Here is a 111201-nt window from a genome sequence, read left to right as displayed (position 1 = left end):
ATTGTGTACGGATGTTAATACCTTATCGTTTATTAACTCGGATCTTACGTCTTATATCTTTAAGTATTGAGCAAATTTGTGTAAGGAATGGTCCCTGGATATTACATCCTACTAGAAACTATGTTATGCATTATAAGGGCTTAATCGTTATATGAAGTCCTCTTTCCTTTTTAATCAAGGCATTGTTCAAACGTATTAACTATGTCATCTTGTATTAAATCTTTAGTGATATACGCGTGATTATGTGGAAGTTATGATTGTGCAAGCCTTCGAGTTAGATTTTTATACTCTGAGAAACTTTTGATATGACTTAATGTGAAACTTTTGTAATAAGTACAAAAAGAGTAAAGTAAAAACAAGAGACAATCCAAGTGAAAAGTAAACGAAAGCGCTCTTCATTAATCAATTGAGTATGTATTACATATAATTCAAAAAAAAAAAAAAAAATGGAAAAAGAGAAGCCCTAAGCTAAAGTCCTATGTTGGAGGAGGATCTTCTTTGAGAGGTACTAGTGCCCTCGGTCTTTCTCAACTCCAGCCTCAAAAGGAGTCATAATCGCTTTCCTTTATCCACTTGTCGTTGTTGAAAGGACGATGGGTTCCGCCGTTCACGGCTCAAGTCCTTCTCTCGCATCCACTCCTCCTTCCTTCTCTTTATTGGAACCGAAGGTTCCGTAGGATCGTGAATTTGCCGTGGGACAATCGGAGGTAGGGCAGAAGAGTTGTCTCGGGGTAAGAGTAGCAAGAAGACCTCTTCACAATCTCCCAGATTTCTAGGGGAAGCCAAACGTTCTCGGACTTCCTCAAATCCGAAGATTGAGGAACTCCGCTACGTTTAAAGCTTCCCCCATACTTTTGACGTATTCGCGGCATAAAGCCGCGAACTCCTCTCGTCGGCCGCTCCTCGGTGGTGGCTACCCCTTCATCGAAACTTGCCTCAGCTCGCGGCTCGAAGAGAGAGTTGGAAGGAGCCGGCTTCTTCCTTCATCGGCCAGCTTTTTAAGATCCGAGCACTCCCTTCGAGCTTGGGAGAGCTCTTCATCTCTTTCATGAAGGAGCTTGCGCCGTCCTTCTATTTGGGTCTTCATGGTCTTTAAGTTTGACTCGACCCCATTCTTCTCTCTCCTCGCCCTCGCTACCTCCGAGGTCGGCCTTCTCGTTCTCGACAAGGGGCCGATGCCTAAGGTTTTCTCGGTTTCCGACACTTATTTCGAGCTGGCCGGCTACTTTCCGAGCGTCTTCAATAAACTTTTCAGCTACAAAGACCTCCCGAATAGCCCGTAACAAAGTATAATGGAGTTAGGAATAGCCAGCAAGCTTACTTATAAATATTGTTAAAAGGAGAAACACTTACCGCTTAAGTCTCTTTTTAGGGAAAGGAATAGCCGTGGCCGGCCCATCTTTTCCAAGGTCTCCATGTCCTCGGGCTGAGGAAGAGGGCGTTCTAGTGGCCTCGGCCGGGTGGTGGGCATGGCCTTGTTGAACCGCCCTTATACCGGACTGGCAGAAATGGGAGCGCCGTCCCGGCCTTAGCTCGGGGGACCAGGGCCTGGTCGGTGCTCGGCGCACTGCGCCTCATCCCCGATTTCCCAAGTTCGGCTGAACGGGCTCGCCTTGCCTTTGTCCGGCTTCGCCTGGGCCGGTGGGAGTTGTTGGCGTGGTTTCTTGGGGTCTTTAGTAGTCGTCCCCTCATCATCCCCTTCCTCTTCTTCTTGGGATCCTCGAGTGGCCGGCGCTGGCTCGGCCATGGCGAGGAGAGTGGAGGAGGTAAAGGCTGGGGGAACTTGGGACGTCCCCGTTTTCTTTTCGCCGCAACTTTGGCAGCCCCGTTGGTAAGGAGACCCTCCATTCGTCCCATGTCTTCTTCTTTGTCGTCCTCGGGAAGGGCAACTACAAACCCTGCAATTCCGCAGGTCTCGGTGGCTTCTTCTTCCTCGTCGGAAAGTACCACAACCGGTTCCCGCGAGGTCTTTCGGTGTCTTCGAGATGGAATTGATCTATCTCGTCGTCAAGTGTGTGCGAAGAAGACACCGCTCTTCCGGAATGACAGCTTGTTTGTGAGTGCACGGCAAGGGGGGGACCGTCGCTATCGCCCGGTTGTACGAATGGTGTTAGGAGCGTGGGAGGTCACGGTCGTCCAAAAAATGGGGCCGCGCTTACGTTTATCCTCTTTCGTCTTCGGTCGCCCGCAATAATGGCGTCCTCTATCTCCCCGGAAGTCTTTGGAAAGGGGGAGTACCCTAGAATAAGACGAGCAGCTCGGAGTCAGGGTCTTCACTAACGAACACCTCGAGCGAAGTACCCGGCTTAGATCCGCGACGTTGGTGACTTGACGAGGACGCACGTGTTGCTTATCCGCAAAAAAGACATCAAACAAACAAACTTGGTCGATTTATATAGAAGTTTAACAAATTTAAGTAAGTGTGAATACGCATTTCTATGTGTATGTGTTAAGAGAAGTTGTGTTGCGGGGAGATTAATCCTATGGCGTCGCACTGGATCGCCCCACCGAACCGGGCGATGGAAGCCATCGTGCCGCTTCCCGGACACGATCAAGTAGTCGTCCTTCATGCGCTTTGTTTGATTTGGGCAGACGGTGAGATTAGCCTAACGCAGACGGACCGAGATTTCATGTAATAACCTACCTTAGAGAGTTTGTGGGACTCATATAGGAACACGACATCGTGCCATGTGAGGTTTAAACCCATCTCGCTCGTTTAGAGCATCTACACTACCTAGAACTCTAAAGACGTTTGGAAGGCATTGGTCGGGGCACAACGGTGGTTGCAAAGATACTCCCTCATTACGGGTTTCATTGGTAGGGTCATCCCACCCTCTATGAAGGCTATCATAGGAATGATAACCTCTCCTTCTTTCCTAGAATCAGCCACTACGGCATTGCCGGCGCATTCTAACCCTACGTCGTCGGGAATATGGTATTTGGCTCTAAAGCCCTCCATCCCGCGGCGGTATCCACTAGACACTTGAATTTTCCCATTACAGAAAGACGATAGACTAAACTCTAAAAGGGAGAGTGATTGTAGTGATAGCCGAGGACTGTATCCGAGGAGAAAAGGTCAAAGACTAGAGAGAGCAAGAACTTACAAAGTTGAAGGTACGGGTTTCCACGGTTTTCTGCTGGTGAAGAATGATTGTTGTTGTTTTGATGGGATTGATCCCTGATGACTTAAATGAAAGCGCAAGTTCCCGAAGCGTCGGACGTGCGAAAAGGCGGCCTCGGAATTATGTCCGTCCCGCCTAAAATTTTGTGGAGTAATGAGAACCGTTGGATGCCCATCTCACCGTTGAACGTGGGGGACAAAGAGTAACTTACGCATAATAAATGCGCGCGTTTTTGAAAATAAAACCGCCAAGTGTCATCTTCGGGACGCGAAATGATTTCCACACGTGCCATCACTTATAAAGTGTGTGGAGAGGCTCCTCGTCGTATCAAAACCCTATTTTTCTCCTCGGATGTCGAAAATTAGAGTTTCGAGGGGCTATTTGTGGGGGGTAAAAAGATCTTAATAGGGATATGGGCCGTCGTTGGGCCTTACTAAGGAAGGCCGACCTGCTCTTGGGTTTAGGGCTTGTTGGTACTTTAGGTCGGCCACGCGCCGAGATTCGAGGGATCCAGCTCGATGATGTTTTTATCCCTCGACTAACACCGAGAACCCGGACTTCATGGTACAAAAGTTAGTGAATGACACGGTCAAGACCAGTGGTTAAAGGGGTGAACCCTTGAATGTCCTAGAAGCACCGATGTTGGGAAAGTGTCAAAAGTAAAGGCTGCACCTCCACATTAAAGACCCCGCACCTACCACCCCGGCCGCATTAATTTTATAGCTGACACTCGAACAGCGAAACTTGAATTCGTTGTTCGAAAGGCACTAAGAAAAGAAATATCTAGGCTAAGGGAGGAGTTGGGCAACACGTGTATAAAGTATTAAAAAAGAAAGAGTATTTAAGGGGAGATCTAGAACAAAAACGACGACGGACTTTTTGTAACCTAAAAGGAAAAAGGACAAAGAGAGAGAGATAATAGAATAGCAAATCTCGGCCTACGTCCGAGAGACCTATTTATATTACTTGTTTCCAAATACCGGCAATCTTTAGTTTGTCATTTAATCTTCACTCACTTCTAACCGCAGGTTTCAAGCCCACTCTCTACAAATTTTTATCGTTTAAGGCTATCAAGCCTGTACGTTAATCGTTTCTGGCCCACCGCGCACTTACATATACATATATATATATATATATATATATATATATATATATATATATATATATATATATAATCATATATTCAATATTCAAATATATTTGTGATATTTCTATATTTTTTACTTTAAATCAATATAGCTAAAAAATAATAATTAAATAAAATAAATCTTATATTCAATGCTCATATATATTTGTAAAAATTCTTTATTCTTTACTTTGAATCAGTATAGCTAAAAACAATTAAATAAAATACATCATATATTCAGTAATCAGAACTATTTATGATAATTTTTTACTTGAAATCAATAATACAATAGAAATAAAATTGTAACAATTGTAAACAATTTTCAGTAGTTAAAATACGCAAAATAAAACCAATTAGGATAAAATTACTTACCTCGGCTAGTTCACCACAAAGAACTTCTCCCAGCACTTTCTCTAAAATCCTTAGATCTCACCTAATAATTTATAAGCACAATTTACTTAATAATCAAATAATTTAAGAAAACCTTATAATGGTACCCGACCAAAAAAAGACTATTAAAAATATCCCATAATTATCTGCTTATCTCACTTATTCTCACACCAAAATTCCATCTATTATAATACTTTTCTATATATATATATATATATATATATATATATATATATATACATACATATACATATATATATATATATATATATATATATATATATATATATATATATATTCATTTTGCCACCATTAATGCCTTGAAAGAAAAGGCCGGTGTTATATCACTCTAGGAAGGACAACGTGGGCCATCCTTCCAAGTACTGCACCTACCTTTTTTTTTTTAAAGCCGACATCTTTAACAAAATTCACTATTACGTATAGAATTTTTTTTTATTTTTTTGACTTGTTAGAACTCAAACCTAAATCTATACTCACTAGGATTTTTTGTTTTTCTCCAAATCCATCAATTCGGTGCAGTTTCCTGGCACATACACTGTGCAGAAAACTGATCCCTCACTCGCTTAAACCTGCAACTTCAATATGCGCTCAACACTAAACCTAGAAAAATATCCAGGTACGCCGTCTAGTTTGCAAAAGATAAATCTAAACTTCTCTTTGTTTGCATCCTTAAAATTTTTGAATATTTAAATAATTTCTCTAGTCAAAATACTCGCATAAAAAAAAAAAAAAAAAAACTCTAATTCAGTCAAACCTTAGGCTCTTATCTCAAGAGTGTAGTAAAACCTTCTCTAATTCAGTCATTTGAGTAGTCTCATCTCTCAAAATATCTCCCCATATACCTTGACTTAATATGCTTATATATATATATATATATATATAGCTAGAGTTTCAACCTTATTTTATAAAAACTCCCTTATAATTATTAAATAATAAAATTAAACCCACAAAAGATTTACTTAAATACCCTTCATTTTTTTTTCCGGGTATTACAGATTATTTGTGATATTGAGATATGCTTTAGTTTTGAATAATTATTTGTAATCAGTTACTTGTTAGTTTTGAATTTTATATAAAAATATTTATTTGTTTGTTTTATCATAGATATATATACTTTTTTTTTTGTTGATAAAATCTGATAAAAAGGTTGATACGACAGACTCGGTTAATAAATGAGTTTTGTTAGGGTTGAGGAATCTTGACCTGTTTAATAATCATGTTTAGTGTTGACCTATATAGTCGGATATTCATAAGTTGACACGACACAAACTCAACATGCGAACATGAATTGCTACCTCTTTCATGCTAACCCAACTTGTTTAATATTAAGCGTGCCAAGTAAGTCATGCCGTGTCAATTTATTTTATTAACAAGTCATGTTAGGATTGAAGGGTTATGACACGATTATTAAATGAGTTGTGTTCAGATTGAGTTGTTTAGCTGAATACTACTACTACTTCAACAGAACACGACACGAATATGATACGCCAACAAATAGACACCCTTACATCTAAACATACATATAATAGTATTTTCTTTCCCTCATTTTTTTTTCTTCTCTTCTTTCATGCAACCAAACATGCAGGGACGGAGCGAGAGCTTTGAGTAAGGGGGCGGCTCTACTGTTAGTTGTGTGTAGTGGTTTTAACCTTTGACTTTGCTACTATTTAGCTGCTGAGATTTTTTTTTTTTGTGTGTCGGTAAGAACAAAATTATTTTTGTTTAGAATTTTTTAAATGATAGGGTTGTTTATTTTAAATAAAATTGGTTAATTGAGCATAATTTTTTTTTAAGTTTTACTATTGGTAAGTTTTGCTATTGAGCTAATTTTTTTGGAGCTTGTATATTTTATTTTAGATTTTAGATCTATAAATTTTTTTATAGTCATTGAAATAAGAAAAATATTAGCGTTACAAACTTTTTTTATAAATTATTGATGTAATAAGTGGTTAATAGTAATTAGTAAGTTAAAAACTGATGTGAGTGATGAGTCTATGTGCGAATCAATAAGAATTTGCTACCGAAAAAATTTGTAAAAAAGTTTGTGAGTATAGCATTATTCTTAAAAGAATCAATAATATTGTTTAAGGAAAAAAATGTAATTTTATAGAACAAAATTGCTAAAATTAGTATACATATACATATATAATAATATTAAAAAAAAATTAGGGGGCAATGTCCAAAACTAGGAACGTCTCTGCAAATATGATTAGAAATTTTATTAACTTTTATATTTCATTTTATGTTTTACCAATAAGAACTTGTCAAGTCTCTAATTTTTTATTTACTTTTTTCATTTTAAAAATTTTGACAACAAAACTTATTTCTCTAATAAAAAATATACAGTGAAATATAATAGATAAAATATAAAGTGAAATACAACAAATTTATTGAATTTTTAACAGAGAAGAAGTGGAAGTCGGAGGCCCTTTCCTTTTGGACTTCCCCAGTACCTATCTTTACATGAATTCACATGTCACATGTGCCCCAATACAGACAAAGCCACATCCACATCCACTAGTGACTCTCACCCATTCACTCACTCTACTATTAATAAAGTATAAAACTCTATCCTATTGATTTATTGACCTTAACAAAAAAGCCTAATAGTACGAAAAAAAAAAAAAAAAAAAAAAAAAAACTCTCCTCTCACTTCCATCATCCTCATCTTCATCTTCATCTATCTGCGTTGCCTAAAAGCTACCACCTTCTCTTACTTACATAACCCATTTGTTGGTTTCATATATCTTTTGAGAAAAATGGCTGACTGGGCCCCTGTAGTAATCGGTGTGGTACTCTTCGTGCTCCTCCAACCTGGGCTTCTCTTTCAGCTACCGGGTCACAACCGACAGCTGGAGTTCGGCAGCATGAAGACTAATGGCAAGGCTATAGCTATCCACACCCTCATTTTCTTTGCTATCTATGCTATCCTCCTCTTAGCCCTCCACGTCCACATCTACACCGGCTAAACCCGGTTGCCTCTCAGGGGTTTGCCTTTTCTGTTCAAGATCGATCTGTGTATGTGTTTTTCTTTTCCTCAGTTATTGACATGATACTTAATAAGTTGGTTTATCAAATTATATACAAGCACAGATCTCTTTGATTTGGAAAATGTAGCTTTTTGCTTTTGTTAATGTAGTAACTTATTATATTTACTTGGGTTAAATTGCTCTTTGCTATATAGATTACAGTTTTAACAGTGATTTTGATTTTGATTTGAGTTGAATTGATAATGATATGTCATCTCGCGTGGTGTTGAAAAATTGAAATTAGTCCAAAACCACATCCTAAAAAACAGTGAAAAGTAAAGCTTAAATCCAAAAATAAATATATATCACTCTCATTATGATTTAAATTTATATTAAATTTGTAAATCAAAAGCAATGCCGATGAAATATGGAGTAACTTTTTAGCTTTTGATTGGATGAGTTTATTTTTAGTGGACTTTTGTACTTATTTAGAGTAAATTGAGTTAAAATGATATGTCATCTCGTGGTGTTGAAATTAGTCCAAAATCACATTCTAAAAAACAGTGAAAAGTAAGCTTAAATCCAAAATTAAATATATCAATCTCATTATGATTTGAATTTATATTAAATTTGTAGACCAAAAGCAATGCCAATGAAATATTTAGTCTTGTGATTGGTAGAGTTTAATTTCGTGGACTTGTGTATTTATTTAGAGTAAACTGGGTTTGGTAATCTCTGCCTCACGTGCTAGGACTTGGGACTTGGAAATTTTGTTCCTTGGTAACTAATTAAATAAGCATACCAAACCTTAATTCCAGTGCCATTTTTGCATCCGAGGTTGAGTTTATGAACCACGGGTGAGAACTCACAGGATGAGTATGCACATGTTACATCATAGATATGATATGATTTAAATTTATATTGTTCACTTTATAATGCTTACTCTTTACGATAGAGTCAAAAATATCAATGAGTTCATTTTTTTTTTATAAAATTTTTTAACTTGTTTAGGCGGGTTTGATATCAGGTTTCTTATTTGAAGATAATGGCATTAACTATTTTAACAATTGAGTATATCAAAATTTGAAACCCACAATCTATGCATTAAAAAAGAAAAAGAAAAAGAAGAACACTACCAAACTTGTAATCATATAGAAAAAAAAAAAAACAGTGTTACACCTATTTCTGTGATAACCATTGTAGGTGAAATGCAGTCTTTATAACTAATAAGCAGTAAGAGGAGTAATGCTAAAATACAGTGTTATGTATATTTATTTTTCTTTCTTTTCCATTGTAAGACAATTAATGGAATTCTCTTTTAATGTGAACCAAACCTACTAGGCACCCGCATAACACTAAACAATGAGCCAAGTAAGGAACATTAGAGGACAAGTTACGAAGAAAGAGAAATTAGAACAACATCCCTATAGGCACCCGCATAACACTAAACAATGAGCCAAGTAAGGAACATTAGAGGAAAAGTTACAAAGAAAGAGAAATTAGAACAACATCCCTGTCCTGATGAAGAAGATTAAAAAGGGCAAAAAAAAGAAGAAGATCAAAACAAATGTGGGGTGAAAATAGTTTGGATCCAATCAACGTGATCATGAATATATGTGAATACCGATTGCAATGACCAAGATGGTGACTATGCAAAAGTATATAATGGCATGAACTAGAATGGCAATCCCGCTTGTGCTCATGTTCCCGAACTCTATCACCCTTACTCTTGCCGGTATTTGGAACAGCAACCCTGGTGACAAGAGGATGAACAAAACCACGGCGACAACGACTGGCCCCCAATCTGCACCCATCTCTCTCTCTCTCGCTTGAATTGAAAAGGAGATATATGGAGGAGACTATGGAATTTCTCTTGGGGTGTGAATGAGAGAAGACAATGATGTGCTAGCAACTAATATGTAGAAGAACGAGTGAGAGTTATTATCTTGTTGGTGAAGGAGACGGGGATGCTAAACGTAGTGAGAAGGAAGACAGTACGGGTTTAAAGGGGAGGAAAGGTATATTATGATACTGTGTTTGCTTTATGAAGATGGGTAGGAACACCTTTTATTTCATTTGCTTCTAATTGATAGTTGTTTACTACAAGGCTTCATTTCCCTCGCAAATATGCTATTTTTCTTGTAGCGTGGTGTCAGGACTACCTGTGTTTTGATTCTTTTGAATGCTTAATTCCTTGCTTGGATGACATATTTACATTAAAAGTAGAGATTAATGGGTGGAGTAGAAATATGATGAGGACCTGAAGGTTCTGAACTAAGAGACTAGAGACGTTAGGTTGGCAAAAAAATTATGTTAGCAAAAAAATTATGTTAACTTGTGTTGGTATGTAGCTTGCAGAGTAGGGATTTGGACTCATGCAGGGTAAGGATTGAGCAACAAAGTTAAGGTAGTCACTAGTGGATCATAGATATGATAAGGTTTAAATTTATGATCGTTTACTTTATAATGTTTACTCTTTACCAATGGGCCAAGGAATCAATGGATTTTTATTTATTTTAGGTTTAGTAAGAGTTTAAGTGGCGTATTTAGGAATATCTTTCATGGTAATTACTAAGAAACTTAAATTAAGCAAAATTAAATTAAAAAAAAATGAATATATAAATATCAAAAAAAGAAAAACATGCAAATATATGAAGTTTTTAAATACACAAATACACGCTAAAGAATAAAGTAAAATTTATAAGTTTATTCAACATATTCAACTTAGGCATTTAGTCGTTATATTAATCATGTTCAATAAAACATTCATGCATTGTTTTATTACATATGTAGACGTACAAAACGTAACACATAAATTCAACAAATTAAGTTAAAGACTAAAGCTAGCACTAATAGAGTAACAATTAAAATATACCAAATAAATTAAATAATGTTGTCAAACCACTAATAGTTATGATCCATTTGGATTGAGGGATAGGGAGGAGAGTAGAGTAGAGTAGAGTAGATTTAGCACAAAATTACCTTCTTTCCTTTATTCAAACATGCCATTAATTTGGTTATCTTTTGAAAATATAGATATTTTTTGTGTATAGAGAGAGCAATGTGCTTGCCAATCTTTTAGCTTATTGGGCTGTCGTTTTGTTTGTTCTGGATTGGGCTGGTCCCCTCCAATTGCCCAGCCCTTGGATTTGGGATAGAGACAATCTAAGGCCCTATTCTCTACGTGTTCTTTGTTTCAATAAAGTGTTTATTCATAAAAAAAAAAAAAAAAACCCATTAACATTTAAAACAGTAGTAGACCTCAGTCACCACGCAATGACCCCCCCCCCCCCCCCCCTTTTTTTTTTTGGGACCGAATAATCGTCGATATATTCAAGTTTCTATGCTCACTGCTCACCCCTCAAAGCCTAAAACTTTCCCAAATCCCAAATTCCACCTCCCCTCGTTACTTCTGTGGCACATAATTAATGTATTATCCCCTGCTCGTGCTGCGGCATTTGTAAGCCAAAGATAATAGGCAATTGGTATCCACCTCTATCTAAATTCTAAATATAGTGTTCACTATTCAAATAATTTATTTCGTTTTGTATTTCCCTCGCTTTAGAACATGGGTATGCTTGGTTTGTTTTGCTTTAAAGTGATACTAGCTGAAATCTTGATGATCCAAGTCATGGCTGAAAAATCTGAGGGATCAAATTTGGGTTTAAGGCTCAAATCAAGGTTAGTGCACTTGGGGTTATGGCTAGAGTTGCGGCCCGTTACCCCAACCCTGCCTTAATGCCCCTGGACTTTTGATATACATTGACAATTGAGTTGTTTGAAATTTGAAACCCACAACCAGTGCATTTAGAAAAAAAGAACACTTGAGACTTCAACAATTTGTTTGAAATTTGAAACCCAATATCAGTGATTCAGTGCATCTTTAAAAAAAGGAACACTACCAATACCAAATAAGACAATTTATGGATTTCTCTTTTAATGTGAACCAAACCTACTAGGCATCCGCATAACACTTAACAAGGAGCCAAGTAAGGAACATTAAGAGGAACAGTTACAAAGAACAGAGAAATTAGAAAAGTCACAAAGAAAAGTTACATAGTTTAGATCAATTAACGTGTATGTGAATGCCAATTGCAATGACCAAGATGGTGAGTATGCAAAAGTATATAACGGCATGAACCAGAATGGCAATCCCGCTTGTGTTCATGTTCCCGAACTCTATCACCCTTACTCTTGCCGGTAGTTGGAACAGCAACCCTGGTGACAAGAGGATGAACAAAACCACTGCGACAATGACAGGCCCCCAGTCTGCACCCATCTCTCTCTCTCTCTCTCTCTCTCTTGCTTGAAATGAAAAGGAGAAATATGGAGGAGACTATGAAATATCTATTGGGAGTATGAATGAGAGAAGACAATGATGTGCTCCTAATATGTAGAAGAACCGATGAGAGTTATTTTCTTGGTAGTGAAGGAGACAAGCTAGGATGCTAAACTTAGTGAGAAGGAAGACAATGGGTTTAAGAGATAGGAAAGGTATGTTATGGCTAGTGGGTTTGCTTTAGGAGTTGGAAAAGAAACGCTTTTTCTTTCATTTGCTTCTAATAATTGTTCACTACAAGGCTTCTTTTCCCTTGCTTTAGAGATTGATGAAGGTGGAGTCTTTATAAAAAGAAATCAAAAGAAATAAAATGGGGAAAGGAAGTGCAGGTGTAAAGGTAGTGTCAAGACTACGTGTGTTTTGAATGCTTCCTTGCTTGGATTACATCTTTAACAGTAAAAGCAAAATGAATGCATTAAGGAATGTAAGAACTAGTAAGAGTTAAAGTAAGTAGAGAGTTATTGGGTAGAAATATGATGAGGACCCGAAGGTCCGAACCAGAGATTTTAGGTTGGCAAAAAGTGATGTTTACTTTTGTTAATATGTAGCATGTAGATTGGGGATTTGGACCCATGTAGGGTAAGGACTGAGTGACAAAGTTATGCTAATCATCTAGGCAACATGAAGAACGCGTTGAAGCTATTACAAGGAAAACAGTATGCAAATTTTCTCATAAGATATTGACTGTTAAGCAAAGTGAATTGCAAATTTTCTCGTGCCATTAATCAAGTCGGAGTACTCTCATAATATAATGACATGCTATTCCTTATTCCTTCAGAGATGGAGACATGATTTTAACTTTGAGGGTCGAAGTATAACTCATTTAAAAAAAAAATTGCCAAAATAAATATAAATACTAAGAGTGTTTGATTGGAGGATTGGAAAAGTGAGAGAATAGAAAATAGAGAGGAGATAGAAAAGTGGGAGGATAGAAGAGATTTAGTTTTCTCTTATTTGTGTTTGGTTGGGAGGATGGAAAAGTGGAGAGATGCAAAACTTATTTTTTTGGTTGAGAAGAAAAATGAGAGGATGGAAAAGTAAAGTTAGTATATATTTACAATTATGTCCTCATTAAATAAAACAAAAAAGCAACACATTTTTTTAGTAAAAAAAATGTGTGTATGTGCAAACAAAAAATTAACACATTTTTTTTAACAAAAATAATTGTGTATGTGCAGGTGGACAAAAAAAGAAAAAAAGAAGAAAAGAAAAAAAGAAGAGCAACTAGACCCAAAAAAAGGGTATGAACAATGCCCATGTACTGTGTGCACATGGTGCACATGGGCATTTTGGTTAGCCCAAGTGAACACATTCCCCCCCCCCCCCCTCCAAGTTTTTTCCCTATTTTGAGAAGAAATTTTTTTAATAGGTTCTGATTCTGGGAGAAAACACTCGGACTCCAACATCTCTTTTCCCTTTCTCCCTCCCAACCAAACACCTTTTAAAAAGTTTTCCTTCATTATTTTCTCTCATTTTTTTTCCATTCTCTTTAAAATATACTCTACAAAACACACCATAAGATTCAAGGTAAAAATATACTATAAAAAGTAGACTAGTTTGCATTTAATACTAAAATTATATAAAAAAGAAAATACACAAAATAATAATGTCTAAATACATTTTAAAGTAGTCATTCATCAAACAGTAGCATTCTTTTGAATCCTAAAAGTAATCTATCATTAATTCTATATTAAATTTGGAGTATTTCTCTCTTAATGTACAAAATCAAATAGTTCATTAAAAAAAAAAAAATCATCTTTTTTGTTGTTATCAAACATAGTTTTGACAATATTTATGATTATAATGCTTGGCTTGTAGTTGTAGTAGAAACAAAAAGAATACGAATTAGTACAATTACTCTATAAAAAAATTGATAAATTTTTGATCTTTTAATCATTCCAAACCGTTTTGGCACTGTGGAGGAACGAATCTCTCCAATTATCAGGTATTGTCCTCTTTGGAAGTTGGTTCCTCAAGGTTTTGCTCAATCCCACATTGGAGAGAGACGCCTCCCACCCATGCCTTATAAGCACTTGGCCAAAGACATGAGTGTACCACTACTACAGATCGCGCCTTTTAATTTGGAGGAACGAATCTCTCAAATTATCAGGTATTGTCCTCTTTGGAAGCTGGTTCCTCAAGGTTTTGCTCAATCCCATATCGGAGAGAGACGCCTCCCACCCATGCCTTATAAGCGCTTGGCCAAAGACATGAGTGTACCACTACTACAGATCATTCCAAAGAGGACAATACCTGATAATTGGAGAGATTCGTTCCCCCACAGGCACAATTCAAAAACAAATGATGAATATTAAAAAAAAAAAAAGTATACTTCAGATCTATTATTATCCCATCAAAACTTTGAAAGGAATAAAAAAAAGGAAACAAGCATACAAACACCTAGACATGCATAGATCAAGATATTCACGTAGAATAAAAATTTCTGATGGTTGAATAAGAGATTTGAGATTCGATCTCCGCTTATACCAAAAATTGATTAGTGTCTTGGTTTGATGATAAAAAGCTATCATTAGGAATGAACGTTATAGGTTGAAACTCTCTCTAAAAAAGAAGAAGAATAAAAATAAAAAGAGCAATCTTGCTGGAAGACCCTTAATTAGTCTTTTGTTTCTTAGTTTGCCCTGATTTTTTACTTGTTAATTTTTTTTTTGTTTACTAAAGATTTTTTTTTAAAATTTTATTTTAGTGAAGGTGTTTTGTTTACTAAAGAATTTTAGATGCATAAAACACAGAAAACGCATAAACATTGTCTTATAAAGTATTTTACGTTGAAAAAGGTTTTTATTTAGAGAAAGGCCAAAAGTTTAAGTTAATTAATTTTGTTGGACTAATTAAAAAAAAAAAAAGGTTGGGGGAGCCTATTTGGGCCAGGTATGTGGCTTCATTCCCTCTAGTAAATGATGAATTCCACCGTGATTTTAATTAATTGGATCTAACATTATGTAAGAGGATGAAATGTTATATTACTGTAGTTTCGAAGTAATGAATAATTATTTGATGGGCATCAACATTGCAAGTGGTCTAATGGCCAAGCTTTGAGACAACAAGACTTAGGTCTTTGGTTTAAGTCTTTCTGATCTCCACTAATGAGTGAGTTGGTGCTCATCTTCCTTTCTGTTGCCCTGAGCGCGTAGGGGTTATCACGCTCCCCTCTTACATATTTTTTATTTTACCAAAAAAAAAAAAAATTGTTGTGTTGGTCTTTAATTAATTCTACTGGTTCTCTCTCTCCCTCTCTCTCCCTCTCTCTCTCTCTCTCTCTCTCTCTCCTGTTAATTGATTGTGGGCCTAGTCAGGAAATGGTAAGAATTGTTGTAGAATAATGATGGTGGATTATGGATTTGTGGCTGACTGGCTGGGGAGAGGGCAGACAGATTTAGATAACTTTTGAAGTCTCTTTTTCCTTGTCTCTAATGTGCAAGCCCATACCAGTACTATCGTCTGGTCCATACAGTAAGCTCATACTAAAAGCATTAGAAGTCCAATATTTTGTTGAAAACTCCTTTTTGGGCTGATCTTGGACTTCAGACAACTCGGCCCAAATTGTAACTTCAAACAAAGGATCCAATAACATGATCACAAAAACAAGGTCGATCCAAGAGCAAAGAGACAAAACGAAAATTAAAAAAAGGTCGGTCCAAATCGGAAATATATGCATGTATGCCTCTCTCTTTCTTTTCTTTAGCACTCAACAAAATGTCACGGACACAACTGTGAACTATGTACCAATCAATCATAAGAAATTCTGCAATAAACCGGATTCTAATACTTTTAAATTACTCTTTTGATTTTTCGACCATATACTTTTTATCTACTTATTTTATATATATATATATATATATATATATATATATATATATATATATATATATATATCATACATAATTATAATTAAACACTGCCGACCAAAGCGAGGAAAGATGCCACGTGATGCCAACCACTAGGACCATGGTGTGTAGCTATCAGAGGGGCGTCGAATCTAATGCTCTAATTTTGCCGATTTCGAACCATTTCTTTTGTCCCTTCAACACTCCAATTTGTCTTCGTCAATTCTCTACACGCAACTCTATTCCTCTTTCCAAAACTTGTTATTTTATTTTATTTTTATTTTTTTTATAATGTTTCTACTTTCTGTCGTACACTTCTATTGGATTTTTATAATATTTGGTATAATTATTGTTTAAGCTTTGATTCTGTATCGTTAAATTTGTAACAAGCTATTTTACACAATTTTATATACATCCAAAAATAAGTTGAAGTTGTGACTTAAAATCACAATTTTTAACTTTAAATCGTGATTTCAAGTCACAATTATAATTGTTTTTAAGGATATATGTAAAAAACTGTATAAAACAGTTTATATGTAACAAACACAGCTCGGTTTTATATTCTATACCCTCCTACTAGTCCCCACAACAGGACACACATACCCGGTCACCAACTTTATATACTAGTCTGTTTGAGTATCTTAAACACGCACAAACTTTGGAAAAGAGGAAAAGGTGAATAAGGGATGGCAGATTGGGGACCGGTATTGATAGCAGTGGTGCTATTGACACCAGGGCTGCTGTTCCAGCTGCCTGGCCACAGCCGAGTGGTGGACTTCTGCAACATGAGGACTAGCGGGGTCTCCATAATGGTCCACACCATTATCTTCTTTGGACTCATCACCATCTTTCTCATTGCCATTGGTGTTCATATCACCACCGGATGGTCATTGATCATTTCATACCATCCTTTATCTCTTCATTTCTCGGATGCTTGCATTTCATTTTTCTTTTTTTCTTTCATCTTTAATTTGTTCATTGAAAACGTAGCAGCTAGTTAGTATGAATCACAAGAGATGTAAAGTTGGAATGATAAGATCAATTACAGTAAAATGTTTGCAGGGTAGTTAAGAGTTTCGAGTAAATTGGCTTGGGCTGCAATTATGCAGTGGCGGCTCCAGGGATGTTTCTCAGGTGTTCTTGGGTGGGCTGGTTCTGTTACAATTTTTTTTTTCTTCAGATTCTTTGTTACTATTTTTTCTTTTTTTAGATTTTAGTTCAAAATTTTTTTAGCCTTTTTTTTTTGCTTGAAAGCAATGTTATGAATACCGTTTTGGACTCTGTTTCAGTTTGTTTAGTGGAACAAATATTTCGGTACCGATCTATTTCAACATACCGTTTTCGGGTGTTTTGGGGTTTTTAACAAAAAAAAAAAAATTTTTAAAATAATATATATTTATATATTTTTTTACAACATAAAATTATTAATCCAAATAAGTAAACCTCAAAAATAAAACAAATTATTTAGTTTTTCTTTTTTGACACTCAAATCATTTAGTTATTACGTAACAATTATTGTTTTAGAATATTAAAACATAAATATATAATTAAATAATGAAAAACAATAACTAGAAATAGTAAAATAAGAGTGTATATATGTATATCATATTGGGAAGATGCAAGACTCAATAAATAAGTTTGAAATCAAAATTTTTTGTCAGCTTTTTGAGTTTTGTCATTTCCAAAGCTTTGTCACGTGGGTGGTGTCAGCAAGCTAAAAGTCTAAAAGACAAACTAAAGAAAAAACTTGACAAAGCAAAAATTAAAGTAAAAAAAGAAAGAAGAGGCAGACCAGCAGAGCGTTTAAGATGAAGCAAAGAAGAAGAAAATGAAGAAGAAGAAGATGGAGGAGAAGGGGTAACCTTTGCGATAACTGGATTTGTTTTTTATGCATTCGACGTAGGTAATGACATAATGTGGCGCCGCCACTGCAACTATGTGCTTCCGCTGGTTATAGATAGAAATGCTCAAGAATATAAAAAGACAATGTGAAAAGTAAAGAGGCATTAGTTCCATCAATCATAGCTACTCTTTTTCCTTTTTGAGAATAATCATGGCTGCTTGGCTCGTGTTAGATTCGGATTAGGCAAAATGATCCCAATACATGAAGAATCTGAGTCTATACTGCTATAGTGTGTTTATACTGCTAAGTTGGTTGTTGTTTCTCTGTTCAATGAAATTTCGCTTAATCAGGTGTCTTCACTGGTGTGGCTACTACATGTAGCAAAAAATCTGAAACATGTTCACATGCCCCTTTTTTTATTCTTATTATTTGCAGCTAATAGAACTTTGTATTGTCCATATTATTTTCTTTAGGAAACAGATCCTTTGTTTTAAATTTTTGTAGGGAAATGTTCAAAGATGCCTTACGGATATTGGTTTAAAAACTAGTTTTAAAAATATTTTATGGGAAAATGATAAAAAAATTAATTATTTTGACATCTTTTTATATTTTTTATGAAAGTGGTGTCAAATTTTTTTTAATATGGTTTATTAATAATTGTCCTAAGGGCACCTATTAACATGTGACCAATTTTTGTATTCCACTTTATGTTCCACTAATCAAAATTTGCTGTATTTGATTGCTACTAATGACAAGTTAGCACATCCTATTTTTCAAATTTGTTCTAGTGAAGAGTTAAGTCTAGAGGCTCCAGACCAAATCAACAAATTACCACCCTCCATATAAGAGGAGGAGGTTTGCCAAAAGATATAATTAAGTTAGTTAAAATTCTAATATGATTTACTTTGAAAATTTGGGTGTATGTGGAATAAGCGGCAAAGTTAGAATTTCAGTTTAGGCAGGACGAGATTAAAACCAAAATTAAAAAATATTAATAACAAAATAAAAAATAATTGTAAACTAATGTAATTGTTGTATAAAATTTAAGATGCATGTCTTAAGCTAGTTATCCAAGGCAATATGTTGAACTGCTGAAAAATTATTTGGATAAAACTATTCGGATTTATGAGTTTTGGCTAATTTCATGACAAATTTATTTGTATTTGTTTGTTTTATAATTGTAATGTAATTTGTGAAAATAAGGGTTGAAGGTTGAAGTTTCTGTTCACTGTGCAAGAATGAAGACTTCGATTGTGCAAGGATCAAGCTCGGTTATGCGAGCTTAGATAGAAACTCTTGGTAGAATCTTGTTGGACACTTGGTCAACCAAGTCTTATTATGGAAATTCTAAGATTCGCTTCCACTATAGTTTGTGCAGTCACCTGATCAAGCAAAAAATCTACATAAGTGAAATCCTATTTACACCCTAATTTTGTGAGAAGGAAGACGACCATAGAAAAAAAGAAAAGAAAAGAAAAACTTAAAGAGAGCATTTTCTTTATCTTCCAACCCTCTCCTATTGATCATCCTTGAAAGGTTGAGAACTCTAGAAAGATCACCTTCATTGTGTAGGAAGAGCTGCTAAAACCACGAAGGCATTACAAAATTTTCAAGGATTTGGAGTGACTAAGAGATTGGTTTTGCAATTGATGAATAGTTTTGTGGCATCAAGTGGTTATGAAGGAACAAGGCAAGAGTTTACAATTGTTAGCAAGAGAAAGGAGTGTCTAAACACTTCTACATTGAAGTATTGTGAGTATAGTCTATACCACAACAACCTTGACAGTGGATTTAATGATTTGGGCTTGTCCAACAATGTGTTTTTACAGTTTTGGATTTTCACTCCATGAAAAAATACATTTATATGTGTACGTGTGTTCATAATTTATCCATGAATATTGTTGTTCTTGAAATTAATTACTTGGATTTGATTTTGATTAACTTTCTAAATTACGTAGTAAGTCGTACTTGGGGGACTCTAAACAATGTTTTTCAATTATTTTAAGAGGTTTGGTTTACTATTGTAGAATTTATTTCTTTGTATTAGTCTTAACCGCTGTTGTCATGGATAAAGTTGTGTGTGAATATACTTATAATGGTGTTAGAGCACTAGCAATGGAGGATGTAAAAAAAACACCTATTTTACATACTCAAACACTACTTTATTATTATTATTATTTTTTGAGAAACACACACACACACACACACACACACACACACACACACATATATATATATATATATATAGGGGAAGGGGATGAGAGAAAGAAATACACTCACACGCCAACACCAAAACTGCATGCGGCAGTTAGTGTCGCGGAGTAAGTGATAAACCTCTTCTCAATATCACACCTTACCGATGTGGGACGACTCAACAACACTGAGTATCTTTTTTTTGAGAAACATACACACACACACACACACATATACACACTCAAACACTACTTTATTTATTTTACCATCTCATTTTACAACTTACCTAATATCCCAGTTTTTATTTTTACATACAATTCATTAAAATAATATAAACTATACCAACAAATAATATAAAAAATAATACTACTCTTCCATCTTTCTACCTTTTTGTCTTTCTCTCTCTCTACCAAACCCACACACTACTTAAAATAATAATATTTAAGTTTACCACCAAGCTACAGTAGCTTTTTAATCTTTACAACTACATACCCCAATGGAGTGAGTTTTTAATGAATTTGGTTTTAAAATAGCAACTTGGGGGGTTTTACACCCCCCAATGCTAATGCTCTTAGTCTTGTAAATGTGATATGATAATTTTATAGTTGTAATCTTTAGTAATTTAATTGATAACAATTTTTTATTATATAATAACGGGAAAAATCATATAATAATCGGAAAAAATTACTCTTTTACTAATTCTAATGTATTAGGGTGCATAATAGTAAATTTAGATATATTACTTTTTTCATTCACTCATTCTTTTTCTTAACCAACAAAAGAAATATATACTTATTTTTCCATCATTCCACTTTTTTATATCTTTTGTTCTAAGCACACAGTGAAAGGCATATATCTTTTCTATCCTCCAAACCTTTTCCATTCTCTTGACCAAACAAGCCTTATGTCGCTTTAGAATTTAGATACTATCACAAGAGCCTTCAAGTTGCAACTTGCAACATAAAATTCTTCATTCTAAGAATCTTTCAACCATAAATTTTCCTTTATAGTACTTTAGATACCATCACAAGAACCAACATTGCAACAAGTTGCAATATAAAATTCTTCTTTTTAAGAAGGACAAAGTTTAGTTACAAAATTGGTTGTAGCCTTAGGCTACAAATTCACTCAATAAAATAAATATTACTACATATTTTGAAAATCTAACCGTTGAATTGCATGTTCTTTACATTCTTAATACACATGTCAAATTTTGTGGCAATTGAATATTATTTACTATATGATTTATAAACTTATATTTTATGCATAATTTTAAATTACAAAAACTTGCAGTTTAAAAAATTTATTGATGACATAGCTATTGATCTTTAATTTTTTTGAAATTTTACAAGCATGAAGGATATAAGAAGAAGATGTAATCTAATGGTGGATTTGTAAAAACTCAATTTCAATAAAAAGATATTGAATAAAGTTGTAACCTGAGGCTACAACAAATTTTGTAGCTAAATTTTATTCTTTTAAGAAATCTTCATCCATAAAACTTCCCTTAGTTTAGGTACTATCACAAGAGCCTACAAGTTGCAGTCAAAATTCTTCATTTTAAAATATTTTCATCCATAAATTTTCCTTTATAGTACTTTTGAATCAGATACTAGCAGAGCCGACAAGTTGCAACACAAAATTCTATACGGTACAGTCACAAGGCAAGTTTCAAAGAATGAATGCCAATTATTTCAACTGATTAAAAAGAATAGATTTTTGTTATAAAAAAATTATGATATTAAATACTAGTTAAATATTATTTAAGTGATAACAAAAAAGCTCCATTTAAATAAATCGCCTTAGGACTCCAAAATTTGTTGGCGGTCCTTGTTGCATGGCGAGTACATCATTCTATTATTATTACAAGTGTTTTTGGCCACAGAAGATATCACATCAGTCCAATAAGAAACTAAAGATATCCAGACACAAGTAGCTATATTGAGAGTACCTAATAGAGATGGGGCATACCCTGTTGGAGTGGAGTGGCGTAGTTGATACCCTGGGTGTAAAGCTCCAGTAGTTCAGTTCCAAAAGATGGTGATGGTAAGTCAGGGATCATTGCTGCCATCTGAAGCTATAACACAGTGACAAAAGATTAGCCAGACTACATAACAATTGGTAAAGTTCTTGAAGGTTTGTTTCTTTATTTACCTCTTCCATGAAAGTTTTCTCTTCACTGAGCTGTTTTTCCTGGGTGTGAAGCTCCTGTAGTTTAGTTCCAGAAGATGGTAATGCTAACTCAGCGCTTTCATTGATCATTGCTGCCATCTGAAGCCATAACACAGACGCAAAAGATTAGCTAGGTTACATAACAATTGGTAAAGTTCTTGAAGATTTGTTTCTTTATTTACCTCTTCCATGAAAGTTTTCTCTTCACTCAGCTGTTTTTCCTGGGTGTGAAGCTCCAGTAGTTCAGTTCCAGAAGATGGTGATGCAAAATCAGGATTCTCCATGATCATCGCTGCCATCTGAAGCCATAACACAGACACAAAATATTAACCAACTTACATAACAATTGGTAAAATTCTCAAAGATTTGTTTCTTTATTTACCTCTTCCATGAAAGTTTTCTCTTCACTCAACTGTTTTTCTTGGGGGTGAAGCTCCAGTAGTTCAGTTCCAGAAGATGGTGATGCAAAATCAGGATTTGCCATGATCATTGCTGCCATCTGAAGCCATAACACAAACACAAAATATAAGCCAGCTTACCTAACAATTGGTAAAGTTCTCAAAGATTTGTTTCTTTATTTACCCCTTCCATGAAAGCTTTTTCTTCACTCAGCTGTTTTTCCTGGGTGTGAAGCTCTTGTATTTCAGTTCCAGAAGATGGTAATGCTAACTCAGGGCTCTCATTGATCATTGCAACCATCTAAAGCCATAACACAAACGCAAAAGATTAGTTGGATTACATAACAACTGGTAAAGTTCTTGAAGATTTGTTTCTTTATTTACCTCTTCCATGAAAGTTTTCTCTTCACTGAGCTGTTTTTCCTGGGTGTGAAGCTCCTGTAGTTTAGTTCCAGAAGATGGTAATGCTAACTCAGTGCTCTCATTGATCATTGCTGCCATCTGAAGCCATAACACAGATGCAAAAGATTAGCTAGATTACATAACAATTGGTAAAGTTCTCGAAGATTTGTTTCTTTATTTACCTCTTCCATGAAAGTTTTCTCTTCACTCAGCTGTTTTTCTTGGGGGTGAAGCTCCAGTAGTTCAGTTCCAGAAGATGGTGATGCAAAATCAGGATTTGCCATGATCATTGATGCCATCTGAAGCCATAACACAGACACAAAATATAAGCCAGCTTACCTAACAATTGGTAAAGTTCTCAAAGATTTGTTTCTTTATTTACCCCTTCCATGAAAGCTTTTTCTTCACTCAGCTGTCTTTCCTGGGTGTGAAGCTCTTGTATTTCAGTTCCAGAAGATGGTAATGCTAACTCAGGGCTCTCATTGATCATTGCAGCCATCTGAAGCCATAACACAGACGCAAAAGATTAGTTAGATTACATAACAACTAGTAAAGTTCTTGAAGATTTGTTTCTTTATTTACCTCTTCCATGAAAGTTTTCTCTGCACTCAGCTGTTTCTCCTATTCAACATAGCGGATAAGGTTAGAAAGATTACATACGAAGAAGTAGAGTAGTGAATGGGATAAGCATGTCTAAATCATTGGTATGATGGTATCACCACACTCCAATTAACTACATACTTTTCTACACCACTTACACATAAACACGCATCACTTTTACAATCATATAAAAATCTTTATTTATTTGTTTATATACATACTGCTCTATAAAATTCTAAAAACAGAATTATGTTAGAAATATAGTTCCTTCCTGTATTCAAACTTTGTAATTGTAGTGATACTTTCGCAGTGTAAACTGGGATGCACGGACGTGGCGGGACGCGGCGACGCGCAAGGGACGCCACCGCTCGCGCGTCCGTGCAGCGTTCGGCCGCGTCGGCCACGTGTACTCATCCTTTTCCAGCCGACTCACGCCGACGCGGCGTAGACTTGGCGCGATTTGCGCTGACTCGGCGGAATCGCGCCGAATCGGGCTGTATCAGCCGTATCGAGCGATACCGGCGAAACCGCTGAAATTTTCGGTTCAGCCCGAAACGACCGATTCAGGCCGAAATTCAAAAAAAAAAAAAAAAAGGTGCGAAACGCACCGTATGAACTTAAATCTAACCCTACTTCAGCCAAATCAGCCCACTTCATTCTCACTTCACCAAAGCAAAAAAACTTCAGCCGTGCTCTCTCCTCTCTGCCTCTCTGCTGTCTCTGCCTCTCAGCGGTGTGCTCTGCCCTTCATCTTTGCCTTCACTCTTTGGTCTTTGTCTTCAAGCTTCAACCCTTCACTCTCTGCCTTCACTCTCTCCGTCTCCCCTGTTGCAGTGCCGAAAATCCAAGTCTTCATTCTTTCAATCTCTCTCATGCAGTCTCAACTCTCTCTCACGCATTCTCAACTCAGGTATTGATATTAATAAAGTTTTCACTTTCAATCTTAGTTTGATTTGTGATTTGTGAATTTGTGAATGTGATTTGTGAATCTTAGTTTGTGAATCTGTGAACTTGTGAATTTCTCAAAGCATTCTCAACTCAGATTCTTAGTTTTATTTAGTTAATAGTTATTATTTGTGAATTTGTGAACTTGGTTTGATTTATTATTAATTTATTTAGTTAATAGTTATTAACTTATTATTTGTGATTCTGTGATTTTTGAACTTGGTTTGATTTATTCTAAATTTATTTAGTTAATAGTTATTATTTGTAGGTTAAATTGAATTTATTGAATTTGCAATGGACGAAGTTACTAGCACAGAAACTTCACCTTCGTCTAATCAAGAAGTGCCAAATGATGAATCTTCTCTTTGGCAGTATGTGACTAAAGTAGAAAAACCAGCTGGTGCATCTGTTAAATCAGGGGGAAACACATACTTTAAGTGCAATTATTGTGGTGTAGTTTATATGGGATCTTATTCTAGGGTTAAGGCTCATTTATTAAAAATTCCTAATAAAGGAATTAAACCGTGCCCTAAGGTGACACCGAGTCATAGGTTGGAAATGCAACAAATGCATGATCAAGTTGAGAATGATAAGTTAGAGAGAGAACGAAGAAGTCAAATTCCCTTACCCCCACCTCCCCCAGGCCGTGGGCCTATACCTATTTCCCAATTTCGGAGACATGAAAGGAGTGATAGTACAAATTCGATTGATGGTAAAAGGAGGAAGGTGGCTGTGAATAATACTTTGGAGAAAGCATACCAGAATAATGCTAGACATGAGTTGGATAGTACAATTGCTAGGATGTTTTACACCGCTGGGCTTCCGTTTAATTTTGCAAAGAACCCATATTATCGTAATTCCTATGCATATGCTGCTACTCATAGCATTCCGGGTTATGTTCCTCCTGGATACAATGCTTTGAGAACAACACTTTTGCAAAAAGAAAGAGCTCATGTTGAAGGACTTTTGAAACCAATTAAGGACTTTTGGCTTGAAAATGGTGTAAGTATAGTTTCTGATGGATGGTCTGATCCACAAAAAAAGGCCTTTTATTAATATTATGGCTGTATCAGATGGGGGTCCAGTGTTTATAAAGGCAATTGATGGGTCAGGTGAGTTCAAAGACAAACATTATATTGCTGGGGTGTTGAAGGATGCTATAAAAGAGATTGGACATGAAAAAGTTGTCCAAGTCATCATTGATAATGCTAGTGTGATGAAGGCTGCTGGATCTCTTATTGAAAGTGAGTATCCTAAAATATTTTGGACACCCTGCGTTGTCCACACTCTCAATCTAGCTTTGAAGAATATTTGTGCAGCAAAACACACTGAAAAGAATGAAGTTACATATGAGGAATGTAGTTGGATTACACGTATTGGTGATGACGCATCCTTCATACGTGTTTTTATCATGAACCATTCAATGAGGTTGACAATGTTTAATGAATTTTGTCCATTAAAACTGCTCCAAGTTGCTGATACTAGATTTGCTTCGGTTGTTGTAATGCTAAAAAGGTTGAAGTTGATAAAAAGATGCCTTCAAGCCATGGCTATTAGTGACCAATGGGCTTCTTTTAGGGAGGATGATGTTGGAAAAGCTCAAAAAGTGAAAGATCTGATTCTAAGTGATCTTTGGTGGGATAATATTGATTATATCCTTGAATTCACAGCACCTATTTATGATATGCTACGAATAGCCGACACAGATAAGCCTTGTCTTCATCTTATATATGAGATGTGGGATTCAATGATAGAGAATGTGAAAGGAGTAATATATCGGCACGAAGGCTTGGAAGATGATCAGCATTGCTCATTTTGGAGTGTGGTGTATGATATACTCATTGATCGATGGACTAAAAACTGTACACCATTACATTGCTTGGCTCATTCCTTAAATCCTAAGTAAGCACATTTATTTTCTATTTTCTTTAGTTCCCCCTTCTAGTAAAACACACCTTTCATTTATATTTGTTTTTTAATCTTTAACTCTAGGTATTACTCCATGGAATGGCTTTCGGAGAATCCAAAACGCATTGCTCCACATCGAGATTATGAAATTTCTAAGGAAAGGAGCAAGTGTTTAGATCGATACTTTGAAGATGGGAATGAATTAAGTGTGGTGAAGTTTGAGTTTGCAGCATTTTCAGGAGGGAGGTTTCCTTCACTAGCTGCCTTGACAGATAGGTGGGTCTTACAACCTTTGGTTTGGTGGCAATACCATGGCACCACATTTCCAACTCTTCAAACCCTTGCCCTTAAACTTCTTGGACAACCTTGTTCATCCTCATGTGCTGAGAGGAATTGGAGCACATACAAATTCATTCATTCCTTAAAAAGAAACAAAATGGCTCCTGCACGTGCTGATGATTTGATATATGTGCATTCTAATCTTCGACTCTTGTCAAGGCGCAATGAGGAGTACATACACACAGTAACAAAGATGTGGGATATTGGAGGAGACTCTTGGAATGAGAGCGACATACATGGAGGAGCTGGAATTCTTGAGAGTGCAACCCTTACTCTTGATGAGCCAGAGTTGGAGGCCATAGTTATTGGGAATGTTAGCACTAGTGCTACTACTAGTGAAAGTGAAGTTCGAAGTGAATCTATTGATCTTGATGATGAAGATGTTGGTGTTTGATTGTCTTGTTGATTGTCTTTTATTTAGTTTTAGTTTCAAACTTATGAGTTGTATTCTAATTTCTGAATATCATGAAATGTTTTAGTTTCAATCTTGTGGGTTGTATTTAATTTATGAACATCATGTTTTAGTTATTATCTACTATTACTCTTAAATTTGGTATATGTTTATATAATGTGAAAAAGTATGCTTAGTAATATATTAAAAATATAAATAAAAATATTTAATCGCCGAGTCCCGCCGCACCCGCACCCACCTTTTTTAAAAATTGCCAAGTCCCGCACCCGTGCTTCATAGAGTGTAAATCTCAATAAACAATTTTGTCTGGAGTTTGAGTTTTATTAAAACGCAACACCAACTCTAAATGTGTCAGAGAAACAAAATCCTAGTAGTCATGTCTGTCATGCACAAATAGGAACTAAGGTGAAATTCAAGGGACACTTGAGACTTGACTGAGTCTTTCTAGCATCATTCAATGAGAAACAAAACATGGAATAGAATAACTACCAATTCCAAATAATAATAATTATTAGTAACTACAAGAGTGTTAGGAATAACAAATTACAATTTAATCAAACAAGAAGATATATGAAGTATTTCTAACGTATTAAGAGGAGAATAGTGCGTAATAGTACTCATTTGTCACAAACTTGCAGAAGTTAAAATAATTATAATGACTACCAATTATGAACAAAGATTCGTTTGTCACAAACATCTTTTCTACTATTGAATACTTAGGTTATTTGCAAAACCCACCTCATCCCCCGAATTGGAAATTCATGCCAATAGTAAACTTTGATCAATGCTTCAAGTTACAATGTGATGCTACTCATGTATTAGCTAAAAACATTCTTTAGAGAGGAAGATAATAAGATCGAATTTTAGTGACTAGCTACATTTTTGTATTGGGCATCATTGAATAGCGATTAGCTTTATCATATAATTACTGAAACATTCTCTCCATTAATAAAATTTCTTTTTCTTATCTGTTAAAAAGAATGTAAAGATTTCTTTTTAGTTTTTCACTTTTTAGGTTGGGGGAGGAGGAATAAGGAAAACAGGGCTTGAAGTCAAATGGGTACAATTAGTCAAAACTCCAGCATAATTAAATTTCCAGCCCTTAACCCCCCTCCCTCTATCCATAATCCAAAGTTTTAAAATCTCTCTCACTTAAATCCTAAATGTTCTCAGTTAACTACATGACAATATCAAGTTGGCTTTAATACCATTTGTCATTACCTAAGGGAGCGCTATATCTGCATTATGCCCCAAAAAGCATTAGTTATAATTGGGGCTCATCTTAATCACATGAATAGCCTAAATGGATCTAAAGTACACGTTAAATGCAAAACTTAGGACATGTTGGTGTTGCACAAACTCGTACAATTCAATCCCCACAACCTGGAGTATCACAAAAACTCTATAACAAATTTTTATTTTTATGCTACTTGGATGACACCTCAGCACTACTAGTTACTAATCACGGCTTTAACTATTTCACTGATATATTTATTGGGGAAAAAATTAGTAATTAACAGATAGCTTGTAAGAATTCACCTTATGCAATCTGGTTTCAATATGTAAGGCATCCAGTTCTTTCTCTAGTCTCGTGAGCTCTATCATGTTTAGCTGTTTAATGTTTTGTGCTTCTGATTTCCTGCCAATAGCACAAAATAAATGCAAATTAGCTGGGTTTTATTGGAGCGCATCTAGATGATTCCTCAAATATGTCACGTAACTTACTGAGGAACATAGAATTTGTGCATATGGCACTTTAAGAGAGGACCCCGAAAGATTTTACCTTTGAATCATTTGCAGTAGGTTAGCTTCTGTCTGATGATCAGAACATTCAGCATCACAATTCTACATGATGGGATGTTATTGAATAAGAAAGAAATTTCATTAAAAAAATAATCATCAAAACATTAAAGAAAGATTTTAAAAAGTTAATAACCACAGATGACTAGAAAATAAAAGCCCAGGAAACAGAGGAACACCTATTAGTTTGCACACATCTATACAATATATATAATAATTGAAGTATTGCATTTAATTTTGGAAAGCTCATGTTGCACCATCTCATCATCTATATCACTCATTTGACTTCAAAAATTTTCCTTTTTTTAATATTAAATATAAAGAAATATTAATATCTAAGAATAAAGGTTAAGTAATTAAGTTTGCTAATCTTACACTTCTTCCAATCCTTCTTCTCCATTTCTTAACTCTTCTTCTTTCTCATAATTAACTTTCCTCCGATTCTTCGTCTCCATTTTTTTGACTCTTCTTCTTCCCATCTTATTTTCTATAAATTTCTTTTTTATTATATTTTTTTATTCATGTACATATTTCTCCTATTCATTAATTCTATGTTTTTTCTACAACAAAAACAGTGATTACTCTCTCATTGTGTTCGATTTTTTTTTTCTTTTTTATTGGTGGATTTATTATTGGCAATGTCATCTTTGCGGTGAATTTCTGATTCTTTTTTAAAGCTTTGTTTTAGGTTGATACATTTTAGCGTTTTGATTTCCCATTACCGGTTCTCTCTTATAAATTTGGTTTAAATTTAATTAGTTTGGGTATATATAATTTGAGTTTATGTCATAATACAGACAACTTGGCTATGTAATTAAATGTGTCTACCGATGGATTGTTACAAATTCCATCTCTTATGGCTTTAACCACATTTTAATTTTAGGTTTTGTTATAAATTTTTTAGATACTTTTTCTCTGTTTTGGATCTTAGGCAGAGAAAGTTTGGATTTTAACGTGTCATTGTAGTATTGTACCTTCTTTCAATGCACAGCATCTTCCGTAAATCGACATGGGATGTTGCCATAGAAAACCAAAAAAATGCTACTAATTGTTGTGCCAGTGAAGGTCAGATACCATCTTGTTAGGCAAGAGTAATGTCTATGCGTAAAATAAATTAAAAAACATTATTAAAAAAAGAACAGGGTGAAACCAATAATTTAGCAGATCTTCAATATTCACAACGCTCTGTGATTATAGTACTCAAAAACCCCCACCTAGAGAAACCCATAAATTTATTCTCCTTGTGTGACTTGCACAAAAGTGAAAAACTCATTTCTTTCTTTCATACTTTGGTGTGGGCGAAATGTGTTTTTGGCTAAATTCCTCGTACTCTTTCCTGTTTCAAATTTCAATGTCTCTCTCTCTCTCTCTCTCTCTCTCTCTCTCTGTATATTGTTCTCTTTTTGAAATTAAGCTTCACCATTATGCATGGGTCAGAATCTCATTGTAACACATGTAAATGAAAAAAACGTTTTTTGAGCTAGTAATTCAAGATTTTCCTGGATTTAAATCCGAAAAAGCGACATGGTAGCACTGGGTTAAAGCTGAAGTTACAATTTTCTGGGCTAGAAGTAGAGACCTTTAAAAACATGGAAGAGATGGCTACTATCTAGTCTTCTTTTATAATAGTCAAAAAACTTTGCATAGAACTGGTAAATCTTGACTAACCTTTTTTTGATCAGAACTATTGCAGACAACAACTTTTTTGCTTGCATGTCTCCTGTAACGCTCAAGGAGTTTTCCTATACTGTAGCACAAGGAAAACATGATATTAATATGACTTAAAAGGAAAATTCTTAGTTTACATCGTAATATCAATTTAAATGTTAAGCATTGATACACCATGTTAAATATACTAGTATGGATGCGAAAGCAAAAACATAAAATATAGAATACAATAACATACGAGGGTTACATGATTCAGCCTAATGACCTACATCTACAGAAGAAACTCTAAAGGGCTACATCAATAATATATTAGAGTGCAGTACAAATCCTGTATTACAATAAACTATAGCATGTGTATATATAATAGATTAAACCCTAGACTAATAGACTTTTAGTACAAGTAGGGGACTTGGCTTGCACATAAAGTAAAATTAGACTTCGGTTTATGCTAATGGGTTAATATATTTCTAACAGTAAGATCCACATTGTTTCTAAATAAATGTGGACAATATTATACACTTTCATTGTCCAGTTTACAATGTAAATTTTACGTTGATAGTACAATGTAAACATATAGTAATTGTCTATAACTTGAATATGATAACAATTAATTCAGCAAATACAATGATAAACCAGTAACATCTATTGTGAACTGATGTCACGTAATGTACTTAAATATTGCCAAAGAGAAAACTCAATTTCAGAGAGAGCTTGCGGAAAATTGCCTTTGTTACAAGCCAAGGACTTGGAACCTAAGGTTAGTAGCAATATTAACTCCTAATCATTTGTTAGGCTTTGTTGTATTGCAGTGATAACGTAGATACCCAACAGTAACACGATGGAAGGATTCTTATACATCTTGGAAACTTGAACTTTGCAATAACACGATGATGGAGGGGTTCTTTTACATGTTCATCTTTGTGTGATAATTACGCTGGTTGACATCGCTAGTAGATTATATCATTATTATAGCTTTATTTTTTAATACCATAGAGAGTCTATAGATACAAATTTGATACTTAATAATATGATAGATTGTTAGCGGCAAATAAAAAATTAATGTCAATAGTAATCTTAAATGAGAACCAATTCAAGCTTGCCTATTCAATTTTTATAAAAAAATGTTGTCAAACAATGGATGGGTATGACAGGAACAAGAATTTAAGCAAAGACTAAAGAAACTAAGCAAATCTATCCTCACTGCACTGTATCATAATGTGCTTGTATAATAAAAATTTCTACTAATTTGAGTAATTTTCATCCTTGGGATGCACAGGATAGATGCCGGGTCGTGTTGTGATGATGTAGACATCATGTCTTGCAATCTCTATTTAACCTATCATAAAGGCAAAATCGTCATTTTAGAACAAAGGAAAAAATTGTAATTTTGACTTAAGAACTTAATGCAAAATGAACCTAAAATTCCTTACTATCAAAACGATATATCAAGTTCTTAAATAGGACCATTGAATTGCAAGATATAGAGCCATATCAAGGTTTAACAATTACTACACATTCCTGTTATTAAGACTAAACACCTATTATTGTGATTAATTTGTTATGGTTGGTCCTATAAAATGATTAATTATGATTGATTATTTATCATAAATCCCATCGGTTTAGGCTTAGGACAAATTTATAAAAATTAGCATAGAAAAAAATTAATTCTAGTGGATAATTGGGATTTTTTAAAAATATTTTTACTTGAGTTTCTTAGAAATAAGACTTTCAATTAAAACATTAAAGCTTCTAAATATCCATTAGCATTGTCTGACCCTAAAAGGTTTTTTATTTATTTATATTTTCTTTAAGTCTCAAGTTGAATTTATCTCAAAGCTGATAAAAAACTGAAAATGTATAAGTTTGAAGTCACTAAGGGTCCGTTTGGATATAACTTATTGTTGAAAATTGAAAATACTGTAGCAAAATAATTTTTAAATGTATAAATAGTACCGTGAGATCCATTATTAATATTTTTTTCAGTGCTTGTGGATCCCATGAATAGTGCGTGAACAATAATTTCAGCATTGAACAGTACTGGATACTGTTCATGTACGTTGAAAAAAAGAGAGAGAGGAGAAAACGCAAAAACTTAAAACGCACCAATTATAATTCAGATCCAAATAGTCACTAAGTTAAAGTGTCATTCCGCTTTTAGAAATTACAAAACAACACTTCAGTGTCCTAACTTGAAAATTCCGCATTTTGCACAATTTTGTTAATAGGCGCACTTATCTAATCATTTTTCAAAGATGAATTTAAGATTACTCTAGCTTTGGATAGTTTGTAATTCTCCCAAACTCATCCACCAATGCTTTCTCCATCTATAAATAGATAATGGATACTCATTTTCAAACCACATTGGACAATTGAGTCTTAAAGAGAGCTTTTGAGAAAGAGACATTAGGTGAACACAATACTTCTTGTATAAATGCTACCAAAGTTTTAGCTATAGAAGGCCTTAGATCCACCTCAAAATTACTGCTTACCTGCCTCCATAAAACCTAGACACCAAGTCTTAGTGTTAGGATCACCCATCCAATATTTCTTAACCTATAATCAAGCCTATACTCTGTGCATGCAAGTATAAATCCTATACCTGCTAGTGTAGATATGTCATCATTAATTTTTGAACATGAAGGGGAATCTTTCATATTTACTGCACACAACAAAACATTGAGCTGAAAAAAAAATATAAGGAAGAATAGTTAATTAATCCCTAACATGTAATGAGGGTGATTACAATGAAAGAGTAAATGGAGTAAATGGGGACAAATCAGTTCAACTTGGTGATTTGCTTAGTGTTAGAAAAAAATATGGGAGCAAATGGGTTTTCAACATTGAACGAAGGGCATCTGCTTCAATAAACAAGTACAAAACTTGACTCGTACCAAAATGTTACACCCAAAAGAAAGGTGTAAAATCTAAGGAAAGCTTTTTCCCCTTTGGTTAGGTTTGCCTTTATTTAGCTAACCTTGATCAAGTAGCTTACTTGGGCCTAGACTTTATCAAACTAATGTTAAGAGCACTTATCTCAATGGAGATTTAACCTTTGAGCTTTTTGATTAAGGGACAAAGCGCAAGATTTGCAAGCTCAAGCAGTCCAAATATTACCTCAAAGTACTAGAAAATGTTAGAAAAAATATTGCAGCTGTGTCTGAATTTTGAACCTCAAAGTAATATATTGATGGTACGGAAAGTAGAAAATAAGATATTACTTTTATGTATAATAATTACACAACTTTAACACGGTCAATTATGAGTAGTAAAGAAAAAGTAGTAGGTATATATAAAAATAATTGTCGACCACTTTAACAAATTGTGACAAAAATTATGATCATAAAAAAATTGTAGTGTAGCATATAATTTTATTTTGCATTTTTATAGATTCTAATATCTGAAGTTATGGTATTTGACTCTTTTTTTCTTTGTTAACTATAAGCTACTACATTAACATCTTTTTAATATAACTAAAATACTACGATGATAAGAAACTTTATCTATTGAAGTAATTGAAATCTACTATAAATCTCGATTTGAATAAGTTTTTTTTTTTAACAAGTTTTTGTGCCAAAGTTTGTGATATAAAAATAGCACTCACGACCATAGATAATTAACTAATACTAATATAATAAAAAATCAATACTAATATAATAAAAAAAATCAATATAATTAATAGAAAATAATTTTCATTTTTATATACTTTCCTGATTGTATTGCTATTGGGGTTTTACGATCAGATCATTATATATATAATTGCAAAGAACTATTGATTTTGTATACTTTCCTGATTGTGTTGTTTTCATGGGTTTTACAATCAGATGATTAATTATATGTTTTCGAATATAATAGAAAAGAACTGCTGTTTCTATATACTTTCTTGATTCATTGCTACCGTGGGTTTACTTCTATATATTTCTTGGTATTGAAGTAACATATTGATGAATGCAAATCCTTTGTATCATTTTTTGTGTTTTATTTTATGTTCTACTAATTACAACTTGTAATTTATTTGTTTAATTTTCTTTATAAAATAGCCAAAGTTTAAAATAGAAAAAAATAAATACATAACAAGTTGTGCTTAGTAGAACAAAAAGTGAAACACAAAATGTGATACAGAAGATTTGTATTCAATATTAATGGTAGATATAGCAGAGATCAAGATATGAAAATTGAAAGCATTTTTTAACCATCATAGAGCACTGATTGGCTAAAAAAAATAATTAAAAAGAAGATAATAAGTAATGTGAGCTGAGTCGTCCCAACTCCCAACAGTAAACTTGGTAATTAAGGGAGTGTGAAAGTTGAAGAAAGGAGAGAACCTGTCGCTACTACAGTACTCATAGAGCTTTCCTGTTGAGGAAAAGATGAAGAGCGCAGCCTCGACGTCGCAGAGAATGGAGAGCTCGCGAGCCTTCTTCATGAGCCCATTCTTTCGCTTCGAGAACGTCACTTGCCGGCTGCTCTTGTCCTCGATTTGATTCAGCTGAAGTTTTCCTCTCTTCATTATTTTTCAACTCTCACACTCTCACAATATATTTTAGTCTCTTCGATCCCCTCCTCTCCTATATAAGAGCTAGAGAGTGATCTTGTGGAGCAATTTGAGATTGAACTTGCACAAAACTAAGCAAGTGAGTCTCTCACATAATTCCAAATGTGGATATTCTTCTGATAGACGTGCCATACTGCCATTGTTCAATTTTCGTCCTCTCTATGCGGCGGGGGTTACATTCGAGTGCAGGGTCACATCGACCGTTGATAACCTTCAGAAGTGCCAAGTGTCGTCCTCTCACTCGACTCCCTAGTCTCTATCTATCTTTGGGGTGCTTGCATTGATTCTTTGAACTTTAAATATATTATGCTTTTGCTCCTCCACTATTTTTCTAAAAATTGTACTACTACTACTACTATACTATGTTTTCTTTTTTAGCACTAATTCAAGCCAGTGCAGTTATGCCTTGATCTGTTGATCAGCTCGTTTTGGAGACACGCTAGTTGTGACTTCAATAGCGCAAAAGATGTGATATATATAAAATTCGAAGGTCCAAGTATCATTTAATTACCATACTATATATTCATAGAATTTTCGAAGTGTCCTATGAGCGAGAAGCTATCTCATAGTCATAACATGGTATAATGAGACCTCTCTCTCACGAGACAGTGTCATCAAGCATAAAGTCAGGTGTCAAGGTTGGGCAATTGCCCTGGCCTCCAGGGAAAAAGAATCAAATATAATATATGGGTACAGGTGATCAAGCTGAGCAAGACAAACTATTCTAAACTTTGAGCAATAGTCAAAAAAGCAGCCAAAGCTAATAGTAAAGTAGTTTTAAAAGGGCAATATTTGTTGCATACATTCATGGGCGGAGCTGTTATTGGACGGGGGGGGGGGGGGGGAATGGCCTCCCCAAAATTAAAAAAAAAAAAATTATTATATTAATAAGTACTAATTTTAACAATTTTGTTCAATAAAATTACCTTTTGTCCCCTTAATAATGCCATCAATTCTTTTGAGAGTAATCTTATAGCCAAAAACGTTTTTACAATGTTTATACAAACTATTGAGGTAGCAAATTCTTATTAGTTCATACACTTGCATCACTTTTTATATATTAATAACTACTTATCACATTAGCAATTTGTAAAAAATTTGTAGTTTTAGCATTTTTCACATTTTAAAGGACATAAAAAATTAATAGATTAAATCTAAAACAAAATATACAAACTCAAAAAAATTAGTTCAACAACAAAAATTACCAATATAATAAAACTAAAAAAATTAAGTCCAATCAATCTATTTTACCCAGAACAAACTATTTGGCCATTTAAAAAATTTTAAACAAAAATCCTTAATAGTAAAGCAATAGACTCAAGGGTTGGAGCCGCTGCATACAGCTAGCAACAAAGTTGCCCCCCTTAACTCCAAGTCCTGGCTCCGTCCCTGCATACATTGCATACATTTTGGCTTAAAATCACATTTTCAGTTATATTACAGAGGTGTGTAAATTTCCACTTGTGTGCAACAATTTTCCCTTTTAGAAAATCATAATTGTGCAGTGCTCTCTTGTCATCTATGCATGCGGGGAAAGCCAAGAATAGTTGACAGATGGTCCTCTTTTAATTCTTGAGGTTGACACATGTACGTGTAATCTATCTAAATATTGAAATTAATTCTGCATTTTTATTAAAAAAAATAGGTAGCTTACTAACATATTTCCCCTCCCCTCCAATCATTATTTTTTGGTGAATTTATTTTATGTATTTATTGTTGATATGTTAGATATTTTTTTTCATACTTTTAATCAGCACGTTATTATCTTCATTCAAAATTTCAAATAATGAAATAAAATATTTCCTTTTTTATAATTTTTTTAAGGTTTAAAACCCACAAATGAATTATTTATGTGATAATTTATTCTATTTTATAAAATACTGTGTAAGAACTAAGAAGCAATAAAATTTTAGAATAATTTGATAATAAAATGTAAATTTACCTAAAAATATATCACTTAATATTTAAGTGCATGTACATACTTATATATATAAATCTTGCTCCTCTTAAACCCAAATACTAAGAAACCACCTAACCTTTTCAAATAATGAAAAAAATTATGCTTTCATTAGATAGGAGGGATAGTACTCTCTAGGCCAGGTTAATTTTAGATAAAAGAAGAGAAATGGGAGTAGAATAAAATTGCTATACTCTATTTCTAACCAACTTAATTTTACTTTATTTCCCTCTACTCCCTCTTCATCTAAACTGGTTAGTTACGTTCTTAGGGGTTACGAGAATCTTCAAATCTAACTCTAGGGAACGTATCTAATAATTAATATTTCTAATCACTCTAAAAAGAAAATTACAAACAGTCGTTTTCTAAAAAAAAAAAAAGTTACAAACAGTTAGCCATCACGAGGCCGGTGATATCTTATCACCAAGCCCATCCTCCTCACGCCACTTGGCTACTGCTATTCTGAACAGTCAGTTCTTTTTTTTTCTGAGTGTATCTACTTTGTTCGCAGATTCTCGATGGTGCAGTGGTGATAAGTGATTACTTTTTTTTTTTTTTTTTTTCATAACGGCTAAGACTAGCTGTCCAGTTCTCGACACGTTTCACAGACGACAATTCCAAAAACACATCTCAGATCCTCTTACAACTACGTCATGATGGGAATTTGTAAAACAAATGCTGCCGATTGTGGACCGCAACTTACAAAAGATAGGGAGGAATATGTGCCGCATTATTGAGTTTAGAATAATGCCAATAAAAATCCTATCAAGATCAAAAAAGGGAATAATGCTAGAGGCTCGTACGTATTCCATAATCAGTTCTTATTCCCAACATAACATTTGCTACAACTCCATGCAACTTACATAATATTTGCTACAACATTATGCACAACTTATTGTAGTGGTCAACTTAGTTAACTAACTAATTATATGAGACTTCAACACTTAACTAACCACACAACTCATAGTCACACTTGTATATTATAACAAATTTGTCCCTTCTGAACCTTATACCAAGTTATCTCTGGCACTTTGGTTTGCATCCTCTTGAACTAAAGCTTTTTTTTTTTTTCGTAACAATCCAAGTGTTATGTCTTACTGTAAAGTTGTGATTTACAACTATTTTGTATTGGCGTTAATTTCGTGTCAAATTTGATTATAATTTTGTTCAATTTTTTGTACCTTGTATTTTATGTGGGATTTATTTGTAAGGGTTGTGTGTGGGAGAGAGTGTGAAGACTTAAGGCGACATTGAAGACTAAATAAGTTTTCGCGGGTAGCTCGCGAGTAGCCTTCCCGCGAAGTGAAGTATGTGCTCAGCACATGACTGGAATTCGAAGAGTCATGACAGATAGTGACAGCTGATTTTCGCGAGTGTCTCGCGGGTAAGGCCTTCTCGCGAGATACCCGCGAAACAGTCTGTTTTGCTATTTTGTCATATCTGCTTTACTACATCCTCACACACACTATATATACTATCACTACCCACATATTGAGTGGAGTGCTTTCAGAAAGAAAACCCTAGCCACAAACCCTTAAGATTTAGAGATTGTCATACCCACAATCCTCTACACAATCCATTGTGGTTTTTCGCGAGTGTCTCGCGGGTAAGGCTGGTTTTCGCGAGTGTCTCGCGGGTAAGGCCTTCTCGCGAGATACCCGCGAAACAGTCTGTTTTGCTATTTTGTCATATCTGCTTTACTACATCCTCACACACACTATATATACTATCACTACCCACATATTGAGTGGAGTGCTTTCAGAAAGAAAACCCTAGCCACAAACCCTTAAGATTTAGAGATTGTCATACCCACAATCCTCTACACAATCCATTGTGGTTTTTCCTCAACTCCTATCTCTCCATATCAAAATCCTTGAGAGGTTGATAGCCCAAACACTTACCACATCCGTTCTAAGTGTAAAGTGGAGTTTAGGTGATGCTAGGAAGCATTGGAAGAAGCCATATGTTTGGCGGAAGCAATCTGGCTGAATTGCATGATCCGGAGAGTTAGAGAAGACAAAACTTGGCGAAGTCAGTTGGTAGTAGGAGCTTGGAGAGCTCGAGTACATGGAGTAGACTAGGCTTAGATGGTCTTTTGTTATTTGTGTACACCAACTTATTCTCTAGTAGATCGATTTACCGCTTGGAAGACGGCGGAGAGGTTTTTCGCCGAATTCTTCGGTTTCCTCTTCGATAACACATCGACGTGTTATTTTGTGTTTGCATTCTTCTTCCCTACTCTTTTAGCTTTAATTTTACTGCTGTGTTTTATTGAATATGACTTAGAGTAGTTATATTGTTTGCTCGCTCGCATTTACTCTATTTCGCACTTAGTTTAAGTTAGAATAAAATCAATCGAGCCGTAATCTTATAATTTGGGAGTCTAAACAGCTCTTGTGTTTTTACACATATTTGAGTTTTCACTTACAATCACCAATAGACTGTTCCTTACTCAACCATGGGTGGAGTGAACGTGAGAGTCTTCCTTGCACAACTATTGGAGTCCCTAACATGTACCAAGTAAAAGGTTTTTTCAACCATGGGTGGAGCTGGCATGAAGTATTCCCCATTCTATTGATGGAACCTAATAATGAACACTTGCCCAATCATATCATCTACTTTAATACAACCATGGAGCAGTTGATTTAACATGTAAGTATACAATTGAAACTTAAAACAAGAAATTTGGGCTTAATTATATTATATTAACCACTTAATTAGAGTCTCTCCAATAATTATGCACATTATGCACCAATTACAGTATGTTATGGTCAATGTTTAGAGTTAGAAGAATTCCAAGTCCTTTGTATGTGTAAAGATTAAGTCATTGAAGATTTGATCAAGTTCTAAACAAGACACTGCCAGAAACATTCTCAAGAAAATCAAGGCTCTCAAGAGTTTGAATGTCGTTCGATCAACTCCTAAGTTATCAAATTTCGACAGCCTTTTATTTGTTGCTCAATCGTTCGAAAATTGTGGCTGGCATGTCTTAAATTTTAGAAAGTCTTGTGCTTTGGATTTCGTACCGCAGCTACTGCCAGTGTAAAACGGACTACTTGGCACGATTTTCTAAGAGGGTTGAGAGGCTATAACTGTACCCTAGAGAGAGAAACAATACATGCCTATTATGTTCATCCTATGAGACCGAAATTGAGAGAAAATCTTATAGGGCAATTCGTGCAATTGAGCTGTGAAGATTTAAACACATAGGTTCTAGTATTGCTGCAATGAGGAAAACTCTCGAAAGTTCTTGGAGTCAGTAGAAAGTTCTAGTTGTACCAGGTGCGTCATCCGTGCAGTACATTTTTTTACTGTACGTTGTCTAAGAGTCAATATGTTTCCCCTTCTAGTTTAAGAATTAAGATTATGCAATTTTTATTTAAGTTCAGTTCTATTAAATCTCGCCTTGGCTATCTTGTTAGTTCTTATGATTCGACTTGTTTCTTCATCAAGCAAAATGAGATGTCATTCTGCTAGTGATATATGTTAATGACACAATTATGACTAGAAAGAATTTTGCTTGATACCATGGAGCTTAAATAGTTTCTTAAGCAATAGTTCAAGATGAGAGATTTTGGCTCATTCAATTACTTTCTTTGTCTTCACATTTCCTCCTCTCCCTACAGCAAAATATGTCTTTGATCTCCTCTAATTTAGAGCCTAATAACGGACTTAATACTCATGGTGGATAGGATAACCAATATATATATATATATATATCATTGTGTACACGTCCAAACATTTCATATGTTGCTCATTAGTCATTTTATCAATTATTATAAGGCTTTAACTATTTCACTCTGATATTTTTATCGAAAAAATTAGTAGGTGACTGACCTTTAAAATACGGCATCCACTTCTTTCTCTAGTTGTGTGTGCTCTGCCATGTTTAGCTGTTCAATGTTTTGTGCTTCACGGTACCAGCTGACTGAAAATAAAATATGAATTAGCTAGTTCATTGAAGCATATCTGCATGGTGCCTCGAAGATGTCATGTTATTGAGAAAACTAGAATTTGTGCAGATAGGATGTTAATTCAGCTTATTCAGGTCGTATATATATTTCGAGAAAGAATCACGTAAAAAGGGAAACTGATCTCCACGAAGAACTTACAGTTATCCTTGTTTATTTTCTCTGGTCAATTATTGCTCACGTATACTCGAGCATGATATTTCTGCATGATAGACAAACGGTGAATAAGAGAGAAATTTCATAAAAAATAATCTTCAAAACATAAAATATTTGTAACGGAAGGAAAGGAGAAAGAGTTTATTTGGAGTCTGTCTCGTAGTTTTTTCCATTTGAGGAAAAAAAGTTTTTCTCATAATTTTTTTTTTTTTTAATAATGTTTGTTGGGGATTGATTTAAATTATTAGTTGATTTTCTTAATTCACGCACTACTAGATTGGGACCCAACAGCTTCACCACCATGCGTATGGGTTAACATCTCAGCGCGTCGAGTTTTAGAATTATTAATTTAGGATTTCTTTGGATTTGTTAAATTACCGATTGTCCCAAAAGTTTAAGCTATTGAGATATGGTAAATTTAATAATTTAACCAATACTTCTAACACTCCCCCTCACGTGTGGGCCAAAACTACCTTTTAATAGGTGAGACATAATACGCGAGAATTTAAATCGGATATAGAGTGGAGGATAGGACTGTCCAACCTAACTAGGAACCCGACCAACCCGAGCAACCCGCTCGAACCCGAACAAAAACCGCCTGAACCGACCACTCCGTCGGTCGATGGCGGGTCACCACCCACAGAAACTGACGCCTTCGAGTCGGTTGGCGGGTTTCCTCTCCCAAAACCTGAGCAACTCGACCCGAGCATAGAACCAAAAACTTCCAGCGATATTTGAAGTTTTTGGACAAAAACATAGAAAAACCGGTGATATTTAGAGTTCTCCGGCGAAATTATTCTTGAAACCCATTAGATCGGACGAGATACGGTGAGATCTCGTCGAGATCTAGTCCAAATCCGTCGAGATCTGGCCAGATATCGACGGATCCGGCCAAAATGACGTCACCAACGATGAAACCCGAAACCGACTGGTACAACCTGAAATTCGACACGACCTGAACCGGCCGATTTGACTAGCATTTCAGGTCGGTTTCGAGCTCCGTTTTCTCCCGCCTAGCAGCTTTGGGTCTGGTCCGGGTCAGGCATAAACTTGACTCAGCCTGACTCGTGGACACCCCTAGTGGAGGAGAAGGTTTGAACTCAGGATCTCATGCTCTGATACCGTGTTAAATTATCGATTGTCCCAAAAGCTTAAGCTATTGGGATGTAGTAAATTTAATCATTTAACCAATACTTCTAATATGATTTAAATTAGAAATAGCAATTGGTGGCACAATGTCAAAGCAGAAGTTTCAATTTTGTTGGCTAGAAGTGGAGACCCGAATTTTAAAGATAATATGGATATTTTTCGATCTTCTACCATAATGCAAAAGCTTATTAGTACTATATATATATATATATATATATATATAAAAGTATGATGCGTTTCCAATTACAAAATAAGGAAAATAATAACAATGTTATTACAAATTTTACTATTAAATGTATATAAATTGATAAGACAATAAATGTTTAAATTACTTTTTTTTTATTATACAAGATAGAATTTATACTCTAGCATAATCTAAGTGTATATGTGTGTGAAGCTCCCTCTTGGAGACTTGAACGCCGGCCTTTACCTTCCACACCTCACAAACACTTATACTTGTAGAGTGACCATCGCACCAAGGGTGATATTACTTTTTACTTGTGATCAGAGTGATATATCAATTCATAGCCATTATAGTATCTTATAAAAAAAAATTGTAGTATTTTTAGCTTAACTCATCACAAAAAATAATTCAACATTATATTTATTATGTTGTTAAAGTAATATCAATGATATTCATTATCATATCAATTTATAAGTTTTTTTTTAAAAATTATATTTGTAGTGTATATATATATATATGGAAAATTTGACTAACCTTTTCTTTGATTTGTACTCTTGCAGACGGTGACATCTTTATCTGCATGTCTTTAGTAGCGCTCAAGGAGTTCCCGTACGTAGACTGTGTTTTGCACGAGGAAATACAACCATATCAATAGAATATAAATGTAACAACAAACATATAGACAAAAACACATACAATGATGTAAGTGGGATCAATTCCTGCTATTTGAACTATTAACGTGTAGTAGATTTGTGGATTTTAGGCCTATTTTACTTGCCTTGCTTAACACATAAACTTGTACAACACATTTGCCTACTATATAAAGGTACTCTTGTATATGTTATAATGTGAAAAATGCAATACTATTCATTCAATATTTCTAACACGAACAATTAATAAATTTTAGCTTAGTAATTTGCTAATAAGTTCACTAAAAGCATTATTCATAAAAAAAAAAAAGTTCACTAAGATCATTGAACTCTACATGTATCAAAAAGACACACACACACATATATATATATACACACACAACAATGAATACAAATATTAAGTAGAGTAGCCTTTGAGCTATAGGATCAAGAAGGTACGAGTTGCTGCAAATCTGCTCTTCTTTACGTTAAAACAGTATAGTCATGAATATCTGATACTTTAAATTTTCGAGCTAGAGGATTTTATTTTTTCACGTGTCACCAAAGAGAAAGGTTCAAAATTTTATATCAATGACTTTTGATATGATATGTAGCAGCAGGTTCTTTGTACTCGGCTTTGCTACGTTAATCATTTAACAACCTGTTCAAATCTATAGCTTGACTGAGGTAATAAGCAATATTAACCATAGAAACTTCTTCCAAATTTTATGTTTTTAATATTCTAATAAATCAGTTGCAGCAGTGGTTTTAAGGATTTTTTTAAAATAATTATTATGAAACTTAAATTGTACAAAATCTAATAAAAAAGAGAATTTGAATATTGTAAGCGCACAATTGCACCTAGCCCCAAGAACAGTTACGGGCTCAGGCCCAATGAGCCTTAAACAATATGAATTTGTAGAGTGTGGGCTTGGAACCCAGGTTAGAAGTGACTAAGGAATAATTGACAAGTCAAAGATTACTAACACTTGAAAACAACAAGGAATATTGTAAATCAACCTCCTCGGACGTAAGCCAAGAGTTGTTCTTATATTATCTCTTGCCCTTTTCTTCTTTTTCTTTTTGATTACAAAAAAGTCCGTCCCCTTTTTCTGTTCTAGGTTACTCCTTAAATACTCTTCTTTTTGATACTTTGTACACGTGTTGCCCTAACTCCCCCTTAGCCTAGATATTTCTTTTCTAAGTGCCTTTGAATAGTAACCAGAAGTTTCCCCTTCACTGTTCAGGTGTCACTTTTCCATTAATGCGGCCAGTGTGGTAGGTGCAGGGTCTTTAATGCGGATGTGGCAGCCTTTACCTTTGGTATTTCCCTAACATCGGCACTTCCAGGACATTCAAGGGTTCACCCCTTTTAACCATTGGTCTTGGCCGTGTCATTCCCCAACCTTTACCATGAAGTCCCTGGTTCTCCAGTGTTCGTCCGAGGAGAAATCCACCCTCGGCTGTACTCTCAGGTCCTCGGCGTATGGGCCGACCCATAGTACTAACAAGTCCTAAACCCAAGAGCAGGTCGGCCTTCCTTAGCATGGCCCAACGGCCCATGTACCCATCAGGGTCTTTTTACTCCCCACAATAGCCCCTCAAAACTCTAATTTTCAACGTCCGAGGAGAAAAATAGGGTTTTGATCTGACGAGAACTTACTCCACACACTTTGTGAGTTATGGCACGTGGGGAAATCGTTTCGCGTCCCAGAAGATGCCACTTGGCGGTTTTATTTTAAAAAACGCGCGCATTTATTACTGCCAGTTACACTTTGTCCCCCACGTTCAACGGCGAGATGGGCATCCAACGGCCCTCATTACTCCACGAAAATTTGGGCGGGATAAATATAATTTCGAGGCCGCTTTTTCGCACGCCATGACGCTTCGAGAACCTGTGCCTTCATTTAATTCCCCAGGGGTTAATCCCATCAAAACATCAGCTATCATACTTTACCTGCAGAAAACCGTGGAAATTTGCACATCTTCAACTTTGTAAGTTTTTGTTCTTTCTATTCTTAACCTTTTCTCCTCGGTCCTTATCCTCGGCTGTCACTATAAGCATTCTCCCTCTTAGAGTTTAATCTTTCGTTTCTTTCCAATGGGTAGGTTTAAGTGTCTAGTTGATACCGCCGCCGGAATGGAAGGCTTCAGAGCCAAGTATCACATTCCCGGCGATGTGGGTTTAAAGTATTGCCCGGCAGAAGCTGTGGCCGGTTCTAGGAAAGAGGGAGAGGTTATCATCCCAATGATAGCCTTCATAGAGGGTGGGATGACCCTCCCAATGAAACCTGTAACTAGTGAATACCTTCGCAACCACCGGTTGTGTCCCGATCAGTGCCTCCCAAACGTTTTTAGAGTTTTGGGTAGTGTCGATGCTCTAAACGAGCAAATGGGTCTAACCCTCACCTGGCACGACGTCGTCTTTTTGTACGAGTCCCACAAACTCTCCAAGGTGGGTTACTATATTAAATCCCGTTCCAGCGTCGTTAGGCTAATCTCCTGTCTGCCCAAATCCAACAAAGGCATGAAGGATGACTACTTGATCGTTTCTGGGAACTGGTACGACGGCCTCCACTGTCCAGTTGAGTGGGGGGACCTAGGTGCGATGCCATAGGATTAATCTCCCCACAACACAACTCCCTCTAACACACACAAAAATGAGTATTCATAATGACTTAAACTTATTACATATCTGTGTGAATCTGATCAGGCTTGTTTATTTTGACGTCTTTTTTGCAGATAAGCAACACATGCGTCCTCCTTTGAGTCACTGTAACATCGCAGACCTAAATCGAGTACTTCGATCCGAGGTGTTCGTTAGCGAAGATTTACAACTCAGGGCTGCTCATCTCATTCTGGGGTACACTTCCATATCCTCGGACTTCCAGGAGATAGAGAACGTCATAATTGCGGGTGACCGAAGACGTAGGAGAATAAACGTAGCCCGGCCCCACTTTTTGGACGACCGCGAGATCCCTGACGCCCCCCCACACGGTTTTGTTCAACCAACCCATAGCGGCAATTCCCCTTGCCGTGCACGCTTAGGCAACTATTATTCCAGAAAAGCAGGTGTCTTCTTCACATACACTAGACGAGGAGATAGATCAATTCCATTTTGAAGACACCGAGAGACCTCGAGGGAATCAATTCGTCGTACTTTCCGACGAGGAGGAAGAAGCCACCGAGGCCTCTGGAATCGCAGGGTTGGTAGTTGCCCTACCCGAGGACGAATCCGAGGAAGATATGGGCAGGATGAAGGGTCTCCTAACCAATAGAGCTGCGAAGGTTACGGAGAAAAAGACGGGGACGTCCCAAGTTCCCCCATCTTTGCCACCTCCCCCTCCTCCAGCTGAGCCAAAACTTCCAGCTGAGGATCCCAAGAAGAAGAGAAAATGGTATATTGAGGGGACGATCAGTAAGGACCCCAAGAAACCACGACAACAACCCCCAACGGTTCAGCAGCAGAAGCTGGACAAAGGCAAGGGTAGGGCCCGCTCAGTTGAAAGTGGGGAAATCAGGGACGAGGCCGAAGTGCGCCGAGCACCGACCACCTGGTCCCCCGACCTAAGACTGGACGGCGCACCCATCTCCTGCCAATCCAGTATAAGGGCGGTTCAACAAGGCCATGCCCACCACTTGGCCGAAGTGTTGGAGCGCCCTCTTCTGTTGCCCAAGGACATGGAGACCTTGGAAAAAATGAGCCAGCCACAACTGTTCCTTTCTTTAAAAAGGAATTTAGCGCTGGTAATTTTACCCCTTTTTAGGAAGATTCCACTTTTAATAATATTCATAAGTTGTTTACTATTCCTGATTCCATCATACTTTGTTGCAGGCCATTCAGGAGGTCTTTGTAGCCTAGAAATTTATAGAAGACACTCGGAAGAAGGCCAGGACTGAGCTGGAGATTAGGCTGGAGACTGAGAAGTCCTTGGGCACTGCTCTTGCTGAGAACGAAAAGCTTACCTCGGAGGTGGCTGAGCTGAGGAGAGAGAAAAATGGGGTCGAGTCAAACTTGAAGACCATGAAGACCCAGATAGAAGGACAGCGCAAGCTCCTTCGCGAAAGAGATGAAGAGCTCTCCCAAGCCCAAAGGGAGTGCTCGGATCTGAAAAAGGAACTGGCGCTGATGAAGGAAGAAGCCAGCTCATTCCAACTCTCTCTACAAGTTGCCAAGTAGGCGAGTTTCGAGGAAGGGGTAGCAACCACCGAGGAGCAGCTGACAGAGGAGTTCGCGGCTTTGTGCCGGGAATACTGTCAAAAAGTCTGGGGGGAAGCTTTAAACGTAGCAGGAGTTCCTCTATCTTCGGATCTGAGGAAGTCCGAGAACGTTTGGCTTCCCCTGGAAATACAGGAGATTGAAGAGGCTCCTACTGCTACTCCTACCCCTGAGACAACTCTTCCTGCTCTTCCTCCCATGGTCCCGAAGCCAATTCCAGATCCTACAGAACCTTCGGGTTCCAATAAAGACAAGGAAGGAGGCGGAGATGCCGAGAAGGGACTTAGCCAAGCCATGGAGTCCAATGTCCCTCCAACGAAAGTAGCAGACAAAGAAAAAAAGGTTCTGTCTCCTTTTGAGTTGGAGTTGAAAGAGACGAGGGAACCACCACTTCTCAGCAAGATCCTCCTCCAAAAGCTTAGGACTTAGCTTAGGGCTTCTCTTTCTCCATGTTCAGCCTTTATATGTAATGCATACCCAAATGATTAATGAAGAACAACTTTATTTGATTTTTACTCGTGTTGCATCTGTTTTTACTTTATTCTTTTTATATTTATCGCAAAAGTTTCCCATTAATACATAACAAAAGTTTCTCAGAGTAAACAAATCTAACTCCAAGGATTGCACAATCATAACTTCCACATAATCATACGCACATTATTAAAGATTTAACAGAAGGTGATATGGTTGAGATATTTAAACAATGCCTTTGATTAAAAAAGGAAGAGAAGATCTCGTATAACGATTAAACTCTTGTAATGTACAGCATTTTTTCTAGTAGGATGTAAGGTCCGAGGACCATTTCTTACACAAATTTGCTTAACACTTAAAGATATAAAACTTAAGATCCAAGTTAATAAACAGCAACGCATTAACACCCAGACATAGTAAGAAGTTAACTTTGATCAAAGTCATGGTCCGAAGATAAGACTTAACCAATTTTTCGTTTGATTCTTAAAAATTGTAACTTCAAATGTTAATTTTTCCAAAGCAGGAGGTCCGAAGACCCGGCATAGCTAAGGTTCTGTTTAACAAATGACAAGACATCAATTTCCACAAGGTTTGTGGTCCGAGGACTGCACTTAACCAAGTTTCTGTTTGAACCTTAAAAATGATAACTTCAAATGTTAATTTTCCCAAAGCAGGAGGTCCGAAGACCCGGCATAGCTAAGGTTCTGTTTAACAAATGATAAGACATCAATTTCCACAAGGTTTGTGGTCCGAGGACTGCACTTAACCAAGTTTCTATTTGATTCTTAAAAATGATAACTTCAAATGTTAATTTTCCCAAAGCAAGAGGTCCGAAGACCCGGCATAGCTAAGGTTCTGTTTAACAAATGACAAGACATCAATTTCCACAAGGTTTGTGGTCCGAGGACTACACTTAACCAAGTTTCTGTTTGATTCTTAAAAATGATAACTTCAAATGTTAATTTTCCCAAAGCAGGAGGTCCGAAGACCCGGCATAGCTAAGGTTCTGTTTAACAAATGACAAGACATCAATTTCCACAAGGTTTGTGGTCCGAGGACTGCACTTAACCAAGTTTCTGTTTGATTCTTAAAAATGATAACTTCAAATGTTAATTTTCCCAAAGCAGGAGGTCCGAAGACCCGGCATAGCTAAAGTTCTGTTTAACAAATGACAAGACATCAATTTCCACAAGGTTTGTGGTCCGAGGACTGCACTTAACCAAGTTTCTGTTTGATTCTTAAAAATGATAACTTCAAATAACAGAGCTACTCATGACTTTGGAATATCCATTGACAAAAGCACATTTCATTAATAATAATACCTTCTAAGATTATTTACATTCCATGGACGTGGTACAATTCTTTCGTCTAGGTCAGCTAGCCTATACGACCCTATGCCTGCTACTGAAACAATACGATAGGGGCCTTCCCAGTTGGGTCCTAGCTTACCCCAGGCTGGGTTTTTAGAGGTTCCAACAACTTTTCTTAGCACAAGATCACCAGGTGCAAGTGGCCTTAGCCTCACGTGGGCATCATATCCTCGTTTCAGCTTCTGTTGATAGTAAGCCATTTGAACCATAGCTGCCTCGCGTCGTTCCTCAAGTAAATCGAGACCTTTCTCCAGGAGTCCATCGTTGTTCTCCGGACTAAAAGAACTTGTCTTTAGGGTAGGAAAACCGTATTCCAAAGGTATCACCGCCTCGGCCCCATAAGTCATAGAGAATGGCGTTTCTCCAGTGGACCTGCGCGGTGTGGTCCGATACGTCCACAGAACATGAGGGAGCTCTTCCACCCATCTGCCTTTCGCATCGTCCAACTTTTTCTTCAGTCCACTGACAATGACCTTGTTAACGGCCTCGGCTTGCCCATTTCCTTGAGGATAAACTGGTGTGGAATATCTATTTATGATACCCATGTCACCACAATATTTCCTAAAAGCCTTACTATCGAACTGGACACCATTGTCTGAGATGAGTGTGTGTGGTATTCCGAATCTAGTGACGATGTTTTTCCAGACGAACTTCTTGGAGTCAACATCTCTAATATTTGCTAAGGGCTCGGCCTCGACCCATTTAGTGAAATAGTTTGTTCCCACGAGAAGCCATCTTTTGTTATCTGTTGCCCTTGGGAATGGCCCAACTATGTCTAGTCCCCACTGTGCGAAGGGCCAAGGACTGGAAAGGGGGTTAAGAACTCCTCCAGGTTGATGAATATTAGGGGCGAACCTCTGACACTGATCGCATTTCCTGGCATAGTCTTGAGCCTCCCTTTGCATATTGGGCCACTAGTAACCCTGAGTTAGAGCTCTGTGGGCTAAGGATCTTCCCCCGGTGTGGCTACCACAAATCCCTTCGTGCAGTTCTTCCAGAAGCCCTTCCGTTGAGTCAGGGTGTACACACAACAGGTACGGTCCTGAAAAGGATCGTTTGTACAGTTTCTGGTCCTCGGACAGCCAGAAACGCGGCGCCTTTCGGCGTATCTTATTTGCCTCAGATTTGTCCTCAGGGAGGACATCATTCATAAGAAAAGATACGACCGGGTCAATCCAACTAGGTCCAGGCCTTATTAAATGGATGCGAGGTGCGTCGGCAATGACAACAGAGGGTTTTAGTAAATCCTGAACGAGGATAACCCTAGGTAAACCTTGAGCCGAGGTAGTTGCCAGCGTGGCTAAGGAGTCTGCATGGGTGTTTCCGCTCCGAGAGATATGGGTTAAGGCGAAGGAATCAAACTCAGTCTGCTGGCGTTTGATCTGGGCCAAATATTCTTGCATTCTGGGGTCTCTAGCCTCCATGGTCCCCATGACCTGGCCGACCACCAGTTGAGAGTCCGAGAAGACGTGGACTTCCTTACCACCCATCTTACGTACCATCTGCATGCCTACCAAGACTGCTTCATACTCGGCCTCATTGTTAGTAGCCGAGAAGGCCAATCTTAAAGATTTTTCAAAGACAATCCCTTCAGGGGACATTAGAACAAGTCCAATACTAGACCCTCTCTGATTAGCAGCCCCATCCACGTACACTTCCCAAATCGGAGACACCGCAGCTGTGATTACCCCAACTGATTTTTCACCCATGTGGGCCTCTTTCAGGGTTTCTTCCAGCAATGGCTCGGCAAATTCCGCCACCAAGTCAGCGAGGACCTGGCCCTTCACCGAGGTTCGGGGCTTGTATTTAACACCAAAAGCCCCCAGGATGGTCCCCCACTTTGCTATCCTGCCCGAGTAGTCGGCACTACGTAGCACTGCCTTGAGGGGCAATTGGGTCAGAACAACCACTGTGTGAGACTGAAAATAATGGGGAAGCTTTCGCGTGGCATGAACCACGGCTAGGAGTGCTTTCTCTAAGGGTTGATAACGCACCTCGGCTTCACCTAAAGACTTACTAACATAATATACCGGTCTTTGCACCCCGTTATCATCTCTTATCAGGACCAAGCTGACCACGTGGACGGCCACTGCCAGATAAGCAAACAAAATCTCATGTGCCTCCGGACGAGACAAAATGGGTGGCCGAGAAAGATATTGCTTGAGTTGTTGAAAAGCTGACTCGCAGTCCTCGGTCCATTGAAACCCTTTCCACTTATTCAACAGTTGGAAGAAAGGACGACACCGGTCAGCTGACCGAGATATGAATCTATTCAAGGCGGCAATCATTCCCGTTAGCTTCTGGATTTCTTTTGGGTTCCGAGGAGACTGCAAGTCCTGAATAGCCTTGACCTGCACCGGATTTACCTCTATGCCTCTATGAGTAATCATGTATCCCAAAAATTTTCCAGACCCCACGCCGAAAGAGCACTTTGAGGCGTTGAGGCGCAACTTGTACTTTCTCAATATCTGAAAAGTGTCGGCCAAATCTTTCACGTGTGAGGGTATTGTTTTGCTTTTCACCACCATATCGTCAACATATACCTCAATGGTTTTCCCCATTTGCTGTTCGAACATTCTGGTCATCATTCTTTGATAGGTAGTCCCAGCATTCTTTAAGCCGAATGGCATGACCTTATAATGATAATTCCCCGTCGGTGTAATGAAGGCAGTTTTCTCCTGGTCCTCTAATGCTAAGGGAATCTGGTGGTAACCCTGGAAGGCGTCCAAAAAACTCATCTGAGGATGTCCAACAGTGGCATCCACCAGTTGATCAATACGTGGCATTGGGAACGAATCTTTAGGACAGGCCTTGTTTAGATCAGTGAAGTCCACACATACCCTCCACGTTCCATTCTTCTTTTTGACAACAACCGTATGGGCCAACCATTCGGGGTAGAAAACCTCTTTGATATCACCAGCCCTCTTGAGTTTAAGCACCTCTTCCTTCACAGCCTCGGAATGTTCTCTGGAGGAGTGCCGAGGTGGCTGCCTTCTCGGAATAATAGCTGGGTTGACATTTAAGTGATGAAAAATGAAGCCCGGATCCACGCTTGGAGCTTCATAAGGATCCCACGCGAAAACATCAACATTGTCCTTCAAGAATCCTAACAATTCCATCTTCTCTTGGGGTGGCAAAAGTACTCCGACTTGGAAGAATCTCTCCGGGTCATCGGCTACTGGAAACTTCTCCAACCCCTCACAATGTGTCTCATCTCCTGTCACCACTCCAGATGAATCAGGAGCCGTTAACTGCTATAAGTCTTTGGTGATTAAAGCTGAAGTCTCGGCTTCTGTCTGATGCAATACTGCAGCCGATATGCACTGCCTGGCTACTGATTGGCTGCCGAGGATTTCCTTAACACATTCCCCCGAGGGGAACTTAACTTTAACATGTAAGGTAGAGGAGACGGCTCCAAGCGCGTGCAGCCAAGGCCTGGCGAGGATGGCTGTATATGGTGAGTACGCGTCAACCACAATGAAATCCACCTCAACCGTTTCTGAGCCGGATTGAACGGGCAGACGGATCTGTCCCTTCGGCACAACGGCTCTCCCTTCGAAGCTTATAAGCGGCGAATCATAAGGGGTAAGGTCTTCCAACTTCAACCTCAACCCCTTAAACAGATCAGGGTACATGATATCTGCACCGCTGCCCTGATCTATCATCACCCTCCTCACATCATAGTTCCCTATTCTGAGGGTGACCACAAGAGCATCGTCATGGGGCTGGATAGTCCCCACCTTATCCTCCTCGGAGAAATCTAAGACGGGCAAAGTGCCCTTCAATCTCTTCGTCCTGCGACCCACATCCTCAGCCGAAGGATGGGAAACCGCCATTACCCTAGTGGGACCTGAGCCGGTCCTACCAGGGGCAGCGAAGATAACATTAATTGTTCCCAATGCTGGCCGAGATGTATTGTTCCTTTGGTTGTTCGAGCCAACTTGACTGACCTGCCTAGTGGGCTGACACAAGTGCTGCTTTAATTTTCCCTCACTAACGAGCTGCTCCAGATGGTTCCACAGGGTCCGACAGTTCTCTGTAGTGTGGCCCACATCCCGGTGGTACTGGCAAAAGAGGTTGCGATTCCTCTTCGCAGGGTCTCCTGCCATCTTATCAGGCCATTTAAAAAAGGGTTCCTTACGAACTTTCTCCAGCAGCTGATGTACTGGTTCCTGAAATACAGTGTTCACGGCCTGAGGTGCTGTCGAGGCGGACTGTCCAACGTAATCTCTCCTCGACCTACTATTGTGGTATCTGTCCGACCTGAAATCCCTTCTCTCCTGCGGGATAACCTTCTCCTTTCCCTTTCCTTGCTGTTGGTCTTCCTCCACTCTCTTATACTCGTCAATACGGTCCATGAGGCGACGTACACTGCGAACAGGCTTTTTAGTCAAAGACGTCGTGATCTGTAGGGAGGCCTACCTTAAAGGTATTAAGCGCCACCTCATCAAAGTCGCCATCTATTTCATTAAACATCTCCCAATAACGATCGGAGTATGCTTTCAACGTCTCCCCTTCCCTCATGGTCATGGATAACAGCGAGTCCAATGGCCGAGGTACTCTACTACACGTAATGAACCGTGATGCGAATGCTCTAGTGAGCTCCCCAAACGAACTTATAGACCCCGACTTAAGGCCGTTGAACCACCTCATAGCAACAGGTCCCAGGCTAGAGGGGAGAACTTTACACATCAGGGTCTCGTTGTGAGAGTGCACCGCCATCCTCTGGTTAAAGTGACTCACATGCTCCACCGGATCAGTCCGGCCATTATAGATGGTGAAAGAGGGCTGGGTAAACCTTCTGGGAAGCCTTCCTTTCTCAATCCTCCGTGCAAATGGAGATTTGGAGAGCTGGTGTAACGCCCTACTCATAGCATCGTTGCCTAAGCCCCTAGAATGAGGCTTCTTACGTCTGCGAGTTGGCTGGTCGTCCTTCTCACCGGAGGATGTTGCACTGGTGGGAGAGCGCGACATTGAGCTGTAGCCAGCTCCCCTATCCTCCTCCGAGGAAGAATTAGACGAGGACGGTGAAAACCTACGCTTGGCGCGGCGTAGCTTTCTCTTTAAACGGTTGATTTCCTTCTGCATGGATTTAGAACCCTCGTCGTGGGTGGTGCTACTCCCCTCACGAATATGGCTAGCACCTGGGTATTCAGTATGGACACTCCCCTCACGATCCCTTCGATGTTCAAGACGTTCGAAATGATCTTCCGGCTGTGATCCCTGTGACTCTGCATGGTGAGCACCTATGCCTGCCATAATATCCCTACCTCTTCTAGACTAGATTTCCCACAGACGGCGCCAATTGTAAGCACACAGTTGCACCTGGCCCCAAGAACAGTTATGGGCTCAGGCCCAATGAGCCTTAAACAATATGAATTTGTAGAATGTGGGCTTGGAACCCAGGTTAGAAGTGACTAAGGAATAATTGACAAGTCAAAGATTACTAACACTTGAAAACAACAAGGAATATTGTAAATCAACCTCCTCGGACGTAAGCCAAGAGTTGTTCTTATATTATCTCTTGCCCTTTTCTTCTTTTTCTTTTTGATTACAAAAAAGTCCGTCCCCTTTTTCTGTTCTAGGTTGCTCCTTAAATACTCTTCTTTTTGATACTTTGTACACGTGTTGCCCTAACTCCCCCTTAGCCTAGATATTTCTTTTCTAAGTGCCTTTGAATAGTAACCAGAAGTTTCCCCTTCACTGTTCAGGTGTCACTTCCCCATTAATGCGGCCAGTGTGGTAGGTGCAGGGTCTTTAATGCGGATGTGGCAGCCTTTACCTTTGGTATTTCCCTAACATCGGCACTTCCAGGACATTCAAGGGTTCACCCCTTTTAACCATTGGTCTTGGCCGTGTCATTCCCCAACCTTTACCATGAAGTCCCTGGTTCTCCAGTGTCCGTCCGAGGAGAAATCCACCCTCGGCTGTACTCTCGGGTCCTCGGCATATGGGCCGACCCATAGTACTAACAAGTCCTAAACCCAAGAGCAGGTCGGCCTTCCTTAGCATGGCCCAACGGCCCATGTACCCATCAGGGTCTTTTTACTCCCCACAAATATATTACTATCATAATAAAAGGTGAATGTATATAGTTTTATAATTTCTTTCTACTTACAAAATGAAAAAGCAAAAGTGGACTGATGAGAGATAAGGTAAACTAGGAATAGTGAGATGAGAGTAATAAAGTAGAAGAGAGCATGAACTGATGATATTATATATATATGAAAAATGAAATTTAAGAATACTTTTTGAATGGATTAAATAAGTTATGAATCTAAATTATTAAAGGTTTTTTTTTCCTTTTTTTTTAATGATTTTTTTGTTGAATATTTTGTTTATTGGTTCTTGCTTAGCCCAATCTTGTTACTGTTTTTTGGTTGTTATTTAGGCTAATTTTTATTTTTTTATTTAGCCTTTCATTTTTCTTTATAGGGTTAATGATTATGTTTGGGGGCCAAAATTATTTTTGTGAGAAATATTAGATCCACAACATTTTCACAAAAAGTCTTGGGTGAAAAATTATTATTAATCAATAAAATGTAATATTAACGATGAGCCTAAGTTTAAAACCAATGGCAGAACGAGTTAGCACTACTGAAGAACTCCTAACCTTTGGGGTTATGTGAGTTTTGGCTTTTGCAAGAGGCTTAGTCAACTTTTTTCCTGTCTCTGGCTTGGACACAAAAGCATACATCTCCCTTTTCCCTCTCTTGATGTGAATCTATTAGATTCTAAGACCTTAGGGACTAATATATTACAACTTCAGTATGTAATGTGTTAGCAGACCATGATCAAAACATAGAGTTTAGGTTTAAGCTTGTTTAAAGTATGTTTAATTGTAAAATTGGAATCGAGTGATTGTAGAAATTATTGGACAAATTCTGCAAGACTTGATCGATTGAAAATTAGATTCGATCGATCGAGAATCGTGCAGAATTAATTTTTTCTTTTTGCAGAATTTCCAATTCAGTCCAAGCCCATTTGACGTGTAGGGTTTTATGTTTTACTTCACATATAAAAAGAAAAAAGCTAGCTATGTTTTAGAGTCTTTGATGTGCTGTGAGTTGAATCTCTTGTGAGATCTAAAGGTGTTTACCTTCATGCACACTTAGGGTTATCAAGATCAAGATCCATGTTAAGAATTTGGTGATCGCTTCAGTTGCTGCATAAAGAACTTAAAGAAGATCTGAAATCTGTGAGTGAAGTCTCAAAGTCACAAGTAGGAGAACTTGTGGAGTTGTCACGTAGTCGTGGTAGTAAGTTTTCTACTCGAGGTAGCAATAGGACGTTAATGGTCTAAGTTCTATTGTACAAATTTCAATTCTTTTATAGTGGATCCGTTTTACCTTGAGGATAACTAGGTTAAATCCTCCCCAGTTTTTTACCGGTTTGGTTTTCCTAGATCATCAGATCTTTGTGTTATTTACTTTCCGCATTATATTTATTTACACATATTTGTTTAACCTAGTTTTAATTAACAGACTTGTTAATCAACTTGGCTTAATATTAGGTTAAACTTATTGTGTCAAGGGGTCTAAAACTTAACAAGTGTTATCAGAGCGGGTTAACTCTAGTGTGTTTACATCTTTTGATCTAAGAGTTGATCCTTGACCCCTGCTGTCATGGAACACGGTCACTCTCTTGTGATCCCACCTCACTTTGATGGGAACAACTATGCCTACTGGAAAGTAAGGATGAAAGTATTCCTGAAATCTATTGATGAGAGAGTTTGGAATTCCGTTGAATATGGATGGGAGAAACTGACTACTCCCTTAAGCAAGTGGTTAACTTCTCAAAAAGAAGCAACCGCTTTTAATAGCAAAGTCATGAATGCTATTTTTAATGTTATTTCTATGGAAGAATTCAAGAGAATCTCTAATGATGAGGTTGCTCATATTACTTGGAATATTCTCTAAACTGTGCATGAAGGCACAAAGGCAGTTAAGATTAATAAACTGCAGCAGTTAACTACTAGATTTGAAAGTATTAGAATGCCTGATGATGAATGATTTGATGAATTTAATGCTAAATTGAATGATATTATTAATTCTGCCTATAATTTGGGTGAAATTTATGATCAACCTAAGATTGTTAAGAAGATTCTTAGATCCTTGACTGAGGACTTTAGACCTAAAGTGATTGTCATCATTGAAAGCAAGGATATGAACTCCATCCTTGTTGATGAGCTTGTAGGATCTCTCCAGTCCTATGAGTTAGACCTACCCAAGACAAACAAATCCAAATTAATGGCTCTTAAGTCTGTTGGTGATGTTGATGAGAATGAATTTGATGATGGACTCTCTTTTATAGAGATTGCCTATCTTGCTAAGAACTTTAGAAATTTTCTTAGGAATAACAACAGAAGGGCAAGAGGTAAAAATAATACTGAACCTAGAAACTTTAAGAGGAATGAACCAACTAAGCTTAATAACAGTAATGTTAAATCAAAAGAGAAAATTGGTCAAACCTCTAGTAACTCTCTAGGTCAACAATGTTTTGGTTGTCAAGGGTACGGTTATGTGAAATCAAAATGTCCTACATTTTGAGATCAAAGGGTAAAGTTATGACTGTAACCCTTAGTAATGATAAAGTTTCTGATCACAAGTCTGATAGTGATGAAAATGGAAACTTCATTACTTTCATAGCTACCGTTGTAGTTGATGAAAGTGTTGTGGTTGAAGAGATCCCTTCTGATGGGGAACTCTTTGAATGTGCTGATTTGCAAGAGGCTTTCAATAAGCTATGCAAGGTTGTTGCAAAGGATGCAATGAATGTTGATTTAGGTTTAAAGAAAATTGCTTCTCTTGAACTTGATAAGAAAGATTTGTTGTTGAAATTGCTTGATGCTACTTTGATTGATAAAGTGAAGACTGAGAACATGATGTTGCTTGTAAGATTAAGAATTTGGAACTAGAATTATCTGTTGCTAGAAAACAAACTAATAGGTTTGCTAGTTCTAAACTTGATCACATGTTGAGTGTTCAGAAGTCTCCCTTAGATAAAACTGGTCTAGGTTTTGTAGAAAGCACCTCGAAGTCTGAAACTCATTCCACAAATTTTTTTTCTTCTTCTGAGCTTCCCATGAGTGAGACTGTCAAACCAGTAGAAGTTACACCACCTCCTAGGAAGATTAGGATTGATCTTAAAGAGTCTAAGCCTAAGAATCCTAACCTCCCTAAGGATAAGTTGCATGATAAACCTTTGTGAATTTGTCATTTTTGTGGAAAGACTGGGCATATTCGTCTCAATTGTTTCAAGTTGCAAGCTGCAAAGTGAGCAAATAAGCCAAAAGTACCTGTGCCTCAAGCACAAGATCCTATGGTACTTATTGGTGAATTGGTAAAGACTTTAAACCTTTATACCAATCTTGGAGTTGCTCAAAATTCTCGTATGAATAATAACTCCAATGCTAGAGTTGCATCTAAAAGGTTTTTGGATGCAAAAAGCTCAATCTAGTTGAGACTTTCTGACATGGTCCTTATGCTTCATCTCAATACTCATTGTGACCATTCTTCTTTTCCTGTTTTGTTATTCCTTTCTGCTTTTAGGGATTGCATTGCATTACATTCATGCATTTCATGACAGGTTGCTTTTTGTTTTCAAAAAATGAAGAAGGGAAAAGGTAAAATGTGTTTTGCACCATATATCTTGGATTTTGTAATCAAGCTTGGTCATTGTATTTTTACATAACATGCTTGTGTACCTCGTTTAGCTTGTATGAGCTTAATTTTACTACACTTTGATAGTTTTAGCTATGTAGTGCATGTTGTGTGGGAATTGTTTATAGTTTTTGATCACTTGATCTTGATTTTGAAGTCACATGCTTTTGATTGATATGATTAGAACTTAATGAGAAAGGTATAAATAACCATCTCACCACTGTTTACTAGCCAATCACGAACACCTTAGTGCATATGCATAAAAAGAATATAAGGTGTAGCCTTGGATTAATACTCAAACTGGTGTGAACATTATTGGGCTATAATAAATTCACAATGAAATAAAATTGGTGTGTACATTTTTAGCTTAAATATCAATTTAACAATGAAATAAAATTGGTGTGTACATTATGAGGCAAAACAAGAAACTTCAATGATTGCAAACTTGTTTTCTAGGAGATGTGGGAGTTATATGATGTAACTCTTTAGGTGATAGTCTCTTTCAAACTTATGTAATGAATTCTATAGAAAATGTGATTGATTACTATCTACTTATCACCTCTCATGTATCTTATATTTTTGCTAGTTGTACACACTAAACAAGTTATTCCTTGCTAAAATTAGTACATGATATTGTGTGTGAATGTGTTTTGGTCATCCAAGATTATATGTTCCTTGATTTTAATGCAAAATGTGTTTAATGTTTGAGTTTTGGGGACAAATTGGTTGAAAACTTGTTTTTGAAAGATTTGGGTTGAATTTATGTGTTTTTGAAAAACTTTTAATCTCATACTCATGCATTTCATTCATGAAATATTGTGCTTTGAGGAGTTTCTACATAAAATTGTTCTTTGTTTTTCAAAAATTTGAATTTCCCAGATTTTCAATCAATCGAAACTATTTTTCGATCGATCGAATTTGCGACAAAATTTTGGGTTTGAATCTATCTGGCTCGATTGATGCTCGATTGATCGAATTTAATTTTTGATCAATCGAAGCTAATTTTCGACCGATCGAAAATCAGTCAGTGAGTGTTTTAAAAAGGAACTTTTCTCACGTGTTCTTCATTTTATTCAAACTTTTCAAACACTCTTTTCACTATTTCTCCTCAACCGATCCAATCTAAGAGTTTTTGTCTTCAAGTGTAGGTAAGACCTAAATACCCTTCTTTTTTCCATTAAAAATCACATTTTTCATGCATTCTATTTAGGATTTTCGAACATAAGATTTTTGGGGATTTTGATGTTTGTGTTGTTTTATTCAATTTTAATCATTGGGTTTTTGTTCCTAGATCATATACATGTGATTCTCATGCATTAATTTGATCAATTTTGTGTTTTGGGGAAAATTTGAAATTCTAGGGCATGGAACTCTGAGAAATTGGAAAATTTGTTCAATTGGGCTAAAATTGATGAAATTGACTTGTGTTATTGATTGATTATGTCATTATATGATGTCATCTACTTAGTGTAATGATTAATTGATCAATTTGGTTTAATTTTTGAAAAAGGGTTTTTTTTTCAGAATTTGGGGTTTTTTGGTCTAAAATTCTGTATTCAAGTCAATTGATGGTTTATGTAATAAAATTGAACAAATTTCAATGCATTAGAGCATGCATCATATGTGCATTCATTACATGCATCATATAGATTGTTATTTAATGAGATTTTTGTGCTCTAACCCTTTCTAATGTAGTTTGCCCTTGTGTTTCTTTCTTTATTTTTCTGTTTTCCTTTTATCTTGATACTTTAGCATCATGATTAGGAAAACTAGAGCCAACAAGAAAATCACCACCCCCTCTACCCCTGTGTTTGAAGAGTGATAGGTTTAGAACCGAGAAAAACCAAGAAACCTATGAGAAGCTTAACATCTTCAGGTCGATATGGGTTGAGCGTAAAGTCAATCTAGATGAGTTAGATCTGGAGATTTGTAGGAACTTTGAGCGTAGGGGATGTGTACCACTCTTAGATGTAGAGCATCCTCCTCCTGCTACCTTGATTAGAGAGTTCTATTCGAACCTCTCTGTCCACTCCGATGATTCCAACATTCAGTTTGTGAAGAGTTGGATAAGGGGTAAAGAGTATGTCATTACACCTCAGGTAGTGGCCTCTACTCTTGGTGTACCTTTGGTATGGCAGCCTATGTACCTTTACACTGAGACCCCTCCCCTTGATAACATTATGTCATTACTCACCGGTACTTCCATTAGATGGGGTACTGATCCTCAGATCATCTTCCACGAGCTTACTGAGCTCAATTATTTGTTTTTCCGGATTTCTTGTCATTCCATTTGGCCTATCTCTCATTTACACACTATTCCTCTCAAGAGATGTGCGTTTTTGTACGCTCTCGTCATTGATGCTCCTATCAGTTTCCCTTCTTTTTTTATCAGCTCTTTAGTTGAGGTTCATAGGAGTAGTGCAAAATTTCATGGTCTTTTCTTTCCGGTTTTTATTCATAGGATTTTGTTAGACTTAGGTTTAGAGGAATTTCCTGCATCTGAGCTTGTTCATATTATAGCTCCCAAAGGTGCCACCTTCTTTAGGCAAAGAATGGCTCAGATGAAAGCTAGCTTTAAACGCCCTAGAGTTGAGTCTTCCACAGGTGATGCATCTAGGCTTCCTTCTTCAGGTAATCCTACTACTAAGGAGTATGTCGATCCTACCGCCGCTGTTGATCTTCCACCTTCTTCATCGAGCGATTCCTTTATTCAGAGTATGCTGGATACTGTCATGACTGTTCAGGCGGTGCATGGACATATTTTGTTGGATGTGCTCACAGAGCTTCAGGCTTTACGAGCTGATTTGGTGGGTGCTAGAAGATCTACTCCACCACCTCCTTTTAATGATGAGTCATGATTGCCCTTTAACAATTTGTCATGGGGGAGTACATATTGAGCATGGAGATAGGGGGAGTTTTTGTTTTGGAGTATATATATTGTATCTAGGAGCTTCTTGATGTATTTTATTTTATTTTGGCTCATGATGTATTTTTTTTGGTGTTAATGTATTTTCTTTTTATGAGTTGTATATGTTAGGAGGAGACACTATGCTTTATGCTTTGTTTCTTTTATTTTTTCTTGTTTCACATATGGTACATTGGTTATTGATTTATATTATGAGGTTATTCATGGTATATGTCTTTTATTTTATGTTTTGTGAAATCAAGAATTTATTTTGGTTTACTTGTATTTCCACACATGCGTTTATGGTTTGTTGAGTATTTCAGGAATATACAGGTTAATTCAATCATGGCTGCTGTCTACACTGGCAATTGATAGATAGTAGTTAAGTTGAATTGTGTTTAGGGCATTTTAAATTTAAATGGGCTGTTTGTAACTTTGAGCATTTCATGTTTGTGATGTGTTTTGTCACGGATTGCCAAATGGGGAGATTGTTAGGTTTTAAGACCTTAGGGACTAATGTATTAGAACTTCCATATGTAATGTGTTGGCAAATCATGATCAAATCATAGAGTCTAGGTTTAGGCTTGCTCAAAGTATGTTTAATTGTAAAATTGAAATTAAGTGATTGCAGAAATTATTGGTCAAATTCTGTAAGGTTTGATTGATCGAAAATTAGATTCGATCAATCGAGAATCGTGCAGAATTAATTTTCTGCAGAATTTCCAATCCAGCCCAAGCCCGTTTGATGTGTAGGGTTTTTTGTTTTACTTCACATATAAAAAGAAAAACCCTAGCAACGTTTTAGAGTCTTTGATGTGCTGTGTGTTGAATCTCTTGTGAGATCTAGAGGTGTTTATCTTCATACACACTTTGAGTTATCAAGATCAATATTCATGTCAAGAACTTGGTGATCATTTCAGTTGCTGCATAAAAAACTTAAAGAAGATCTGAAATCTTTGAGTGAAGTCTTAAAGTCACAAGTAGGAGAATTTGTGGTTGCAGTGGATCAAAGAAAGAAGTAGTCCGTGAACTCGGAGCTGTCACGTGGTCATGGTAGTAAGTTTTCTACTCGAGGTAGCAATAGGATGTTAGTGGTCTAAGTTCTATTGTACAAACTTCAATTCTTTCATAGTGGATCTGTTTTGCCTTGAGGATAGCTAGGTTAAATCCTCCCCAGTTTTTTACCGGTTTGGTTTTCCTAGATCATCAGAACTTTGTGTTATTTACTTTCCGCATTATATTTGTTTACACATATTTGTTTAACCTAGTTTTAATTAACAAACATGTTAATCAACTTGGCTTAATATTAGGTTAAACTTATTGTGTCAAGGAGTCTAAAACTTAACAGAATCACTCTAGCATTACTAATTATTTATTGGATTCACACCACTCCAAGGGAAGGGTTTAACCATAAACCACCCAACCTCCCTCAGCCTTATGCCACTCTGCAAAACCAAATTTATAGCTATTAGCATAAGCCACCACGCTCTGAGTAGACAAGAAACAATCATTTGTTCGAGGAAGGGGGAACACAAACTAGGTGGAGGGGTTTTACTCTTCTCTTTATCTTGAACAAACTCAACAGAATAAGTCACGACCTTCTTCAAATATAAGTCCATATTACTTTTGCAAATATTTGACCTCTTGGAGCATCATTACGAAGAAGCAGAGGGGCTTAAGAATGGGCCCATAGAAGGGAGGTGATCATGGTTATCAAAATTCTAATCTGAATCATACAATTTTACGATCCCATATGTTCAAAACGATCTGGATTTTTCAAGAATATTTAATAGGATCGCTATGATCGTTCAAGATCAGTAAGAACGTAAATCTTGACGATCTCAAATGTTCCTAGTTTCTTGTAATCTTCTTTAACTTAACAGAATGCTTAATTGGATCCAAATGAAAAATAACATCCCAATAGACCTAGTTTTGCTATTCTAATGCTTGTGAAGAAAAAAAAATAGAGATAGAGATTTCATAAAATTTAACCAAAATAAAACCACAACAATGATCCCTACATGTTTGCAAAAGTGAGATAAATACATATCAAGAAGTAAATTTTTTTTGAAGTAGATCTTTATTCTTCCTATCCATTGATGATTCATAGTTCATAATTAGAGAGTCTGAGTTGAAACGAAGGAGAGAGTGATTAGTAGAAGAGGGAGATAAAAGAAAGTAAAGTAACATAGGAGAAAGGGAGAACGAATGGTGGGGGTAGGTGGGAATGGGAATATAGCTGGAGAGTAGAGCACCGCGTTTTGAGGTTTTTGGTATCTTTAAATGATACTTACAAATGGATACGTGATGAGTGATAATTACATCAAAAGGATGTAAATTTTTCATTTTTTTAAGAATAAATGTATAATTCATGTGATTATTTGACATACCCATGTATTTTTTTTTTCCCTCAAATAATGTAGGCTCTTACGATCCTACAATCCACAATCCCACTTACCTCCTATAATCCTACGTAGAATCCTGATTTTGACAACTTTAGAGATGATCAACTTCATCTAAGTTAGTAGGAACATCTTGATCAAAACCAAACTATCTACCAACTCAATGGGGAGTCAGGGACAATAAGGCATAAATCGAAAAGTACTTGATTAAGATTAAAGAATTGGAAACCACCCCAAAAAATTTGCAACTACAAGGCAAGCAAGGCTATTTTCATCACCTTGCAATAGATTGTAGGATTGACTGGCATAACTCAAAAATGGCACCAACACAGAATCACACACAAAACCATTTCCATATTCTCTAATGACACACCAATTCAAATTGTTCTTCATATCAAAAAACTCAACCAAGTCCAATTTCAGAGCTTTCAAATTTACCCAACTAAATATGATAGGAAAGTTGTCAGCAAAGCTACCACAAAACCCTTTAATTGCACAGGATATTTAGCAAACTTATCTTGGGTACTACAAATATTCTTACACTTGTGCAAGTACTCATTAGAGTGTTCCCACGTGGACGCTTATAATATGGTACAATGCAAAGAAAAACTGACTAGATGGCAAGAATTTCCATTTATCTCATAATGGAGCAACTCATCCAACTAGGAATAAGATGACCTAGAAACAGTTGAGCTAAAGGAAAGTTGGTACTCCTAGAGATTTTTATGGCTAAACAAAAAAATAGGTTTCACTACATAAAATGCGTGCATGCAAAACACAAAATACAAATCCAGGAGACTGTGAAAGAAGCACGACGGATTGTGGGTCGGATTTTTCTGAGAAAGTTTTGATCCACCTGGTCAATTTAGCATTTTTTCCACTGTGAGAATGACCTCCAGTGATAGTAATCTATTGTGAGCTTTAGTGGGTACAGTTATCCTGAAAAGCATCCATACCTAGCTACTAGGTGAAACGGGCAAGGTGTGACAAGTCATCTTCCTCTAGAAAGAGCTAATCCAAGCAAGACCCAATGGCTTTTATGATCTTATTTTCACGGTTCTGACCAATGTCAACATTGACTTGTTGTATTGCCTAGCTAACTTAAGGAGCATCTTCTTCACAACCAAAAAAAAAAAAAAAAACACACACACACACACAACCTTAGGAAGGATCTCCCATATTAAAGTAAAATCATGAGGCTTTTTTGTAACCTGTGTAGTATTGTGAGTTGTACCCCTTTTGTGCCTTTTGGATCCCATTGTTGTGCAAGTGGGGTATGCAGTACATGATCTTCTTTGCCTCGAATGAAGCCCATTATTGACAATGAGCCCAGGAGTACATAGGTGCCTCTAAAACTAGAGGCACGAAAGAAGCGCCACCTGGTTATAGATCCAAGAACTATTTGATAACTCCATGTAGGTCTACATATTAGAAGAAGTTTGGAGTAAGGATAAGATTGTGGGAAGAGATTAGGCACCTCATACCACCTAACCATAGCTTGCCTTCATTAGTCGTTATTGGTGGTCAAGTGAGGTCTACCTAATGGGCCTGTGTAAACACGTGCTTTCATCTAAGTCCTAGGGTTGTCAATAGGAATGGGAATCAAGATAATTTAGGAAGATGGAGTGGATTATGTGAAATCAATCAAGCATGTGAGAGTCAATCAAGTGTGTGAATAGTCAAACATGTGAGCAACCAAGTATGTAAGCATGTGAACTTCCAAGCATATGAACTATTGAGCAGCCAAGCAAGTGAGCATCCAAGTATGTGAACACGAGTATTCAAGCATGAGGGTATCAAACAAGCTATGAGATCCTTAATTGGAATTAATACTTAAGTCTTATGAAGTACAGACATTAATAGAAGTGGAATCTTCATCGAGTCTTGAATGTCTTCCCTTATTAAACTTAATTAATCAACTGAAGTGTTCTTGCCTTGTTAAGAAGTGGTCTTGTATGCTTAATTAATCATCAATATTCTTTGAATTCCACCTCATTTGAATTCAAACCTCAAAGTCTTTTATGAAGTGTATGATCCTTAATTATCCTCAAGAATGATTCCTTATTTGACGCTGAGGTTTGAATTCAAATGTGATTCAATTCAATCATTAAATTTTAATTAAATTTCCTTTTGAAAAATGGTTCATCTTTGGCTTAGTCATTTAAGTTTAATGGATTATAATCTTGAAACAAGGTTTACCTGTTTAAAAGGAGGCAAATTGTGAAGGTCACATTGATTCTAAGTCCCAAATTTCACAGTTTTACAATCCTCAAGCTAAAATTAATAAGACTCTGAAAGTGGGGGCCAAGACTTTCTAAATGCAATCTGTTAGAGATATATTAGACATATTAGCCCAATGTAATAGGTCTAATCCCACTCCTACTTGTACTAGTAGTCTAGGGTTTAGTCGCCTACAAATACTCATGTTATAGTTCATTGTAACACAAGTTATTGTACTACATTCTTACATAATAAAGATGTCCTTAAGAGATTTTTCTATGGATGTAGGCCGACAAGGTTGAATCACGTAATTCTCGTATTTTCGGTATTCCTATTTTATGCTTTCCCTTCCGCAGTCACTCTAGCATATATAATATGGTATAACACATCGCGTTGTTAATATATTTAACATGGTATTAGATCCAAACTTCGTTCTTGCCATTGAACAACTATTTCTACACAATAAAGAAGTTTCCCATGTGCACAACATAGATCCACCATAGTACAATTGCTTGCCTACAGATTTGGACTCCACGGCTTCACACAACTCCCATGGAACCACTGTTGCTGTCTCGCCACCATTTCTAGGATCTCTCAAGCATGTTGTGCCTCCCTTTCAAATTTGTGCAAATCAAGCATTCGCCTGATGAAACCAACCACATGACGTGCTCCTCGGCCTCCCATGAGCAAAACCTAGAAATTTGGTGACTTATCACCTCCGCACACGCCACCACGTGCTTCCATAGTTTCTGCCAAAAATCACATGCGTCGCTTTAGATTCTTCTTGCTCAGATTACCTTATGGTCACACACGCCGCCCTGTTGGCCTTGATGTTCGCTGATTTGCCTGTGGAAGAAATTTGGTGATCAATCGCTAAAGCACGTGCCTCCATGTGCCGGTAGACACCTCATGTGCCATACACACACCGAAAAACTCACTAACATCAAGATTGTCGTCATCTTGGCACGTCATCAGACACGCTAGCATAGCTACGTCAGCCCTAGTCCACGTCACTGACACATCATCGTATGATGTCAGCGGCTCTGTAGCCTGATCTGTGACCGGACTTGGACAGTGTAAACCATTGACCATGTTGATTGTTGACTTTGACTTCTTGCATTGACCTTAAAAGTCAAAAATTTCAAAATGACCTATCTTGCTCAGTTTTTCACGTAAATTCTGATTTTGGACTTTGTTTCTTTATATGAAGCTCCGAAATTAGTCAATTGCACATTCTTCATCGTGGTTTCTTCAAAGGCATTCTTCAAGACATCTCCAAGAGATCTTTTCATACTTATCCAACCTTAAGCCTTCATAGAGCGTCCGCCTTGAGTTTGAGGGAGGGTGTTAGAGATATATTAAACATATTAGCCCAATGTAATAGGCATAAGCCCACTTCTACTTGTACTAGTAGTCTAGGGTTTAGTCATCTATATATACTCATGTTATGGTTCATTGTAACACAAGTTATTGTACAACATTCTTACATAATAAAGTGTAGTCCTAAAGGGATTCTTCTGTGAATATAGGCCGACAAGGTTAAACCACATAATTTTCGTATTCTCGATATTCCTATTCTATGCTTTTCCTTCTGCATCTACTCTAGCATATACAACATGGTGTAACACATCGCGTTGCTAATATATTTAACACAATTTGTATTATTATTTGATCAGTGTAATAACTAATCCATCATTAAGCATTATTATCTCTTTTCTTGTTGGTTCTTTTTGGATTTGCAGTTTATCCAGAGGGCCCTGAATCTAAGCACTAAACTTGGGCTTGACAAGTTACAAAAAAAGGGCCGCACATAGTGCCAAACTAGATTCAACTGTGGAAAAAGTTTAGAAGCCCTAGAAATTTTTTTTTTTTTTATCAGCCTTCAGCCCTAGAAAAACATATTTAAGAGAGAGAGAGAGAGAGAGAGAGAGAGAGTAAAAGACCAAAGTTTGAAAGGCTGTAAAACCTTAAAGTAAACAAGTCTAATAAAAACATATTTACCCTTTGTTCTACTACAACGACTCATAAAACCTTAATGCAATCTTGTTAAATGCTGTCTTAAATTATAGGATCCTAGCTGTTTGTATAGTTTAGAAAACTATCAGAACGAATACAATTAAAACATGGTCAAAATTCGATGGCGCTGCTGTACGCTTTCTATGAGCCTATATAGAAAGTGTCCCAAAAGTTAGAATTGAGACAGATTTGACTGCAAACGAGTTCTGGCATGAGACAAAACACGTCTAGGTGGTGAAATTTTAGATCATTATTTCTACATCTTTGTAGTTTTACTTGAACTGTCATGATTAATTGAAGAAATAAGTAGCAATCTTTGGTTCAAACAACTATTACGAGTTTCTTGCATTTAATAATAAAATTTGGTTCTCACCTTTTTGGGGAATTTCAAGCAGGTGCACTTAATAGTTCTGCGAAAACCAAGTCCAAACCAGCTCCTTAGTATTCTTTGGTTTTAAACAAGGACTTACGATTTCAGCCAAAAAGCAAAAGACTAGTGATCTTTTTTGGCTTAAAGAAAAACTTCAATTTGTTTCAATAATCACATTGGGGTTCACAATTTTGTGGAACTTCTAGGCACCCTAAACCCTAAAAAACAAATCTCAAATAATATAGGTTTTTGTTTTTTGTTTTTTTTGTTTGTTTGTTTGTTTGTTTGTTTTTTTTAGTTCAATACAAGGACTTCGAGTTGGCCAAAGATAGCTAAAATAAAGGAAACAACAAAGATATTCCATTCTAATAGATAGCTGGTAGACTTTGCCCTCAAAAAAAAAGAAAAAAAAAAAGATAGGTGGTAGACAATTAGGCAATTTATAGTTGATGATCACCTCCCACCATGCAATCCTTTTTGCAACATGACCAGGTTTAAGTGAATTCAATCAAATTCTATAAAGACCTGCAACTCAGAAGAAAAGGTTACTACATTCATTATGCATCATAATAATTGCACGATTATGTATTAAAACCCAAAGCATTACTATAAAATGTGCTTCAATCTTTGGAAACAAGAACTAGATGACTGGAATCTAGATTCATAAAATTATAGATGCCATTATGGCTTGCTAAATCAGGTTCTCTCTCTCTCTCCTAAAATGAAAAATTAATACGGAATGAGAAAAGACAAAGAAACAAAAAAAAAAAAAAAATTGTCTAACAAATGATAAAAGGATTTGAAAAAGAGATAAGGCTACTCTTTTGTATACTTTTTTTTTCCTTAGTAAATCAAGAGTAATTTTATAATTACAAACTATTGATGTGGTAAATGTTTATTAGTTTTCATGAACCCATCACTATATATATATATTTGTACTTACCAATAACACTCGCTCACTGCATTAACCATTTGTAAAAAAAAAAAAAATTTTAAAAATTTATGACTTTAGCATTTTCTAAAAACCTTATCCATCACCCCTTCAAATGCTGGGAGCAGGAATCATTAGATCTAAATACCATTAAATTTTTTATTATCATATTTTTTAAATTCTCGGGTTTTCTAATACTATCAATTAATTATACTTGTGTGATTTTAAGTCTTTTAAGAGCTTGAATAAGTTAAGGTAAATTATGAGATTTATAATTAAATAAAACTTATGTCCTCAGACATAATAAAATCAAGGGCTTTACAAATATCACATTACATTGACGTGAGTAGTATTCTCACATAATACTCTTTATCAATGTTGTCATCTTCTTAGTCCTTGTGTTGATAAAGTTTCATTTTCATGTGAGATTTGCTTTCGTAAAAGTTTTCATTCATATTATAATCTGGAATTATAAGAATTATTAATGATACATAAATTTTTAATCAATCATGTTATATTAATATATGTCACATTACAATCAATAGATGCATGACAATCAACAGAAAGACAAGCCTGAGGGGATTACCGAATAAAGAAGCATATTCCTGAAATTGACTCAATTATATATGAGCATATTCCTGAAATTGACTCATGTATAGCTGGGATGAGCATATTCTTGAAATTGACTCAATTATAGAGATGAGCATATTCTTGAAATTGACCTATCTATAGATTGCACCATAATTTCTAAGATATTTATTTTAGGGGAAGGATTTGCTACAAACTAAGTTGCAGCAAATCCTGCAAAATGCATGTGTCAATGCCTGGCAAGGGTAAGTGAGTTAACAAAAGTTTTCTTTAAGTAAAAGTCCTAGACATCTTTCTAAAGTGTTGACATGTGTGTATTTTGCAGGAATTGTTGTAACTTAATTTACAACAAATCCTTCTCCTTTATTTTATAAAAATTGAGTCATTAAGTTTTTATTACTTATTAGTACACATTTGAAATTGCTATAGAATTTTTGTTTATAATTATTTAAAAAAAAAAAAACAGAGTTTTATGGATGGAGAAGCCTTCAGGTCCATCTGACCTATATCTTCACACTCCAAAAACCTAACAATATATTGATGAAAGATAGGACAGTGCTTGCTGTCAAAATTTTAAAGCCTTCATGTCCATCTTACCTATATCTTCACACTCCAAAAACCTAACAATATATTGATGAAAGATAGGACAGTGCTTGCTGCCAAAATTGAGTGACCAACTTGACCAATAAGAAAATTATTAGATCCATCACCAGGCATGGTTTAAAAGCATTCCTATCCGCAAATGTTAAAAAAAATAGTTACAAAAAATTACTTTATCTATTTTACTTACTATTTTAACAACTTATGTTTTAGGGTAAATTGTAAATTGCACTCCTAAAATTTGGTAGTGTTTAGATTTTACACTTGAAAGTTTTAGAATTTAGAATTTACATTCCAAACAGCAACAAAAGAAAAGGCAACAAAATCCAAACCCAGAGATTGTTCCTAAACTTCAAACCCAAAGAGTGTTTGGATATTAAATCTCTGAGCATTCCCATTGGCAATTGTAAATGATATATGTAAAGAAAACTTAGCGTAAAGGCACAAAAAGAGTCCAGTAGCCGAACTTGTAAAATCTTACAATTGCAAATTTTCTTGCAATTGTGCAACAGTGCCATCCTAAATGTAGGAGTTTAGGATGACACTGTAGCACTTTAGTAAAAATTATAATATATTTTAATTGATAAAGTGGAAGAGAGATGGGAGAGAAGAAAGAAAGAGCGTTGTGTTAGAATATATTATATTTTTTTAGTAGGTAATATATATTATTTTAATGAGTAGAATAAGAAAATAAAAGTTGGGATATTGGGTGTATTGTAAAATGATATAATATAATTGATAAAGTAGTTTTTTAGGATGGTAAAATAGGATAGAATGATATTTTCCATTGTGAATGCTTTAAGTGTTTGGATTTTTCTGTCCTTTTATTAATAACAGCAACAAAAAGCAATACCCATACCGCAAACCAAATGATCTAAATCCATTGCTGCGCAACTACCACCATCATAAATCAAACCCAAACCCAAATTGCACTAAAAAAAAAAAAAAAACCAAATCAACTGCAGACACCTAGATCATGAAGGCACCGGTGACAACTTTAAGAATTTTTTTTTTTAAGATGGTCATTAAAAAACTTAAATTATACAAATCTAATAAAATATAATTTCATCTATTGGCAACGACAAAAAACACATGCAAATACATAAGGTTTCTATATTTTGAAATCATTATATAATAGTCTCATTATCAATACTGCAATCTATATTTCTTTCAAATTTTAGTTCAATAAAATATTTCTTGAGCTTTTTGTTTTTGTTTGAAATGACCTAATATATTGTTAAGAGAACCAAGGTTTAATTTTGTTAGGCCTAAAATTATTTACGGTGATCACAATTTTTTTAAGAGTAGAAAAATCATTAAACTTTTAAAATTTATATATAATATTTTTTTCCTAAGTCAGATTGGTCTTGTGACCACCATGCCTTCAACATGGAGCACCACCGATGCTCAAATTGTCACATCTAGATCAACTTCCAATGATGTGGCAAATGGTGGCAAACGGTAGTTGGTTCCTCTAACAGAAAGGGAGAGAAGTGTTTGTGAGAATAGAGAGAAAGAGAATGATATGGGTGATAATGAAATATGAGAATTTTTTTACATGTGTTACAGTGATAATATACTTGTGTCAAATCTCAAGCTTAAAAGCTTGATATTGAGCTCAAACTTAGCTTGATTAATGAATCAAACCAAGCTAAGTCGAGGTCAAGCCTTTATACTTTTTGACACTTTTTGACGAAGTGATCACACTCAAACGTCATTTACAGACTTGATTTGAGCTCAAGCGAGACTTGATCATTTTACATTAATTATTGAACAAAGCCTAATCTTTCATTACTTGACAAAACTTGACTCCTAGAATGAGAACGCTCTTAAGGGCTCAATCAGCTTGGCTAAATTGGCAAGGTGTTTTTTTTTTTGGAGATAATTTGCATGTTTTTTATTCTTGAATTCATTTATGGTATGAGGGGAAAAAATGTATAAGTACTCAATAAAATAAACATGATTTAAATGAAAAAAAATATTGGAAAAATAGTTGTCCTTAATATTACTAAAAGAAATTTTTTTGTTAATGGATGCCATAAATAATATATATATATATATATATATATATATATATATATATATAAATTAAAAAAACATAAACACATTAACATCAAATTCATGCGTGGAACTTAAATTAAAAAAATTATGTTTGTAACCCAATAATTATCAATAATAACAAGTGTATTATTATTTTTTATTATTTTTTATTTTTTATGGAGCGTGAAAGTTCGAGAAAGGCCAACCTGTCGTAGAAGAGCTTGCCTGCCCTTGTCTATATGATGAGCTAGCTTTAATTCGCTTCAATCGAGAACGTCACTGCTTTTTCCAGCTACTCGAGTCTTGTCCTCGATTCACGCTTCGATCGAGTTCACGAAACTCAGCATTCCTTTTAAATGAAGATCCAGACCCAGAGTTTTTGACTTTGTGTGCTGGAAGCCAATTTGAGATTCTGTTTCTCGAATGACACAGCTCACTCATCTGCCTCCTATATTGCAATACCCCAAATGGGATTTTGATTGACACCCTCGAGCACAGCCTCACTCTTGCACTCTCTCGACTCACCTCCCAATTGGTCTTTTTTTCTTTTTTAACTTATCACTACATAACTTTTTCCGTTCACCAATCGTAGCAATGGGAAGAAGATATTTTGTTTTTGTTTGAGTTATGCCTTACTAGTGCTTAGGGACCATTGGAAGGACCACATGAATTCTGATGAGTTCTGTGTTTCCTTTTGTGGTGCGGGTGTGGTCATCAGTTGATAACCTTTCCTCATATGACAACCTAAAATTTGGCGTAATATATGCTTTTGGATGAATTTCCTTTTTACCAATTCACACACACACATATGCTTTTGGCAAAAGCCCAGTTTTTTATTTTATTTTTGTAAACAACTAGTTTCAGATACACGTGGAAGAAACGTGCTAGTCTTTATAAAGATTAACAATTAAGATAAGATTTAGAATTCATTTATAACACAAATTAAAAATATAATCATTTGAGGGTTGAAGTGCTTAGTAATTGCACCATTAAATATTTCATTCATTTGATTATATAATAAAGAACAAAAATTCTAATATGACGCATAATACATCACAAGCTTGAGGAAACTAAAGGCCCGTTTGGATAGAGGAAGTGGAGGGGAGTAGAGTAAAGTTAACTAAAAATAAACTAATTTTGGGCTAAATCTACTATACTTTACTCTGCTTTCCCAATCCAAACGGACCATAAAATCAGTGAAAAATTGTGGTACATCATTTGGAATTATTTAAAGTAAAATTTTCCATTATATAATTGGAGTGAATTAATACCGCAAAAGCTAATCCTAAGGGAGAAAAAATGTAGCAAGAAAACTGAAATGAGATAAAGCAGCAAAAATGAAGTACATTTGTTTGCCGTTGCTATTTTTCATAGTATATAATTCAACTTTGCACTTTGCACTTTGCACTTTGCACATGCCCTTTCAAGAGGCATTAAGATATGCCAGCTGATACTTTTCGAACCAAAATGCTAAAAATGTTATGAGGGGCGCTAGTATCAAGTTTAACGTCATGTGCTGAAACTAAACTTTCGCCATCCTTGTGCTAAGAGCACCACCATTCATTTTTTTCAATTCTATCCTATTTTACCATCTAAAAAGTTACTTTATCAATTATACAATACCATTTTACAATATCCCAACATCAAAACATTCTATTATTTTACCATTCTATTAAAATATTATTTTTTTAATCTTTCTTTATTATTCTTTCCAACATTCATTTTTTTCAAATTTCAGCACTATTCCAACAGTAACTTTTTTTCAATATGCAAGCACTATTCAAACGGACAAATTTTTTTTTTCCAACGGATATATTTTCTTTCCAACAACCTGCCAATTAATTTTCAACCTGCCAATTTTTTTTCAACAACCTGCCATATATCCAATTTTTTTTCAACAACCTGCCATATTTATTTTTCAACAACCTGCCAAATATCAATGTACTTAAACTTATCAACTTTAAAAATCCACATACATATATATTCCATCAAACCTACCAAATATCAATGTAAAATCTTCATACATATTTGTAGATGCATCCTGCCAAGTATCAATGTATTCAACCTACCAACTTTAATGATCCACAAACACACACACACATATAGAACCTGCCAATTTTGCTTCTTCTTTTTTTTTAAAAAGGACCTGCCAAATACACTTGTACTCAACTCAACAACTTTAAAAATCCACATACATATATATAGATGCAATCCACATACATAACTATCAATGTTGTCTTTAGAAGACTCGTATATATATCAAAATACAATAAAACCCCAAATACATAACTCACACACTTAAGTTCCTACAACTCCCCTTGTAATTGCCATAAATGCTCAACAAGGTCTGTTTGGAGTTGAGAATGAATTTCACGGTCTCGAATAGATTGATGGATTTCAATGAACTCTGTAAATTCATTTGTGTGCTCCCGTGATAGTTGTACAGTAGGATTGTCATCAATTTGCTCATAATCTAATTCCACCGCTTCATTTACATCTCGCTCATCCTCAACGATCATGTTATGAAGAATTATGCATGCTTTCATGATGTCTTGGAGCGTTTCACTATAGAAAAATCTTGCAGGTCCACGCACAATTGCGAATCTTGCTTGAAGCACTCCAAATGCACGCTCTACATCCTTCCTATATGCCTCTTGGGCTTTTGCAAATAATTTTTTTTCCTTTCTCGTGGAGATGGAATTGTTTTAACAAATGTTGACCACTTCGGATATATGCCATCAGCAAGATAGTATCCCATCGTATACTCATGGCCATTAATTGAGTAATTAACTGCAGGAGCACGTCCTTGTTCAAGCTCAAAAAATAGAGGAGACCGTTCTAATACATTAATGTCATTATTTGACCCAGGTAACCCAAAAAATGCATGCCATATCCAAAGATCAAATGATGCCACTGCTTCCAAAACAATGGTTGGCTCATGAATGTGACCAGAGTACTGACCTTTCCATGCAGCCGGACAATTTTTTCATTTCCAATGCATGCAATCAATGCTCCCTAACATCCCTGGAAATCCACGTCTTTCCCCATTGGCTAAAATTCTAGCAATGTCTTCGTTGTTTGGGGACCTCAAGTATTCCTTGGAGAAAATATCAACCACCGCTTTAACAAATATTTTCAGACTTTCTATTGCAGTGGATTCTCCAATCCGCACATACTCATCCATAAAATCAGCTGCAACTCCATATGCAAGCATCCTAAGTGCAGCTGTTATCTTTTGAAGAGAAGATAAACCAAGTCTTTGGGCACCATCTCTTTTTTGGATAAAGTAAGGTTCATAAGTTTCTACCTTAGATTGAATACGGAGAAAAAGAGACCGACTCATCCGAAATCTCCTCCGAAATAAATTAGAAGGATATACTGGTGTGCTCAGCAAAGTAGTCGAGATAAAGTCTTTATGGCCTCGCCAAACGATCACGTTCGATATACCGACGACGCTTACGTTGTGCTTTTGAACCCTTAAGAACTCGCCTCATAATCTCATCCTCATCCGAGTCGTCAAAAAGCAATTTTCGAAAAAGAGAGCGACCCATATAGACAACCTTGAAGACAACAATGTTAGGAAATTATCAATATTATTGAACAAGACAATAATTAATTAAGCATGAAACATGCCCATGCATGCTCAATTATTTAGGCACAAGTACCAGAATTAATTAACACTGAAGTTCAACTTGGGATTTCAGGTATCAAATAGTAAATGTAAACCATTCTTTCATTGCAATTCTTTAGGCTATTTTGGGTTTAGTAATTGTCATGAGGTAGTTTTTTATAAAATCATTTACTTATAATAATATATATATATATATATATATATATATATATATATATATATATATATATATATATATATAAACCAGCAAGTGTTTAACAGTAGAGGAATACACTTGGTATCAAACAAGCATGCCTTAGTGTACAACTTAGTATCATGACTAGCAAGCAAATGTCTACTATGAGATAACAACAAAATTAAGGGAAAAGGCAAGGTAAGGTCATCATGATCATACACTACACTACAACAAGCAAATTTCAATTGTCGAAATTAATGAATTGATAGCAATGCCATTAGAATTGATAGCAAAGGAAAATGACATCAAACATAGAAAATACACAAGTGTAGAAAATATGATATCAAACATAGAAACTACATAAGTTCTTCATATAAGCAAAAATGATGTAATTGCATAAGTGGCACAACCTATTGCCAAATGATCAAGTTAGAACAATACATCATCTACATGTTCCAAACCTATGCTTCAAATAAGCCACTTCCAAAATAAGGTTGAAACAAAATATCATCTACATATGCCAAACCCCAACCCTAAAATAATTTACTACCAAAATAAGGTTACGACAAGACATCATCTCCTTGGATCAAACCCAACTATTTACTCTAAATTATGTCTTGCAAGGATCTCATCCTTGAGATTTTCAAAATAAAGTTTTTCTTTTTCATTCATGCCACTTGTCTCCATGGTCATTACTCTTCCCTCCTCCCTAATAGTGTCAAGACGAAGCCTTTCCTTTTCAATATCAGCTCTTTGTGCATCCACTCGAACCCTATCCGCTTTGATGCGAAGAGCCTCTTTGTCCTTCTCATGTGATTCCTTTTCAATATCAACTCTTTCTGCTTCCACTCGAACCCTATCCGCTTTGATGCGAAGGGCCTCTTTCTCTTATTCTTGTGCATCCTAAAAATATTGCAATTTTTTCGCCAAATAATCCTCAAAACTCGTATCACCATCTGTTCTCTTTCGCTTAGCCTTTTCAGCTTTTCTACCAATTGGTCTCTCTAGCACCATTGTGTCATCATTATTACTACCAACTTGATCAATTGAACTTGGAGTTTGAGGGAGCCCTTTTGATTTTTTCTTAAGCGTAGTCCACTTTGGTTGGTTCTTCAACACAGCCCAACAATGTTCAAATGCAAAAGCTACTTTTTTGTTATGTGATGATTTCATATATAGAACCTTTGCATCTTCCAACTAAATTTTAAAAAAAATAATAATAATAATTAGTATCTCAAAACTATTTGAAAATTAATATAGTGACACCATTACAATATAATTTATACCTTCATTTGGTCAGTCGCACCACTTGGATTTCGGGCTTCAATTTTAGCCAACAACCCAGCAAACTTACTTGTCTCCCTATTAATTGTTCCCCATCGACTTGTTACAGAGGAAGCAGAACGTGTGGTTCCGTAAGTATTGTTCTCACAAAAGTATTGCCAAACTTTCTCCCAAAATGTGTCAGCCTTTTGGTCAGTACCTTGCACGGCATCCACGCTAATGTTAAGCCATGCAGAGACAAGGAGGTTGTCCTCATCTACACTGAAGTTGCCACCACGTTTTGATGGATTAGAGGAGACAATTTCAACTTCTGGTACAGACTCTTGGATGGGCATTTCAGAATCTTGAGACCCACTTAAAAATGGTGCCACAAAATCGGATTCCCTTTGTAAGATATTAGCATATCGTGATATGTCTCCGTGATAAGTATCCATCCCTTTTAAATAGGGAATTTAAAACAGTTAGTTTATAGCAACATCCTAAAACAGTTAGTTTATAGCAACATCCTAAAACAGTTAGTGGTGCCACAACTCCTAATCAAAACAATATATGTTGATAGCTCCTAATCAATGTATTTCGACTATATATACTACAATAAGCATAGTCGAAAGTTGGTAGACATATTTATAAAAATAATAGCACACACCTAATTATATTCAGTCTATTAGCAAAAATATAGGTTATGTATATTGAAATTGGCACCTAGTACTGCCTTTTCCAGAGCATTACTTTTCTAGAGCATTATGAGCTACCTTAGTTATTATTCATTAATTGCTTCACTGTTAGCTCCATCAATGCTAATAGTCTAATAGAATCGCATTTGGTTGCATGCAACTTGCTCAAATGTGATAATTGACACTGGGTAGAATGAGTAATTTGTTCAATTACTCAAAAACTTATCAAACAAAAAGCTAAAATTGTATTCCTTGTACATCATGGCATTAAGCAAAAAAAGTGTTAGGTTTCTAAAACATTAATTCCATTTCTTTGTACCCCTTACCCTTTAACCTGCTTTTGGTAAAGCAAATACTCTACCATAAACTCATAAAAGCAAGGTCTTTTTCTCTCCTTTATTTTGTTATTTTATCTATACTTTCCTCCCCAATTGTCTCTCAAAAGGAGAATCCACTGCAGTATCAAAGTCACAGATCTTAATAAATGTGAATCCTATTGCGCATGCTAGAGTAAAAGTTGTACATGTGCAATGGTTTTAAAGTTCTGCTTCTAATGGAAATGGAAAATTGTCCACCAACACAAAAAGTAGTACTTTTGATTTTTATCAAGTTACAATATGACAGGACAAGTAGCTCCAAATAATATAACTAACTTTGCCTGAAAAAAATTGCAGGGAAAACAGAAAAGATACTAAATTTTTTAACTTTCAATATTGAATGTTGTTTTTTCAACTCTCAATCCATTAAGACCAATTGCACATAGTGGAAAACCACCTGATCTCAATCCGGTTTCATTAACCTACGACTGTATTATCTTCATTTCAGCGCACTTTTACTTCAATTGCAAAGAAAGTCACATCCACTCGGACCATTTTACAAGGAAAACTATTTCATTCGCCAAAAGCTTTGACAAAGTTCATCAAATCACTGATGCATTCTCGATCGTTCCTCAGCCCATTGCGCCATAGGCTCAGTCAATCATTGGTTAAGTAAATGAAAAAGGAATTGGATAATAAAGAAAGACCAGAGGAAGTACAAATAAGCAAAATTCCATCCTGCATATTATGATTGACAGCTACAACCACTACATTAACAAAATCTAATTGGAAAAAAAAAACAAAATTAGATAGAGAGTGAAACTTACCGGTAATTGAGGTTGGACCCAAGCCTTTCTGAAGATGCTAAAGACTGGACAGAGAGCAGAAGCTGAATCCCACCTCTGCAAACATCAACAAAAATTCTGTTATCAAAACCAAAACACAAACACAAGTTGAACCCCCTTGTTCTTGCAGAGAGAGAAAAGAAACACAAACACAAAAACTCAAATACATTGATCAAAACCCACCTAGAATATGGCTTTGATCTTGATTTTGATTCAGCACCAAGCTTACAGAGAGAGAGAAAAGAAACACAAACACAAATACAAGCTGATTTTGATTTTGATCTTAACCCAAACCGTGTCAGCCTTGATCTTGATTTTGATTTTGATCTTAACCCAAACCGTGTCAGCCTTGAGATCTCAGTTTGAAGAGAAGAGAGAGTGATAGAGAGAGGGGATGACAAAGAACCAAGTGGCTTGGTGTGTGATGGAAGAGCTCAGCAATGGAGAGGCAAGGCGGCAATGAGAGACAGAGATAAAGAAACAGAGAAAATACCAGAGAGAGGAGGTGACAAAGAACCAAAGACTGATATTTTACAATAAACTATTAATATACAGTTTACCATTGACTAAGCTGCGATTCTATGTTTAGAATCGCACTGTAGCTCATTGTATTTTTTTTTTGCAATTCTTACAAAACCCCATATTCAATGGACCTTTGTTTTGGGCCTCAATGCTATCCTATTTGATAATTTGGCATAGAGAATGGGTTTAGCCCATTCACTGCTGGTGCTCTAACAAGGTAACACTCAATTATTCATATCAACTCATTTTCCTATTCTAATTAATCTCAAGAACCATAATTAGACATAAAATTATAGTAACAGTTAAGTTCATGCTTTCTGTAGAGAGAGAAAATTCCTGATCTATCACAAGCTGACACATTATACTACCAAGTCCACAAAATACAACCAATTACAAAGCGCCACGTACTGCTGCTAGGTTTTGCTATCACTGTTCAGAAACCAATAGAAATTTGCCAAGTGTCATTGAAATAAAGGCATGAAACGCATCAGCATGCGTAAGCGATGACATAAGCAACCCTGCACGTGTAAGCGATGACACAAACAATCTAGCACGTGTACGCGATGACATAATCGGACCAATCAGGCTGTGACATGTGTAACCAATCAGACTCCGCCACGTGTCGCTCACCCACCCCCAAACTCCTATAAATAGAAGCCTTCCTAAGACATTTAAGGGGGACAGAAAAAGATATCGTGAGTTCAGAAATCCAGAAGCTCTGCCGGAATCAAACCCCGAAGCCTCCAGGAACTTCAAAAACTTCAACCTCGAATACAAACAACATTCGAAGCAAAATCATCCAAACTACTTGTCTAGATCTCAAAGGTCACTATAATCAAGCTCAAAAGCCTCTAGAAACCTCAACAAACCACAGATCAGCGAAGCTCTAAGGATTCTAGCCTCTAAAGCCCTGAAGAACTTCCACCACAAACCTTCAGAAAAGAAGAACGTATGAAGAACACGAAGAGCACACGAAGAACACAAAGAACACGAAGAACAAAGAATTTCTAACAAGCTCATAGCCAGAGATTCATTGTAATTCCATTTCAAAGATCTTCGATCCATTCCTCAGCCAAATTGAAGGATATCTTGTGTTCAAATCAAAATTATATTACCACAATTCCAATCAACAAATCTTTCAAGGAAATCGAATCAGAGGATCACTCTTTTGTAATTACAGAGAATTGTACCACATATTCATCAATACAAATTCGCATTTGTGAAACTATTTTACTTGTTTGATTTATTTCGAACTAAGAATTTAGTCGTCTACAAATTCTAGCACACCCAGTGGGACCTCTCTGCCTCTCATCTCTTTCTCCTTCCAAAAAAAAAAAAGAAATTCGATTTTCTACTAGCCTCAATGGCCTCTAACAAGAATGCTAAAAAATCGGTGATTGATGCTTCTGTTGCCGATGGTTATGTCGGCCCAATCACTCACAGTTGATCCAAAGCTCTTGATCAACCGCAACCCCAATCAACCAAAGAAAGCAAGCTTCATGCTATCATCTCTCTGGACTTTCTTTTAGATAGAAAAACTACCGCTAAGGATTCATCTATCTCGAAAGATTTTGAGATCAATAAAGAATCATCCCCAACAAAGACCTTTTCTATCAACTCTTCACCCGTGATGAGAAACTTAAGGAATAAAATTCCTTTGACTCATCCTGTCTCATCATTTTCTCCATCATATCTAGAGGTCATGCCAGTAATGATGACTAACACCTCTACTATGGAAGAAAAGATGGCTGAAATGGAACAAAGGGTCACCCTTCTCACAAAAGCACTTGAAGATAAGGATGTCCAAATTGCAACCCTGATGAACAAACTGGAAGTCCAAGATTCGGGTGAATCAAACCTTGACCTTGAGCACCCTCCTGGCTTTACCTTGAAGGGAGAAAACGCTAGGGGTGATAAGGGAAAAGGAGGTGAAGGCACTTCTCAACACGGACATTCCACCTCAATGGCCTCGATATCTGTCCATCAACTGCAGGACATGATAACGAACACCATACGAGCATAATATGGAGGTTCTTCTACACATTCTCTCATATATTCAAAACCCTATACGAAGCACATTGATAATATGAGAATGCCAAATGGGTATCAACCCCCCAAGTTCTTGCAATTCGATGGCAAGGGAAACCCTAAGCAACACGTTGCTCACTTTGTAGAAACCTGTGAGAACGCAGGGACTCAAGGAGGCCTCTTTGTAAAGCAGTTTGTTCGTTCACTGAAAGGGAATGCCTTTGATTGGTATACGGACTTAGAACTTGAGTCAATTAATAGTTGGGAACAGTTAGAAAGGGAGTTCCTTAATCGGTTTTATAGCACACGCCGCACAGTAAGTATGATGGAGCTTACCAATACTAAGTAGTGGAAAGACGAGCCCGTTGTTGACTATATCAATTGGTGGCGTCTTTGAGTCTAGATTGTAAGGATAGATTGTCTGAAATATCTGCTGTAGAAATGTGCATCCAAGGCATGCATTAGGGACTTCTATACATCCTACAAGTGATAAAGCCCCGAACATTCGAAGAATTGGCAACTCGTGCGCACGACATGGAATTGAGTATCTCTTGCCATGGAAATATGAAACCTCCCGTACCTGAAGAATGGAAAGAAAGGCAGGAAATAAAGAAAAATGACAGGAATACGAAAAGTAATGTCAAAGACTCCATGAATATCAACCCTGCCCCAGTCAAAATTTCAACAGGAAATGTGAAGGCTAATGAGAAGAGGCCTGAGGGAGGCCAACGACGCGAGACGCGTTGCTCATCACTCAAGGAATGGGAACAAAAGGTGTATCCTTTCCTTGACGTTGATATGCCCGAAATGCTAGAATAACTGCTCAACTTTAAATTAATTGAATTGTCAGAATGCAAATGACCGAAAGAGGTAGGAAAAGTTGATGACCCAAACTATTGTAAGTATCATCACATCATAAGCCATCCAATCCAAAAATGCTTTGTTCTTAAAGAACTCATCATGAAGCTAGCCAAGGAAAGGAAAATCGACTTAGATGTTAGTGATGTTGCGCAGTCAAACCTTGCAACATTTGCTTGCGGGTCACCTAATTGCATGTCTCCAACTACTAAGCAGGGGCCAAATACCACGTTCATCCGATTTGGTTCTTTGGAACCTATTCAAGTTTAGCTCTCACAAAAAGCATCTGATTATAATTCAAATGATGATAAAAAGTCAACAGTGGATGAGGAAGAGGGTTGGACGTTGGTTACTCGCAAGAGATGGAAGAAGAGACAAGTATTCCCTCTTCATTTGGTCACTCAAGAGTCCAGAAGAGCACAAAACCAAATTTAGCCTCAGTCAAGAAGAAAGAATGATAAAAGGAAAGAAAGACTAAGAATGAAAATGTATGATGATTCGGCACAAACCCAAAAATTTCGAAGTCTCGTCACATTGGAAGAATTCTTCCCCATAAAATTCTTTCAAAACAAGTCAGCGGAGGCTGTTCACACGATCTCTCGTTGCAAAGTTGATGACAAAAAAAAAGGTGTTGACCATGGTAGTTCAAATGAGACTTTGTCATCTTTAGAACAACTCAAATCTCAGGTTGATAAAGTTGAACCCTCGCAATCCTCCACCTCACCAAAAGAAGGGATCACCCAAGCTCTTGAAAAGCCAAAGATTTACACTCCGTGTACCAATACACTTTAACAAACACAGGAATGTTGCGCGTGCTCTCCAGACTTAACTTTCATTGACGAGGATCTATTGTTAGGCTCTAAGCCTCACAATCATCCACTTTATGTCTTTGGTTATGCTCGTGAACAAAAGATTGATCGCATTCTCATTGATGGAGGTTCAGCTATTAATATACTACCGAAAATGACAATGAGACGACTTGGTCTTGCTATGGAGGAATTATCACACAGTCGCTTGGTCATACAAGGTTTTAACCACGGAGGACAACGCGCCATTGGCATGATACACTTGGAGTTAATCATTGGAGAATTGACAAGCAATGTTTTGTTCCATGTCATTGATGCCAAGACAACCTACAACATGTTGTTAGGACGTCCATGGATCCATGGGAACGGAATAGTGTCGTCAACTTTGCACCAATGTTTCAAGTATCTTCAAAGTGGAATAAAGAAAGTCGATGCAGACTTGAAGCCTTTTTCTGAGACTGAAGCTCACTTTGCTGACTCGAAGTTTTATGTAGAAGATGACATTCCTAATGAAGTTCTCTCAGTTGAAATCCCGTCCATGAAAAGCAAGCAGGGTGAAAAGAAGCATGTTAAATTCATCACTAGAAAGGAAATTCCTTCCCTAAAGGAAGATCCAGGATATGGGAATAACCAGTCTAGTGAATCTACTAGTAATTCAGAGAGAGTGGAAAGTTCAACGCCTTCCAATAACCCTCCATTCCTTCGTTATGTACCATTATCACACCGCAAGAACGGACAATCACCATTCGCGGAATGCCTTCAATCTACAATGGACATGCGAAGACCTCCTACAAAGCTCATGATGAAGGATGTAGCCATATTGAAAGAAAATCATGTTATGCCTTTAACTTCATCCACAAATCCTTTGCCCTCGAAGCCATTAAATGGATTCGTGAGGTCTTCACAAAGTCTGACAGAGCATGGTATTCTACCAAGTAAGCGGATGAAAGAATGGTTTGACCCAAAGGCATATAGGCTATTAGCTAAAGCAGGCTATGATTTCTCAAAACAAGGCGGCCTAGGGAAACTAATTCTAGAAGCCACCAGAGAAAAGATGCACAGCCTTAGTAAAACGCAAGGGAAAATGCGGCTTGAAGGGCATGAAATTCCTATCCCAAAGACCGAAATAGGTTATACTCTAGAACCACCGGCTCAAATATGGATCAATAAAAGAAGCAATGCTTCAAGTTCCCAATACATAACAGTAAAGGTCGACGAAAGTTTGAATCAAAGAAAAGATCACTCTTCATCACGCATCTCAGTATTCGATCGTATTAAGGCTTCATCATCACGAATTACAGTGTTCGATAGGTTAAATACGGCTTGTTTAACACAAAGTCGGGACACTTTTGCGTGTGGATCAGTCTTTAATCGATTGGGGGCAACGAAAAACCCCATTAATAGTTGCTCTCAAAACTCAATAAACTTTGAGGTTCAAAAGGAGGAGAAAGCTAATGATGAGATCCGCAGTGGTATTCCTTCACGCATGAAACATAACTTTATCTTAGTTTTCAGCATTGAAGGAGCTCTCAAAGTCAAAAGGCAAACGATTGTACACACAAGTCAGTCACTCGTCCACAATGAGCAAATTGAAGAGGTATCATCCTCGTTTCATATTACAGTAGAAGAAGATACACTGTCAGATGTTGAAGCCACCAAGGATGAGGTCGATGAAGCTCCCTTAGCCTTGGAAGATGGAGTACAGGCTATAGTTGATGAACTTAAAGAGATCAATTTAGGAACTACTAAAGAACCCCGACCAACTTTCATCAGTGCCCTTCTCACTCCTGAAGAAGAAGAAGGATACCTCCAGCTCCTGGTAGAATATAAAGATGTGTTTGCTAGGAATTACAAAGAAATGTCTGGGCTCAATCCAAGTATTTCTTTACACCATTTGGCAGTAAAGAAGGGCATGCGCCCAGTAAAACAAGCTTAAAGACACTTTCGGCCGGAGCTTATCCCTCAAATAGAAACTGAGGTCAATAAGCTAATTGAGGCAGGCTTCATTTGTGAAGTATAGTATCTGGAATGGATCGCTAACATCGTCCCTGTCAAAAAGAAGAATGGACAAATCCGGGTGTGCGTTGACTTCCGTGATCTGAACAATGCATGTCCCAAGGATGATTTTCCGTTACCTATCACTGAGATCATGGTTGACGCCACTACTGGTCATGAAGCCTTATCTTTCATGGATGGTTCTTTTGGTTATAACCAAATTCGAATGAATCCTAAAGATGAAGAGTTCACAGCTTTTCGTACCCCTAAAGGCATTTACTGTTACAAAGTAATGCCTTTTGGATTAAAGAACACTGGTGCTACTTATCAACGAGCCATGCAAAAGATCTTTGATAATGTTCTTCATAAGTACGTGGAGTGTTATGTCGATGATCTGGTGGTTAAAACAAAAAGGAGGGAAGACCATTTGGTAGATTTGCGATCCGTGTTCAACCGCTTAAGAAAGTATCAGCTTAAAATGAACCTTCACAAATGTGCTTTCGACGTAACATCTGGAAAATTTCTTGGTTACATTGTGAGGCACCGCGGTATTGAAATTGACCAGTCCAAAATTGAAGCTATCCAGAAAATGCCAGAGCCCAAGAACCTGCGAGAACTTAGAGGCTTGCAAGGAAAACTAGCTTACATATGACGATTTATTTCAAACTTGGCAGGTCGATGTCAACCTTTCAATAGATTGATGAAGAAGGATGCACACTTTGAATGGGATGAGGCTTGTAGCAATGCTTTTGCGTGCATCAAAAGATACTTGCTTAATCCTCCAGTTTTAGGTGCTCCTATACCTAGAAAGCCTTTGGTGCTGTACATCGCGGCACAAGAAAGGTCTCTAGGTGCTTTTATGGCACAAGAAAATAAAGAGGGGAAAGAAAGAGCCCTTTATTATCTAAGTCAAACTCTCAATGGAGCTGAATTAAATTATTCTCCTATTGAAAAGATGTGTCTCGCTCTTATCTTTGCCACAGACAAACTGGAGCACTACATGCAAGCACATACGGTCTGTTTGATAGCAAAGGTAGACCCGATTAAATATGTCCTCTCCAGGCCAGTGGTTTCGGGTCGCATAGCTCGATGGGTAGTCTTGTTGCAACAATATGACCTTGCATATGTTCCGCAAAAAGCTATCAAAGGACAAGTATTGACAGATTTCTTAGCTGATCACCCAGTTCCATCTGATTGGGAGTTCTCTAATGATTTCCCGGACGAAGACGTGTTTTACATTGAAGTAATGCCACCATGGATGATGTTTTTTGATGGGGCTGCACGTCAAGAAGGAGCGAGGGCAGGTGTAGTATTTGTTTCTCCACAACGACAAATACTTCTATACTCGTTCTCATTAAGCGAACTTTGCTCTAATAATGTAGCCGAATATCAAGCATTGATCATTGGTCTACAAATGGCCATCGAGATCGACATATCGCAACTCGAGATCTTTGGGGATTCCAAATTAATTATCAACCAAATCTTGGAGCAGTATGATGTCAAGAAAGAAGACCTTGTCCCTTATTGCAAATATGCGAAGAAGTTGCTCGCAAATTTTGAGGCAATTACATTGGAGCATATACCAAGGAAGGAGAATAGACAGGCTGATGCTTTAGCTAATTTGGCTACCGCCTTAGCATTATTCCAAGAAGAGATAGCCAAAGTTGCTATTTCCCAAAGGTGGGTGGTGCCTTTCGTGGTTGAAGAAGAAGAAGAAGAAGAGCAAGCCAACGTCATTTCCGTATCCCTTGTCGAAAAGGAAGATTGGCGACAAACGATCATTGAGTACCTTCAACATGGAAGACTCCCGGATGATGTATGCCACAAGACCGAAGTTCGGCGAAGGGCTGCTCAATTCATTTACTATAAAGAAACTCTCTTCCGCTGTTCATTTAATGGTTTATTTCTCCATGGCTTAGGAGAGGAAGAGGCTAAACAAGCCTTAAAGGAGGCTCATTCTGGAATATGCGGTGCACACCAATCAGGTCCTGAGTTACACTACAGGATCAAGCGAATGGGCTACTATTGGCCTACGATGGTGCAAGATTCCATGGAGTATGCTAAGAAGTGCGAAGCTTGTCAATATCATGCAAACTTCATCCATCAGCCACCAGAACCTCTACACCCAACTGTAGCTTCTTGGCCTTTTGATGCATGGGGGCTTGACGCAATAGGACCATTACCAAAATCATCCGGTGGCCATTTGTACAACTTGGCTACAACTGATTACTTCTCAAAATAGGCAGAAGCTATGCCTCTTAGGGATGTGAAGAAAGAAACGGTGGTCAATTTTATCCGAACTCACTTGATCTATCGGTATGGTGTCCCTCGGTATATCATAACCGATAATGGGAAACCATTTCAGAATAGGTTGATGACGAAGCTGTGCGAGAAATTTGCATTTAAACAGTACAATTCTTCTATGTACAATGCCCCAGCGAATGGATTAGCCGAAGCCTTTAACAAAACTCTTGGCAGTTTGTTAAAGAAAGTGGTATCCAAAACTAAGCAAGACTGGCATGAAAAAATTGGAGAAGCATTATGGGCATATCAAACAACATTTCAAACGCCTACTCAAGCGACCCCATATTCTCTCGTTTATGGAGTAGAAGCCATCACTAAAGATCGCCATTCAAGAAGGGTTAACTAAAGAGGAAAATGCCAAGCTTAGGTTACAAGAGCTAGAGGCACTGGATGAGAAAAGGCTCGAGGCCCAACAACACCTTGAGTGCTATCAAGCTCGTTTGTCAAGCGCATTCAATAAAAGAGTTAAACCATGATCATTCCAAGTTGGTGACTTAGTCCTCGCCGTTCGAAGACCTATCATCACGACTCATCGTACAAGCCATAAGTTCACCTCAAAATGGGATGGACCTTATGTTGTGCAAGAAGTCTACACTAATGGAGCTTACAAGTTGATTGATCAGGAGGGTGTAAGGATCGGCCCTATCAATGGGAAGTTCCTCAAACGCTTCTATGCTTGGAAATCGAGAACTGCTCCTCAGCAAGAGTTTAAACTGCCTACTGCAGCACTACAAAGGTACATGATGTCTTCCCATTACCTTTGAAAGTGTACAAATGAGGAGAAATTAATCCCACTCTATGTCACCATTTGCGAGTGTAGCGTAGTGGCTGGATGCCCATGTCGCCCTTGAGGCCAAGGTCTCAAGTTCGATTAGAGGTGATACCCACTATTGTGCAATTGGTACCCATGAAATGTCGTGGGGTGTAGGGCAAGGATTACATACGTGAGCCCTCCCTTTTTTGTAAAAAGAAACCAAAAAAAAAAATCATAAAAAAAAATTAACAAAAAAATATATATATTGAACTACGTAATGACTTGATCCCTCTCGAGGGTACGTAGGCAACTTAGTATCTTTTGCTAAGTTCAATCACTCACTAAAAAAAAAAAAAGAGTTTTATTATTAAAACATGAAAAGAAAGAAGCAGAGAATAAGTCTTCTTTATTGATTGACAAAAGGAAAATAGTACAGGGGAAAGCATGATGACACGTATGAAGGGAATTAAAATACAAAAGATTACGACATCCATTTCAAGTCTTTCAAACTAGAATGACTATCTTCCAGCAAGGCTCGTATCTTCTCTAAAGCCTTCATATCCTGGTCTTCAAGAACGGGAGCGGATTTGACTTCTTCAAGTTGTTCTTCTAAAGCTTGCACAACGTCGTCTTGTTTAACTTGATGAGTTTCGATTTGAGACAATGATTGTTCTAATTGGCCAAGCTCGGTTTGCAAGTTAGCCATCCTCAAAGTAACAGTATCAAGCTCGGTCTTCAAAGATGCCTTCTCATGCAATGCTTGAGCAAGGAGGAATTCAACTTCAGCCTCACGTCGAATTAAGATAACAGGACTTGGTCGTGCATTCAGAGATTCTTTCATCTTCAAATAGTCTGCAACACCTTTGCAATATTTGTCAACATTTTCGCGCAAGAATTGAGGGTCCACTCCAAGACTTTCAACCTCACTATAAATTTCATGTACTTCAGCTTGTGGGAGGATATTGTCTATAGAAAGATTCGAAAGCCTGTTTAAAAGAACATCTCCCAGCATAGAAGCCCTTTTCCTACACACGGAAGAAATATGCACCTTGGCCTAAAATATAGAAACTTCTGGAGGGTTGATTGGTTGCAAGGATGAGAGAGGTGTCATTTCTGTCTCAATCGAAAATTTGGACAACATGCCAGCATCAGCAAACTTACGCCTCTTGAGATCCGAACTCTTCGTAGATGGCTTTGAGGTTAAAGACTGACTATGTGTAAGAAGATGTGCATGATCAGTAGAAGTCTCCACATCAACACCTTTCATTGGACTCTTCAAATGTTTCCAACTGGGGTCGAAGTCGTCACACACCTCCTTTTCAAAAATTTCAATGGCATCCCTAATTGGTACAGCAAGCGAACCTTTGATGCTTTGACTTTGTGCAAACTCTAACAAGGGTTGTGGAATGTATGAGTCTTGTAGATCCCTCTTTCCCTTCTGAGGTTTGTTGGACGTCAGTGATTTAATAGAGGAGGAGGCAATTTCAACTAGAAAATTTGTTCCTTTAGTAAAATCAATTTTACATACTCCTTCCCACCATTGTTTGTAGCTATGTTTGACCCAGCTTCCAAAGTCTGACGCAAAAGCCGAAATGAGTACCTTGGAATCTGTGTTGTGGCAAGTGAAAGATTGGTAGAATTAGTATAAATCTTTTAAAGAGCCTGTATGAATTTCTTCCTTTAAGTCACTTGGAATGTCTTGATGAAATCCAAAGCGCCGATTGAATCTGTGGGGGCTATATGCTTCTACAATGTGTTGATCTTCACATCAAAGTGACAAGTACCCCGAGCGAAGGCTCATAAAGTAGTCGAACCTCTGAATGGATAAATGATCATTATCGACGAATGTCTGGTCATAGCTTTTATTGAAAGCAGTCTCGTGCCAAAAGAAGTTAGTGGCAATTCGTATATGCTTTCGTGGGGACAATTCACTAAACAGAGAGGCATAACCTACACCGGAGTATTTAGTCATCAAAGGATTGGATAGTTTGGCATGGGTGATGCAGTTGCTTCTGAAAAAATGACCTACCCAGGCGTAAACATAATGAATAGCAAAACTAGCTCCAGACTTGCTCAGAGTAGGAGAGGAGGAAATGGTGCTAAGCCCACGATAAATGCTAGCCAATACTGGGGGAGCAAGGCCAAATGAACGACCATTGGCCATGGAACTAGCAATCTTGAAAGTGCCGGGGCGGATGCTATTCGGATCCTTGCTAGGAAAGACAAATATGCACAGCCAACAGGAAAGAAGTGCCGATAAGTAAGTCTCCTCCTTTAAGTCACCCTCAATTTGAAGATCTACAAAGACCCCGTGTTCTTTATCAGACCATGGTCCATGCTCGTTTATCTCGCCAAAGGGATTCTGACTACACTTGGGAATGGTTGCCCGTCTCGCTGGTTTTTTGGGAGCTGGGTACTTGCTGTTTCCTCTGTACCAAAAAGTAATCCAGTCACGAACACTCACTTTCCCTTGCCTCTTCATTCAGTTTTGAAGGTGATGATACGCCATGAAAAGGTAGTGACAGTTGTGCGGTAGATAGGGTCGTCCTTGGTCATTGGTTCCATCTAGCTCTTACGCATTGGGTACCACTTCATCATAAAATGCACCTGTGCAAGGAAGTCCGCCAAGAATGGAAAGATCCCATGGTGTGATAGAAATTTCCCCAACTGAGGTATGGAGGGTATTGGTAGACGGACTCCAACACTCACACAACACCTTCATGAGATTCTCATCATAATCATATGTGAATAGGGAGGCAAAGACAACATTGTAAAGGTGGACTGCATCAAGGAGGTGTTTACACCAACCAAACACATCTTCTAGCCAATCCAATAAAGGGAGAAATAGGAAAACCCTCCATTCGTGCTAAAGGAAGAATCCCAATTGGCACGTTTTGCAATTATCTCTCGTCCCAAAGTGTTGCACGGCTTTGATTTGGCAACATTTTTGTGATGCGAAGCAAGAAGGGTAATTTTAGAGCCGCCATCAGAGGGAACAACCTGTGACCATTTCGACAAATTGAGAAAATAAGAGTTATGTCCCCATCTCTCTGAAAATCTTCCAATTATGGGCGGACGAACAATCAAAGTTGTAGCTTTTGCATCCTTGTCATCTTTCTCCTTACAAATGAACAAGGCTGGTTCTTGACCAATCTTCGAATCCTTGAAAAAAAGCGTTATGATACCTAAAAAAAAAAAAAAAGATTAGTAGAGAAAAAAAAAATTATTAATTAAAAAAAAAGAGTGAAAAAATAATAATAATAATAAAATAAAATAATAAAAATAAATAATAAAAATAAATAATAATAACAATTAAATAATTAATAAGTAAATAAATAAAAAGAAGTAAAAAGACAGTTTCTCTACACTTATATTACGTTACCCACTGAAAGCATATTGTACAAAACTTAGTGCATGCCCTGGGTGGCTTTATATAGGAGCCTTGAGAAACTATCAGAGAGCTGTGGAAAGGTAAAGTACCGTACTCTCAAAGAATACTGTGCTAACTGCCCCCAGAAGATCATGTTGTCAGAAAAAAATTTATTGCATTAGACTTGCGATGGAGTTCTAGTCTGCATACTGTGCTAACATTTTTTTGTATCTACACCTACCATTAAAATCACTTTTGTTTATATACCAACAACTACCCACCACATTAGCAGTTTATAAAATTATTTGTATCTCTAGCATTATTTACTTTTCAAACTGACTGTGTTACCAACCTTGAAACCTCGAGATGTCAAACACTGTCAGAAAAAGAAGACTAAGAGGGCAACCAGTCCAACAATGTCCGCCGTCTCCTCTTCTGAATTTCTAAATCCTCTGACAAGATGTCACAAAAATCAACCCACAAAAAAATCTTCTAAGGATTTCGAACAAACTAGAAGATAGCAACAAGTTCAACAATGCTTTCTGGCTTCTCTTCCAAATTTCTAAATCCTCTGACAAGATGACACAAAAATCAACCCACAGGAGTCTTCTACAGCCTTCGATCCACCAAACCTGAAAATTCTAGGCCTAGATGCCCAGCCACGCGTTGCCACACACGGCCACAAATTCTCAACGACCTGCGGGTTTCTCATTCAAATCTGCGCAAATCTGAGAACAATTTTACAAAACTGATGCCACCATTAGAGCTATCGGCCTTCGATCTACAAAACCTGAAATTTTTAGGTCCAAAAGATCAACCACGCGCCGCCACAAACTCGCGATGACCAATGGTTTAGTCCCTCAAAACTGTGCAAATCTATGCACAATTTCACAAAACCGACCATACAGGGGTCTTCTACGGCCTTATAACTACAAAACTTGAAAATTTTAGGCCCAAAATCATATTCATGCGCCGCCACGCGCCTCTAGAAGCTCCGACGAACGCTTCCTCAACTGACATGCGCTTACATGCGCCTCCATCAATTGTCACACGCGCCGGCTCTTCTCCCCCACGCGCGTGCACGCGTCACACACGCCAATTACAGGCGTATGACGTCACTGATGATGTCATCCTCCATGAACCGGTTTGACCCAGACCGACCTAGAAATTTGACCCGGATCTGGACCGCCTGAAAAAAAAAAAATGCTTTGACTAGTTGGAACTTTGACTTTGACCAAAAAGTCAAAAATTTCAAAACGACCTGTCCCACTCAGTTTTTCGCGTACTTTCCAATTTTGGGATCTGTTTCTTCAACCGAGACTTGAAAATTGTGCAATAGTCCAATTTCTAAAAAGTTGACTTTCACACAAATCTTGACCAAAAGTCAAAATTTTTGAGATGGACCTGTCTTGCTCGATTTTTCGCGTACGTTCCAATTTTGGGGTCTATTTATTCATTTGAGAATCCAAAATTTCTCAAATAGTGTGATTCTACAACTGTTGGCTTTGATGTAAACTTTGACCAAAAATCAAGATGTTCGAGCAAAGCTTGTTCTATTAGGTTTTCACAAAAATTATGATTTTGAAATCTGCATATTTGTGTTGGACTTAGAAACCACCAATCTGACCCACTTCTCCGAAGTACTAGCGGTGTCCAAAATTTAAGCTCTCAAGATCATAATTTAAGATCTATCCATTTGGTCTAGATTCCCTCAAGATTATCCTCTAGACTTGATCAAGGCTCCCCTTTCAAAGAACAGATGAACTCTCACAAGTATGTCTCAAAATTAAAATTACATTGGGTCACTACTTTAGCCTACCATTTCCGTCGGTGCCTACCAGTCTCCAACCTACCATTCCCATTCGGTGCCTACCGTTCTCGTCCACCATTCTCACCAAAAAGTCTCGTCCGCCATTCTCAACTACCCAACTACCGTTCTTCATCTCTCCGCTATAAATAGAATGGTCGGATTCATCGAAAACTCATCAAGAAAAACACACTGAATCATGAAATGAAGATTTGCTTCTTTCAAAATTTTCAATTCCTCCTTCTCACAGCCAGTTCTCACTATAGCCTTGTCATTCTCAACACCTAGCAACCAAAATCGCTTCATAATCAGTTTGAAATCAACCCATTTGTGGTTCAGTAGAAACCCTTCTCACAACATCATCTCTGTTTTAGGATTCAAAAAAATTTTGTTTCCTTACTTAATGACCACATTTGTTCATAAAGTTACTCGTAACAAGGTCTGCATTGTCGTTCCATGCTTCCTTGGACTTGTTGGCCAGGAAATCTAAGTCCAGCAGAGACACCTATTCCTAAGATTAGGGCTTCCGTAGTCTCTCTCCAACTGTTTGGTCTCCCATCAGAAGTAGTGGTTCGGAACAAAGAGCAACTTGGCTGGTTTCTAAAACTAGGATCACAAGTTAGCTCCACCTTTCATTTTGTTGTGGTTTCCCAACAAGTTGCATTAGGTGAAGGTGGTAAAAAGTGTTGGGGTATCCTACAAATTGTCTCCCATCCAACACTTACGATGACCTCCAAGGTACCAGCTCATCAGAAATCAGCCTTTGGTGTCGGTAAATGGTCGCCAAAGCCTCATTCCATGTTTCCACCAGCGTGGAGCCCAAAGGTCATCGTTGTTGGTACCTCAAAACACACTTTCTGGAATTACTCCAACTTAAGATCAGCTTGAAGAATTTCAGAAAATATACTTCTGAAATTACTTCAACTTAATGTCCGTCAGCATGGTCCAGTTACACTGGCGCATTCAACGACTTGCTGTCGGACCTCATTCAGCATGCAGTCAATCCCACATCCCAAGGTGTACTTCCCAGAGACATCTACGCCAGAGAGTCCTCAACATGCAGGGCCAGCGCCATGATGTCATATGTTTCACTTATTCACTTCATTTTCATTTCTATCTTCTTCACCACCAACATCAGCACACCCAGAATCCCTTCTGAAATTACCTCAACTTAACATGAGTGATGCAATAACACATGCGCATTCAACCGCACTCCCACATGTTCTCTCCGTGATCCGAAGTATACCCTTCAGATATAACTTCACCAGAAGTTCTTAAAAATAGAAGGCTAGCTCCAGAGCTCTGCATGCTGTACCCAGCCAACATTCTCACCTCTTCTCCATCTTCTACACCCTGTGATCGCCACCAACGATCCAAAATACTCTTCTGAAATTACCCCAGCTTAACCTCTACCGAAATGTTTCAATCTTGCAAGTACATCCAACTTTTTGCAAATAACTTTCAGCCTCACCAACCCACTCCAAGTACCATTGAACACTCTTTTGAAATTACTTCAACTTAACCTCTGCTGAGAAAACTTGGTCACGCGAGTACATTCAAATACTCGCAGACCCCTTCTCGGTCTCATCAAAGCCTTTCATATGGGTGGGTCTACTCTTCTGAAATTACTTCATCCTGTTAAAAGCTCCACCACCTTCAGCTATTTCACTAGAAGAGTCAAGTATAAAAATCCATTTTTTTAAAGACTCATTCACTCATCACACTCCAAAACTGTGTGTATGAACGAGTCTCGAAGGGGAATTTGTAGAGAGGAAAAATTCCCGACCTATCACAAGCTGACACATCATACTACCAAGTCCATAAAATACAACAAATTACAAAGTGCCACGTACTGCTGCTAGGTTTTGCTATCACTATTCAGAAACCAATAGAAATTTGCCAAGTGTCATTGAAATAAAGGCATGAAACGCATCAGCATGCGTAAGCGATGACACAAGCAGCCCTGCACGTGTAAGTGATGACACAAGCAATCCAGCACGTGTAAGCGATGACATAAGCGGACCAATCAGGCTGTGACATGTGTCACCAATCAGACTCCGCCACCTGTCGCTCACCCACCCCCAAACTCTTATAAATAGAAGCCTTCCTAAGACATTTAGGGGGGACAGAAAAAGATATCGTGAGTTCAGAAATCCAGAAGCTCTGCCGGAATCAAACCCCGAAGCCTTCAGGAACTTCAAAAACTTCAACCTCAAATACAAACAACATTTGAAGCAAAATTATCCAAACTACTTGTCTAGATCTCAAAGGTCACTAGAATCAAGCTCAAAAGCCTCTAGAAACCTCAACAAATCACAGATCAGCGAAGCTCTAAGGATTCTAGCCTCTAAAGCCCTAAAGAACTTCCACCACAAACCTTCAGAAAAGAAGAACGCACAAAGAACACGAAGAGCACACGAAGAACACAAAGAACACGAAGAACACGAAGAACAAAGAATTTCTAACAAGCTCATAGCCATAGATTCATTGTAATTATGTTTCAAAGATCTTCAATCAATTTCTCAGCCAAATTGAAGGATATCTTGTGTTCGAATCAAAATTATATTACCACAATTCCAATCAACAAATCTTTCAAGAAAATTGAATCAGAGGATCACTCTTTTGTAATTACAGAGAATTGTACCACATATTCATCAATACAAATTCGCATTTGTGAAACTATTTTACTTATTTGATTTATTTCGAACTAAGAATTTAGTCGTCTACACTTTCAACAATGTCTTAATCACTTAAAGATGCATCTTTTGGTAATATATAAATAACAATTGGTGGTATCTCAAAAGTTCCATAACAACTTTCCAAAGTTAAATAACGATAAACTAATCACTCCAAGACTACAATCTTAGCAATATCAAGAAGTTAAAAGGAAATCTAACTATCATTCAAAGATTGATAAGGAAAATTATATTATGGAGGTGCATCAAGCTCATATACGCTCAAGAAGATTAACAATTTGTCACTCCATTCAAGAACAAGTATGTGGTTCCTTTCAATGACTCCTTTCCTCTGCAGTGAATTCATCTTCTCTGAGATTAGTTTAAGAAACAAGCCCAAGAATTGTTGCAAACTTCAGCATGCCCTTCTGAACTTATGGAGACAAAAGCAATCTTTAACATAATGCCAACCTTGCCAGCTACAAAAGTCCAGGCAAGCCAAAGAGCTTCAGCAAAGCTACTCTCACTGATCGCATAGAATGCCAATTTTCCAAATCTTGTAAGGAATATAGTTGCAAGGAGAAGTGCAAGCAATTTTGCATAAGGGTATACAGATATAATACACATCTATCATGTATGCAACTCTTTAATTTTCTTCCAGGAAATCTCTTCTTCGATAATCTTTGTACGCATCGAAAGTCTTTTCATTTGGGGAATATGGTCCAAATGCTCGTAACACAAAAATTGAATCAATATTGTGAACACCACATGGTACAAGGCAAAGGTTCTACTATCAGCATTACCAAAATGAGAAATTGAATTATTATCTTCAAATGGAAAGACCTTAATGGTGCCATTGAAAAGAAAACCAAATTAAAATTTTGTATAAGACTCAACCATAAAAAATCAAAAGGAATGTCCAACACTTTATTATTATTATTATTATTATTATTATTATTATTATTATTATTATTATTAATTTTTTTTTGATAAGTGAAAATAAGGTAGAATATAAATTTATCATTAGGCTAAGACGTAATCGGGTTTTTGTGTATGTAGAGTTTGAATCCAAAATCTCTTCGAGCAACCACATCAGTCCATGCAAATTTTTTGTCTATTTTGCAAGAAAAACCTACTCTTTCTATTTTACACACCCATTTTTACAAAACACTCACATCAGTTTGTCTATTCTACCATCTGTTTTATTTAAATAATCATATTTTTTTAATTTTTTATTATAACCAACAAAAAAATCCCCACATGGTCCCACCCACCTTTTTTCTTTCTTTTTCTCACGCCAACCATCTTTCTTTTTCTCTGAACTATCTCAGGTCTCTTTTTCTCCTTTTCCTTCTTCCTTCCACTCTTTATTCTTTCTTCTTTATTCTTTAGCTTGAGATTTTTTCTTTGAACAAGCTTTTCGGAATGACGCCGGTAACTCCAAGATTTCTCAAACTCAGTGGTGCTGGGGCAAGGGTGATTTTGTGGTTTTGATGTGAGAAGAAGTCAAAGGGGAAGAGCAAGATGAAGGGGGAGAAGAAGACAATGATCTCCTCCACAAGCACTAATCTCTTCCACAAGCATCGATCCACCGATCCAGTCGACCCAGAAACGCTGATCTCCACCACCAATCCACTGATCCACTTTCGTTGACCCACAAACGGCATCTCCGCCGACGCCGCCAATCCATAAGATATCTGTTGGTTTGTGTGTATGGGTGTGTTTCTGTGTTGTATTGTTCTTGTGGGTGTATTGGTTTGTAACAAAGGAGCAAGAATATGAGGGAGAAGAGAAAAGCATGAGTTCATTTCAGAGTTCGTTCCAGAGGAAGAAGAGAGAGAAAAAAGGGAGCCAAATTGGGAAATTAATAAAATAATAATGTGCAAAACTACAGTAACCGTGCATATATGCACGTTAATGTAGCAATTGTGCATTTATGCACAATTTTACACCCATTGATATGGGTGTTTTTTGGTCAACAATTGTCTTTGAGAAGCTCTAATAGAAAATAGGAAAAACAATTTGACATATCTACATCAATGGCTATATAGTTTAAAGGAAAATTTATTTTTAACATAAGTAGAGTCACTATGTTGTATATGTTAGGGTCATATTTTTTATGTAATTGACTAATTCTTTAACAAAATGCAATTTACTTGTAATTGGGTAGATCTAAGTTGGGTTTAATGTATGAAGAAGTATATCGTTCAAACATAGCAAGTGATATCATAAAAGACATGAAGGTCGATCCAAGAAACAAGTGAAGAAAAGTTGTTTAATTAAGTCTTGACACAAGCTCGACAGATCTTGCGACACAAGCTTAACATAAGCTCAATCTATCAAGATCTACGATTTCAGAAATCCTAGATATGAAATTCGGGCCATGATGACTTAAATGGTTAGGGCTTCTTTTCTTACAACCCTAATCATATATAAGGCTTATTTTAAAAGTCATGATACATAGAAACAAAGACCTAGAACTCATATACTCTGTGAGAAGCTACTGCATTTGTGCACCGTAGGGTTTTTGTAACCAAGTGCTTCTTGATTTTCACCGTGCAAAGGAGTTAGTTACAAATTGGAGATTTGCGCAACAAAGGAAACAAGGCTACTACAATATCAAGTTTGTTGGGTTAAGATAGCTTGACCCCAGTTAATCAATTCAATTACCCAAGTTGATTAAATAAGTTCAATTGCATACGAATTGTGGAGGTACCAACAAATCACCAAAAATACTAAATGCAGTGAAAAATAAATTTGACACAGTGATTTGTTGACAAATGGAGAAAACCTCACAAGGCAAAAACCCCACTGGGTGATTTTAAGGACACCACTCCCAATAATCCACTAATCAACAATCAAACGTTACAAGTATAAGGAATCTTACCAACTACCCTGGCCTATCCTGAAATACCAACCTACAGTTGAACCTTTGCTCCAATACACAATTGGACTTGATCTTGTAGTGGCCTTCCTTCCCTTGATGCACAAACCTCTAATTTGTGACTTACCCTTTGCATGGATCCCAGTACGTGACTAAATCTAGCAACTTAAACAGATGTTGTTAGCTATAAAGTTTTTCACTTCATCAACAATGAAGATCTGGAAGCACTTGGTTACAAAACCCTATGGCGTATAAATGCAGTAGCTTCTCACATAGAAAATAAGTCTCTTGGTCTTTGTATCCATGTGTAAAGGCTCTTAAAATGAGCCTTATATATGTCTAGGGTTGTGAGAAAAGAAACCCTAAACAATTAGAAAAGCCTAGGCAGGATTTCAGATCTAGAAATTCTGAAATTGTAAATCTCAATAGATCCAACTGCTGTCGAGCTATCTATCGAGCTTCACATTAAGTCTCGATAGCAGGCATCTATCGAGCTATTTGTCGAGACTTAATGAACAACTTTTCTTCACTTGTTTCTTGGATCAATCTTCATGTCTTTAATACTTGACTTGAACAACATGTTTTTTGAAATATTAAACCCATCTTCGATCTACCCAATTACAAGTAAAGTGCATTTTGTCAAAGGATTCACCAATTACAAAACATATGACCCTAACAATCTCCCCTTTTGGCAATTTGTGACAAAACCCAAAACAAAAATTATGAGAGAAGTCTAACACAACTATCCCATAACTTACAAAAGTACATAAGTCTAACCCCACTACGAACACTTGAAAAACTTTGTAAGAAGAGAGATCATGGTATGGTAGACTTGCAACCTGTCTTAACTAAAACACTTATACAAGATTCATCAAGGTATCAAGTGTGAAACATAGACAAGTTCTATAAAAGAAGAAACATATGTATAAAGAGAGAAGAAATGACACATGAGAGATAAGGTGAAAAACATACATCATCATATATATAGAAAGAAGAATACCATGTATGTAAAACAATGGTCACAAGACCGCGGTACATGAATTGAGAAAAAGATACATCAAAACCAGGTAAAAAAATGGTTACAAGACTGCGGTACAGGAAGTGAGAAAAAGATACCCCAAAACCTCACTACATCCTTCAAAGCCCTCTCCCCATATCTAGTATATCCTATGCTAGCTCTCCCTTAACATAATGACTATTCTCATATACAAAACTACTTCCCCTTTTTATCACAAGTGACAAAAGGTGCATCACTAAGAAGTCGTCATCTCATCATTACTAGAAGAGTCAAAACCATCATTATCATCATCATTTCCACCAGAAGAGGACACCTCAGTAGGTGAAGGTGAAGGTGAAGGCGCGAAACCACCAAGGCAAGATTGGCGGCGAGCAATGTGACCGATTCTGGTATTCATCAGACTCATCAGATAGATACTCAAGACGACTACCAAAATCAGCACCCATGTGCTGAAGCTGATCCATGATGTTAGTGAGAGAGACTTCTGTCCTAGAGGAGGAAGAAGGGGCAGATGTAAAGGAGGGTAAAAGGGTAGGGGTTGCCTTCACCGTCTCCACACAAGGCTGCTTTGCAGCCAGTTGCATTGCACTCCTCTAGATGGACTCCTTGCTTATGGCACCTATGACATGGAAGTGTGGAGAGGGAGGAATGGTGACATGCATGTGTGTGAGGATGCCTGTGATAGCTGAAGGAAGGATGAGCTTTTCATGTGTAGCAGTGTCTCGATAGTAATCTATAATAGATACTATCATGTGTGATGGAAAATCTATAGAGAGATCCTACATGAGAGAAAGAAGAAAATGAGCACGAGGCTCGGTAATAGTGTTATAGTGTGACCGTAGAGTGAGTACAAAGATCATCACCATATTAAGGATCCTTAGACCCTTAGCAAACTCGGTTGTGGAGAAATTTAGGGTACCTCCCTACAACATGGCCTTCTCACAAAATAGTGAGGCCAACTCATTTCTAGAGATAGAAGAGAGACGTTGATGACTATGGTAATTTGGATGATCCAACCTAGGGATGCGAAGTACCTCGTAAATGAGTTCCGAGGTAACTACGATATGTGTACCTCGGACTATCATAGTAAACCTAGGTATAGAGGTATCGATGGCATGCATGTTGGAGTAAAACTCTTGTATGAACATGTCAGGACAGAATGAATTAGCGTTTCGAATGAATTGCCCAGTTAGAAAAGTTCTCAAAGAAGTCATATTGTGCCTTCTCATCACGGAACTGAACATAATTAGAAGGGAAGGGAGCAGAAGAAGAGGAAGAGGAACCACAATGTCTTATCAGGTTCTTAGAAGGGACAGACTTTTTAGGTGCCATGAGAAGGAAGATAAACGAGAGAGAGAAAGAAGAGAAATAGAGAACACAGCAGGACATGAGACACAGAAAGAAGAAAAAGACAACGTGCAATGCATGATAACGCGTGAGCATGTTACGTGCTAATGAAATTGCATCATGGGCCAAAAACCCAATCCAATCTAATAGCACTCACAAGATATAATTAGTCACACAATCCTAGAATGCATGAAACATTGTTATAATGGGCATAGAATGGAATGCATGAACATGTGAGATCATATTAACAAAACCCAACCCAAAATTTTTCATAAAAACTCAAAAACCCCAAATTTTCCCCAAAACTAAAACCTAGGTCACAAAAATGCATGAGGAAAAAGAAAAAGAAAAAGAAAGATTTAGAACACTTACCAAGGGATTGAGGCTTGGATTAGGTTGAAATCTTGAGTGGAAGAAGGTTTTTCATGAAAAGAAAAGGTTTGGATAGAGAGAGAAGAGAGAGAGATCGAGATATTTGATTTGGATCAAAACTGGGCCGGACCTCAGAAATATATATATATATATATATATATATATATATATATATATATAAACAGTACAGCTAAATAGATCGAAAAGGTATCGAGCATCTATTGAGAAAAAAATCTCGATAGATCAAGAGGTATCGAACATATATCAAGTTGACTGAGACTCCAAAGAAATGGCTCGATGGATCGGGCTATCTATTGAGAAGTATCGAGAAAACCTAGAAATCTTGAGGAGCTATCGAGGAGGCATGTATCAAGGAGCTGTTGAGCAAGTGTCAAGATGCTATTGAGAGGTTTGAAAGGGAGTTTTCAATGAGGAGAAGCAGCACAAGATGAATGCAAACAAGATAGACACCCAAACAAGCAATCAAAGAGCATGTTAAGCATAAAAACACACCCTCAACTCTAGATGCAAAGCATTTCTAAATAAAAAACACACTAAACAAGTCTAACTAATTTTATTGAAAAAACATGCTTTGACAGTTTAGAAAGCATATACTACCACATGTATCCCTTGTGATTGGCAAATCACATTGTACGTATACAATAGTATCAAGAGTAGAGAAGAGTATGCTTGTTGTATGTGAAACTTTTGCAAGAGAGCATAAGTGAATCATTATATGAAAAGTAATGATATAGGAGGATCAAATACATTCACACACAATCATAACTGTTTGATGGGAACCATCATCTTCGAGGTACATCATACAATTCTCACATCTCCTAGAAACATGCTTACAACCATATTAAAAGCATTTTGATTCTTTTTGTTTTCATGTTCTTTGCATATTTTTCTTTTAAGCATATCATGCATAGGGATATAGAAGAGAGAAAAGAAAATACCTAATTATGTAAGCTGAACATCTTGATTTTCCTGTGCAAGTGCTACACCTTACTGAGCATTGCTTTTATGAATTGCACACAGATATTTTATGATTGACGAGTTTAGTAATGAGATGGTTATTTATGCATTTCTCTTAAGATTTTCTAGTCCTTCTAGTCCTTCTAGTCAAGAAGAGTGATTTAAGATATGAAAGATAAGAGATCAACCAAATCATACAAATCACATAAAAGAGCCACAACGCTCACATTACTTAGTTGTGCATGACGATGCTTATCTAAGCTAGAAGAGATACAAAGTTTAGAAACTTTGTTTCAAAGGCCATCCGAGGTACATAAGTACCAATATACATATACACACACTGTTTTTGTATTTTTATGATTTTTCACTTTTATTTTATTAAAACAAACAAAAAGAACAAACAAAGCAAGCATATAGAAAGAAAATATAAAAACTGGACTAACTCAAAACAGAAAAACATAAAACAACAAACACACAAGCAACAGGGGAAAGAAGTGATGGAAACACTTGGAATCCTTTTCCTTCTTGATGGGAAACCTGGATGGGGATCCTTTTTTTTTTGCATGAACATTTGTTTAGATGGATAAGAAGGAGAATTGAATCCATTGAAGTTCGAAAGTAGTATAATAGCCTTAAGAAGTTCTCCAAGAGGAGCTAAAGAAAGTTGGAGTTGAGTTTGATTCTCCAGAGATGACACACTATTGCTTTGTTGAGTGGCTAACCACTTATAGCAATTTGGATGAGTGTGCCCAGATGCTTCACAATAGTGACAGAAATGAAGCTTCTTTGGTTGAGATTTCTTATTGGTGGAGCAATGATTATTTTGCTTAGTCTCTTTCTTACCAACCTTAGGGGGTGCTCCTAGAATGAATTTTTCTTTATGACTTTTATCCCACTCACATTTTCAGTTTTAGAATCAATTATCTCAGAGTTATCATTATTAGCAGGGGATAAAAATAACTCTATTTAAAACATTAAAAGAGGTATTGTAAAAGGAGAGAGAGTGATCATACTCGAAACCTATTTTGTCAGATGCAAACTTCTAGAAGTTTAGCATTTCACCAGCTTGGCACTTAAAGTCCTTTCCAATTATGCTCTAGCTTGAAACAGTTCATCATCCAGTTTCTTGGTCTTTTCAACAAGAAGATTGTTCTCAAATATCAGTGTTCCAATGGTTTGATTAGCTTCATCAACCTTGGTGGAGAGTTCCTCACGTTCCAACTCCACTTTACTAATCCTTTGATTCTTCAATGCCAGTGATCTTGGCATAGAATCTCTCTAGAAGAGATTTCAGGATCTTCCCAACAATCTTGGGTTCCAGAATCTATTCTCCAAGATTGAAGGTTGAGTTCACTATGTCCTTGAGTTTGGCATAGAATTCATCAAATGACTAATTCTCATCCATCCTTATTTCCTCAAAACTAGTAGTAAGCCTTTGGAACTTGGAGTTTTTAACAGTTTTATGCCCTCGTAGATATTTTGAAGAATAGTCCATGCTTCCTTCGCATTGTTAGTGGAAAAAGATATTCTTGAATTCTTCATTAGTCATAGCACTAAACAGAGCATTTAGTGCTCTACTATTAAAATTTGCAGTTTTGATCTTGGTATCATCCTACGTTGCTGGTGGCTCTTCAGGTTTCTTCCAACCTACTTTAACTGCAAGCCATACTTTCTCATCTAAAGACTGTAAAAAGGCTCTCAAGCGTACTTTCTAGTATGCATAGTTAGTACCGTCAAATAAAGGAGGAATGATCAGGGATTGCCCACGATTCATAACAGTAGGAGTCAATGGATCACACAGCAAAAATTAAAACCTAATCAGAGTGAACCTGGCTTTGATACCACTTGTTAGGTTAAAATAGCTTGACCCCGGTTAATTAATTTAATTACCCAAGTTTATTAATTACATTCAATTGCATACAAATCATGGAGGTACCAATAAATCACCAAAAATACTAAATTCAGAAAAAAATAAATTTGACACGATGATTTGTTGACAAATGGGGAAAACCTCGCAAGACAAAAACCTCACCTGGTGATTTCAAGGTACCACTCCCAAGAATCCACTAATCAACAATCAAGCAGTTACAAGTATAAGGAATCTTACCAACTACCCTAGCCTATCTTGAAATACCAACTTACTGTTGAACCTTTGCTCCAATACCTAATTTGACTTGATCTTGTAGTGGCCTTCTTTCCCTTGATGCACAAACCTCCAATTTGTGACTAACCCTTTGCGTGGATCCTAGTACATGACTAACTCCAGCAACTTAAACAGATGTTGTTGGCTGCAAAGTTCTTCACTTCATCAACAATGAAGATTTAGAAGCACTTAGTTACAAAACCCTATGGCGTACAAGCACAGCAGTTTCTCACAGAGAAAATAAGTTTCTTGGTCTTTGTATCCGTGTGTGATGACTCTTAAAATAAACCTTATATGTGTCTAGGGTTATGAGAAAAGGAACCCTAAAAAAATGCAAAAGCCTGAGCCGAATTTCAAATCTAGAAATTCTAAAATCGTAATTCATGATAGATCGAGCTGCTGTTAAGCTATCTATCGAGCTTCACATTAAGTCTCAATAGCAGGCATTTGTCGAGCTATCTGTCGAGACTTAATGAACAACTTTTCTTCACTTGTTTCTTGGATTAATCTTCATATCTTTAATACTTGACTTGAACAACATATTTCTTGAAGTACTAAACCTATCTTAGATCTACCCAATTACAAGTAAAGTGTATTTTGTCAATGGATTAGCCAATTACAAAACATATGACCCTAACAAAGTTCAATTACGTATTGAAGAAAAGGTTCAACTATAGGTTGCTATATTGGGATATGAGAGGGTAGTGGTAAGATTTCTCATAATTGTAACTACTTGATTATTGATTAATGGATTCTTGGGAGTGGTGACTTTAAATTCACCCGGTGAGGTTTTTGCCTTGTGAGAGGTTTTTCCCATTTGTCAACAAATCACCGAGTCAATTTAATTTCCACTACATTTAGTTTATTTGGTGATTTGTTGGTGCCTCTACAATTTGTATGTAATTTGATCTAATTAATCAACTTGGGTAATTAAATTAATTAACCGAAGTCAATCTATCTTAACCCAACAGTATAGATCTCCCTTCAAACCATGATTTGTATCAGACAACCCTTTTTTACGAAATAATTATATAAACAGAATTATCAGCACAATATAAACAGAATTATAAGCACAAAAGGAAGGAATCATACTTTTTTATAGTTCATCATGTTTCTTGACCTTATGCAGTACTTGCGAGAGGGCTCCCAATTCTTAATGAACTTACACCATGGTGTAGTATATATTTTTTTATTTTTTAGAGGAGGTTGTTGTTTAAAGTAAAACAATAGGGCAAGTGAGTGACAATTTCCCAAAATTCATGGGAGGTCATTATAATTTTCCCAAAAACAAAGTCCAAGCTATAATAAATAGGGGGTGTTTGGCAACTCGACCAACTAAGAACAATATAATCGGTTTTAATTGTTTTCAGTTTGATTAAAAATTTATTCAAAATTGGAACAAATATATAAATGCACTACTTGAACCTTAAGATTTTCTTCAAACATACAGAAAGAAGAAACCAAAAAATAGCATCAAAGTCAACTGCCAAAAGAATCAAGCCAATGAGTCTACACAACTCTAAATATGTATATGACTCAACAAGGAATTAGCAAAGGAAATAAAAAAAATGTAATTAACAAATAACAATCCACATCATGTTTCAAGCAAAAAAATCCTATTTTAATTCTTCAATTCCTACCCTCCATATAAAATTCTTAACTCACAATTCAGATTTAATAATGTAAAGCTACACTACATATAAAAAAGCTCTAACCTGGATCACTTAGAAGACAATAAGCTACCTGTTGGGTCAAAAAATAGAAAATGATTAAAAAAAGAAGAGGAAGGAAACCATGAATATACAAGAAACAAACCTTACAGCTCCGTTAGGTTGCTAAATTATAAAAATCTTACATTACAATGAGTAATTATTAAAACCAGAGAGAGAGAGAGAGAGATTTTATTGTTGGGATTGCAGGTGGATGTAGAAAACGAAGCTTGATGATTTTTTATGGGATAGTGCTTTGTTGTTGGGATTGAAGGATGAAGGTGGATGTAGAAAACGAAACTTGATGATTTTTTATGGGATAGTGCACTATTGGTGCCTAAAAACTAACAACTCACCAAAATTATATTAAACAAAGAGCATGATCAGAAAGATTTAGCCTATATTGAATAAGAAGGAAATTGAACCAGTTACAAAGAATCTTTTAACTCCATATCTTTTAATGAAACAAACGTGTGCAAAACAAATTAATCATGATCCAATGTTTTAAAATTAAAGCACAAAAGTTGTTAAGGAAGTTGAAAACCATAATTCTTGCTATTTGACATAAATGAAAACTGTGGGGACTAAAAAGACCTAAGTAAGTATTTGGGCATTGGGCTTTGTTGATGGGCGCTAATTTGTTTAAACTAAAAGCCTCCTAGAACCGTAACTCGGCCCATGAGTCGAGAGTCCGAAGATTCGTCCGAGGACGAACATCTCCTCGTACAGACCCACGATGACCCTGGGACTCGCCAGAAAGATCAAGGCAAGGTTACGTAAAAATCGTTGGATAAAAGGGGGACTTAGGTGCCCTCCAGACGCAACGGTGTGAGGGAAATATCTTATGAAAAGGCTGCCACATCCACATTAAAGACCCTACACCTACCTCCCTGGCCGCATTAATGGGGGAGTGACCCCTGAACAGTAGAATTAAACTTTCCAGCTATTATAAAAAGACTTCAAAAAGGTGGTGGAGAAAAAAGATGATTTTTGGGGGAGGGGCAGAAAAGAAACTAAGAACTGTAACTTTGGCATAAAAGAGAAGTAATATATAAATTGTCCTCAGCTTACGTCCGAGGAGGTTCCCTTGTCATATTTGTTTATCATTTGCAAAGATTGTGGCATTATAGCCTGCTTGTCACGTTTCCAATACCCCTAAACTAGATTGCAGGCTCATACTCTACAAATTTCATTGTTTAAGGTTCATTGGGCCTGAGCCCACGTGTGTTTTTGGGTCCAGGTACAATTGAGTGCTTACAATTGGTGCTGTCTGTGGGAATCTAGTGTGAAAAGGAACTGGAACACCATGGCAGGTTTAGGCTCACATCATACAGAATCTCAAGGATCGCAGCCGGAGGACCTGTTTGAACGCCTTGAACGCTGGAAGGATCGAGAGGGTAGCGTTCACACCGAGTATCCTAGGACGAGTCGTGCTCATACTGGAAGCGCCAGTACCGCCCATGAAGATGGTGCTAAAGCCATACAGAAGGAGATTGATCACCTTAAGAAGAAGCTGCGCTGCGTTAGGTGCAGGCGTGCTTCACCCTCATCCAGTATCTCTTCCGGGAGATCCCGGGGAAGTAGTTAAAGCTCTAGGTCATGGTCGCCCCCCAACAGAACGTCCTCTGGTGAAGAGGATGGGCTATCGGGTCGTAAGAGCAGGAAGCTCCCCTTTAGGGGCTTAGGGAATGATGCCATGAGCCGGGTGTTGCACCAGCTCTCCAAATCCCCATTCTCGCACAGGATTGAGAATGGGAGGCTCCCTAGGAGGTTCACCCAGCCCACCTTCACCATTTATAATGGCCGGACTGACCCGGTGGAACATGTGAACCACTTTAACCAGAGAATGGCTGTCCATTCTCACAATGAGACTTTGATGTGCAAAGTCTTCCCTTCTAGCCTGGGACCTGTTGCTATGAGGTGGTTCAACGGTCTTAAATCAGGGTCTATAAGTTCGTTTGGGGAGCTGACTAGAGCATTTGCGTCACGATTTATTACATGCAGTAGAGTTCCTCGACCGTTGGACTCACTGTTGCCTATGGCTACGAAGGAGGGCGAGACGTTGAAAGCATACTCTGACAGGTATTGGGAGATGTTTAATGAGATAGACGGAGATTTTGACGAGGTGGCGATCAATACTTTTAAAGTGGGCCTTCCAACTGATCATGACTTGAGGAAGTCCTTGACCAAGAAACCTGTACGGAGCGTACGTCGCCTCATGGACCGTATTGATAAATATAAAAGGGTTGAGGAAGACCAACAGCATGGGACAGGTAAGGCAAAGGTTATCCCACAGGAGAGAAGGGATTTCAGGTCGGACAGGTATCACAACAGCAAGCCGAGAAGAGATTACTCTGGGCAGTTTGGCTCGGTGGCACCTCAGACAGTTAATACTGTGTTCCGAAAGCCGGTGCACCAGCTACTGGAGAAGGTCTGTAAGGAACTCTACTTCAGATGGCCCGGTAAGATGGCAGGGGATCCTGCCAAGAGGAATCAGAATCTCTATTGTCAATACCACCAAGACTTGGGTCATACTACCGAGGACTGTCGAACCCTCTAGAATCACTTGGAGCAGCTTGTTAGCGAAGGAAAGTTAAAGCAACACCTATACCAACCCAGCAGGCAAGGTAGTCAGTCTGGCTCGAATAATCAGAGGAATAACCCATTTCAGCCTCCGTTAGGAACGATCAATGTTATCTTCGCTACGCCTGGCAGGACAGGCTCATGTCCTACTAGGGTGATGACAGTTTTAGACTCCCAAGCCGAGGTGGGGGGCTCCAAGTCGAAGAGATTGAAGCTAAATGTGCCCGTTTTGGGATTTTCAGAGAAAGATAAGATTGGGACCATCCAACCCCATGACGACGCCCTAGTGGTTACGCTGAGGATAGGGAATTACGATGTGAGAAGAGTAATGATTGATCAAGGCAGTGGCACAGATATCATGTACCCTGATTTATTTAAGGGGCTAAAGTTGAAATTAGAGGACCTCACCCCTTACGACTCGTCGTTGATAAGTTTTGAAGGGAAAGCCGTTATACCTAAGGGACAGATTCGCTTACTCGTGCAATCTGGCTCCGAGACGATCGAGGTGGATTTTATCGTGGTCGATGCATATTCCCCATACACAGCTATCCTTGCTTGGCCCTGGTTGCACGCTCTGGGAGCCGTTTCCTCCACCTTGCATGTTAAGGTGAAATTCCCTTCAGGAGAATGCATCGAAGAGATTCTCGGCAGCCAACTGATGGCCAGGTAGTGCATATCTACTACGGTGTTGCATTAGGCTAGAGCGCAGTCCTCAACCTCGGCTGAGAAAGATCTATAGCAATTAATGACTCTGGGTGCACCCGATGCAGTGTCAGCGGCGGAGGCCGTATACGAAGACCTTGAGAAGTTTTTGGTTTCGAATGATCCCGAAAGGTTCTTCCAGGTTGGGATATGTTTACCACACCAGGAGAAGATGGAGTTAGTGGAGTTTTTAAAGAGCAACATTGATGTTTTTGCCTGGGACCCCTATGAGGCTCCGGGTGTCGAACCAAGCTTCATTTGTCATCATTTGAACGTCAATCTTGCTATCCCTCCTAGGAGGTAGCCCCCTCGGCGTTCCTCGAAGGAGCATTCCGAGGCCGTTAAAGAAGAGGTGCTCAAGCTCAAGAAGGCGGGAGCTATCAAGGAAGTTTTTTATCCAGAGTGGTTGGCGCATACGGTCGTGGTTAAAAAGAAGAGTGGAAAATGGAGAGTGTGTGTAGACTTTACAAACTTAAATAAAGCTTGCCCAAAGGACTCTTTTCCGATGCCCCGCATCGACCAACTAGTGGATG

General features: G+C 37.2%; 4 protein-coding genes, 1 long non-coding RNA gene and 1 pseudogene across 5 annotated transcripts; 1 reads left to right on the top strand and 5 right to left on the bottom strand.

Annotated features, from left to right (window-relative positions):
- Window positions 1-9089: 9089 nt before the first annotated feature.
- LOC142622852 (uncharacterized) lies at window positions 9090-9561 on the bottom strand. The gene has a single exon (XM_075796407.1). The coding sequence runs from the start codon at window positions 9440-9442 to the stop codon at window positions 9233-9235; it is 210 nt and encodes a 69-aa protein (XP_075652522.1). The 5' UTR covers window positions 9443-9561; the 3' UTR covers window positions 9090-9232.
- A 1972-nt stretch (window positions 9562-11533) lies between these two features.
- Window positions 11534-12231, bottom strand: LOC142622201 (uncharacterized). Its single transcript, XM_075795641.1, has one exon. The coding sequence runs from the start codon at window positions 11905-11907 to the stop codon at window positions 11695-11697; it is 213 nt and encodes a 70-aa protein (XP_075651756.1). The 5' UTR covers window positions 11908-12231; the 3' UTR covers window positions 11534-11694.
- Window positions 12232-16468: 4237 nt separating this feature from the next.
- Window positions 16469-16816, top strand: LOC142631750 (uncharacterized). The gene has a single exon (XM_075806051.1). It carries the CDS (start codon window positions 16502-16504, stop codon window positions 16814-16816), a length of 315 nt encoding a protein of 104 aa, XP_075662166.1. The 5' UTR covers window positions 16469-16501.
- Window positions 16817-21621: 4805 nt separating this feature from the next.
- LOC142631743 (uncharacterized) lies at window positions 21622-35002 on the bottom strand. Its single transcript, XM_075806038.1, has 13 exons — window positions 34818-35002; window positions 30496-30574; window positions 28811-28872; window positions 28567-28666; window positions 23406-23444; window positions 23206-23322; window positions 23006-23122; window positions 22806-22922; window positions 22606-22722; window positions 22406-22522; window positions 22206-22322; window positions 22006-22122; window positions 21622-21928 (listed from the first exon to the last, which is right to left on the bottom strand). The coding sequence occupies exons 1-13, from the start codon at window positions 35000-35002 to the stop codon at window positions 21803-21805; spliced, it is 1410 nt and encodes a 469-aa protein (XP_075662153.1). The 3' UTR covers window positions 21622-21802.
- A 5843-nt stretch (window positions 35003-40845) lies between these two features.
- LOC142643926 (uncharacterized) lies at window positions 40846-73374 on the bottom strand. The gene is made up of 4 exons (XR_012845928.1): window positions 73094-73374; window positions 42999-43082; window positions 41117-41177; window positions 40846-40932 (listed from the first exon to the last, which is right to left on the bottom strand). It is a non-coding gene; the product is annotated as an uncharacterized LOC142643926 (long non-coding RNA).
- A 1810-nt stretch (window positions 73375-75184) lies between these two features.
- Window positions 75185-78411, bottom strand: LOC142631735 (uncharacterized; annotated as a pseudogene).
- Window positions 78412-111201: the final 32790 nt, after the last annotated feature.

Source organism: Castanea sativa, chromosome 1 (genome assembly GCF_040712315.1).
Source record: "Castanea sativa cultivar Marrone di Chiusa Pesio chromosome 1, ASM4071231v1".
Classification (NCBI taxonomy): domain Eukaryota; kingdom Viridiplantae; phylum Streptophyta; class Magnoliopsida; order Fagales; family Fagaceae; genus Castanea; species Castanea sativa.
The sequence above is the reverse complement of the archived record's forward strand: the minus strand, read 5'-3'. Positions and strand labels throughout refer to the sequence as shown.

Coding starts and splice junctions, on each gene's coding strand:
- LOC142622852 (XM_075796407.1), bottom strand. CDS start 9,442: ATGGGTGCAGATTGGGGGCCAGTCGTTGTCGCCGTGGTTTTGTTCATC.
- LOC142622201 (XM_075795641.1), bottom strand. CDS start 11,907: ATGGGTGCAGACTGGGGGCCTGTCATTGTCGCAGTGGTTTTGTTCATC.
- LOC142631750 (XM_075806051.1), top strand. CDS start 16,502: ATGGCAGATTGGGGACCGGTATTGATAGCAGTGGTGCTATTGACACCA.
- LOC142631743 (XM_075806038.1), bottom strand. CDS start 35,002: ATGAAGAGAGGAAAACTTCAGCTGAATCAAATCGAGGACAAGAGCAGC. Junction 28,667..28,810: donor CTACTGCAAATGATTCAAAG/GTAAAATCTTTC, acceptor TGCTATTGGCAG/GAAATCAGAAGCACAAAACA. Junction 23,323..23,405: donor AGAAAACTTTCATGGAAGAG/GTAAATAAAGAA, acceptor TTATGGCTTCAG/ATGGCTGCAATGATCAATGA.